We start from the raw sequence: 141,303 nt of genomic DNA, 5'->3' as shown, positions 1-141,303 counted from the left end.
ACACACTTGTAGTCCTGCCCAAGCAGGCCTGCCGGGCACATGCCCCATCTGGCACAGGCCCGCATTCTTGTCACGCCACCCTGGGCCTTAGGCTGCCTGGGAGGGGGAGATGCTCACGTTTGTGTAGACTGCGTAGACTGGTTGGCGAAGGCAGCATTGGGTTCTAGGAGTCTTGGTATCTCATTGCCTGTCCCCCTGAGGGGTGGGCAGAGGGTCTGGGGTCCCTGCTTTCTGCAGAAGCAAATGACTAAGTAGGCAGGATGGAGGGGGGCCTCCACCCAGGCTCTTACGTAGGGCTTGTGGGCAGGCTGATGGTGTCCTTCCGCCAGCACCTCCATCCTCACCCCTAGAGTCTGACCCAGAAAGTTCCAGGGTGTGAGCAGAGAATAGGACCCTGGTTCACTTCTGCTAGTGGATCAGCCTCCGTGCCCCCAACCGGCCCTCCCGTGAAGTGTTGGCAGGTGGTAGAGGAGCTGTGGCCACAGACTTTCACAGGGTGGGCCTTGCGCAGTCCAGCTCATCTGCCCCTACCTTTACCTGCTGTCACCGGCCAGAACCCTGCTCTCTCTTTAGAGCGCTGTGGGACCTCGGAGTGAGGGCAGGTGGAGAGGAGAGCCAGAATCCAGCCGTTGTGGAGAATCTGGCCCCGGGGGTCTTCCGAGAGCATTCTCCAGGTGCTGCATGGGCCTGGCCTGTCCCCACTCCCACCATTTGCCTTCAGCCTCTGGTGACTCAACGGCCCTTCTCCCTGGAGGAGACACCTCAGGGAGCCTGCTCTGTGACTGTCACTCCCATCCTACCACCTGCAACCGAGGGACACTCCTGCATTCTTACTCCACCCTGGGAGCCATCAAGAACTGTCCCTCTCGGAGTTCCTGCTGTGGTGCAGTGCGATCAGCGGTGTCTCTGGAGCGCTGGGATGCAGGTTCGATCCCTGGCCCAGTGCAGTGGGTTAAGGATCCAGCAGCACTGCTGTAGCATAGGTAGCAACTGTGCCTCGGATCTGATCCCTGGCCGGGGAACTCCATATGCCATTAGGGGCGGGGGGGGGGGCAAAAAAAAAAAGAACTGTCCCTCTGGCTTCTAGCAGGCCATGGCCAATCTGTGTTCTGTGGCTGTTGCGTTGGTGGATAATTAGAAACATGGCTTTTACAAATGCACGTGACTCCGTCATGATGGTGCTGGGAGCGGGCACACGGTAATGGGCCCTGGCTGGACCCCAGGACGAGGGACCTGTCGTCCAGGCTAGACTGTGTCTGAGAGTGACACATGTTGCCCAGGTGGGAATGGGCTGAGGTTCTGGGATGGTGGCCCTCTGGGTCCCTGGCCCAGGTGGGGCGTGTCACCTACGCTGTTGGGTACTTGGTTTACTCTGCTGTTGAGTAGGTAGGATGGGTTTCCTGGGACTGAGCTCTCAGCAAGGTGCTCACTCTGCTCTCGCGGTTCCTCGCTCCCCAGCTGGCACTCCCTCCCTCCTTAGTCTGAAGCCCTGGCCCAGGGTTAAGGTCTCCAAACACCTCACCATCTCTTCTCTCTGCCCCTCCTCTCCCCAGATCCCTCTGCCCCGGTGTCCCCATGGTAACTTCTGTCCCTGCCCCCGGCACACACGCACACCCAAGGAACCCTGAGCCCTCGAACTTGCCCACTTCTCACAGGCACAGGCGTTGTGGGTGCTGCCACAGAGCACCCTTCATCTGGGAACCGGACAGGGAAACCAAAGCTTGAAGAAGTGGCATCAGGTGGCTTGGTGGTTAAAGAACCCGACTGGGATCCATGAGGATGTGGGTTTGATTCCTGGCCTCACTCAGTGGGTTAAGGATCCAGCATTGCTGGAAGCTGTGGTGTAGGTCGCAGACGTGGCTTGGATCCCACGTTGCTGTGGCTGTGGTGTAGGCTGGCAGCTACAGCTCCAATTCGACCCCTAGCCTGGGAACCTCCCTGTGCCACGAGTGCAGCCCTAAAATAGCAAAAAAACAGAAGTGGCATGATTCCTCCAAAGTTAGCCAGGCAGCTGTGGTGTCATGCAGGACCAGACACTCGGGAATGGGGTCGAGACCTGGGTTCTAATCGGATTTCCATCTCTCCGGTGCCCCAGGGGTCTCAGTTGTCTATAAAATCCAAATAATGTTCCCATTCACAAGGTTACTGTGAGAGAACAATTGCCAAAACCAAACGCTCGAGCCAGCTCTTCCTTCTGATTAACGGAGCCCTGGGGCTGGGTCTCAGGGCTCCTGACTCCAGGGGTCCCCGCTTCTCCTCCCGTTTGTGGCCCATGCTTGTTCTCCATTGTGCCCACCTCTCTCTGTCGCTCTTAGGGCTCCACACGCCCTACCCCTGCCCGGAGGGCCGAGTCCAGCAGGGATCGAGAGGCGGGAAAGGGGGGGAGGGTGCTCCCCCTCCTCTTGGCCCCAGTCAGGATATGGCGGCTCTGGGCCCAGCCCTGACCGCTGGGTGGAAACAGGAAATGTGTGAGACTTGGTGTGCGCTGGGTCTCTGCGCCTGGCTCCACGGCTGATAAGGGCCATTGTGTGGCCGCCAGGGATGATCCTGCCCTGGATAGATGTGCTTCCCGGAGGAAGGAAGGAAGCTTTGCTGGCCTTTCCTGGGCGGGGGAAGCCGAGGGCAGGGAAGGAAGGGTGCCTGGGGGAAGGTGCCTACCCCAGGGGCTGTCAAGGCCAGCGTTGCCCCACCGGACCCTGCCCCTCCCATGCCAGCGTCTGACTCTGGAAAGGTCGCTTTCCCCATCCACTTCCCTCTCCGCACTTCCTATAAGGAATGGCCTGAGATCCAAGGGCTCAGTCCCAGGCCAGGAAAGTGTCAGCTGTGATTTAGCAACAATGAAGATAGAAAAACAGGAACGTCTGGGGGTGGGGAGCATCTGAGGGTGGCGAGGAAAAGTAAGGGGCAAATAGGACCCAGCTACCCACTGCCACGCCACCCGGCGACCCATCTCTTAAACGTTTGAGGCTCCAGAGGAGGATGGGACAGGGACCTCCTCCCCGTGCCCTCCTGCCTCCCAGCTAAACCCCTCTGCCAACATGGCCAGCTGCCAGAAGCAGCCCTGGCCTCTCAAACTCCAGGGGCTCACCTGCTGCTGCAGGAGGCAGGCAAGCTCGGGGGACAGGCAGGCGGGGCAGTGCCTACTGATGCATCCTCTTGGCTTGGGGCAGGATGCACATTTGGGGAGTGGTCACAGCTCTCCAGCGGACACCAGTGAGAACACCCGGCCGTGAAGCTGCTGGGGGGAAAAACTTCCTACCCTTTGACCTGGAGCTCAGGGTCCCTCGTGGGTGGCTACATCAGCTCCTCTGGTTACCTGGGACAACAGGCATTTCCTCCATCCCTCAGCCCCTCCTCTTCCTGCCCCAACCCCGCTGGGCCAAGAGGCTTCCCAATCAGACCTGGGCTGCTCCAGCTGTGTCCTGAGGCGCTGGACCAGACACATCCCCTGGGGCTGAAGTTGAAGCTGAACCAAGTGGCCATCCCAGCTTAAGATCAGATTCCTGGTTCCGGCAACAGGCAGAGCCAGCAGGCAGGCAAGCGGGCTTTTGCTCAGAGGCCCCAGTGCTCAGCACGCTGGCTATCCACAGGCGGAATGGCACTGCAAGTGGAGCTGATACCCACGGGGGAGATCATCCGTGTGGTTCATCCCCACAGGCCCTGCAAGCTAGTAAGCTGGGAAGCTCTGGGCTGGGAGGAAGGGTGGCTGTATCTGCCCAGGGCCCAGCAGACCCTTCTCAAGCAAACCCCTTGAGAAGGCAGTGAGCAGTGGGGAAGCGTTCTGATCCCTGGTGGAACAGAGACAAACCGGGCAAGAAGGGGTAAATGGAAGGAAGGTTGAGGGTTTAAGCCTATAAGGAGCAGGGTTTCAAAGCCGGGATCTGGGTTTGAATCCCTTCTCCTCCAGCTCCCTGATCCTCAGCGGGCTGGGCTATGAACTGGTGACAGAGCCGCTCTGAGATCTAAGGACCAGTGCACATGAACCTCCAGGTGCACAGTACAGGCTCAGTTAAAGCCGCCGCTTTCCCGTCTGGCCTGAAGAAATGACGCCCACCGGCTCAGCGCGGTAGCGTGGGCGGGAAGGCAGGTGAAGGGGGCATGGTAGTCACAAATGGGAAAGAACTGACTTGGCCTGGCATGCAGGGCAGGGTCGGGTTTGCTCTGGGGATGCAAAGGCGCCCTACGATGAGAAGCGAGAACCCCATAAGACACCCACTCGCCCAGGACTGCAGCGAGTGGGCCGGGTCTTCGGTCGGAGGAGGGTGCGTGTGTGTGTGTGTGTGTGTGTGTGTGTGTGTGTGTGTGTGTGTGTGTACCTGTGAGTGTGAATGACTGTGACTCGCCTCGTCCCGGGAGAGCTGGCTGCGGAGTGCGCTGCACCAAGCCTCCGCGGACACGAACGCAGACCTGGCCGGGCGGGCAGGCGGGCGAACGGGGCGGGGCCGGAGGGTGCGCGCGCGGGGCCTGAGCCCTGCCCGGGATGACGACAGGCAGCGGCCCGGCCCCGGGCGGGCCCTGGGCGGGGAGAGCGTGCCGGGGCCGCGGACTCCGGAGCCGGCCACGCCGCCCAGCCTGGCCCCCGCCCGCGCACCCGAGAAGCCGAGCCGGTGGGTACGCGGGGCGCGGGGCGGGCCGTAGCCGGGGCGGCGGGGGGTGGGCTCCGCTGGCGGGCAGGATGGGGGAGAGGGAGAGCGGCCGGGCGGCGACCTAGGCCCGGAGCTACCGTTCGGGAGGCGGGGTCGCCGGCGCGGAGACTGCGAGGGCCGAGGGTCGGCTCGGCCTGGCCGGGGCAGGGCCCCAGAACCTGGCGGCTCCAGGATTGGGCTGATGGAAACGTGGATTCGTTGCGGGTAACGTGAGGGCGAGGAGGAGCGTCCTGGGGGCGGGGGTACCCTGCGCGCCCTTTGGGGCCCTCCGACTGCCAGCTTTGCCTCCGGGTTCCGGAGAAGCCGCCCCGGCCCCGCCCCTTCCCGTTCCCCGCCCACGGGCCCCGCCGAGGCAGGAGCCCCCGCGTGTGAGTGTGGCGGATGGGGGGCTCTGAGATGAATGAGAGAATGAATGGCTGGCCCATGGCCTATTCAATGCCAGGCACGCTCCGGCTTCCTGCTCACCCTCCCGGGCTCTGTGGGTTCATTCATTCAGGCGGGCGTCCACGAGGGGCGTTGAGCCCCCACTGGGTGCCGGCCTGGGTGAGAGACTGACAAGGAAACATCCAAACAGAGCGGATTGCGATGAGGAGAGGGCTGTGTGTTTTCGGGGAGTCAGGAAGGGGCTCTGGAGGAAGTGATACCCGAACTGAGTCTTCAAGGACCACCAAGAGTCAGTCAGGTGGGGAGGGGGTTGGGTCGTCCAAGGATGCTGCAGGTGCAAAGGCGAGAAGCTTAGAGCCCCACGGCTGGTGGCAGGGGTAGGCGTAGCTCCTCCTGGCTGTGCCTGGTGGTGAGGGAGGCATGGGGAGACAAGGGACTGGAGAGGGCTACCCATGTGGCCACGCGGGAACGGGACGCGGGGGAGCAGTGGGGGCTGCTGGAAGAAACAGTGGGTGTGCTTGGCACATGGAGGAGTGCCCTATAAACCTTCACTCTGTTAACGTGAGCTGTTAATTGATTGGATTTGGATTTGTAAAAACCACCGGCTGCTGTGGGAAAATGAATTGGAGGGAGGAAGGCAGGGAGGCCAGTGTGGAGGCTGCTTGCTTACTCCGGCAGGGAGAGGGAGGGTGGAGCAGTGATACAGGAGCAGAGGGGAAGTTCCAGCAAGTGGTGACTCGTTGGTGTGAGGAGTGGAAGGAGGAGGGCAGGGCTTTTGGTGCCAAAGAAGTGATGACTTAGCTGGAGGTGGCTCCCTCCTCTCAACATACAGGATCTTGAACAAGGAGGATAGGTTAGGGGGCAAGGTGCTTTGTGTCTTTCTGCTAGACCCTCAGGCAGAGGCATCTGGCAGGCAAAAAGCCCCTGGTTCTGGAACCAGAGTGTACAGCCCTAGACCGGGGCCCAGAGAGCTCTCAGGTAGAATCCCTAGTCTTCACCTTCTCCATTCCCCCTCAAAACATTTACCTTGAGTCTGGAACAGTCCTTGGTGGGGCAGCCTGGGCCCGGACCTAAGGTGTGTTCGATACACAGAAGTTGAGCCACTGTTCTGTGCCCAGCATGAGCTGTGAGTGAGATAGGCTATGGTTATTTTGTTTTCTTTTTTTCTTTTTTGTCTTTTAGGACTGCACCTGAGGCATACGGAGGTTCCCAGGCTAGGGGTCACTTTGGAGCTGTAGCCTCCAGCCTATGCCACAGCCATAGCAACGTGGGATCTGAGCCGCGTCTGTGACCTACACCACAGCTCATGGCAACACCAGATCCTTAACCCACTGAGCAAGGCCAGGGATCCAACCCACATCCTCTTGGATGCTAGTCAGGTTCGTTAACCGCTGAGCCACGATGGGAACTCCTCTCTTTTCTCAAGTTTTATTGAAGTAGAGTTGATTTACAATGTTGTGATAATTTCTGTTTTACAACAGAGTGATTCAGTTATACATGTATACACATCCATTCTCCCTCAGATTCTTTTCCCACATAGATTATCACAGATTATTGGGTAGAGTTCTCTGTGCTATACAGCAGGCCCCTGTTGGCCAATCATTCCATATACCTCAGTGCGAACATGCCAATCCCAAACCCCCAGTCTATCCCTCCCCCCAGCCTGTCCCCTAGGCTGTGGTTCTCTTCTCTGCTCCCCAAGGCCTCAGTGGAAATCAGTTTATAGCAGCAATCTGGGGGTCTCCTCAGAACACCTTCTCCAGAACTGCAGAGCCCTGCGGTGGGGGAACACCTGAGGCTACCCACTACCCTCCCCCCTCCTCCAGAGCTCAGGCTTGGGGGCATCTGGCTGATACTAGGTAATGGATGACCCAGGTCTGCTGGACCTGTTCCATCCCCACCTTCACGGGAGAAACGACCTCCCCATGTGGGAGAAGACCCAGAGGCAGCCCTGGGAAATAAGTCCTGGGTCACTCGGGGACCATGACTGCACCCCACCCTGCAGCCAGCCCCTAGGTCCAGGGACATGCTGGCAGCTCCGATGACATGTCCATCTCCCAGGCTGCTATTCCTAAGGCCTACATGTCAATTGTCACACAATAGCGCCAAGGGAGGGTACCGGGCGCTGCAGTCACGAGTTTACCGAGGAAGGTCATGGCCTGGCAGGTAGCATGTTAACCTCTACAGAGAAGCCAGGAGATCCACCAGCCCTCTCCCTGCCTCATCACAGGAGGAGACAGTGCTAGACTTCCCTTTTCCAATCCCACCTCTCCTTTTACTAGTCCTGGGCTCTTGAGCATGTCGGTCACCTGCCCTGCCTCAGTTTCCTCATCTGTAGAAGGAGGGGTAATAATACAGACCTCATGGCTCGGCTGGGGTCACTGACGGGTCTACCAGAAGACAGCACTCGGCTTTGCATCCTCGGCCGCCGTGTCTCTCTCACCCTCAGTCCCCCGCCTCCCCACCCCTCTCCCAAGAGGCCGCCCCTGTCCAGTGAGGCGGGGCGGGCGGTGGCTGTAGCGGGGCGGGGTGGGCCCTGTGGTCCCTCTAGGGGCCCGCCGCGCTCAGGTCCGCCTAGAAACGGAGACGCCCCCTTCTTCTGCCGCCGGGCGGCGGCTGTGGGGGCGCCAGCGGGCATCTCGGGAATGCAGCGGCGCGGCTCTGGCTGGGGGAGGCCGGTCCGACCCCTCCGCACGCAGATTCCCCTCATTCCAGCAGGTTGACGCGGCGGCGGGTGGGGCGGGGCGGGCACTGCGGCCGCGAGGCCCCGCCCCCTTGCCAGCTCCTTCCCCAGGAGTCTGCCAGCCGCAGCCCTGAGCTCCAGCCTTGCCCGCCCCCGGGGCCCTGCTCCTAGTGGGGGCCGGCTCGACCCCTTTCCCCCAGTCTTGCAAAGCACTCCACACCCCGGGTGAGCAGGAAGCTGAATCCCCTCCCCATTCCCTCTCCTTTCTGCATTTTCACCCTGGGGGCATCGCGGAAGGGGCCTCCTCCCACCCTGAGCCCGCCGCAGCGGGTGGCTTTAAGCACACAATCCCCACCCCTACCCGCTGCTCCCACCCATCTCCCAGCTGCGCGCGGCAGCACCCAGTCCCCTCGCCCCCTCCAGAGGGCCCCATCTCCCAGCTGGTGCCCCCGCCGCGGGCTCCCCCGGGCTGCGGCTCCAGCTGGGCTGCTGTTCTCGAGGTAATGAGCCTTCCCCACGAGGCTGCAGCCCGCACCTGCCGCAGCCTCACTCTCTCCTGGGGGATCCTGGGCCCGCGGGTGGGGCGCGCTGGGACTTTGGGTCCTAGGCCTGCTTTTTGTCCAATAGGACAAGTCAGTGTCCTCCGTTTTGCACCTCTGGGTCCTTATCTGTCAGGTGGGGCACAGGTAAAGTTCGAGAGCTCTTTGTAACTGGCAGACAGACACGCCTGAGGGGCTTTCCCAGCTAGATAAGAAAGGTGACCTGTCTGGGCCAGGACCTGGTTCTTAGTAGGTCTGCTCCAAGCGTGTGTGGGTGTGTGGCAAGAGCGTCAGGCCCAGAGAGGGACGTGGTGTTTACTGAGGGACTGGGAGGTGCCTTGGCTCCTTATCTTAGCCTTCTCAACCACACCTTGGAGACTGGCATTTAAGGCTGAAGGAGAGACTCCCAGAAGTTGTGACCTGCTGGCAGGCACACAGCTGGAGAGAAGTGGCCCAGCCTTTTGGAAGCATTAGCCGTCACACCCCCACCAGCGCTGGGATCTGGGCCAGAGTTTGCCCAGCAGGCTGCTGCCCTCCAAGAGTCTAGAGAGGGTGGGGCTGCCTGGGGGCTGGTTTGGATAGAGAGAGGGTGCCCTGGTTAGAATACGAAGGGGGCCGCCGGAGGGACAAGAGGGGGAGGCCCCCTCCAGAGGAAGAAATGAAGTAAGGAGCCCCTGGGCACAGAGGCCCTGGTCAGGGTGTCTGGAATGGGGGAGGGCATTGTCCCAAATGCTGGAAGTCGGACCTGGATTTCCCAGATGGAAAGCTGAGCCCTCCATGGAGGCCGGGCACGCACTGCGCTCCAAAAAGGTGCTCAGTCCCTGGGGCGCGCGCCCCGGGCAGACGCGGGAACCTAAAGAGGTTTTCTTGGGACTTAAAGACGCTGGACCCGCCCCCCAGAGAGTCCGGGGATGGACAGTGTCCCGCACAGAGGCTCCGCCCGCCTGGGCGCGCCGGCCGTATTTGGACATTTCGTTCTATTTTTAACTTTCCCGGGACTCGAGGTTGGGGAGAGGGGGGGAGGGAAATCCTGCTTCCTTCAGGACCCACGAGCTTCTGCCTAGTGAGTCCTGCGCTTGGCCTAGTGCGTAGTGTAGACACAAGCCCGGAAGTGAGTTCTGGGCCGGTGTAGACGCGGCGGCCGCGCGGGTTCCGGGCCCCACCCTGGAATCAACGATGTCCCTCCAGGAAAACCTGACTCAGGCGGAGCCCCTGCTCCGCGGGGAACCCCGCCCCCACCTCTGCCCCCACCCCCGCCCCGAGATCCCCCTATAGTTCCTGCCCCACCCCCACCAGCAAGAGAGGAACCCCAGAGTCCGAGCCCCGAGGGAGGCGGGGGCGCCGGGGGAGTCCCGCGCTTCCGAGGCTCGCGGAGGGGGCGGAACCGGGGGCGGACTGGCCCCTCCCCCGTGACGCCGCCGCCGCTGCCGCCGCCGCGCCACCGGCCGAAAGCACGGGCAGCGGAGCAGGGCGCCAGGCCGGTCGGGCAGGATGCGCTACCGGGCGTCGGTGAGCAGGGGCGGCGGGCAGGGCGGGGGGTCCCAGGAGTCCCTTCTGGCCTCGCGGCGCCGCCTCGGCCCCGCCAGGAAGCGGGCGCGGCCCAGGAATTTCGGGTGGAAAAACGTCCCGGAAAGTGCAGGGGGAGGAGGCCGAGGCAGGCAGGGCCTGAAGGCGCTCGGACCCGGACCGGGCGAATAGCTCCCGGGGAAGGCTGAGAGCGCCGAGACCCGTCACCCAGAGGGCAAGGGGGCGGGAGCTTGGGCTGCCAGATTTGGCAGCTGCTTCAGGACAGGATTGGAGGCAGCGGCGGGGGTGGGGGCGGGGGGCGATGAGGGACCTGCCTCCGAGAGACAGGCCCCTGGCCAGGGGTGCCCAGGCCAGAGATCTGGGTGGTGTGCGGGTGGGGGAGACGCCTTCGGGAATCCCACCTTTGCTGCCACCTTGCTCTTCTCTGACTGTTGACATTCTGGAGTCAATTTCCTAGAGCCCTCGGACCCTCTCTGAAGAACGTGGTGTGGGGTGAGGGCCTCGCTGAGCTCTGTACTTTTCCCAGCCTCTTATGGGCTGGGAGGCAGCTGGGCTTTCCGTGGTAAAACCCCAGGGCCATGAGACTTCTCATCGCTCTCAGGGGAGGAGGGTGTTTGGGGAACCGAGCAGCTGGAAAGAGAGGGTGTGGTTCAGCTATGGGAGGGAGGCCCCCCTTCTGGGGTGAGTGCTGAGCCCAGCTGGGATGTGAGGCCCTGGGGGAATCCCTCTCCTACGGCCTGGGACGGCCTCTTGCTCCCCCTGGAGAGTTTGGTGGGTGGGGATGGAGAGTTGGCCCCACCCTGCCTGTAGAGTTCCCTCCGGAGCCACTTGTCCTACAAAGCACCTGTCACACGTGGCTCAGAACTAAGGGACTTGAAGTCACCTGGTCTAATTCTCAACTCCTCCTCTTGAGAAGGAAGCAGCCCAGAGAGAGAAGGCGTTTTGTCCAAGGTCAACAGAGCGTTCTTTTTCTTCTTCTCATGACATTCCCCCACCTTTTGCTACACAAAACCGGCATCTCCTTGGAATCGGGGGCCTTGCCCCATGTCCTCTGGGTTCTCTGCCCCAGGGTTGTGTGTTCAGGTCCCATGTGCCCCACGTGGCCTTTGTTCTGGGAGCGGTGTCCTCAGTTCCACGTGCCAGCTGTACCCAGCGTGGTCCATCTCCAGGGTGTTCCCTGTGTCCAGGCCCCCTGGGTCCACGCGCCCCTCCCTGGTGGCCCTCTCAGTCTTACAGGCTGCAGTGCAGGGGGAGAAAGTGGCCTTCCTGCCCCCTGCTACCTCTGACCCTCTCCCGTGGCCCACCCCTGCAGGCCCTGGGCAGTGACGGGGTGCGGGTGACCATGGAGAGCGCACTGACCGCCCGAGACCGGGTGGGGGTACAGGATTTCGTGCTGCTGGAGAACTTCACCAGCGAGGCCGCCTTCATCGAGAACCTGCGGCGACGCTTCAGGGAGAACCTCATCTATGTGAGGCCCAAGCGGGGGGCACAGATGCAGGGCTGAGGCGGGAAGAGGCTCAGGGGCCTCTGGGAGAAACTTCTGACCCTCCCCCCCCCAGACCTACATTGGCCCCGTCCTGGTCTCTGTCAACCCCTACCGGGACCTGCAGATCTACAGCCGGCAGCACATGGAGCGTTACCGGGGTGTCAGCTTCTATGAGGTGCCCCCCCACCTGTGAGTGACCCCTCCTGACCTCCCCGGGGATGAATCCCGATCCCCACCTGTGAGGGAAGCCACAGCCGCTCACCCATGGTCACCCCAGTCCCCCTCCAAGGTGAATCTCCCTACTCCATCTGGGCAGGACCTCCACCCCAACGCACACCCTTGACTCATTCCCCCGACTCTGCCTGGGCATGGCCCCCCATCTTAGTGACCCTCTGAGCCCTGCCTCTGAGGGATCTCCCAGTCTGAACGTATGCGTGACCTCAGCCTTCAGCTGCATGACCTCCAGTCCTCCCACCCATGGGCGATCCGCTCAATCCTCCGCCTGAATGGGATTCTCATCCTCAGCTGTGAAGGTCTCCCTGGACCTGCATCCTGACGGGTTCCCCCATCCTCAAGGGTACACCAGGCGTGGGAGCGCCCATCCCCTGCAGTCACCGCCCCCCCCCTCCCCTAAGCTCCTGACCAGCCTCTGCTCCAGGTTCGCGGTGGCCGACACTGTGTACCGGGCATTGCGCACGGAGCGTCGGGACCAGGCGGTGATGATCTCTGGGGAAAGCGGGGCAGGCAAGACAGAGGCCACCAAGCGGCTGCTGCAGTTCTATGCTGAGACCTGCCCAGCCCCCGAGCGGGGCGGTGCCGTGCGTGACCGGCTGCTGCAGAGCAACCCGGTGCTGGAGGTGAGGGGACAGCAGCTTGGCCAGAGGTCGGGGGGCAGGGGGAGACTGCCAGGCATCCCTCATACCCCGGTCCCTTCCTAGGCCTTCGGAAATGCCAGGACCCTCCGGAATGACAACTCCAGCAGGTTCGGGAAGTACATGGACGTGCAGTTTGACTTCAAGGTACCAGTGGGTGCGTCAGGGCAGGGGGAGTGGGATTCCCATTCTGTAGGCGCCCACTGGCCAGGTCTTTGGCACCAGCAAAAGACTTGTCTACTTATGGAGAACCTACTGTGTGCCAGGCACTGTTCCAGGTGGTGGTACCGCAGTGAAACAAAACTGACAGAAACCCTGTCTCCAGGGAGATAGACGATGAACAGAAAGATGTAATTTAGGTGACAAATGTCATGGCAAAAAAAATAAAATGAGGTAAGGGGAGGGGGCAGTTGCTGTTTTAAGTAAGGCAGATAGGGAGTTCACGTCATGGCTCAGCAGTTAACGAACCCGACTAAGATCCACGAGATTGCGGGTTCGATCCCTGGCCTCGCTCAGTGGGTTAAGGATCCGGTGTTGCCATGAGCCATGGTGTAGGTCGCAGACATGGCTTGGATCCCTCAGTGCTGTGGCTGTGTCCTAGGCTGACAGCTGTAGCAGCAATTCGGCCCCTAGCCTGGGAACCTCCATATGCCGCAGCGCGGCCCTAAAAATAAATAAATAAGGCAGTTAGGGTGGGCCTCGCTGGGAAGGGGGCATTTTGGTAAAGGCTTGTTGGAGACGGGGGAGTGAGCAGATAGATATGGGGGGGGTTAGGCAGAGGCCCTGAAGTGGGGGGGTGCTTATGAGTTCAAGGACAGCAAGGAGGCCAGAGTGGCTGGAGAAGAGAGGGAGGGGCCGAGGAAGAGAGGTGGAGGCCAGGGGGTGCAGGCCCTTCGGGGTCTTTGTAAGAAGTTTTTTAAAGCTTCGAGTGGCAGGGAGACCATCAGAGAGTTTGAAACAAATGTGTTATGGAGTTCCCCTGTGGCGCAATGGGATTGGCAACGTCTTAGGAGCGCTGGGTCACAGGTTCTGTTCCCAGCCTGGCACACTGGGTTAAGGATCCAGTGTTGCTGCAACTGCAGCTGAGGTCGTGACTGTGGCTTGGATCTGACCCCTGGATTCCTGGCTTGGGAACTCCACATGCTACAGGGCGGCCAAAAATGGGGAAAAAAAAAAAAAAGACTTGTGTTATGACCTCACTTCCCTGCCTGCTTTGTTGAGAATAGATGGTAGAGAACCAGTCTGAGCGAGGGAGCCAGTTAGGGAAGTGATGGTTATTAAATCTAGACGACAGATGGCAGGGGCTGGGCCCAGGGTGGTGGCAGTGGATTCTGGATATTCTGAAGGTTAAGGCAGCAGGCTTGGCTGTCTGATTGGATGTTTGGTGTGGAAGAAAAGAGGCTTCCAGGAGTTCCTGTCACGGTGCAGTGGTTAATGAATCCGACTAGGAACCATGAGGTTGCGGGTTCGATCCCTGCCCTTGCTCAGTGGGTTAAGGATCCGGCGTTGCCGTGAGCTGTGGTGTAGGTCGCAGATGTGACTCGATCCCACGTTGCTGTGGCTCTGGCGTAGGTCGGCAGCTACAGCTCTGATTAGACCCCTAGCCTGGGAACCTCCATACGCTATGGGAGCGGCCCTAGAAAAAGGCAAAAAGACAAAAAAAAAAAAGAAAGAAAAAAAAGAAAAGAGGCTTCCAGAAGGATGGCGGGCTTCTTGGCCTGAACCCCGGGAAGGGTGGAGTGAGTGTTGACCAAATGGGAAGAGAAGCCAATCTGGGGAGGGGGACATCAGGAGTTCAGTTTTAGGCCTCTTGAGGTTGAGATGCCTGCCTGGCATCCAAGTGGAACTGCCAGGTAGAGAGTGCTGGGCATCCTATCACTCAGAGGAAGAAGCTGAGGCCAGAGGGACGGCTTGCCTGGACCCACACAGCCGTGGGCTGAGCAGGAACGAGTGCCCAGGAATGCAGGGGGGGTAGGGGAAGCTGGGCTCTGCCCCGAGTTCTCCTGAGCAGTCGCTGCACGCTGCCCTACCCACAGGGTGCCCCCGTGGGTGGCCACATCCTCAGTTACCTCCTGGAGAAGTCACGGGTGGTGCACCAGAATCACGGGGAGAGGAACTTCCACGTCTTCTACCAGCTGCTGGAGGGGGGCGAGGAGGAGACGCTGCGCAGGCTGGGCCTGGAACGGAACCCCCAGAGCTACCTGTACCTGGTGAAGGTGAGGAGTGGGCAGGCAGGGGGGCAGGTGCCACCCAGGGAGCCCAGTCCTAGGGCTGGTCAGCCAGCTCTGCCCGTCCTCCAGGGCCAGTGTGCCAAAGTCTCCTCCATCAACGACAAGAATGATTGGAAGGTCGTCAGGAAGGCTCTGACAGTGATCGACTTCACGGAGGATGAAGTGGAGGTGAGGCCTCTGCTGGGGACCCCCCCTTTCCTCCTGTCACACCCGCAAAATCTCGGTCCACCTTTACACCCTGTTTCCACACTAGCCACCCACCTTCTCCCCTCAAGGCTTTACCCCTGGTCCTTGCTCCCTCTGACCTTCCACTGTGTGGGGCCCTCCCATAACCCCACCTGCCCCTCCCCGTCCCCCCAGGATCTTCTGAGCATCGTGGCCAGCGTCCTGCATCTGGGCAACCTCCACTTTGCTGCCAATGAGGAGAGTAATGCCCAGGTCACCACCGAGAACCAGCTCAAGTATCTGACCAGGGTGAGCAGGGTGAGCGGGGGCGAGGGCAGGGCAGCGGGGCCGGGGCGTGCTCACCCACCAGGCCCACCCCTTCCCTTGGCAGCTCCTGGGTGTGGAGGGCTCGACGTTGCGGGAAGCGCTGACGCACAGGAAGATCATCGCCAAGGGCGAAGAGGTGACTTTCGGCCCCGGGAGGTCGGGTTGGGACGGGGGGGATGTTCCCAGGCAGCCCCTGCTCCCCTCGTCTCTTCCCCCCGGTCTGTTCAGCTGGTCTTCTCAGCCATGCTGAGGCAGGTGGCTCAGAGAGGCACCTCTGGCCAAGGTCGCAAGGAAGAGAGCGAGGCTCGAAGGCAGACTCCCCTCCAGGAAGAAGGCATCCTGTGTCTACACCACCTTCCCTCTGGTGTGGCCACCGTGGCCTCCCCTGGTGCCCCCACCCCCAGGCTCACCAGGAGTGGGGAGGGCAGAGCGGCCAGTTTCCTGAGCGCGAAGGGGCAGGGCTGGGAAGCAGCTGCGTTCATCTCCCCCTCTTGCCCGCGGCAGCTCCTGAGCCCGCTGAACCTAGAACAGGCTGCGTATGCGCGAGATGCCCTTGCCAAGGCCGTGTACAGTCGCACCTTCACGTGGCTGGTTGCCAAGATCAACAGGTCACTGGCCTCCAAGGTGAGGGCTTGGCCCCTGCTGCTCCCAAGGTGACGGGGAGGGCCGTCCGGGGAGGCCTGGGGCGGGAGCTGGCCAGCACTCGGGCCCATGCTCTGGGTTCCCTGGCCCTAGGACGCCGAGAGCCCGAGCTGGCGGAGCACTACGGTCCTTGGGCTCCTGGACATTTACGGCTTCGAAGTGTTTCAGCACAACAGGTCAGTGCCCCCGGCCCCGCCGGTGCCTCCTCCACCCGCCCTGTCCCTGCCCGGGTCCCTCTCCTCCCCCTCGCCGCCCCCGGGCTTCTCTCATCCTTGCCAGCGACTTCCCAGCCACCCTGAGTCCTGCTCCGCGTTTCTTCCCTTCAATGTGCAGGGGCCTTGTCCCCCCGCTGCCCTTCTCCTGGTCTCATGTCCCCTGAGCTACTGAGGGTTCCTCTGTCCCCCTCCCAGCTTTGAGCAGTTCTGCATCAATTACTGCAACGAGAAGCTGCAGCAGCTTTTCATCGAGCTCACCCTCAAGTCGGAGCAAGAGGAGTATGAGGCAGAGGGCATCGCGGTGAGTGCACCACGGGTGTCACCACGGGCCTGCGGGTGTCCCCACATGTCCTCGAAGCCAGGTGTCGGCCTCCTCCAGAGGGGTGCCAGGACCCCATGACCATGGCTCCCTCCCCTCTTGCTCCTCAGTGGGAGCCTGTCCAGTATTTCAACAACAAGATCATCTGTGACCTGGTGGAGGAGAAGTTCAAGGGCATCATCTCCATCCTGGTGAGCCGTCTGTGCCTCCAAGGCCTGGTGCGGGGGCTGGGCGGGATGCTATCACTCTTTTGGCTCTGCTCTCCCCGCCTGTCCGCAGAGGGCTGGAGTCTGAGCAGGGCCAGGACAGGGCCATGTGCGGGGAGGGGCGGGGGGATGGGAGGTGTGGGGAGGCCTCCTGGGTCTGTGTCTCCCACGAGGGCCCCTGAGTGCCTGTGCTGTCCAGTCCCTCCGCCACGTACCCCGCACCCTCTGCCACACCCCCTAGGACGAGGAGTGTCTGCGCCCCGGGGAGGCCACAGACTTGACCTTCCTGGAGAAGCTGGAGGACACAGTCAAACACCATCCACACTTCCTGACGTGAGTAAGGCTGCCGGGCTGTCTTGGGGTGGGGGTGGGGGTCTGTGGAAGCCTCGGATCCCCCTCGAATCATAATACACCTGGTGACTCAGGAGGTTGGGGACCTGGTGTTGTCCCTGCCGTGGCACAGGTTCAATCCCTGTCCTGGCCTACACCACAGCCACAGCAACACAGGATCCAAGCTGCATCTGGAACCTATACCACAGCTCACAGCAACCCTGGATCCATAACCCACTGAGAAAGGCCAGAGACTGAACTTGCATCCTCCTGGATGCTAGTCAGCTTTGTTAACCGTTGAGCCACGGCGGGAGTGATTCTTTTTTGAGAATGAAACTTGCTAAGGTTTTTTAGCTTCCTTATTTGGAAACTGCTTTTTATTTAAGGAATCCCCTAAAGTGGGGCGAGGGGAGGGAAAAACAAGCCCTTCTGTCCCATTTCTGCTGTACTTTGAGCTCATCATCTCTAACCTGAAGCAACCCTTGAAGGAGGTTTTCCTGAGGCTCGCAGAGGTGAAGCTCCTTGCCCAGGGTTATCTCACATGCTTAAGTCTGGAACTGGGACTCAGCCCCAGAGCCACAAATGGCAGAGCCCAGAGCATTTTTTCTTTCTTTTCCTTCTTTCTTTTTTTTGCTTTTTAGGGCCACATCTGTAGCATATGGAAGTTTCCAGGCCAGGGGTCTAATCGGAGATGAAGCTGCCAGCCTACACCACAGCCACAGCAACTCGGGATCTAAGCTGCATCCTTGACCTACACTGAAACTTGCAGCAACGCCAGATCCTTAACCCACTGAGCAAGGCCAGGGATTGAACCCCCATCCTTATGGATATTAGTCAGGTTCTTAAGCCACTGAGCTACAGCAGGAACTCTGCCCCTGAGAATTTGTATTTAAGAGAATTTTTTTTTTTTTTTGTCTTTTTGCCATTTCTTGGGCCACTCCCATGGCATATGGAGGTTCCCAGGCTAGGGGTCGAATCGGAGCTATAGCTACTGGCCTACACCGGAGCCACAGTAACGTGGGATTCGAGCCATGTCTGCAACCTACACCACAGGTCACTGCAACGCTGGATCCTTAACCCACTGAGCAAGGCCAGGGATCGAACCCGCAACCTCATGGTTCCTAATCAGATTCGTTAACTACCGAGCTATGACAGGAACTCCTAAGAGAATATTAAAAACCCTTTTTCTTACTATTTTTTAAAACTTTTAGTTGAAATTTTTTTATTATAGTTGATGAAAACCTTTTTCTGATTGTAAAAATAACACTGCTCATCAGAGAAAAGTTGGAACATGTGCAAAAGCCACTTGTAATCCGTCACCCAGAGGTCACCACTGTTAACAATTTGAGGCATTTTCTTCCTGCCTTTTTTCTATACATTTTTTTTTTCTGTAGTTGAGAACTTATTGTGTATAAGGCAGGATAATGTTGTATCCTGAGTATGTTCCTGTATCATCAAACAGAAAAATTTCCTCAAAACACTTCCTGCAGTGAGTCTAACACACAGATACTCCACTGCTCTCACCAAGCCTTTGGGGGCCCTGGCCAGCCTCCAGGTTTCTGCTGGGAAAGCAGTGCTGCCACGGATATCCCTGGGCCTTAAATCTATGCCTGTGTCTCTGGTTAGTTGCTTGGCATTGTTCTTAAAAGTTGAAAATGGGTTAAAGAGTATAAACATGCTTAAGACGTAAGTGATCTCTTGGGGCAGATTCCATTCTTTTTTTTTTTAAGGGCTGTACCCACGGCATATGGAGGTTCCCAGGCTAGAGGTCAAATCGGAGCTACAGCTGCCACCCTACGCCAGAGCCACAGTAACGCCAGCTGCGAGCTGCATCTGTGACCTACACCACAGTTCACGGCAATGCCGGACCCTTAACCCACTGAGCGAGGCCAGGGATCGAACCCGCAACCTCATGGTTCCTAGTCAGATTCGTTTCTGCTGCGCCTCAACGGGAATGCCTTTTTTTTTTTTTTTTTTCTTCTTTCTCCCAGATTCCATTCTTAACATGCAGTGGGCAGCACCCAGCCCGCTGAGCAGAGCCATGCAACAGCCAAAAGCAACACCAAGTAACCCTCCATCCAGCACGCCCTGGCAGTGCAGAGGCATAGGTTCCTGGTCCTGGCGCTGTGTGACCCTGGGCAAAGCCATCTATCTCTCTGAGCCTCTCTGGCAGCCTCTGTGCAGGGAGGTGGCCCCGCCTTGCCCGCTGCTTACGGGATGCCTGGTTCCTCTCTTGAAGCCTCTTCAGCAGGCAGGGCGCGTGGCTCAGGCCAGCAGTCTGAGGCGTCCTCTCCCTGTCGCTCCCAGGCACAAGCTGGCTGACCAGCGGACCAGGAAATCTCTGGGCCGGGGGGAGTTCCGCCTTCTGCACTACGCTGGGGAGGTGACCTACAGTGTGACCGGTGAGGAGCCCGGGGCTGGGTCCCCACAGTGTGCGGGGAGAGGGGCTCGCCCTCGCTTCACAGCTCCTCTCTCCTCCCAGGGTTTCTGGATAAAAACAATGACCTTCTCTTCCGGAACCTGAAGGAGGTGAGGACGTGGGGAGGGCACGCGGCCTGGGCTCTGAGTGACCTCCGCCCCAGGAATCGGACTGGCTTGTCCCTGTGCTCCCACCGTGACGCCCTGCTCTGCCCTCACAGACCATGTGCAGCTCAGAGAATCCCATCATGAGCCAGTGCTTCGACCGGAGCGAGCTCAGTGACAAGAAGCGGCCAGAGACGGTGTGAAGGCTGTGGGACCCGAGGGGGCGTGTGTGTGCCGGGGAATAGGACCAGTGCCTGCATGAGCTGGGAGTTGGCAGTGTGTGTGTGTGAGTTCGTGCATTTGTGGGTACCTGGGAGCACATTCGTGTGTGTCTAGGAGGCTGCCCGTGGATGCACCTGTGCCTGCTTCCATGTGTGCTTGTGTGTGCACTCACCCCCTCAGCAGACGTCTGTGGTGGCTGCTGCTGTGCTCTCGTAGAAATGGGAACTTAGAATGGGGAGCAGCAAATTGCCCAAGGGAGTAGAAGAGGGGAGGGGACCAGGGAGGGCTTCCTGGAGGAGGAGGCTTCGAAGACCACTTGGGAATGCCTAGGTGCTTGTCAGATAGACCTATGGGAGGGCACTGTAGGCAGCCAGAGGCCCCCACACAGGTACATGAAAAGGACCAGGAGATGGACAGGAAAGTGACATTTTGAGGAGAGAGGCTGGGAGAGGCAGATAGGGCCAGTGGCACCAGGTGTGGGGAGGGTTCCGGATGTCAGCAGAGGCATGGCTGCTGGGCTTGGCAGGAGGAGGGCCGGGGTGGTCCCAGGAAGAGCCAGGTCCGTGGAGAGGAGGAAGCCAGAGTGCGGCAGGCAGGCTGAGACATGCTGGCAGGGCTGCCATGGAGGCAGCGTGTGGCTCAGGGTCTGACTCCCTGGGACCCTGCCCTCTGTGCTCCACCCATCCCCCTCCCTGAGCATTCTCATCCTCCAGGCCAAGGTATCCCCCTCCCCCGCCCTTGAGAGGACACCCCCACTCCTGTCCAGGCCTCTCCTTAGATTCCGCTGACCTCTTCTAAGTAGCCCGCAGGTGCTCCAGACTCCGCTAGTCTGTGATGGGTCCTTAACTGTCCAGGGTCCCAGGCCTGCTCCTTCTGTTTCCCTGATTCGGGGCAGGGACTACCTTCTACTCAGTCCTAAAGGCCCAGAAACCTGGGCAGCATCCCCGATTCTGCAGCCTTCCCCTTTCCCTCATCCTCACAACCACTGGATCTTGCCTCTTTCTGCTGCCTAAATACTCCTTCCTCTCGGCCCTTCCCCGTCACCATGACTCCAGCTCAGTCCTCTGAGCCAGCCAGCCACCTCCCTGGTCTCCTTACCAACCATCCTCCATCTATCTGCCATAGATATTCCAAAAAGCAGGTCCAAAAGCATTCCCTCACTCCAGATTCCTCTTTGGCTCCCTATTTCCCTCAGGATAATAGTCGGTCTCCCTTCTGTGGCTCTCGAGTCCTGCCATGATGCTGCCTCTCCAACACTATCATTTTTCCTCCCCAGTTGGATCCATGCGCTGCTTGCAGCTCCCTCTGTACATCTAGCCTTTGCCCACACTGTTGCTCCCCCTGATGCCTTTCCCTCCTCCCTTCCCTCTGGCTGTCCTCTACTTATCCTTTCTTTCTTTATATATTTTTGTCCTTGCCCACGGCCTGCTGATGTTCCTAGGCCAGGATGGAACCTGTGCCACAGCAGTGACAACACCAGATGACTCCTGCTTATCCTTTAAATCTTAGCTCAGCAGTAACAAACCCAGCTGGTGTCCATGAAAATGCAGGTTTGATCCCTGGCTTTGCTCAGTGGGTTAAGGACCCAGCGTTGCCATGAGCTGTGGTATAGGTTATAGATGCAGCTCGGATCTAATGTTGCTGTGGCTGTGGTGTAAGCCGGCAGCTGCAGCTCCGATTCATCCCCTAGCCTGGGAACTTCCATATGCCTTGTCTGTGACCCTAAAAAGACAAATAAATCTTAGCCAAAGGGTCATTTCCGGAGGGCCCTTCCTGATGCTCCCTACCCCACAAACTGGATTAGTTGCCCCTTTCTTGATGCTTCCAGAACCCCCAGGCACATGCCCATGGCACTAATGGGACCGTGATGAATTGCGAGTCTTTGCTGAGGCATCCGCTTCTCCCACAGGCCTGAGACCCTTGGAGGTTCCGCAGCACAGTCTGTAGGGATAATGGTTGTAGGCAGAGGAGTAGGATACATTGTTTAACAATATGGCCCTGAAATTCTAAGAGAGAGTGGCTGCCAAAGGGAGATGTAGGATTCTGGTTGCCAGGAGACGTGAGCAGGATTTTTGGAGCCGAGTGAAGCTCCCTGAGCTGAGGTCTCTAGCTCAGCCAGAGGGATGCTGGTGAGGTAGTCTGGCCCCTTCCATCACTGTGAGGGAGGGGTGATGGGAGGAAGTAAGCCCCCCCCCCCACCTAAGGGCAGGGGTAGTTGTGGGAGCCGGTGCTGTTTGGCCCAGGGAGGGGCCTCTGGAGCTTGGCAGCTCTGCCACAGGGAGGGTCATTTGCAGGGGTCAGCGGCCTCAGCCCAGCTCCAGCCAACCTTGCCTTCATCTTGGCTGACCAGGTGGCCACTCAGTTCAAGATGAGCCTCCTGCAGCTGGTGGAGATCCTCAAGTCTAAGGAGCCTGCCTATGTCCGCTGCATCAAGCCCAATGACGCCAAGCAGCCTGGTAGGCCGTCCGCTCCGTCGGCGGTGGGGGCCTTGTCTCCTCCCATTGCAGAGGCGATGGCCGTCTGTGGGCAAAATGCCCGCTGACCACCCCGTTGCCCCCCCCCCCCAGGCCGCTTTGACGAAGTGCTGATCAGGCACCAGGTGAAGTACCTGGGGCTGATGGAGAACCTGCGCGTGCGCAGAGCCGGCTTTGCCTATCGTCGCAAATACGAGGCTTTCCTGCAGAGGTGGGGGCGGGGCCTGGCTCTGCGCCAGGGGTGGGGGGCGGCGGGGGGACAATGGGAGCCTGGGCGTTCCCCAGAGGGAGGACAGCAGTTCTCAGTCCCGTTCAGGGACAGGACCCTGAGCTGCCGGGGGATCCACAGCAGGGGCCCCTCCGTGCTTCTGGCCTAAGGTCGAGCTTGGAAGGGCAAACACTCACCCCCCAGCAACCCCAGGCCCAGCCCTCTCCGAGCAGCTGGTCGGGTCCCTGAGGCCTGTCACCGAGGGAGACAGTAAAAGCCTAGGAGGAGGACAGAGTTGCCAATCAGCTCAGAAAGGCTAGAGCAGCTCTGAGGCGACCCGGAGTTAGAGAGCTGGGGAGTTGGTCAAGCCTGAGTGTCTCTACCGCTTTCAGGTCCATTGCCCTTAGGCAGTTGAGAAACCTGTTTCCTCATCTTTAAAGAGGGGGTGTAGCAGAGCGACCTCCCAGGCTTTCTGTGAGCTGTCAATCAGTGGGAGCGCCCAGCAGGTGCCCAGGAAATCTGGTTTGGGCCCCCAGAGAAGGGTGCTGGCGGGGGGGGGGACTGGGTGCGCATTTCTGCTCTTCCTGGCCCCAGGTACAAGTCACTGTGCCCAGAGACATGGCCTACATGGGCAGGAAGGCCCCAGGATGGGGTGGCTGTGCTGATCAGGCACCTTGGCTACAAGCCGGAAGAGTACAAGATGGGCAGGTGAGTGGCACCCACGCCTGGTGTTTGGGGGCATGGGGGTGGCAACCAGGGGCTCATCACCGCTGCCCTCCCAGGACCAAGATCTTCATCCGCTTCCCCAAGACCCTGTTTGCCACAGAGGATGCCTTGGAGGTCCGGCGGCAGAGCCTGGGTGAGAGAGGGGCCCCATCCTTCCTGTGCCAGCGGGGTCCATTCTGGGGAACAGGAAAGAAATCCCTGCTCTGGGGCTCCTTCTGCAGAAAGCTTGCCACCCCCACCCTCAGCGGCCCCCCTCCTCAGCAGCTCCAGCCCCAGCTGCCACCTGTCCTGCCCCCAGATACGGGATCCCAGCAGGTTCCCACCTTGCTCGGCCCTCTCATTTCCTCTCCCTTCATTTATCTCTCACTCAGTAGCTCCTTCAGCCACTCCCCTCCCTCATGTCACTCATCGGGCTCTGCGCGTGCCAGGCCCCCGGCTGGGTCCCCTAAGCTCTGGCCAAGTGACTTTCTTTCCCAACCACAGCCACGAAGATCCAGGCCGCCTGGAGGGGCTTTCACTGGCGGCAGAAATTCCTCCGAGTGAAGCGATCAGGTTCGGGGCCCAGGGGGGTCTACAGGAGGACGGGACTGGGGCTAGAGTGGGCCACCGCGGGGAGGAGAGAGAGAGGTCAGCCCTCTGTGGTCTCCGCAGCTATATGCATCCAGTCGTGGTGGCGAGGAACGCTGGGCCGGAGGAAGGCAGCCAAGAGGAAGTGGGCGGCACAGACCATCCGGCGGTGAGCAGTGGGGCGTGGGGAGGGGATGCGGAGCCGGGTGGGAGGGTCCGTCACCAGGCTTCTCACTCCCACCCGTGTCGGGCCTCCGCCCCCAGGCTCATCCGTGGCTTCATCCTGCGCCACGAACCCCGTTGCCCCCAGAACGCCTTCTTCCTGGATCACGTGCGCACCTCTTTTTTGCTCAACCTGCGGAGGCAGCTGCCCCGGAATATCCTGGACCCTTCCTGGCCCACGCCCCCACCTGCCCTGCGTGAGGTCTGTGGGCCCTCCCTCCTGACTCGGGAGCCACCAACACCCTCAGCAGAGGGACTTGATAATCATGTGACCAGAGGAGCGAGCGGCAGGGAAGGGAAGGGACCTGGAGCTGGGCTGCGGGGAACAACTCGGGAATGGAGGGGCGGTCCAGGTCGAGGGGGTGTCGCTTCTGCCTGTCGTCTTCCGGGGCGGGGGGGGGAGCCAGGCTGCCTGGCTGCCCTGACCTCGCTTGTGCCCCCAGGCCTCGGAGCTCCTGCGGGAGCTCTGCCGGAAGAACATGGTGTGGAAGTACTGCCGGAGCATCAGCCCCGAGTGGAAGCAGCAGGTACGGGCGAGGGGACCCTGGGGACCAGCCAGGGGCCGCTGGAAACGTGCCAGCCAGGCGGACCTTTACTTGGATTTACCATGTGACCTCAAGTGGGTCCCAGCTCCGATTCCGCCTCATGCATGAAGCCGAGGCTGGAGAAGACTTTTTGTGGCCAGTAGGGTTCATAGGCCATACCAGCTCCCCTGACTGGGAGGGGCTGCCCAGAGCGCGTTGTTGAAAAGGCTGCAGCTTCAGTCTGATGGAATGATGGCAGAGAGAGACACTGGTGGCTGACAGGCCTTGCATTTGCCAGCTTGGTATAGGACGATGCTAAGGGACCCACTCAGCACCGTTACCCTGTCTTTAAAAATTTATTTCTGTTAGAGTGTAGTTGACTTACAGTGTTGTGTCAATTTCTGCTGTTCAGTGTAGTGACCCAGCCCTCCATATGTGTATATATATATACACATATATATAATTTTTCTTTTTTTAATTAAAATTTTTTTAAATTTTGTAATGATTTTTATTTTTTCCATTATAGCTGGTTTACAGTGTTCTGTCGGTTTTCTGCTGTACAGCAAGGTGACCCAGTTACACATACATATATATACACGTTCTTTTTTTGCACATTATCATGCTCCCTAATAAGTGACTAGATATAGTTCCCAGTGCTATATACATTATTTTTCTCACACTGTCTTCCATCAAGTTCTATCCCAAGAGACTGGATACAGTTCCCTGAGCCGTACAGTAGGCCCTCGTTGCTTATCCATTCTCAATGTAATAGTTTGCATCTACCAGCCCCGGTAGTAGTTTCAGGTATCAGCAATCAGCCAGTTTCAAGATCCCAGGCTGCAGCTGACTCTCGGGGGCTCCAGGGCCTGATATGAAGGGGAATTAATATCATGACTATACTGTCCTGACCCTTCTGAGGGAGCCCTCCGCCTTGGTTGGTGGGGACGGCGGTAAGGGAGAGAAAGGGCTGATGGGGAATGTTGGTGTCGGGGCTTAGCCGCCTGGGGCTGGGGCCAGAGAGAGGGCGAGGGGGCCTGTCTCGGTTCCTGAGGCCGGGCCTGCCTCTGCGGTGATGGCCCCTACCCCCACTCTGACAGCCCCCTCCCTGCCCTTATCTCCTCAGCTGCAGCAAAAAGCCGTGGCTAGTGAGATCTTCAAAGGCAAGAAAGACAATTACCCCCAGAGTGTCCCCAGGCTCTTCATCAGCACACGGCTTGGTGAGCCCCTGACTTTCCAGTGCCAAAGGCCCCCATCTCCATCCTCGGCCCCTCTCTCCTCCTCTTACTCCCCTCCCCCATCTGGGTTACAGGTGCGGATGAGATCAGCCCCAAGGTGCTGCAGGCCCTGGGCTCTGAGCCCATCCAGGTGAGACCTGCCTGTAGCGCCCAGTCCCGCGGTTCTGCCACCCCAGGGCTAGGTGGCGGTCAGGGCCTGGGGCGGAGGGTGAGGAGGCCCCTCAGCCCCTCGCCTGCCCTCTGTCCCCAGTATGCCGTGCCCGTTGTGAAATATGACCGCAAAGGCTACAAGCCACGCTCCCGGCAGCTGCTGCTGACACCCAACGCCGTGGTCATCGTGGAGGATGCCAAAGTCAAGCAGAGGATTGATTATGCCAACCTGACCGGTAAGCCACAGTCCTGGGCTGCGTGGGGAGGGCCTCCTGCTCTGACCCTTGAACCCTGACCTCTGCCTTTCCCCCTCAGGAATATCTGTCAGCAGCCTGAGTGACAGCCTCTTTGTGCTGCACGTGCAGCGTGAGGACAATAAGCAGAAGGTGCCCCTCGGGGGACTGGGAGGCAGGGAGGGGGTGGGGTCTCTAGCTCTGGGCAGGGCCTGACCCCTCCCTCCATCTGGCCCCCAGGGGGACGTGGTGCTGCAGAGCGACCACGTGATTGAGACGCTGACCAAGACGGCCCTCAGCGCCGACCGCGTGAGCAACATCAACATCAACCAGGGCAGGTGAGGCGGGGAGGGGTGGCAAGGGGGCCGTGTGGGCACAGAGGGCAGGCCTCACCCACCCCCTTCCCTCCAGCATCACGTTCGCAGGGGGCCCGGGCAGGGATGGCATCATCGACTTCACACCCGGCTCGGAGCTGCTCATCACCAAGGCCAAGAACGGGCACCTGGCCGTGGTGAGTGCGCCTGGCAGCAACTCCCTGCCTCCCGGCTGAGAGCCCTGGGGCCATGCCTTCCTCCCAGGGCTGGGCAGAGCCTGGGCACCTCCCCGAGGACCTCGATTCAGAGGGCACCATACCACTCCCTTCCTCCTGCTGCCCCTTTGAGGACCAGAGAGAGGGCCACTTGAGCCTCCAGAGAGCAGAGGGTCGTAAAGATGGCAGCACAGGGAGGTCGGGGAGATCTGGGGGCGGGGGGCCAGTGTGGGTAGGAGAGGCTCACCCTGGCCAGGACACAGATTCCTATGGGGACAGGCTCAGGGTCTCCAGCACCCCGTACACCACAGCGTTTCTAAGCCAGGAAGACACGTGCCCCCAGCACCTCTGCTTCCTGCTCACCCCTTGGGCTTCTTCCCCGGCCCCCACAGGTGGCCCCACGGCTGAACTCTCGGTGATGAAGGTGCCCGCTGGACCCCCTCCCGCCTCCCAGTGCTTTGCTCATCCCCCCTCCCCTTCCCAGTTACCAAAGACTCGAGCTTCCAGACAGGGACCCAGGGACACCTCGAAGCCCACCGACAAACTCCCACCCCCTGCTCGTCCCTCTCCTGGGGGAGCAGCAGGGGCCAGGGAGCTGCCCCAGGAGTGGGCCAGGCCGGGCCACAGCAATAGGAAAGCCGGGGCCAGAGGCAGCCGTGCCAGCCCCACTGCCAATGCCAAATATTGGAGAAAAGGGAACTTTTGCTGAGGTTTTCTCTGAGATTTTTTGATGCTTTATAGGAAACTTATTTTTTTAAAAAGCCCTTTCCTACCCCGAGACACACTGGATGTGTTTTCCCTGGCAGGGAATGTAGCTGGGAGGGTGGGCGGTCTGGGCCCTGGTGCCCTCTTCCCTGCCCGGGCCACCTTCGCCTCCTTGTTCCCTTGGCACCTTGTCTGTCTGCCTGCCCACCTGTACCCTTTGCAGCCCACTCCAGCATCCCCCTGGGGCTGAGACCATCCTTGCCTGGCCCCTCCTTCCTGCCTTAAAGATGCCCTTCTAATGTCATGCCAACCTGAGGGCATCCTGGAGTGGGGGCAGGACTCTTAGACTGTATATTTTAGAAGCTCTGAGAGATCATCCAGTCTAGCTGCCTAGTGTGACAGAGCAAGAGACAGAGGCCCAAAGAGGGGAGGAGACTCGCCCAAGGTCATCCAGCAGGCTGGGGCAAAACCAGACTGCAGCTTTGTCCTCAGCTCACCTCACCTCCTCTCCCAGGGACAGGGGGGCCCATGAAACAGGCTCGTGTCTTAAGGGTGCACATGGCTCCCTGACCAGCAATCACCCTCGGGGGCCACCAGGTGGGAGGAGCCCTCCCGCCTGAGTTCTTGCCTTAGGATGACAAACACCCTGCCCATATACTTCGGGCCCAGTTCCAGGACGAAGGGCCTTCACAGGCCCCTGCACCCCTCCCCATCCTGGGACCCTGGGGGAGGGGCTGGCCTTGGGAGGAGCTGCAGGGGCATCACCTCTTTCTGCTGCTTCTCCCCCCACCCACCCCTACCTCCCCAGAGGGCCTAGGGCCTGCCCAGCTGCCTCTGCCCTCCTGGGAGTCTCAGTCCACTGCTGACACTTCTGCGATCCAGAGAAACACTAAATAAAGCAATATGTGTTTGCCAACACTGGTCTCCTTGTGAATTAGCAAAGGGAAAGAGAACCCCTAGAAGGCAACCAGGGGTCTTCCAGTATAGTTTTCTCCTGTGCCCAGAAGGAAGAGGACAGGGCTGCCCTCTCTCCCCACCACAGGGGGAGAGCAGGAGTGGCCAGTAGCTCCCATAATGGCCTCGCTCTTTCATTGCTGCCTATGGAAGGGCCACTTGGCCCGGCCCGGTGGGCGGGCTGGGGGAAGGGGCATCACACAGTCCCTGCCCTGTGGTCTGTGGCCCCGCGGACAGGGCTGGTGGGTGGAAACACAGCCCAGTGCGGCAAGTACAGGCACCAAGGGCCCACTGACAGGAAACTGACTCAGCTGGGGTTGAGAAGTTGCAAACGCTTCACAGAGAAGGTGACATTTGAGGGGGTCTCTAAGGATAATCTTTAAGCTTTGTTGTGAGTGACCGAGCCAGCCCAGACTGCTTTGAGCAGAGGAGGACATTTATCAGCATTAGCTACCTAACAGTTCCAGGATAGGGCTGTTTCAGGCACTCAGACAGCACTGTCAGCAATGCGTCTGGAACCGTCTCCTGGCTCAGCCTCCCTGGGAGGTGGCTTCGGTCTCAGGCAGGTTCTCCCCTAGTAATGCAGTGGCCGCAGCCACTGGCAGCTCCAGGCTTACATTCTGTAAAGGAAGCAGAAAGAGAAAGTGCCTCTTGGCCAGTAAAAGTCAAAAGTCTCAGAGCCGGTTCTCAGTGGGGCGGCTTGAAACAGGTGCTCTTCTTTGACCCAGACGCAGTGCGGGGGGCGGAGCCTATTCAGATACGTGCCTGCCGGGGGGGGGGGGGGGGGGGGCGGGTCACGTGTCTGCTTCCCCTGCACAGAAGCTGGAACCACCCCTGCCCCCGCAAGGACCAAGCCTGGGGACCTGTGGTTTCCCAGGTGATCCCAGTGGCTGCCTTTAGAAGGAAGGGAGTGTTGGAAGTTGCAATCACAGAGCCCATCTGGAGGCTGAGATTTCCCCAGGGGGAGGGGCACTGTGGGCAGAAGGAATGGCACGTGCAGGGCTTACAGGCAAGGAAGGGTGTCGAATGGAGTCAGGCTACGGCTGAGGAGTTGGTTCATCACCTTGGACAACATTTCGCAAAGAAAATGAGATGCCACGTGAATGTCTCGGGTTCGGCACAGTCCTGTGACCACACCCAGATCTGGATCCCTCCCGGGCAAGGTAAGTTACTGAAAAATGAAAGCACCACAATAATTTGTCCACTCTGTCAGCAGTAACCGCGGCTCCAAGAAGCTGACACCAAGAGGCCGACAGATAAGATAAGCATTGCGATAGGTGCAATTACCAGGTTTACAGCTGTAACAACACGCCTTTCTCTAGCAAGTTGGAGCGCACGCGGGAGTGCTGTAGAAGACAGAGCCCAGATGCAGCTGAGGACCTTTTGAGAGGGAACCAAGAATGGTTTGCACCCCCAGCTCACATCGTGGGGGAGGTGCAATGCCCCCCAGGAGGTATCTGTCAATTGCAGGAAGCTCCTTTTGGCTCTGGACAGGTGCCTGGATTCCATTCATTCAGTCATTCATTCAACCAATATCCACTTCATGCCTATATGCCAGGCTCTCTGCCAGGCACTTGGGATATAGCAGAAACAAGACGACCCAAATCTGGAGTTCCCATTGTGGCTCAGCGGTAACAGACCTGACCAGTATCCTTGAGGATGTCGATTTGATTCCTGGCCTCGCTCAATGGGTTGAGGATCTGATGTTGCTGAGAGCTGTGGTGTAGGTTGCAGACTCAGCTTGGTTCTGACACTGCGTTGCTGTGGTTGTGGCGTAGGTGGGCAGGTGCAGCTCCAGTTCAGCCCCCTAGCCTGGGAACACATGTGCTGCAGGTTCGGCTTTAAAAAGCAAAAAAAAAAAAAAAAAAAAAGTTCTTGTCTCTGCAAAACTAAGGGCCACGCACTGAGGGCTGGGGCATCTCCTTCTTCATAATCCAGAAACTCCATCAGACACTTGGAAATTTCTGTCTCCTGTCTCCTCGTCTCTATACTGGCAGAAATGTATTTTCCCACTAACATAAATGGCACCTATACCCCCACCATCTCTTTTCTTTCTCTTTCTCTCTCACACGCTTGGGATGTTGACTGTCAGTTTTCTCTCTAAACAGCAATTTTGGTCATCCTCATACAAAAATCTTTCTGTTCTTTTTTTGTTTTTGTTTGTTTGTTTGTCTTTTGTCTTTTGAGGGCCGTACCTGCGGCCTATGGAGGTTCCCAGGCTTGGGGTCTAATCGGAGCTATAGCCGCTGGCATACACCACAGCCACAGCAACGCCAGATCCGAGCTGTGTCTTCGAGGTACACCACAGTTCATGGCAACGCTGGATCTTTAACCCACTGAGCGAGGCCAGGGGTGGAATCCGCAACGTCATGGTTCCTAGTTGGATTCGTTAACCACTGCGCCACGATGGGAAGTCCTGTTTTTGTTTCTCATTTCTTTTCCTTTTATTTTTTTGGTCTGTGGCATGTGCTAGTTCCTAGGCCAGGGATTGAACCTGTACCACAGCTGTAATCAGAACCACAGCAGTGACAATGCCAAATCCTTAACCCATGGTGCCACCAGGGAACTCCCGTTTCGAGTCTGTTTTTTTAAGGAAAAAGTGAGTGTGAGTAGCCCAACTCCAGAGGGTTGCATTTACCTAGGACCCTGGAGTTGTGCAGTGTACAACTGTACAAGGCAGCTCTGGACACTTTAGGAGACACAGAGCGGTCAGGCAAATAGGTCCTTGAACCCTTGTTTCCTGGTCTTTGGCCAAAATAAAGAATGCCCCTTTATCTGGTTAGAGGGAAGGAACTTTGATGTGTTTCTCTTTTTTTTTTTTTTTAGGCAGCATATGGAGGTTCCCAGTCTAGGGGTCAAATCAGAGCTGTAGCTGCTGGTCTATACAACAGCCACAGCAATGGTGGCTCCGAGCCGCATCTGCGACCCACACCACAGCTCATGGCAATGCTGAATCTTTAACCCACTGAGCGAGGCCAGGGATAGAAACTGCATCCTCATGGATGCTAGTCAGATTGTTTCCACTGAGCCACACCGGGACCTCAGTATCTCCAATGTGCTTTTCTCTTGAACAGGTCAGCCTTCCGTTTCTTTTCCCCTTTCATCTCTGTTTCTCCCTCAGGCACCTCCAGGAGAATCTCCCTAAACAAGAAAGTCACATTCTCCACATTCTTTGTAGGGCATATCAGGCTTCTCAGGGGCAAAAGCCACCATTTTGGCTATAAATCCTTCTGTAGAAGAGGGGAGGTGGAGGAGGAGGAAAGAGAGGAGGGAGGGGCAGGGGCTTTGGCTTTTCATCCCAAAGCCACTCCCTTCCCACCTGGTTGGCCTCTGAACTTGCAGGTTCTCTGTGCTCCAAGGAAGAACACCCTTGAGGGGCCGTTTGGTGCTGGGCATCCCCTCCTTACCAATCCCCTGCTTATTTTCCAGCTCAGTTATGATTTGTTTTCTTTGTTTCTTTCTTCTCTCTTTCCTCCTCCCTTAAGGTCTTTCCTTCAGTCCTGTCCCTGTGCCCTAGAGAGGGGACCCTCAGAGGCAAGGTGTCAGGACCGCCCCCCCCACCAGGCGATCTCTGGTAAGGTCCTGCCTCCAAGCTCAGTCACTGTGGGGAAATGAAGAAGAGCCACTTCTCTTTCCCAAAGGACCCTGGGCTGGCTTCTCCTACTAGCTTGTGGTGACAGGCTGTGACTAAGCCAGGGTCACGATGAGTCACCCGCAGCAAGGAAGGTGCCCTTGGCTCCCCACCCCTTCCCAGAGCAGGCCCAGGGGTGTGTGAAGTGGGTCCGGAAGAGGTGCGTTATTCATGTAAGGCCATAAAACCCAGGGCTGACTGATTTTTTTAAAATGACTTTCTAAATGAATATTTAGAAAAGGGGGGGAAGTCTATTTCTGCCATATTTCCCCCACCCCTCATCTCCTGCCATTGCTATCCCAGAAGTCTGAGGATATAGAAGTGTGACCAGAGAGCTCTTTTCTTTCTAGGATTTGTTTTTTCTTTTTCTTTTTTCCTTTTTTTTTTTTTTTTTTTTTGCTTTTTAGGGCCACATTTGTGGCATGTGGAGGTTCCCAGGCTAGAAGTTGAATCGGAGCTATAGCTGCCGGTCTACGCCACAGCCATGGCAACGCCAGATCCGAGCCATGTCTTCCGACCTACACCACAGCTCACGGCAATGCCAGGATCCTAAACCCACTGAGCGGGGCCAGGAGCGAACCCGCAACCTCATGGTTCCTAGTCAGATTCCTTTCCGCTGCGCCACGATGGGATCGCCTCATTCCAGGATTTGAATCTCAGTTCCCAACTCAGCAGCCATGTGTCCCAGGACAAGTTACCAAACTTCTGAGCTTCATCTGTAAAATGGGAATAGTTGTAAAATACCAATCCAGAAGGTTGAGAAGATTAAATGAGAGACCTACCTAAGGGCAGTTAGCACTATGCCTGGCAGGTAAAATTCCCTAAATAAGTGTTAGTTATTCTTATGAGGCAATTATGGAGTGCCTCCTACACTTGATGCCTAGCCTTTGAGGAGATCTAGCATGGAACACGGACTTGTAAATCGAAAGATTACAATACAATGGGTAATACAACAGGTAGAACCATAAGAGAGATAACCTGGGAGTTCTAACACCTGGAGACTGTTAAAAGTTTTACACAGGGTAGCAGCACACTCAGAGCTATAATTGAGAAAAATACAACTTGGCAGATGTGTGCTATGCAATTAGGGGCAGCAAGACTATAGAATACCAGAGACAGGCTGTCATAGGAATACAGATATAGATATGGAATATAGAGATAGCAGTGATCGTGACGGCAGGGAGAGTAGAGGATATCCAAGGCCAGACTTAGAGAATCTGGGCAGATGACTTGAAAGCCTCAACAGAGAGGACTCCATATGTCTCCTTGACTTGGCACACTCTGGTCCCTTTGTCTTGAATGCTTTTCCCCAACTGCCATTCAATATTCAGCTCAAGCCACTGGGAAGTACTCTTGGGTTCCTCTAAAGCATGGATTAGGGGGCCCTGCTCTATGTTCCTAGAGCCCCTTGTCCTTACCCCCATCAAATGGCTTGGCATCCCTTCGTCATGGCCTGTTTCCTGGTTCCTCCCACGGGGTCTGAGAATTCCCCGAGGGAAGGGCCCAGCCTAGATGACCTCTGCGACCGAAAGGCAAACGTGGTGTCAACTGTTTGCTGAATGAATCAGTGAAAACAAGAGCTTAACAGATCTGAAAATATTCAGAAAATATTCGTCTCAGGGAACTCAGGCCCTGAGGCCACATCACCTTTTCTACTCCAATTCTGTCTCCTAGTTGCTGCCCAGAAGCACCGGGCCTTCCAGGAAATTGAAGCCTGGACTAGCCAGAACCGCGTGGCCAACAGCGCACAGACAAACTTCTGCGGACTGCTAGTTGAGGCCCCGCCCCTCGGCCCTAGACGCCGCCTCTCCACTCTCTGCAGTCCCTGTCCCCACCAGGCGGCGACGCCCAAGAGTCCGCATGCGCAGTGAGCGCGCGAGCCGCCCCTTGCCCTTCTCCCAATGGCGGGCGGCAGTCCCCTTCCCGGCATCCTCCCGGAGGCAGGGAGTACGTCATTTCCGGTGGGGAAGGCCCGCGGCCGCCGCCGCCATTTCAGGCGCTGCTGTGAAGCGGAGACCCGAGCCGGTCCGCTGGGCGGCGGGCGCCGGGACTGGAGGGGCGCGCGCGGCGGCGGCGGCCCAGCGTGTAGGCGCGGAGTCGGCCATGGCGGGCAACTTCGACTCGGAGGAGCGGAGTAGCTGGTACTGGGGGCGGCTGAGCCGGCAGGAGGCGGTGGCGCTGTTGCAGGGCCAGCGGCACGGGGTGTTCCTGGTGCGGGACTCGAGCACCAGCCCCGGGGACTATGTGCTCAGCGTCTCCGAGAACTCGCGCGTCTCCCACTACATCATCAACAGCAGCGGCCCGCGCCCGCCAGTGCCACCGTCGCCCGCCCAGCCTCCGCCCGGTGAGGGACGGAAGGGACGGGAGGCCCCGGGCGGGGGTTAGGGCCGCCGAACTCCCCAGCCTAGCCGGCTGCTCCTCGAGAGCTGACCCCCACGAGGGACTTGGGCAGCGGGCTGGAGTGACCGTGGCCGGAGGGCAGCCCGCTGTCCGGCTCGCTCCCACGGACGAGCGGGAGTGTGTGGGGGAGGAGGAGCCGCTGACCCAGGCCTCTGGGTGTGACTTGGGAGGACAGCCCAGGGGAAGGGGAACTGTTTCGGCCCCAGGGTGGGGCTAGCGCCCGTGCAGGGCCAGGCAACGTGGGGACAAAGAGCTGAGGGGGATGTTGGCACTGCGGGGGCATCACTTGGCAGCGGTGCCCGGAATGAATCCGATAATCCTACAAGTGGCTTTTTAGGCTTGAAACATTTCCTGCAGTGTTGGAGAGCCGGGTTTGGCTATACTCCCCTGGTGGCCTTTGGTAGGAAGTCACCGCATACCGGCCGGGAGGGATGGAGACACCCTCAGGAAACCGGTCAGCTTTTTCCTTTCTTGGGCATTTTTCCAAAATACTTTTACCGTCCTCTTCCCCCGCGGAGGACGAAGGTGGTGAGCTAAGTGCCTTGGTTATAGAAGAAAGGTCCCCTGTCACCAGCCCAGAATAAGCTGATGCCCGGCTGACTGTGCCGAGGAGATCCTGGTGTCCAGCGACTGTCTTTGACAATTAAGGGGTTGTAGTTTTCAAAGCGAATAGTGGAGGAAAGAATTTTTTTTTTTTTCAGGAAATAAACCAGATATACGCCAATGGAAACAATCCCTTCCCTGAAAGTGAATGGAACTTCATTTTTCCTTGGACTTCAGCATTGTCAGTCTTATACTGCAGGGTCTCTCCTTGCTCAGTAGGTTGGGGGTTGTTGCCTGAATTTTCCTAGATATGTCTGTCTTATACATAACATGGGCTGTTTGGGGAGTGTGAAGAGGATTTATGCACTTGGTACTTGAAGTTTGTGAGGTACAGAGTAATTCTGAGGCTGTTGTTACCTGTGTAACAGCACCTAGGGTCTTAGTGCCTTTTCACGCTCACCAAGCTGAAGCAGTTTCCTCCTGACCAGTTGAAACTAGATTCAGGCTAGTCTCACATGAATTGAAAGTCTCCTGAACTAGCCCTTTGCAGACTTGCCCTTTTAGAATAATCCTAATTTAGATTTATCCCCTCTGACCCGAAATGGGAAGATGAAATAGTTTCTCTTGTTAACACATACCAATTTTAAAAAGAGTGTGGAATCTTTAAGCCCACAAATTATCCTAGGTCTTTCTCAGTCTGATTGGTTTTATAACATTATAACCTGAGATGGGAATAGGTATGTAACATGTATTTACCCTAAACCGGATGTATTCGAGTTTTTACCACCTTCCTAGTGTCTGGGGTTTTGCGTTGCTGGGCAGTGACACAGCAAATGATCATTGGAACTCAATTCTTGACCTTTTGTTTGTGTATGTGTTTTGTTGGTTACAAAATTTGGAAATGGCAGGCAGTTTTGTTTGAGCTTTCCCCACATCTTGGTGTTAGAACTTTAATCTCAGATCTTACCTTAATACTGAGCTCCACCTTTTCATAACAGATAGGAGGTCAGATCCTTGGCCCAAGAGAGAAGGTGAAGATTGCCAGAGTTTGTGGATGGGGTGTGGAAAGTTCATGGCTATTGTAATTGTTCTTTCCGCCATGTACCCATTTTCCACATAGGGCAATTGATTCAGTTGCGTCTTTTTAAAGATTACTTAATCTTTGTTCTGCCCAGCCCCCATTGAGCTCTTTTTCTTTGGAAACCACACAGAAGAATTTCTTGAACTTAAGCATATACAATATTAATAGCTAACATTTATCGACTGGTCATTCTGTGCCAGGTACTTTGCTGAGTACTTTAGTGCCTTGTCTCGTTTACTGTCTATGACAGTCTAGTGAGGAAATTACTGTGATTTCCATTTATTAAAATATTTACATTTTAGGGAGTTCCAGTTGTGGCTAAGTGGATTACAAACCCTACTGGTATCCATGAGGATGCAAGTTTGATATCTGGCCTTGCTCAGTGGGTTAAGGGTCTGGCTTTGCCATGAGCTGTGGAGTAGGTCTTATTTGTGACTCAGATCCCTAGTTGCAGTGGCTGTGGCATAGGCCAGTGGCTACAGCTCTGATTTGACCCCTAGTCTGGGAACTTCCTATGCTGGGGGTGCAGCCCTAAAAAGCAAACAAAACAAAGCAAAATTCCATTTTGCAGGTAAAGAAACAGGGTCAGAAATTCAGTAACTTGCCCCAGGTCACACAGCTAGTCAATGACTGAGCCGGAATTGGAACCTAGGAATTGTGACCTGAGATCAGACACTATTGGACTGTGTTCTTTTTTTTGTCAAAGCCAGTTTCCTTTTGAGATCCCTTGAGGACTGAACACTTTTGTCATTGTCTTGGGTCCCAGGTTCTGCTTAAAGACCAAAAGGAAAGGATGACAAGAAAATGGCCTTCAAGAGTTCCCGTTGTGGTGCAGTGGTATCTATGAGGATTTGGGTTCAGTCCCTGGCCTTGCTCAGTGAGCTGGGCATCTGGCGTTGCCATGAACTGTGGTGTGGGTCGCAGAGGTGGCTCCGATCCCACGTGGCTGTGGCGTAGGCCGGCAGCTATAGCTCCAATTAGAACCCCTAGCCTGGGAACTTCCATATGCTGCGGTTGCAGCTCTAAAAAGCAAAAAAAAAAAAAAAGAAAAAGAAAGAAAGAAGATGGCATCTGCTGTCTAAAGTCAGTGATGCTGAGGCTTTTAATAACCTTTTTTGGCAGATTGAATGTGGGAAATAAGCTTTTTGTTTAGGATTATATAATGTATTTTGTGGATATAGGCATAAGATGAATTTGGATGGAATGTCTTAGATAGAGATTTTAGAGGCATAGGAACAGAATAGGCCAGGAATTCTCAACCTTTTCCTGTAAACCCATTTTTAGCTTAACTGTTTAGCTCTCCCAGGCTATCAGTGCTGCCATCGCCTGGAGGTGCCCTTACTGCTCCAGGGCCAAAGGGCAGGGCTTGGTCAAGTCTACTGGTTATACTCTGCAGGTGTACTTCTTAGGAAGGTTTTGCAATCATTGATTGATCCACTAGTTTCTTTCTTGTGGAACATGAGGTTTTTACTAGACCTTGTCCAGTAGACAATCAATAAAACTGAGTTAAGTATGAGTTAGGAGAGTAGCTAAAAGCTCGTACTCTGAAGCCCGGTTTGAACCTTCTTTGCTTGCTGCTTACTACTTAATATGACTTTGGGCAAGTTCTTTAACTTCTCTCTGCCTCAGTTTCCTCATCTGTGATGAAAGAGAGGAAATAGTAATACTGACCTCATAGGGTAGTGGTGAGGATTTTAGTGCATTACATGCTTAGGAATGGAATTAGCATGTAGTAAGTACTCAGTAAGCATTATGTGTATTAATTTATGTGGTTGAGGGGGAGGAGTTGAAGCAAAATGGGAAACTGTCCTCCTTTGAGAGGCTTGCAGCACGACTGAAGAAGTAAGTGAAGAATCCAGTACATGGAAGTAGGATGACATCTGTTACCTGCTCAACCCAGAGCTACCCACCTGTTGTCCTAGGCGTGAGGGGAGCATAAAAGCTTGCCTCATTTTGGGGTCGGGTGCAGAAGCTAGGGTGGTAATTGTTGGTGTTGGGCCAAGCCACCTCTGGAGATCCTAGGGGACTGCTCATTACCCACTGCTGCCTTTTTGTGCCTTCAGCATCTGTTTCATTTGTTTACCTCATCTTTGTAGTTCTCAAACCTGGTCTTCATGTTTCGCTCTTTAATATCAGAGTATTTCTCCATTCGGTAGGTTCGGAGTTCTAAAGTGAGTTACTTAAAGGTTTTAGCACCCCTCCCTCCAATTTTTTTTTCATCATGAAAGGAAGTAGGTTTATTTATTGCAGAACTTCTCCAAGTTTTTGCTATGCTTATGTGAAATTATGGTTCTATAAGAGAGGCAGGCATTGGATACTGGATTTTTCAAACCAATTTGACCACAGAACTTTTTGAGAAACATCTTGAATTTCTGTGGAATCTTCTTTTGGAAACCGTGCAGCAGACCCTGGATTTAGGAATGAATCAAAAATTTTTAAAGGGGAGTTCCCATTGCAGCTCAGCAGAAACCAATCTGATGAGTATCCACGAGGATGCTGGTTTGATCCCTGGCTCGTTCAGTGGGTTAAGGATCTGGCATTGCCCTGAGCTGTGGTGTAGGTCACAGATGTGTCTTGGATCTGGCATTGCGGTGGCTGTGGCGTAGGCCAGCAGCTGTAGCTCCAATTTGATCCTTAGCCTGGGAACTTCCATGTGCCTCAGGTGTGGCCCTACAAAGCAAAAAAAAAAAAAAAAAAAAAAATCTAAGAGTTTGGTTTGGGGGTGTGTATTAGGGTAAATTGCTTTTTATTGGGCACTTATACCAGCTACTTTTAGGAACTTTGTTAGATAGCAATTAGGCCCTGTGAGAAGTTAAATAACAACTCATATAGCTAGTAAATAGTAGAGCCAGGATTCATCAAACTTAGTCTGAATCTTCAAAGTACCTTGCTGACATCCACCATTTTTAGTAAGTTCTATTTGCTTAGGATCCCCTACATCTTGATACTTCTTTGGGATACTTTCTCAAATGGAATCAGTGGCCTTGCCAGGGCTTTTCATTGGACAGGTGGTGAGAGTGAGCAACCTCTAAAAATAAAGAGAACACTGAGGAGAAAGAAGAGAGGGAATGGAAATTAAGAGCAGAGGAAAAGAAAGAGGAAGAAGTGCTGTGATACCAAGGAGAGAGGCTGATGATGGAGCCACTGTGGTGGTACCCATGCAGAGTGACTTGGCCTGTTTTGGCCCACACAACTCTTGGATGTTCCTAAAACCCTCAGGGAGTGGTGGTGTAAAAACTGATGTAACCTGAGGGCTGAAACGCTTAGAATTAATTATGTATAGAAACCGAAAGATACATCTGACTGTGTTGATTTTGATTTCTGACTGTTCTTAACTGCAGATTCAGAATCCAACACAGCTTTGATGTAGAACAAGTCCGCTCCAAGTCCCAGCTATGAGAACTCTGTTGTTGGTTCTGTTCTCTAGACTGACTGACTGTATCTCCTTCCTTTCCCGCCCTTCTATTTCCTGCCTTTGGCTGCTTGTGGTTGGAAGGAGATGAACTAGGGAAAAGGAGCCATAACACATAGCTGTGGTGAGGTTTGGGCTTATCTGGGACCTAACGTGTGTTCTGTTCTCCTCCCTTTCCTTCTGGATCAGTGAAGCTTGAGTGCCCCGTATATCTAACTCTGCTGCAGCAGTGCACAAAAACAAGTATTTCTCTCTGGAGTAATTATAGAGTCATTAAAATAGAAAAAATTTATAGGTAAATTTTTCCTTGTATTTCTGTATTTGTTGGGATTGCCAAGCAAGAAACAAAACAGGAAAAAAAAAAAATGGTGGACCCAGTTCACAGCATGAAGCATTTGAACAAGAAATAAATTGAACCAGTTTGCTACCTTTCTGGCAGATGAGCTGATCTTTCCAAGGGATTTGGCTTAGTGGTTTTATTTGTTCTTCTAATCCCTGCCCCCCCTTCCAAAAAGAAAAAAATTCACTTGCAGTGGTACAGTAATTGGAGGAACTGTAACAATGGTTGAAAGGGAGTGGTTGCCATCTTAGAGTGAAAAGAGTACCTTAGAAACATTCAGGAATGAGAAGAGCTCCTTTGTTATTGTTTTTAGGCCTGTACCCTTGGTGTTTGGAAGTTCCCAGGCTAGGAGGGTCAAGTTACAGCTGCAGCTGAGGCCTATGCCTCAGCTCACTGCAATGCCAGATCCTTAACCTACTGAACAAGGCCAGGGATCGAACTTGTGTCCTCATGGATACTAGTCGGATTTGTTACCACTGAGCCATAATGGGAACTCCAAGAGCTGCTCCTTTATCATGATTTTGTTGTATCTTTTTTTTTTTTTTTTCTTCTTCCACAGTGGTGACACTGAACACTGAGTCTTTAACTGCTAGGTCATCATTAGACTGATTTTGTTGTGTCTTAGAATGTAGTTTATTGTCCCTATTTTTTGTAAGAACACATATCCAGTTAAAAGTGAAAGTGGAGGGGGGGGAAATGCCTTCCTAAGACATGCTGCTCTGCTGCTCACTCACCAACCCCATAGAGTTTGCTTTTGTATCCCCAGTTATGCTGAGTTTCAAAGCTGTGAAAAGATTTTCATTTAACTTTTCCTTGCTTCACAATTAAGTTCATTAATAGTATATAAGGAGTTCCTGTTGTGGCTCAGTGGGTTAAGAACCCAATTTATTTCTTGTTCAAATGCTTCATGCTGTATCCATGAAGATGTAGGTTCCTTCCCTGGCCTTGCTCAGTGGATTGAGGATCTGGTGTTGCTGTGAGATGATGCAGCTTGGATCTGGCTGCGGCGTAGGCTGGCAGCTGCAGCTCACATTTGACCCCTAACCTGGATCTTCCATATGCCGCAGGCATGGCTCTAAAAAGGGGGGAAAAAAACCCAAGAATGATGTATAGTAACATCTAACACTGAGCACTTACAAAATGCTACCCACTGTCCCAGAAGGTAACTTAACTAGTGAAAACCATTTTGTCTACAGTACTAACTCTACTCTAGCAAGGGAGCTTTTCTTTCTAGGTGTCATTAGGATTCTTTTCGAAGCCAGAGTGTTCTGCTGGTGTGAAGTTCTCCCTACCCCTCTGCCCTGGAAGCTTTCTTAACCAGGCAGCAGTGCTAAGTAGATTTTGGAGTTGACACTGACCCTGTCTTTGACATAGTTCTGCAGGCCTCGTGATCACTGTAGCCTAGTGATAGGTGAGGTGGTCCTGCATCTCCTTGTTCACGAGACTCGCACAGGAGTGGTTGCCTGTCAGTGCTCTGCCTTGGTGAGGAGAAACTCCGGAGTGGAGCACCACCATGCTCTGGTTTGATCCTAACCACAGTCACCTCTCCAGCCCTGCACCTGGAACTATTGGGGCTGCATTCTGCTGGTGTCTGATGAGTGTTTGCCATAGATGGACAATTCTGGGTTTGGGCATCTATTTCAACATCTTGAGTTGGAGAGACAGCCAACATTACTGAACGTGGGCTCTTAACTTGTTTTAGTTTATAGCCTTGAATTCCACAAATGGACTTTTGCAATGTAAGAAATGTGCATCAGCCCTCTAAAGTATGTCTCAGTCTTTCTTTCATTTGGGTGAAAAGGAAAGCCACTCATTAGTACTCATTCTGTCTTGAGGACTTTTGGTTAACTTCGAAAATTTATATGTTCACCTCTCCCCAGTGGAGAATTTTAAATGTACTTTTTCTGGTTTTTCTGGAAGAAGTATTTTCTAACATTGAACAAATTAATTAGATCTCATTTCTTTAGAGTGGTGAAGTAATTTAGACATCTGGGCTACCACAATATTCTGATTTCACAGCATTAATAGCTAAGGCTTTTAGATGTGTGGGCCAGTGTTAATAGGAGTGGAGAGGGTAGATTGGCCATTTTCCCTTAACAAAGTACTCAAAACAAGGAGCTTTCACAAAAGAATTACAAAAAGTCAACAAAGATGAAAAACATCAGTCAAAGATATTTAAGAAGAGATATCCTTGCTGTTTTGGCAAGGATACAGGGGAAATGAGAACTCATAAACCTCTGGTGGGAGTGTAAAATTGTACAAACTTTTTGGAGAGCAGCTTGGCAACATAAACTTTAATGTAAGAATATTCTTTGATCCAGCAACCGCATTTCAAGTTTATCCTAAAGAAGTATTTAAAAATGTTCATCCATAGATCAGAACGAAAACACTCAAAACAGTATTGTTTGCAACAGTGAAAGCTTGTAAATATTTTATAGCCATTAGAAGTCATATTCTTGGGGAGTTCTCTCATGACTCAGCAGTAACAAACCTGACTAGGATCCATGAGGATTCGGGTTCGATCCCTGGCCTCGATTAGTAATTAAGGAACTGGCATTACTGTGAGCTGTGGTGTAGGTTGGCAGGTGCAGCTCCTATTCAGCCACTAGCCCAGGAACTTCAGTATGCTGCAGGAGCAGCCCTAAAAAAAAATTTTTTTTTTTTGAGAAGGGGGTTCCTTCTGTGGCACAATGAGGCTGGTGGTGTCTCTGGAGTGCTGGGATGCAGGGTTGATCCCTGGCCTGGCACGGTGGGTTAAGGATCTGGTGTTGCCACACCTGCAGCATAGGTTGCAACTTTGGCTTAGATCTGATCCTGGCCCAGTAACTCCATATGCTGGGGCGGCAGTGCCCCTCCCCCCAAAAAAGATGATTTGAGGAGTTTCCTTTTGGCACAGCAGGTTAAAGGTCTGGCATCACTGCAGCAGCTCAGATCACTGCTGTGGCATGGGTTTGATCCTTGGCTTGGGAACTTCCACATGCTGCAGGCAAGGCCAAAAGAAAAAAAAAAAGATGTGATAATTTTTTTTTTTTTCTTTTGTCTTTTTTCCTTTTCTTGAGCCGATCCTATGGCATATGGAGGTTCCCAGGCTAGGGGTCTAATGGGAGCTGTAGTTGCCAGCCTACACCAGAGCCACAGCAACGTGGGATCTGAGCTGCGTCTGCGACCTACAACACAGCTCACAGCAATGCCAGATCCTTAAACCACTGAGCAAGGGCAGGGATCGAACCCACATCTTCATGGTTCCTAGTCAGATTCATTAACCACTGCACCAGGACAGGAACTCCTGATGTGATAATTTTGAATGCTTAGCTGAGTGCAAGCTAAAGTTTTGTATTCTTCATTAGAAACTTTGTTTCTTCTTTTAGAATGGAATGCAGTCATTTATTATCCTTCAATTTTTGAATCTCAGGATAGAGAGGGAATACATCTGTTTGTTTATTTCTGTCTTTTTTAGGGCTGCACCCATGGCATATGGAGGTTCCCAGGCTAGGGGTCCAATCAGAGCTGTAGCTGCCAGCCTCCACCACAGCCACAGTGACGTGGAGTCTGAGCTGCATCTGCAATCTACACCACAGCTCACAGCAACACTGGATCCTTAACCCACTGAGTGAGGCCAGGGATCAAACCTGCATCCTCATGGATGCCTGTCAGATTTGGGTTTTTTTAATTTATTTATTTTTCTTTTTTTTTTTCATTTTATTACTCAAATGGATTTATCACATCTGTAGTTGTATAATGATCATAACAATCTGATTTCACAGGATTTTCATCCCACAGCCCAAGCACATCCCCCAACCCCCCAAACTGTCTCCTCCAGAGACCATAAGTTTTTCAGTGTCTGTGAGTCAGCATCTGTTCTGCAAAGAAGTTCAGTCTGTCCTTTTTTCAGATTCCACATGTCACTGAAAGCATTTGATGTTGGTGTCTCATTGTGATGCTAGTCAGATTTGTTTCCTCTGAGCCATGGTAGGAACCCCAGGGAATACATTTAATTTATTTATTTATTTTTTTGTCTTTTTGCCTTTTCTAGGGCTGCTCCCTCGGCATATGGAAGTTCCCAGGCTAGGGGTTGAATGGGAGCTGTAGCTGCTGGCCTACACCAGAGCCACAGCAACGCAGGATCTGAGCCGCGTCTGTAACCTACACCACAGCTCACGGCAACGCTGGATCCTTAACCCACTGGGCAAAGCCAGGGATCAAACCTGCAACCTCATGGTTCCTAGTCGGATTTGTCAACCACTGCACCACGACGGAAACTCCATGGGGAATACATTCTAAAGCATGCTCTCTGTCTGGGGCCCACTCAGATCTTTTTGTGTCCTGTGAATTTTAAGCATTCCTAATATGTCTTTCTTTGCCCCCCTTTTTGGCCACACTGGTGGCACGTGAAAGTTGCTGGGTCAGGGATTGAACCCTTACCACAGCAGTGACCCGAGCTGTAGTGGTGACTGCTGGATCTTTAACCTGTTGAACCATAAGGGAACTCCATGTCCTTTCTCTTGGACGCTCACCATGTCATCAGAGGTTGGGGATTTTAACACTTTGTTTTCTTGAGCATCCTTGTTTTACCTTTTGTCAGGACCTGTTTGTTTGTTTGTCTTTTGTCTTTTTAGGGCCGAGGCATACAGAGGTTCCCAGGCTAGAAGTCGAATTGGAGCTGTAGCCTCCGGCCTACCCCACAGCCATAGCAACACAGGATCTGAGCCACATCTGTGACCTACACCACAGCTCACGGCATGACGGGAACTCCAAGACTTTTTGTTTCTAAGGGAACAATCCAGTTTCTATGTTTTATTTAAGTGAAGATCGTGGGAACTGATGTTTAAGCAGTTTGCTTTTTAGTTTCTAGTGTTTTTTTAGCTGTCAAAGAAATGAAGTTGAGATTAGTAATTGTAGATTGAAAAGATAGCCTCAAAACTTTTGCTTATTAGGAATTGCCCAGTCTAGATGTGAAGAGATGAATGTATGAACCTAGCGTCGATGACGTTCTCCCCACCTTTTCCTGGCACACTTGCTGGGACCCATGGAAAAGAGGAGTTTGCTACATTTCCAAGGTTCAGAAGAGGAGTGTAACACAGCCTTGAACCCTTAGTACTTTGTAAGTGGAATGACAACAGAACATTTTGGGAGAAGGAACAAAAAGGCCATGCTGCTGTGTCTGATCCAGTACGAGAGCTTCTGAGTGGTGTGACTGGTCTGTCATAGCCTTCTGTTCCTTTTCTGCCTCAGACAGACACAGCCATCTTTCTTCCCAGGGAAAGTTTGAGCTACAAAGTATTTTAGTTTGCTATGAGGAGAAGGGGTTATTTAGATTTATTTTTTATGACTGAATTAATGTGTGTGGGAAATGCTTAAAATCTGCGCTTCATCCCTGGTATATCTAAATAATGCCCTGCTCTGTTTTTTTTCTAGGGGTGAGCCCCTCCAGACTCCGAATAGGAGATCAAGAATTTGATTCATTGCCTGCTTTACTGGAATTCTACAAAATACACTATTTGGACACTACAACGTTGATAGAACCAGTTTCCAGATCCAGGCAGGGTAGTGGAGTGATTCTCAGGCAGGAAGAGGCAGAGTATGTCCGAGCCCTCTTTGACTTTAATGGGAATGATGAGGAAGATCTTCCCTTTAAGAAAGGAGACATCCTGAGAATCCGGGATAAGCCTGAAGAGCAGTGGTGGAATGCGGAGGACAGCGAAGGCAAGAGGGGGATGATCCCAGTCCCTTACGTCGAGAAGTATAGACCTGCCTCCGCCTCAGTATCGGCTCTGATTGGAGGTAACCAGGAGGGTTCCCACCCACAGCCATTGGGTGGGCCGGAGCCCGGGCCCTATGCCCAACCCAGCGTCAACACTCCGCTCCCTAACCTCCAGAATGGGCCCATTTATGCCAGGGTAATCCAGAAGCGAGTCCCTAATGCCTACGACAAGACAGCCTTGGCTTTGGAGGTACATAATGTGCAAAATGTAGAAAGAAGAGATCTGCTACAGGGTCTCCCTTTCAGACCTCTTAGAGCTTTGTAGCAATGCCAAATACAAGCGGCAGCATTGTGATGTTGTTGTAGATGTCGAACCGTTAAGTACTGATTTTGGCATTTAATGTTGGGTTTTCTCTTTTACATGGAAAACCTGTTTGGGAATGAGTAAGCTTAAAACTGTATAACGGAATGTTCTGATTGATTTACTAAACCATACTTTGACGACTTTAATAACACCACCTGAATTCACAGGAATTAACCTAAAATATTTTTTCTCATCTACATTCTAATCTGTTTCTTTTTTTTCTGTTTATCATTATCTACGACAAAATGGGCTGACACAGATTTGAGTATGATAAGTGGTCTCAGTCAAAATACTTAAATGGAATTTTCTTAAAAAACCATGAATATTTTTACTTTAGAGGGCATGGAGTTTCTTACCATTTATTGATTGCATTCATTAAATAATTCAGGAGGGTAAGTGAAGTGTGCAGGTATGGAGAGATACCCAGAAGTATTCATTCCAAGGAACAGCAGGTTGACTTGGTCTTTGTTTAAAGCATTTTATAGACAAGTAGCCAGTTCCTCCTGAGGAGCAGATTTTTGCCTTTCGCTGGTTAATGGTTCTCCTTGGCAACCCATCTCCTCTGGCCAGCCATTATATTGTATTGATTCCTGTCTTGAGCACTCACAGCTTTGTCTCTTAGCTCTTCTCTTCCTCTTGCCCACCCTCCCTTTCTTTCTCAGTTATGCAGAGCTAGTGGTTTAGCATAAAAGCTTATACAGATGGGGCACACTATCCCAGGTGTCAGAGCCTTTTAGATATGGTGACTTGAATGTAAGCAAGTAGCTAACTTTCGTAAGCACAGGCTGAAGTTATGTGAGTACAGGTTAGCAGAGGAGGGGCAAAAGTGTGTTCTTGTAAGCTGAATTCCCTTCTCAATTTTGTTTCTTCTGGGTCATGTTTATACCACGGAGGAAGGGGAGCTGCCCTCTAAGTGGGAGCATTAGCCTATAGAATGAGCTGGTATTTGAAATAGTCTCTGATAGTACTGGATTTGATAGTACTTTTACATTCTGGATAGCGCATGCAAAGGAGGATTAGTTGGTTCTTAACAAGTTTGACTGAAAAGTGGTGGTGGTGGTGGTTGTTTTTGTCTTTTGTCTTTTTTAGGGCTGTACCCGAGGCATATGGAGGTTCCCAGGCTAGGGGTCTAATCAGAGGTGTAGCTGCCGGCCTACTCCAGAGCCACAGCAACTAGGGATCCGAGCCGCATCTGCGACCTACATACGCCACAGCTCACAGCAACACCGGCTCCTTAACCTACTGCGCGAGGCCAGGGATTGTACCTGAAACCTCATGGTTCCTAGTCAGATTCGTTTCTGCTGCGCCATTACGGGAACTTCAAAAATGTTTTTTTTTTTTTTTTAAGGTGGATGTATTTTGGAGTTTCTCTTGTAGCTCATTGGTGTTGAACCCAACTAGTATCCATGAGAACCAGCATTCATCCCTGGCATTGCTCAGTGGGATCAGTCGGTCTGTGAGCTGCAGTGTAGGTCGCAGAAGAGGCTTGGATCTGGTGTTGCTGTGTCGTAGGCTGGCAGCTGCAGTTCTGATTTGACCCCTAGCCTGGGTACTTCCAAATGCTGCACCTGCTGCCCTAAAAAGACAATAAATAAATAAATAAAAAATAAAAGGTGTGTATATTTTGAGATCATGTAACTCAAAGGTATTGTGTCTTAGCTTTGATGAGAAATAAGATGTATGTTGTCTAGGTCACACCACTTTTTCCCACTTAGTGGTTGGAGAGTAAGAAAAACAGTGAAGAAATAAGGAGTTTCTGGCCTCATACTTTTGCTTAAGTTCAGATAATGGCAACATGCAACACTGTGCTGTACACGTGGTAATTATGACTCTTGACATTTACTGCAGACCTTGCTGGCACTGGACTGGAGTGTGAAAATAACATTCATAGAACAAGCCAGCCAACACCCAGGAGAGAATTATCACATTAATTTTACTTCCATTTGCAATTCCTTTCTCGAAGAGAATTGTTTCTTAATGATGCCTACCTTGATTAGAGGCTTTATTTAGTGCTCAGAAATGATTGAGCTGCTCTCCTGCTGTGAAACCTAAATCTTGTGAAATAAAAATTAAAGTAGAAGACGAGTTTATGATTTTAGTAAGTTTCCTTTTTTAGTTGGATGTTAATTTTGAGCCATGTATGTTGATTGATGAAGATGACCACTTTCCAGTTGGAACACATACCCCAAATAATAGCTTTAAAACACCTTATGTACTTAAAACGTGGTGTGTTTTTAGTGTCATAGAATTTTAAAGGGAGGTCCTGTTGTGGCTCAGCGGGTTAAGAACCCAGCTAGCATCCATGAGGATTCGGGTTTTATCCCTGGCCTCTCTCAGCAGGTTAAGGATCTGGTGTTGCCACAAGCTGCAGTGTAGGATCTGCTGTGGCTGTGGCTGGCAGCTGCAGCTCCATTCAACCCCTAAACTAGGAACTTCCATATGCCGTAGGTGTGGCCCTAAAAAGCAAAAGAAAAAAAATGAATTTTAGAGCTGGAAAAGATCTTAGATGTCCTTACTCACTGTGTGGAGAAAACTCACTTTGAGGCAGATTGAATGGGTTGTTCAAACTAGTTTGGTGGAGATGTAAGGAACCCAGACCTCCCTTGGTGCCTTTTCTACCATACCAGGATTCAGTCTCCATTCTTTGGTTTTCTAACAGTGATGCTGCCTCCCTCAATGCAAGTTGTGTGTGGTTTCACTGACGCCATATCCTCACTTGCACTCTCTATGCAGGGAGGCAGTTTTCCTTTCCCATCTCTGGTTTTTCCTAGGAGCTGATGCCTGGTCCTTACTGAGATGAAGCTGCGAGATAAGACTAGGAGACTCTGGCTTTCTGGTCTTAGTGTTTTGATAAGAAAAACATTCATCGCTGTACTTGACCCACTGTAAGTTCAGGTGTGTAGATTGCCTAGGCACATTTTAGTGGAGTTAACTTGAAGTTAATAAATTAGAATTACTGCATTTTAGAATTGGACAGGACCCTAGACATAATGTATGAAAACAGTAGAATTCAGACTGCTCCCATGTCTTGACACTTCTCAGGAGGCAACTGAGGATGTAAGGCTTTGGGTTTCCTCTCTTACTTTAATTGAAGCAACTCTGTTTTTGTTTTTCTTTTTTTTTTTGGTCTTTTTAGGGCCACACCCACAGCATATGGAGGTTCCCAGACTAGGGGTCGAATCAGAGTTATGTATAGCTGCTGGCCTATACCACAGCCACAGCAACACTGGATCCCCGACTCACTGAGTGAGGCCAGGGATTGAACCTGCATCCTCGTAGATAACTAGTCAGATTTGTTTCTGCTGATCCATGGCGGGAAATCCAATGCAACTCTGTTTATTTTTTAATTTTTTTTGCATTTTAGGGCCACACTTGCGGCATGTGGAACTTCCCAGGCTAGGGGTGGAATCATAGCTATAGTTGCCAGCCTACGCCACAGCAAGAGCAATGCCACATCCAAGCCAAGTCTGTGACCTATACAACAGCTCACGGCAAAGCCAGATCCTTAACCCACTGAGTGAGGTCAGGGATCAAACTCGAGTTCTCATGGATACTAGTTGGGTTCGTTACTGCTGAGCCACAATGGGCACTCCCAAAGCACCTTGTTTTTAACTGTGTTATATGTCAAGGTCTCTCAGAGGTTGGTTTGTTTGTGTGTTTTTTGGTTTTTTTTAGGAATATCTGTACTTTAAAAAAAATACTAAAAAAATTGTTCATGAAAGGAGTTCCCATTGTGGTGCAGTGGAAATGAATCCAACTAGATCCACGAAGATAAAAGTCCGATCCCTGGTCTCATTCAGTTGGTTAGGGATCCGATGTTGCTGTGAGCTGTGGTGTAGGCCGGCAGCTGTAACTCCAATTTGATCCCTAGCCTGGGAACTTACATATGCCGTAGGTTCGGCCCTAAAAAGAAGAAAATTATTCATGAGCTACCTATCTTCACTTTACAGATGGATATTTCCTGCATGGTATATTTGCAGTGACCAGAGTCCTCCAATAGAATATAAGCTGATGGCTTTTTTCACTTTTCCTACTCACCAGATTTCTCTAGTAGTGGTGAAGGATATAGGAAGAAGGAATTAATTCTAGCCAATAACCAAAGTAGGGGTATTCCTCTGCCCACTGTAGTTTTAGGGGAATGTAACCAAACCAAGAAGACACCATCTGTTCCATCCTGGAGCTTCTCATGAAGAGAGATTTTATTTTATTTTATGTACTTATTTATTATTTGTTCTGAAGATAGTTGTTTATTTGTTTTGTGTATTTTTTTTTTTTTTTTTTTTTTTTTTGGTCTTTTTAAGGACGTACCTGTGGCACATGGAAGTTCCTAGGCTAGGGCTTGAATCCGAGCTGTAGCTGCCAGCCTACGCCAGAGCAATGCCAGATCTGAGCTTCGACTGTGACCTACACTGCAGCTCACAGCAACACTGGATCCTTAACTCAGTGAGTGAGGCCAGGGATTGAACCTGTGTCCTCATGGATACCAGTGGGGTTCGTTACCACTGAGCCACAACAGAAACTCCTGAAGACAGATTTTAAACAAATGCAGATATGCTGAATGTTTTGATGGAGAAATACTGGAAATAACATTAGAATAGTGAGAGTGCACCTTTTTTTTTTATCTTGATCTAAGATTTTTATTTTTATTTCATGGCTCCTGAGAGCTGTAATAGTGATGAATTTTATCTTGTACATTGTAGGTATTAAAGTTTATTTTATGCCTCTATAGACTGTCCAGAACAATCACATTATCTTTAAATGTAGTAATCAAGTGAGTTCCCTGGTGGCTCAGCAGGTTAAGGATCTGGTGTTGTCACAGCTATGGTGCAGGTTTATCTATTTATTTATTTGCCTTTTCTTTCTTTTTTTTTTTTTTTTTGTCTTTTGTCTTTTGTCTTTTTTTGTTGTTGTTGTTGTTGCTATTTCTTGGGCCGCTCCCGAGGCATATGGAGGTTCCCAGGCTAGGGGTTGAATCGGAGCTGTAGCCACCGGCCTACGCCAGAGCCACAGCAACGCAGGATCCGAGCCCCGTCTGCAACCTACACCACAGCTCACGGCAACGCCGGATCGTTAACCCACTGAGCAAGGGCAGGGACCGAACCCGCAACCTCATGGTTCCTAGTCGGATTCGTTAACCACTGCGCCACGACGGGAACTCCTATTTGCCTTTTCTAGGGCCACTCCTGCGGCATATGGAGGTTCCCAGGCTAAGGGTCTAATCAGAGCTACGCTAGAGCTACAGCAACACCAGATCTGAGCCGTGTCTGTGACCTACACCACAGCTCATAGCAACTCCAGACCCTTAACCCACTGAGCAAGGCCAGGGATCAAACTTGCAACCTCATGGTTCCTAGTCAGATTTGTTAACCTCTGAGCCACAATAGGAACTCCTTTGTTTTTTATTTTTACTTTTCATATTTTTGCATTTTAGGGCTGCACCTGTGGCATATGGAGATTCCCAGGCTAGGGGTTGAAATGGAACTGTAGCTGCTGGCCTACGCCACAGCTCACAGCAATGCCAAATCCTTAACTCACTGAGCAAGGCCAGGGATCGAACCTGCATCCTCATGGATGCTAGTCAGTTTCGTTAACCTCTGAGCCACGATGGGAACTCCCATGGTGCAGGTTTGATCCCTGGCCTGGGAACTTTTCATGCCAAGGGCACAGCCAAAAAAGAAAAAAAGTGTTAGTCACGTAGCTTCTGTTTCCTGATTTGACTTGATATTTGCCTTTGTTAGATAAAACTTCAGAGTAACCCAAGAGCCTCTTGGATGTTCTTAGGCAGGGACCAGCTCTTTAGGGCACACATAAGGAAAGGAGTAAAGTGCTTTGGGTCCTGGATTATATGCAGCAGGGCCTACGTCAGCGTAACATCTCCCCGCATAGAACTCTGAGATCTGAGTTATTTAGGCCTTTTGACCGATATAGAAAATTGGAGTGAAGATCTTAATTTTCCCTTTGTTCCAGAGAGAAAAAATGAGATTGGAAAGTTTAAGAACCTAAATGACGAGTCCTGGCTGTGTCCAGTTTGTCTTTCTCTTGAATTGTGGACTGTTCATTGAGACAGATGTCTCCTCTCCCTCTTCTTCCACACATTTTGGACATCTCCTTCCCTTCAAATCACAGTATCTCAGTGGGAAGAGACTGTCTCAACCTCTCAGATATTGAAGGCAGCCCCTCTAGCATCTGCATGGATGAATTAACCTTTCTTTTTAATTTCAAGTATAGTTGATGTACAATATTATATGTTACACAACATAGCGATTCATAATTTTTAAAGGTTATATTCTTTTTTTTTTTTGTCTTTTTTGCTATTCTTGGGCCGCTCCCACGGCATATGGAGGTTCCCAGGCTAGGGGTCGAATTGGAGCTGTAGCCACTTGCCTACGCCAGAGCCACAGCAACGCCAGATTCGAGCCGTGTCTGCAACCTACACACACAGCTCACGGCAACGCCGGATTGTTAACCCACTGAGCAACGGCAGGGACCGAACCCGCAACCTCATGGTTCCTAGTCGAATTCGTTGACCACTGTGCCACGGCGGGAACTCCCTAAAGGTTATATTCTATAGTTATTATAAAATATTGGCTATGTCCCCTGTGTTGTGTAATATATCTTTGTATCTTATTCCCCATCTGTATCTCTTGCCCTCTGCTCCCAGATGATTTTTTTTTTTAATCAAGTATCAATGGTTTTTATTTATTTATTTTTTGTCTTTTTTGCTATTTCTTGGACCGCTCCCACGGCATATGGAGGTTCCCAGGCTAGGGGTCTAATTGGAGCTGTAGCCACCAGCCTACGCCAGAGCCACAGCAACATGAGATCTGAGCCGCGTCTGGGACCTACACCACAGCTCACAGCAACGCCGGATCCTTAACCCACTGAGCAAGGCCAAGGATCGAACCCACAACCTCACGGTTCCTAGTTGGATTCGTTAACCACTGCGCCATGACGGGACCTCTGATTTTTTTTTTTTTTTAGGGCCGCTACCATGGCATATGAAAGATCCCAGGCTAGGGATCGAACTTGTGCCACAGCTGGAACAAGAGCCACAGCAGTGACAACTCTGGATCCTTAACCTGCTGAGCCATGAGGGAACTTCCACCCCAGGTGGTTTTTATTTTTATTTTTTTTGTGTGTGTGTTTTTGTTTTTTCTAGGGCTGCACCCGCGGCATATGGAGGTTCCCAGACTAGGGGTCTAATCAGAGCTGTTGCTGCCGGCCTATACCACAGCCATAGCAACTCAGAATCCGAGCCTCATCTGTGACCTACACCACAGCTCACGGCAATGCCAGATCCTTAACCCATGGAGTGAGGCCAGGGATCGAATCCACAACCTCATGGTTCCTAGTCATATTTGTTAACCACTGAGCCACAAAGGGAACTCCCAGATGATTTTTAAATATGTGTTTGAGTATCTCTACTTTTGCGGAGCTCCCTATCAACCACAAAAATGTAGATTCCGAACTTTCTTGATTCATAGAACCCGTAGTGTTTCAGTGATATTTTACAGTGTTCCAGGCCAAATGAAGTACTTAACAGTTCCATTTATTAAGTAGCTAAGTTCATACAACTTAATTATTTGTATTCTAGGAGTTCCTGCTTTGGCACAGTGGGTTAAGAACCTGACTGCAGCAACTCAGGTCGCTGCAGAAGTACCAGTTTGATCCCCAGCCTGGTGCCGTAGGTTAAAGGATCCAGCATTGCTGCAGCTGTGGTGTCGGTTGTGGCTGCGGCTGAGATTCAGTCCCTGGCCTGGGACTGAATGAGTGCAGCCATAAAAAAACATTGTATTCTGATAACTTGTACGCATTTGAGAAAATAATAAACTATAATTGAAAGAAAGTAATATTTATATTTTAATAAAATAACTTCAGATACTTAACTAATAAAATGTGTACTCTGAGATACTTGGTTTTTATCATAGCAACTGTCAAAACCCAGCTTTGGGAGTTCCCGTCGTGGCACAGTGGAAATGAATACGACTAGGAACCATGAGGTTGCGGTTTCGATCCCTGGCCTTGCTTAGTGGGTTAAGGATCTGGCATTGCCATGAGCTGTGGTGTAGATTGCAAACGTGGCTCGAATCTGGTGTCATTGCTGTGGCTGTGGAGTAGATCGGTTAGACCCCTTGCTTGGAAACCTCCATATGCTGCGTGTGCAGCCCTAAAAAGACAAAACCCCCAAAAAATCCAGCTTTGCAAAGATGCAACGTCTTTGAAAGGATGGATGTAGTACGTTTGGATGTTGAAATTTTTAGCCTGCCTTAGTAGTAGTTCCTGTGGCATAATGCGTCAGGTGTTGCTTTGTTTCCCTCAAGTTTTTTTGAGGGAAACAGCACTCGCAGCATATGGAAGTTCCCAGCTAGGGGTTGAATCGGAGGTATAGCTGCCAGCTTACATCACAGCTACAGCAACGCGGGATCCGAGCCATGTCTGTGACCTATACCAGAGCTTGCGGCAACACCAGATCCTTAACCCACCTGATCCTTAACCCATCTAGTATCCATAAGGATGCAGGTTCAATCCCTGCATCCTTGTGGATACTAGTCAGGTTCGTTAACCGCTAAGCCACGATGGGAACTCCAAGAATTTAAAATACCTGGTGGCACCTCTCTGAATTTGCTGCAGTTTTGGAAATTCAGGTCCAGTTCATTGTACTAACTCTTAGAAAATTCTCTATGTTGAGCTGAAAGGTACCTACTGTTTGTGGTCACCTTTCACCAAGAGGAGGGGTGCTTAGTTTCATTCATTATCAGTTGTTAAGCTACAGAAACTTCTCTGACTTGAACTAGAATCCAGGTAAAACCTATCTTCAAGACCACTGTGATGCTTTTCCTCCACACCTGGAAGCCTACCTACCAGTTAAATTTCTTTCTTTTTTTAAAAAAATATTTTATTATAGTTGATTTGTAATGTTCTGTCAGTTTCTGTTGTACAGCAAAGTGACCCAGTTATGCATTTATATACATTATTTTGTCACATTATCCTTCATCATGTTTCTTCACAAGTGATTAGGTATATTTCCTTGTGCTATCAGTTAAATTTCAAAGGCCTGCAGCTTTCCACCAATATGAGCCACAGCTATGTCCACTTCAGTCCATCTCTGAGGCAAGTGAATCATTAAGGCTGTATTGTCCTCACTTATTTCCATTATTTATTTATTTATTTATTTTTAATGTTTCGATTTTTTTTTTTTTTTTTTTTTTGCTTTTTAGGGCCATACCTGCGGCATATGGAGATTCCAGCCTAGAGGTCTAATTGGAGCTACAGCTGCCAGCCTACACCACAGCCAGAGCAATGCAGGATCCGAGCCGAGTCTGCAATCTACACCATAGCTCATGGCAACGCTGAATCCTTAACCCACTGATCGAGGCCAGGGATGGAACTCACAGACTCATGGTTCCTGGTTGGATTCATTTCCATTGTGCCACAACGGGAACTCCTGATTTGAGAGATTTAGGTAGGCCCTAAACATTGCATATTCCTTAGACCAGGTGTCTGCAAACTTTTTCTGTAAAGGACTTTATAGGCCCTCTGGCCTCTGTCACTCTTTCATCATAGCAAGAAAGCAGCCATAGACAAAACAACAAATGAGTTTGCTGTATTCCAGTAAAATTGCAAAAATAGGCTGTAAGCTGGATGTGGCTCATGGGCCAGTTTGGTGGCCGCATCTTAGATTGCTATAGTTTTACCTTTTTTTCTTTCAGTCAAATCTTGAAGTATTTACTAAATGTGTTCTTGGTGTGTTTGAAAATGTTTAAAGACAAGGTCCCTGTGCTCCATCTCTGTACCTGGTTTTCCTTGGCTTTATTTATGTGCAGTTGTGTGTATTTCCTGCACTGAGCTCCCCGGAATCCTGCAGCAAATCTGGATCAAAGGAACGGTGGCAGCTGTTGATGGCTTTCTGGTTAGATAGCAGGGATAGAAACTGGAAAAGCAGTCACCTGTGGTGTTATGCCAGCAGAGGAGTTTAAGCAGTGCCCTGATGTCTTCTGGTTAGTGAATACCAAAAATTAATGCCATTTGGGTTCCAATTTCTTTCTTATCACTGGAACTGATTGGTGAGGATGACCTGGATAATCTTTTGCTTAGTTAGGTCAGTACTAGATTTCACTCATCTGTACTGAGCTTGTGATTGACTTTGGGGACTACCCAAAGCTAAGGAAGAAACCAGTGTTCCTCAAGTTGGTCTGGGGGTGAAGAAGCTGAAGTAACTGTATTCAGGCTTCTGTACAGAAGACGCCATGATTTACTTGAGGCCTTGCTCTTCTGGATGTGGTGTCGGACCTGACTGGATACAGCAGTACCTTGGTGAAAGAATCTTCACTGTCTCTCCCAAGTACTGGTGAGGTCTGCCTCATAAGACAGGTTTCTTTTTTTGTCTTTTTAGGGCTGCGCCTGTGGCACATGGAAGTTCCCAGGGTAGTGGTTGAATTGGGACTGTAGCCACTGGCCTACACCACAGCCACAGCCATGCCAGATATGAGCTGCATCCATGGTCTACAGCACAATTCACGGCAACGCCAGATCCTTAACCCACTGAGTGAGGCCAGGGATCTAATCTTCATCCTCATGGATAGTAGTTGGGTTCTTAACCCGATGAGCCACAATGGGAACTCCTTGTTTTTTTCTTTTTATGCTGCAGCTGTGGCATCTGCAAGTTCCCGGGCCAGCAGTCAAATTGGAACTACAGCTGTAGGTCTACTCCACAGTCACGGTGACATAGGATCTGAGCCACATCTGCAATCTATGCCACAGCCTATGACCATGCTGGATCCTTAACCCACTGAGCAGGGTCAGGGATCAAACCCACATCCTCATGGATACTATATCAGGTTTTTAACCTGCTGAGCCACTGTGGGAACTCCTGTTGTTGTTTTATTATTAATTTCCTTTTGGCCATGCCTGTGGCATGTAGGAGGTCCCAGGCCAGGGTTCAAACCTGCACCACAGCAGTGACCTGAGCCACTGCTGTGACAATGCCAGATCCTTAACCTGTTGCACCACGAGGGAACTCCTTGAAGAGTACTTGAGTATAACATGAGTGTTTTAACAGAGAGTACAGATAAATAATGCAAGTGGGGGAAGTGTTGCACTTGCTCTGATTCAGTGTAACATAGCAAGGGAAGACAGCACAGGAACGTTACTTTGAGTATATGTGTGTGAGAGGGAGGGAAAAGGGTAGGGAATCAGGGGTAGCTGATAGGTCAGAAACAAGGCAGATTCACTGAGGGATAGTTGCATGTTATGGAGCTTATGTAGAGCTTAACTTGTTACAACACAGCAAAAAATTTTTAAAGAGGAAAACGTGAGATGTTCTGAGAACTAGAATTAGGGATATAGGAAGAAATCTTTTAGATTGTTTTTACTACTAAGGAAATTTTCACTTGATGTTCTGGTCTTCCTCTTTTCAAAGACTGAAAATTTTTGCCTGTTATAGTTGGCCTGCTCGGATGTCAGAAATTGAATTGAAGGGTTGCTGGGAATAAACAGAACCCTGGTGCTAGCATCCTATAGAACTGGATCTGTTTGCAGGGATGGACATGCAATATAATTTTTCCCTCTCCTTCCTCTACACCATCAGTCTTAATCTTCACATATCAACAGATTGAGCTGCTGTTTTTTCTCATGCTTGTATCTTGTCCCTTGTCCCTGTAATATTCCATGGTTTCTGTTGTCTTTTTCTCAGCATCCTATGACCACCCTCACCCCCCAACCACTTTAGGTCTCTCTGGTTTTCAGATAATTCTTTTTTTTTTGGCTGTGCCCTTGGTGTATGGAATTTCCTGGGTCAGGGTTTGAACCTGCACCATAGCGGTGACCCAAGCCATTGCAGTGACAATGCTAGATCATTAACCCACTGCACTGCAGGGAAACTCCCAAATAATTCTTAAGGAAATACAGGCCAATAGGCAACCTGTTTCCTCTGTGAGTGAGTGTGAAGCTGGTTTTAGAGAAGGCCCCTGGTTTACACTGGACTTAGCCTTCAGACATTCTTAGGGAAGGAACCCCTAGGGCCATGGGAGCATAATTTGAGTGTTCTTGGTGTAGTAAGTAGAAAGAACACAAGTGGGCTTCAGAGCTTATACATCTGGATTCAAGTCCCAGCCCTGTCACTGGCTCTTTTACCTCAGGTACAACATGTAATTGCTGTGAACCTCAATTTTATCACCTGTGAAATTTTCTATCTTACGGGGTCATTATGATTATTGGAAAATAATTTATACAAAATACCCTTTATAGTATTTTATGAAAATTAAATATATAGTAGTTATTAACTTGATAAAAGCAAATGGACAGTAATGCTTTGAAACTACTTGTATGCTCAGAGCTCAAATGTTGTTAATTAAAGGATAGTCATAAAGTTCCTTAGTCTAGTGACATCTGAGGCCTTATCTCACCATTGTTAGATATTTTGCTCCATAGCGAATCCATTCATCAGACTGATCTTGTCTTCAATTTCGTGGTAAGATAGATGTGTATCTTCAGTTGTCACAAATATTTGATGTTGCAGCAGGAATCTTTTTGTAACAGCAAAATGATGTCCCCTTATTGTTAATGAACAGGTACCAAGTGTCAGTGAGGGAGCAACATGGTTGCTTCCATGGTGCAGGTGAGGTCACTAGCAGGCAGTGGCCTGCCAAGTAGAACTTGCTGAAGGAGGTGGGATCTCTCAGGGTACTGATGGAGTTTGGAGGATTGGCCTATACCTGCACAACTGGGAGAAGCCTTGCTTTGGAATGAAGGTGATGGGAACACTTCATTTTCTGGGACCAAATGAAGTATGCTTCCCATGATCGCCTTCTGCTCTCCCAACAGCAGCAGCAGACCAGGATATGTGTACAAGAGTGGGCTGGGGATTGTGCTGTTATATGCAAGCGAGGGGAGGGCCGGGGAGGCTAAGGCAAGAAGCTAAGGGTAGTGGGTTCAGAGACAAGGAACACTGGATCGCTCTAGGTAGGGTTGCTCCTCTAGAGACACTTGAGATTTCCAAAGGTATTATTTTCTAGGATCCCTTCTATTTTCTGTACTCTGTTTTCCTGCATTGCTGAAATCACTTCTTCCTCCTGCCTGCATTAACCACAAGTAATTGGTCTGGTGGCTGGGGCTTGGGAGGCAGGGAATAGTCATTTCTGTAATATCAGCCCTAGAGCAATCACATGGGCAGGGTGTGGCTAAACTGAGAATGGCGTTTTTCAGCTTGCTTTCATGACTGGAAATAAAGTGCTGTCCTTATTCTCCTCCTGCAGGTCGGTGAGCTGGTAAAGGTTACGAAGATTAATATGAGTGGTCAGTGGGAAGGGGAGTGTAATGGCAAACGAGGTCACTTCCCATTCACACATGTCTGTCTGCTGGATCAACAGAATCCCGATGAGGACTTCAGCTGAGTATAGCTCAACAAACAGTTTTGCTGACAGATGGGAACAATCTTTTTTTTTTTTTCCAATTGCCATCTATACAGTTTTCTTACAGATGTCAAAGCAGTCTAGTTTCTATAAGCATTCTGTTACCTGTGATCTTTTTCAGATTGAACTGCTCCATTCCTAGTCTCATTTACCATATTCAGGGTACGAAACTGGAGGGCTTGTGTGTTAACTTCTGAATTGACAATTTTAGGTGGTAGCAGCGTTGCCTGAGTATATCTGAAGGGCTAGGTAGCTCGCCTCCTTTCTCTCAGGCGAAACAAATCAACCTGTGGAAAACTGCTGGACAGGAGAGGAGTGTTGCATACTGCTTACCCTGATTTAGTCAGTGGTTTTATTTTCATTCTGAAACCATGCTATCAAATGGCAATAGACTGTTCCCTTCCACCCCCGTGAAGTAATCATGCACCGTGTGAATAGTACCCAGTGGGATTGCTTTTTCATTTATAGAACATGACCATTGTATGACTCATTCTGACAGTTCAAATCCTGAGAATTCTGAGGACACTACTAGAGGCATTTGTCTTCCTTCCCAGTCAATGCTTCATACTTTTTCTTGGGATTCTTTCAAGCCTGGTCATTCTTTTCCCCAAAACCTACAGATAGGTTATTTCTCAAGATAAGTGTTTATTTTCATTCCAGATGATAAGCAGGATGTGCAGAGCACTTTATTCAGTGCATAGCTTTAAGCCAGTATTGGATTCACTGCATGGACAGCCAGACTCCCAGCTCTCCGCCTTCCCTCAAGGGGTCAAAGTAGGTTCACATTGCTACCACAGCTAAATAGACTCGCGGCTAGTGGGATCCAGCAGGGCCGTTTCTCCCGAGTGCCAGTATCCTCTTAGGGGTCTCTTTGGAATTCTTAGCTTCTACTTGGAGTGGAAGGACCAATCACTTAAGAATATTCCATAGAAGGTTGGGGGGCCAAATTCTGCCCTTTTGCTTTATGTACAACTTGTATAAAAGTCAAATTAAAATTACGTGAGTTTGGGGATAGGGTTAGTGCTTTGAAAAATGTTTGAACCAATCACAAATTACTTACGTATTATTCATTTCATATGGCCAGAATAGTGCTTAAAGTACATTACATTATAAACTGCCTTCATTTTGGGCTCTTTTTCTTTGTGTTCAAGTTTAGTTTACAAAACCTTTTAAGTGTGGAATGATTCGTTTATATGGGGTTAGGCGCTCCAAAGAATAGACTTCTGAGACCAAAAATGATCTAGGCTATTTAGATTACAGTTTGAATCTTTCAAAGTTAGTTCGCAGTCCGGAGGCAGTTACTATCTATAGTGTGATATGACCAATAGAAACATGTTTTTGCTTTTGGCCTCATTTTGGAAAAGTAATGTATCTTTCCAATTGTTTTGCATAGGTTAAGATTAATTTGCCTTCTTTGAACATAGGCCAAATCATGGTATCCCAGCGACTAGCACAGTGCCTGGCACAGTCAGCGTACAGATGTTTGTGTGAGTGAATGAGGGGTGTGCAGAAGCTCATTATATGGCACAGGGAAGCCAGCTGGCACAGGATTTACATACATTACCACAAGCGAACTAATGAGTTATGCTAATTTAATATATTTTTACCTCACACTAAGGTAATGCTTGATAAAGACATTAGTGCTCGACTTTTAAAATGTTAGCACAGTGCTGTGCACATAGTGGGTGCTCAATAATATTGAATGAACAGATTTGCAATACTAGACTTCATTCCATCTGACTACTCTGTTAAATTTTCAGTTAGAGCATAGATACTGTAAAATCCAAATACACGTTAAATCTTGTTTTCCTGAAAGTATGACATCTAAAATATTTGTAGAAAAGCTTTGTCACAACTGAGTTGAATGTTTGTATTTTCTTTTGCCTTTGACTTTGATATTGGCTTGTAATGTCTCTTCATCATATGTAATATTGGTGGAACATGCAACTCCACCCAAATCATGAGAATTTCTTAACCGTCGGTTGTCCAAAGCCATTACATGAACTCTTGGGTTGGATTTGGCTGGGTATAGCAGTTATTGGACCTTAAGAAATCAAAGGACTTCGTATAAGTATATTTGAAAAGCAAATGCTAGAATCTTATTCAAGTGCATATGTACATTGTCACAGAGCAAAATGAACTGAAATTGGCTGCTATATTTTATATAATAATTTCTGCAAAAGCCCATTTTTTGGATACTAATATTTGACATGGTTAATTCTTATTAATTTGTTGGAATTGTTTATTGTTAATAATGCAAATAGATAATTTTTAATTATCCTTAAGTAACATTTCACTATTAATGGTTTGAAATGGGTGAAAAGCAAACCAATTTGAAATAAAATATGAACATGTGCCATTGTATTATAACACTATACACTTTCTTGACAGTTAAATTTTAAAAAAATGTGTTTTTTGTAGCATGTATTGTATATGTTTATAGTATATGTAGTAAATAAAAATATGGCCAAATATTTGGCTTGGTGATCTTTTGAAGAAAGTAATCTTTGAATATTTTTCACAAAAGAGCTAAGTCTTTTATGCTTAGGGAATAAGAATTGTGTGTACGCCACAGCCAACAATCAGATAAGCAGATAAAGAAACAATCATACACACTCTGTGGGTACTTATCAAAGATTGGTGATATTTTGAAGGGTCTCCAGAAGTCATGAAATATTGATTTGAGGGGGCTATAAGAAGAATGATTATGTGAAGATTTGAAAAGGTGGAATAATGCAGATAGATAATATCATACTTGTCCAGGAATGGTTATAATGTGAGTGTAAAAATATGAATGTGGTATAGGAGGCTTTGTAGAGTAAATGAGAAGTGTGGATGATGTACAGTAGGTTTTTAGAATGTTAGGGTAGATATTTAATTTCTCCTTTTGTATATAAGTAGCACTTTTACAGGGTAGACAACTTAGGAAATTCAAAAAAGGTTTTGGGAGTTCCCGTCGTGGCTTAGCGGGTTATGAACCTGACTAGTATCTGTGAGGATCCGAACCCTGGCCTCACTCAGTGGGGTAGTAAGGATCTGACATTGCCACAAGCTGTGGTGTAGGTCACAGATGTGGCTTGGGATCCCTTGTTACTATTGCTGTCGTGTAGGCCAGCAGCTGCAGTTACGATTCTACCCCTGGCCTGGGAACTTCCATATGCTGCAGGTGCAGGCCTGAAAAGAAAAAAACAAGGTTTAGCATTATGTTCTTCCATTCCTTTCTCAAAGCACATGTATATTTAAATGCATAAAAGGTTGACATTATACTCCATAGTCTGTGTACTGTAGGTGGTGAAGTTTTAAAATGAAAATGACAAGCTTTTCCAGTCATTAATACAATATATTCTGCCTTGGACCCAAAACAAAGCATCTAGTTAATGCTGTAGTCAGAGCAGAGTATCAACCCAGAGTTAGATAAAACGACTGCAAAGGAGCCAGCTTTGGCGTACACATGATTGACAGCAAGTTGATTTACGTAGGTTTCCACTTTTTATCGGTAAGAAATAAACTGTCAAAACCTTGTGATAAGTTGAGTGTTGGGTTCCTTTACACATCTTGGAGTGCTCGTACCAGTGTTTATATTTTGTAACCCTGTTCTTCAGATTAGATTCTACTCTTACAGATATGAAGAGAGAAGTGGCCCTGTCCATAGATGAAAATAGTCCTCCAAAGTTTGGCAGAAGGAAGCTAAAGAAGGTGGAACTCTGCTGTCATACATACCCTGAAGAAGAAGAAGTGGGGAGATGAGGTGGGGGGGCCAAGAAGAGCTAGCCATTAAGAGGTGAGGTTTGGAGTTCCCGATGTGGCTCAGCAGTAATGAATCCAACTAATACCCATGAGGACACAGTTTGATCCCTGGCCTGGCTCAGTGGTTTAAGGATCTGGTGTTGCGAGAGCTGTGGTGTAAGTTACAGGCATCTCGGATCCCAGGTTGCTGTGGTTGTGGTATAGGCTAGCAGCTGCAGCTCCAATTCAACCACTAGCCTGGGAACATCCCTATGCCACAGGGTGCCCTAAAGAAAAAAACAAAAAAAAGAGGTAAGGTTCAAAAAGGGCAGCATTAAGGGTCCTGGTTGGATACGGGTTAAAAGCAAGCTTCATTTCCCTCCCGATAACTCTGGCTTAAATGTTGCTTTCTTGGAGATGTCTTCCCTGAACCCCTAAACCCCGTTTATGATCGTCGCGTCATTCACCTTCACAGCGCTCTGCTCAGATTGTAATTATCTATTTCTATGATGATTTCATTCTACCTCTGCTAGACTATAAATCAGTTCCATCAGGGCAGGAACTGCATCTAATTTGTTTTCTATCTCCAGAGCCCAGCGCGGAGCCTGACTCACAGCAGGCAATACATGTTTATTGAGCAGATAATGTTTTCTTCAGCAGGGTTTGCGTCAGGAATGGGGACCCAACTGGTTACCTCTCAGCTGCTGTTCCTGGCATTGCTGGTCTTGTGCATGCTTGAACACTAGGTTCATTTTAACATTGCTCTAGAGTAAAACCCATTTCTGAAGGTCTTTTGTTGCGGAAACGTGAAGTTCTTGACAAAGCCCAGACTCAAGGGTTCTGGCGCTTTCCTATTTTTCCATAGAAGGAGAGTACTGGATCACTTAGAAGGGAGCTATATTCACAGAGTGGAGACTATTCCGGTTGAATCTTTAAATTTCCAGCTTTAGCAATACTTTCAAAAAGGCTGAATTCCAGTAACGAAAATGTCAAGATTATGTCCAAATTATTTTGTTCTAAAACACCAGTTGTAATGGAAGTAGCTTAATACAGTCTAAACAATATTCAAAGTAGTTATTCCTTATCCTGCTGTCATTTCAGACTTTCGATAATAGATCTCAGAGGCAGCAACTCAAGAAAGCACCTTAGAGGGGCAGAGGTCATTGTGAATTCTTTCTGCATTATTGTAGATTTCATGACCCTATTCTAATGCCAAAGTAGGTTAGAAGTAAAGAGAAAATTGGCCTGGTTCTGAGGCCGAGATCCTTTTATGAGCCTTGTGATATAACAAGAAAAAAGAAAGCCAGAGCCCAAAAAAGAGTGTAATAAGAGGAAGTGGTTTATGTAAATTCTTGGGTCACATCTTTTCTCCCACTAGAATCAAGTTCTTCCTCTTACTTTCACCTTTTCTTTGGAATAAGAAATGGCCTGTTTCTTGTGGTTTGTTTTGCTTTTTTTTCAGTGGCCACACCCATAGCACATGGAAGTTCCCAGGCCTACGATTGACTCTGAGCTGCAGTTGTGATCTATGCCAGGGCTACGGCAATACCAGCTCCTTTAACCCACTGGTCCAGACCAGGAATTGAACTTTATGCAATGACCTGGGCTCTGCATTCTGATTCTTTACCCTTTGCACCACAGCAGGAACTCCTGTTTTTTTGTTTCCATTTGTGTTTTGTTTTGCCTGTTTCTTATTTCCCTTGTTAGACTTGCTTGAGGGATTAGGTTAATGGCTGAACCAGCTAGTTGCTTGTTAATTAGCAAACTGCCATGTGATCCAGGGCAGTCCTCCTTCATTGCCATGACAGCCAACATTTCATTAAGCAAAAATGAGAGGAAAAAGTTTGTCGTTTGGAATCATTTGTGGCAAATTGCATCATAAAGGAAAAATAAAGCACAAACTTCTTGGTCTAACAGCTAGAATTTGGTACAACAGGATGGACTTAACGCTGTTCTTTTTAGTGAGATCTTTTTGATAGGTACTGTTTTTGGCTGTCCAAAGAACTGATGCTGGGGAAAAAAAAAGGAATTCATGTAATGAACTTTATTTCTGGGCTGATCATCTTTTCAGTAGCAATTACAATGGTGTATGTATGGATGCCTCTTCTAAAGTAGGGGTTATTGACCCAAAATCTTGATCCCTAGGGGATCCACAGACTTATAAGATGTGTGGCAGAAATTGCTCTCTCAAATCCATGTTCTTCCTGTGCGCACTGCATTGCTCAGGCTCCCTTGCATTACATATGACCATGTGATTGGGTTCAGCCAACAGACTGTGCACAAAACCAGACTGTGCATTAACCACTGGAGTTCCCGTTGTGGCTCAGTGGTTAATGAACCCAACTAGTATCCATGAGGATGAGGGTTTGATCCCTGGCCTCGCTCAGTGGGTTAAGGATCCAGCGTTGCCGTGTGCTGTGGTGTAGGTAGCAGATGTGGCTTGGATCTTGCATTGCTGTGGCTGTGATGTAGGCTGGCAGCTACAACTCCAATTTGACCCCTCACCTGGGAACCTCCATATGCTGCGAGTGTGGCCCTAAAAAGACCAAAAAATAAAAAATAAAAAAATAAAAACCCGCACCACTTTTAGGCTTGGCCTATAGAAACCTTCCACAGGTGCTCCTCCTTGCTCTTCCTATCAGTCAGGAGTCAAGATGACACCTACGGCAGAGCCTTCATCTACTCGGGCCCAAAGTGACTGCATGGAGAATGGTGTCTGGCTTGGTGACCAGCTTGTTAAGAAATGAACACTTGGGAGTTCCTGTCCTGGTGCAGCAGAAACAAATCCAACTAGGAATCATGGGGTTGCAGGTTCGATCCCTGGCCTTGCTTAGTGGGTTAAGGATCTGGTGTTGCTGTGAGCTGTGGTGTAGGTCGCAGACGTGGCTCAGATATGGTGTTGCTGTGGTGCAGACTAGCAGCAACAGCTCATATTAGACCCCTAGCCTGGAAACTTCCATATGCTGTGGGTGAGGCCCTAAAAAGACAAAAGACAAAAAAAAAAAAAAAGAAAAGAAATGACCATTTGTTCAATTATATATTTTTAAATCTAATAGGTGGAGCAGTTAGGCTACTCCAACTAGGACAAAGCAGTTGAGTTGGACTGGTGAGAGGCTAGGCTAGCCAACTGGCAGATTATTATGACCACATGATGCCAAAGCTTTATATATAGAAATCAATAATGCAGCTTCAGGCACCTCAGGTAACAAGTAAATGCTTTTTTAGTGTAAGGATGTCCTATGTCATGGTTGAAATTTAACTGGGCATCGTGTAGTTTAATCTGCTAAATCTGGCACCTGTATCCCTGGTCTCCCCTTTAGAGAAACACTACTGTAGGACGCCTGCTCTTTCCTCTGGGGAACTGAATTCTGAAGCAAAACTAAACCATACAAGGTCATCTGGGGCCAACTATCTCCTTCCATTCCTCTTATTTTTACTTGTGTGATGCTCCTCTGTCACCCTAGTCCCCCTTAGCACCTCTCATTTTGTCACTGTCATCCTCAAGCTGCACTGGATTGTCTCTGACCACACATTTTTGGACTTGATTTTTGGAGCTTTTGCCATCCTTTCTTTTTTTTTTTTGGAATTTTAGAGCTGCACCCGTGGCATATGGAAGTTCCCAGGCCAGGGGTCGAATTGGAGCTACAGCTGCCAGCCTACACCACAGCCACAGCAACCCGAAATCCTAGCTATATCTGTGATCTACATCACAGCTGACGGCAACGTCGAATCCCCAATCCACTGAGGCCAGGGATTGAACCTGCATCCTTATGGATACTATTGGATTTGTTTCTGCTGCGCTGCAAAGGGAACTCCTTTTGCCATCCTCTTACGCTTCCTATCCTCTTTACTGTCACCAATCTAAATTTCTTCTCATTTAGTAAAGATTTTTGACCCTGACTCACAATATTTTTTCTTGCCAAGTCTTACTGTCATCTGGGGTTAGCCATTAATCACCTTGGCTTCTCACTCCTTTGACCATGTCAAATTCATTATCTTGTACTGTTATGTTCCTGGAGTCTTAAGTATCTTACCACTACCTTCTAGTCTTCCAGTTCCCTTACTCTCTTCCCAAAGCCCTTGTTCTTCCCTTTGCAAGGCATCTTCTAGTCCCTAAACTCCTCAGCTAACAGCTATCTAAATTCTTTTTTTTTTTTTTCCAAATTAGGTAATGAACAAATACGTAAGTTATTGTTAGGTCTTAGTTATATTCACCTGCCTACTGGACATCTCCTTTTTAATGTCCTGAAGGCACCTCAAACTCAATATATTCAAAATGGAATGCATCATCCCTTTGCCCATCTGCCCCTCTGCCCCTCATCCAGACTCCCTATGTCAATGTCTATTACCATTTGGCCAAGCTAAAAACCTGGGCACCATCTTTTCTTCCTTCCTCTTGGGGGTTCATCCCATTTCTAATCATTTTCCAATTCCTATCTCCTGAGCATCTAAAATCAGTCACTTCGAGAGTTCCTGTTGTGGCTCAGCGGTAATGAACCCAACTAGTATCCACAAGGGTAAAGGTTTGATCCCTTGCCAAGTTCAGTGGGTTAAGGATCTGGCATTGCCATGAGCTATGGGGTAGGTTGCAGAGGCAGCTCAGATCCTGTGTTGCTGTGGCTGTGGTGTAGGCCGGCAGCTACAGCTCCAATTCAATCCCTAGCCTGGGAACTTTCATGTGCCACATATACAGTTCTAAAAAGACAAAAAAAAGGAGTTCCCGTTGTGGCTCAGCAGTAATGAATCCAAAGCATATCCATGAGGATTCAGGTTCAATCCCTGGCCTTGCTTAGTGGGTTAGGTGTTGCCATGAGCTATGCTATAGGTCACAGATGTGTCTCAGATCTGGCATTGCTGTGGCTGTGGTGTAGGCTGGCAGCTGCAGCTCTGATTCGACCCCTGGCCTGGGAACTTACATATGCCACACACAAATAAATGAAAAATAACGACAATAAAAAAACAAAAGAAACATGATGGAAGATAATAAGAGAAGAAGAATGTATATATATACGTATTCCTGGGTCACTTGGTTGTCCAGCAGAAATTGGCACAATATTGTAAATCAACTATAATTAAAGTCAAAGTGAAAAAAAAAAAAAAAAAACCAGTCTTTATCTCCATCCACACTACTGCTATCTTAGTTCAGACTGCCAGTGTTTCTCATCTGGATGAACTCAACAGCCACCAACTTCTCTTGCCTCTAGTTTTGGCTCTTCCAATCTTTTTGTCACATTTTAGTTCCGGTGAGCTTTCTTTCTTTTTTTTTTTTTCTGCTAAAAAGCAGGGCTGCACCATAACAGGAACTTCCCCCTAGTGAACTTTCTATAATTCATGTTATATTAGATTATATTCTCCTTCAGCAGGTATCTAAACTCCCTGCGAAGGGATATGGAGCTCTTTATTTTCTAGCTCCTCCTCTCTCCAGCCTCATCTTCCCTAACTTTCCCTGCTGTACTCTGGGCTCAGGCCAGACCAAGTTTCTTGTCATTTTCCTGACCCATCTGCTTGCATCTCCAGGATTTCGTACAGTTTGTACTTCTGTCTGGCTCGCCTTCAATTACCAGTCTTTTCTGATGCTCTAATTTGGGTTATCTGTTCCATGTCCTCTCTAGGTAATGTGTACTTATAGAGTTGTCACGCTGAACTGAAATTGCCTGTGCATGTGTCTGTCACAAGACTGATCGTTTTATTTCCAGCAGTCAGCCCTGCTTGACAGCAGATACCCAGGATGTGTATTTTGTTTTGTTTGTCTTTTTAGGCCTGCCCTCGTGGCATATGGAAGTTCCCAGGCTAGGGGTCTAATTGGAACTACAGCTTCGGGCCTACACTTCAGCCACAGCAATGCGGAATCTGAGCCCCATCTGCAACCTACATCACAGTTCATGGAAACACCAGATCCAACCTGCCGCCTCATGGATGCTAGTCGGATTTGTCTCCACTGCCCCCAATGGGAATTCAGGGTGTGTGTTTTGAATGAAAGAATAGGTTACAGTATCAGCTTTTGCTGCAAAATAAGCCACCTCAATACTTAGTGTCTTAAAACAATCACTTACCCTAGCGTTCTATAGCTCAGCTGTTTGGGTTGGATTCTGCTGGGCGGTTCTTCTGGTCTGGGCTAGTCTCACTGACTTGTCTGAGATCAGCTTCTGGTTGACTTGGGGCTGGCTGGTCTTGGATAGCCTTCAGATTCTCTGCTTCATGTGGTCTTCCATCCTCCAGGAGGGTAGGCCTGGATTGGTTCTCATGGCTATTGACAGGGTCCTAACTGAACAGGTGGAATCACACAAGGTCTCTTAAGGCCTGGCCTTAGAATTGACATGATATTAGAGTCAAGGCTCAGTGGTAGCGAACCCAACTAGTAGTATCCATGAGGCCGTGGGTTCAATCCCTGGCCTTGCTCTGTTGGTTAAGGATCTGGCATTGCCATAACTGGTGTAGACATGACTCAGATCCCTTGTTGCTCTGCCTGTGGCTGGCAGCTGCAGCTCTGATTGGACACCTAGCCTGGGAACTTCCATATGCCATGGGTGTTGCCCTAAAAATAAAACAAAAACAAAAACAAAAAAACCCCCACAATTGACATGACATCAATTGCAATTCTCAAAGCAAGTCACAAGGGCAGCTCAGGTTCAAGGAGTGAAAAAACAGACTCTACCTCTTTTTTTTTTTTTTTTTTTTTTTTTGGTCTTTTTAGTTCTGGACCCATGGCATATGAAGGCTCCTAGGCTAGGGGTTTAATTGGAGCTGCAGCTGCCAGCCTCTACCATGCAGGATCCAAGCCACATCTGTGACCTACACCACAGCTCACAGCAATGCTAGATCCTTAACCCACTGAGTGAGGGCAGGGATCTAACCCACACCCTCAATGATACTAGTTGGTTCCTTACTACTGAGCCACAATGGGAACTCCAGGAGGCATCATTTTAAATTCAAAGGCATATTTCCCTTGCTAAGCAGTGAGCCCCTTGGGCTGCATCTGTGTGGAAAATGCACCTATTTTGTAAGTCTCACAAAGTTCCCTGTGGGCTGGCAGGGCCCTGATACTCAACCTAAGGTAGGTGAGAAACAGTTACTGAGGAGTATGAGATGGCACAAAAGGCACAAAGCAAGAAAAGTAAATAAGCACAACACACTGTTTTTATAAATGGATCAAATGAATGAGGGATTGAGAGATCCAGGAGGAAGAAGAAAGCAAAGACTTAGGTTAATATGTCTGAATCGAATTCAGAAACCAACTGAATCAATGATAATGGAAAAAATAAAAATCTTAAAAAAAAAAAAAGAAACCAGCTGAGAGTTAACAGAGAGACCAGAACACTGAAGCACACAAAAAACACAAAATATGATTTGTTTCTATAAAAGGCAACTCTATAGAGACAGAAAATAGATTAATGGTTGCCCGGGGCTGAGAGTATAAATGGGGGTTGACTATAAATGGGTTCAAAGTTTCATTTTAATGTGATGGAAATGTACCAAAATTAGATTTGGCAATGGTTGTACGACCTTGTAAATATACTAAAAGTCACTGAATTGTGTGCTTAAAATGGGTGGATTATATGATATGTAAATTATATTTTAATAAAGCCATTTAAAAACCTTTCTTGACAGTGTCAGCATCACTAAAAGTGAACAAGGCATTGTATGTGTCTGATGTGATACACAACAAGAAGTTCACAGCAAGCACCACCTCTGAGGCATTCAGATTCCCCCAAATTGAACTCGACTCTAATCCAGGTATTTACAAGAAATAAGAGGAATAGAGGAACAAGTTAAAAAACACCATCCGGAGCTGAAGAAACAAATCCAGGACTTGACATACTCTATAAAACAAATGGTTCAGTTTCTTCTCAAATCAATGGCATGAAAAAGGACAGTAAGGGAGGTCTGTTATGGATAAAGAGAGATTTAAGACATATCGGAGTTCCTGTCCTGGTGCAGCGGAAATGAACCCGACTAGGAGTCATGAGGTTGCAGGTTCAATCCCTGGTCTTGCTCAGTGGGTTAAGGATCCAGTGTTGACATGAGCTGTGGTGTAGGTCGAAGACGTTGCTCAGTTCTGGTGTTGCTGTGGTGTAGTCCGGCAGCTGTAGCTCCAATTAGACCCCTAGCCTGGGAACCTCCATATGCTGTGGGCGTGGCCCTGAAAAGACAAAAAAATAACAATAATAACAGCCTTCTCAAAGATGTCTCATCTTGATCCCTAGAACTTGTTACCTTACATGACAAAAGGGATTTTGTAGTTGCTGCATCTCATAATTTTTGGTATATTGTATTTTTGTTTATTTATTTCAAGGTATTTTCCAATTTCCCTTATGATTCCTTCTTTGACCCATCAGTTAGCTAAGAGTGTGTTATTTAATTTCCACATATCTTCGAATTTTCCAGCCTTCTCACTGATTTCTAGTTTCATTCCATTGTGTAAAAAAAAGACACCTTGTTGATTTCAATCTTTAAAAACTTTATTTAGATTTGTTTTGTGGCCTAACATGCGGGCTCTAGTTAACTTTACAGATGAACATGAAGCTCAGAGGTGAAATGGTATTCTGAAGGTCACACATTTGCTTATAGAATTAGGACTAGAACCTAGGTCTTTTTTTTTTAGGCCTGTACCCACAGCATATGGAAGTTCCCAGGCTAGGGGTAGAATAGCAATGCCAGATCCAAGCTGTGTCGGCACCTTACACCAAAGCTCACAGCAATGCTGGATCCTTAACTCACTGAGCAGCGCCAGGGATTGAACCCTTATCCTCATGGATACTAGTTTGGGTCTGTTACTGCTGAGCCACAACGGGAACTCCCAGAACCCAGGTCTTTTGATTTCTCAGTCATTTACCATTGAAATCTAACAAAATATATTAAAAGTGTAAGAGGCTTAATTAATTAATTAATTTTGTATTTTTAGGGCCTCACCTGTGGCATATGGAGGTTCCCAGGCTAGGGGTCCAATCCCAGGTGCAGCTGCCAGCCTACACCAGAACCACAGCAACGCCAGATTCGAGCCGTGTCTGGGACCTACACCACAGCTCACAGCAACCCCAGATCCTTAACCCACTGAGCGATGCCAGGGATGGAACCCGCAACCTCACGGTTCCTAGTTGGATTCGTTTCTGCTGAGCCCAGACGAGAACTCCAAGGCTTAATTTAAATAGTCCAGGAGTTCCTGTCGTTGCTCAGCGGATAGCAAACCCGACTAGCATCTGTGAGGACACGGGTTTGATCTCTGGCCTTGCTCAGTGGGCTAAGGATCTGGTGTTGCTGTGAGCTGTGGTGTAGGCCACATATGCAGCTCAGATCTGACGTTGCTGTGGCTGTGGTATAGGCTGGAGGCTACAGCTCCGATGCAACCCCTAGCCTGGGAACCTCCACACGTCGTGGGTGCGGCCCTAAAAAAAAAAAAAAAGAAAAATAAAAATAGGAGTTCCCGTCGTGGCTCAGTGGTTAACGAATCCGACTAGGAACCATGAGGTTATGGGTTCGATCCCTGCCCTTGCTCAGTGGGTTAAGGATCCGGCGTTGCTGTGAGCTGTGGTGTAGGTTGCAGACACGGCTCGGATCCCGCGTTGCTGTGGCTCTGGCGTAGACCGGCGGCTACAGCTCCGTTTCAACCCCTAGCCTGGGAACCTCCATATGCCGAAGAAGCGGCCCAAGAAATGGCAAAAAGACAAAAAAATAAAAAAATAAAAAATAATCCATGAGTCAAAGAAATCACAAAGGGAAAAAAAAAATTAAAAAAAAACCTTCAATAGTCCAGCTCCTTTGCTGGCTCTCCTGCTTTGTCCTATCATCTAAAAGTAAGTATTCTCTAAGGTTTGTGTCTGTCCTCTTCTACCTCAATTGATCCTCTAGCTCCTTCCATTGCAGCGTCCCTACAGTTTGGAATGTTAGTCCCCCTTTTCCAATCCCATGGATATTACTCCTACTTGGGCATTCTTTTTTTTTTTTTTTTTTTTGCCATTTATCGGGCCGCTTCCAGCGGCATATGGAGATTCCCAGGCTAGGGGTCCAATCGGAGCTGTAGCTGCCGGCCTATGCCAGAGCCACAGCAACTCGGGATCCGAGCCGCGTCTGCGACCTACACCACAGATCACTCCAATGCCGGATCCTTAACCCACTGGGCAAGGTCAGGGATGGAACCCGAAACCTCATGGTTCCTAGTCGGATTCCTTAACCACTGAGCCACGACGGGAACTCCTACTTGGGCAGCCTTTGAGAACCTTATAACCAACTGTGATAAAAGGAACTCGTCTTTCTCCGCATTCCATCTGAAAATTTTCCTAGCATTCTTATTTTTTTTGTTAATGGTACCATTTAGTCTCTTAGTGACTAGGTAGGGAAGATAGAAGGTCAATTTAATCCCCCCCCCCCACATCTGATTAACTACAAACTCTTCGTAGTTTCTCTCTTAGCACTATCTCCATTTGTCCTTTCCTATTTTCATTGTGGTCATATTACCTTTTGCCTGTATTATTGTAATAGCCTGATCATTTATTCTGCTCTTTAATCACTGCTATACAATAATCTTTTTAGAGAATAACGATGGTGTCATCCACCATGAAAAATCATCAAAAAATAATTTCCTTGTGGCCACTGAATAAGGCGCAAACTTCCCAGCATGCCATCCAAGCTTCTTCATAACTTGGTTCCAACCTTTTAATACACATTTACCGCAGACACTACCAAACAGCTTATATTCTAATTACCTGAACTTCAGTCTTGCAACACATACTGTACGAATACAAGATGTTAGGAATCCACTGGGAAGCCAAACATCAGGTCGTTTCCCTTTCCTGCCTCCTGATCGCAATGTGATCTTGCTCCTACTCTCCTGCACCTTAGGTGCTCCAGACCAGGATCCCCTAACAACTTCCCTGTACCGATCCATGGTGGGCCCAAGGGGAAAAAGAAGGCTTAAGGAGAAGTAAAGAAAGATTGCGAAGTAAGAAGCTGAAGTGTGAAGTCCTCGTTCCGCATTTGGCTACAGAAGAGCCCAACTCTTTACCCTGGGGTTAAAAGGGTCTGAGTAAGATCCAGGACTGCCTTTACCATTACCAAAATCGTTACTGCCGCTAGTTTCTCTGCCCGTAGTCCAGCTCTTTCGTTCACTCTCTCGCCTGGCTTCCCTCACTTCCTTGGGGAGCTTTCCCACTATGCAGTCGCAGTTCCCGCTTCCAACCGCCCCTAAGCCCACGGAGGAGGGGCGTCTAGTAGGTTCCAGCCTCTTCGGGCGCTGAGCTCCCAGACCCGCCCCCCCGCGCCAGTTGCCAGGGAGCGGTTGCCATAGAGCTGAGCAGTTGTCCGCGTGCGCAGGCGGAAGTCCCGGATTGAGGCGCCGCCATTTTTGCTGCCCGGTCGCGGAGCGAGAGGCTGAGAGAGTCGGAGACGCTATCCGCTTCCATCCGTCGCGCAGACCCTGCCGGAGCCGCTGCCGCAATGGATGATCGGGAGGATCTGGTGTACCAGGCGAAGCTGGCCGAGCAGGCTGAGCGATATGACGGTGAGTTGGGGGGGGAACGGGGGGCTGGAATTCTAGGACCCTCTGCCGCCGCCCACAGAGACCAGGACCAGGAGACAAAATGGCGGCATCGTCTCCTAGCCTGGCCCGGGGAGGTGGATTTGGGAAGCAGGCAATGGCCTGTAGGCTTTCAGAGCCGCAGGAGGCTCCAGACTCAGGATTTTGACTCCTTCGGCGTTCTCAGCTGCAGACACTCGGGAGCCAGGAGGCCGGGGCGTTAGGGTGGAGGAGTTGGTTGTAAAATGGCGGCTGGGGGGGAGGGCGAGTCCCGGGGCGGGGGAGGGGGAGGAGATGGCGGGTGCTGTCTCCCAGCGAGCAATCCCCAGGGGAGCCTCGGGGCAGTTCTTGGGACGTGGTGAACAATTGGGTGGCGTGACGAGGGAAGAAACACCCGCCACATGGGGGAGAGTGGCGACCGGGAGCGCGGGCGCCTTTCAGGGAAATATGGCGGGTGGGGGCGGTGGCTTTTCCCCAGAGGCCCAATGTGGGGCGGCGGCTGTGTAGTCTCACAAAGGAGAACCCTTGCGAGCGGAGGGCTCCTTTGGGTTTGGGGTGGGGGGCAGTCTCGGATGAGGGTGGGGAGAGCGAGGGGAGAGTGGGAATCACTGCAGTTCATCCTTGGGCGGAGGCCAGCCGAGATGCTACGTTCGGATTTCCTTCCCGTAGACCAGCACACCTTGTAGTGGGGTTTTTTAGGCTTTCCGTTCAACCTCGCCTTGTTCTGGGGAGGTCTAGAAAAATCTCTCTCACGCTCCCTTTCCTCAAACTTAACCTGCAGAGTTCGAAGTTCCTGGTAATCATTTTCTGGCTTCATAAGCTGTGGGTTCTGGTGGATAGATAGAACATTGAACAGGAAACAAGGAGATGATGAATTTTAGTTCCTCTCCTATTCCCGTGCCTCAATCTATCAGTATTTAAAAATGACGACTTTCCTGTTTACACGCGGCATTACGACAAATGGAAAGACCTGTTGGAAAATCAAGTTTTTTCAAATAACGTTTAGTAACTGTATTTTAGTTGCCTTCCTTGGCTTGGAATGCGTGATCGTACTTAACCTATCCCAAAGCACTCAGCAGAGATTTGGGTTTTTGAATTAAGACCGTAAGGAATCCCAGTAGATCTTATTTTCTTTTCTCCGTTTTAAGTAAATGGTTTCATGCACAGATTTGAGCAGTTCTTTGTTCCTTGCTCCTTTTCCCCTAAAGGCTCTGTAGTCATTTTTCAGAACTTCTTCGAAATGGCCACTGTGTCTTTTTAGTCGGTTCTAGGCTGCTTTTTTTATTGCCCCTCTCGTTGTGGGTCTCCTGCCCCCGCCCATTTTGGATCTAGGTATGTGAATTACTCCCACATCTTTTAAACTGGCATTATCATAACAAAAAATCCTATGTATGTTTTTTGTGGTTTTTATACTTTTGTGGCGTAAGACGGGGTTGGAATCAAGTGTCAATGAATAGATTTTTCTTCATGAAGCCACTTTTTTCCCCAAAATGTCGTGTGGAGACCTTGCTTTCCTTGAATGCCTGTTTGGTCATGTGAATAGTCTCAGGGCTGGTCCTGGCGTATCTTCATTAGGAGTCAGGAATTTGAAAATTACTAGAAAAGACCTCGAACTCAAATTTAGGAAGGTTACTACTTCTATTTTGTAAATCCTTCAATTGCTATTTGTATTGAACAAGATTCCTGTGGAAAGGGGGAGGGGAAAAGATGGGGAAGTACAGCTCAAGGTCAGTTTTGTCTTTATTTCACTGTTGAAAAGCGAACTAATGTAGGTGTGCTTGGAATGGAAGTTTTTCTCTTCTCCCCCCCTCCTGTCCCAAATAGGTTCCTCTCTTAATACACCAATGCCCTTAGGGAGGAAACTTGAAATTATATCGGAATGCTTTCTGTTCTTTAGGGATTTATAGGCTCTGGCTGTGATCACCAAAGAGGACGTGGAGGGAGCTTTTTTTTTTTTTTTTAAGAACTTGTTTTAAAAAGTGGTTTGGAAGTTCATGATTGTAGCTTTCACGTAAGTGACAGTTTAGTGATAATAATGTATTGGTTTTGAGTGTTTGAGGATTTTTGACCAAAGGCCTTATTATTTAGCACAGGATCCGTATTCTTAAGGTTGTTTAAACGTTAGGAGTGTCCTTCAGAATCTAAAGGGAGGTAGGGAATATAGGATCTACCAGTTTGGAGAGAATGTCCGTGACTGTTGGGTACAAGACAGAGAGGGATTCATTGGAAAGGGAGAAGAGGAAGACACTCCTTAGGAATCAGCCTCTACCTGTGACCACTCCTTTATTGGATATAATAATTCAGTTTTGTTTCTGGTGACAAAAAGTGATTTTATAGTTGTAGTTAGCAAATAATTTATCAGGCATGGGGAAAGTGAAGAGTGCATTTGAATGACTTGGCTTGGTGTAGTTGGATATAAATGTTGGCTTTTCTTCTTGTTCCTGTAGTACCTTTGTCTTTTATTTTGCATGTTATGTTGAATCTATTAAACTTTTTTAGTAGCATCATTGAACTCTGACCTGGGGAATTGGAATCAATTGATATGGATTATTTAATGGTACTGGAGGATGAGCTAAGCTGTGTTCAGGAAAAGGACAATTTTGGGTTGCAGATAGGAAGTAAGTTTGGGGCTAGGACTGTTAATTTTAAAGATTAAATCATGTAACAGGCTGAGGAATTTCTATCATTCATAGCCAAGTTAAGCTCATCACCTTTTAATATTCCTGGGCCAAGTCTTAACTTACCCGGCATATATGAACCACATTAGTACAGAAAAGTGGGAAATAGGGAAAAAAAATAAGTACTTTTACATTTTTTGAGAATGGAGGGTCAGCATAAACTACATCTGGGTTTTGGGATAGTTGCTTGTTTTTTCCTTTCCTCACTTTATCCCTGTGATGATTGGCTGCATGTGAGGTAAGAGTAAACTTTTGATAGTCTTGTTTGGTTCAGTCTGTGAATACAACACCAGGAATGCATCTATTGGAGTCACTTGAGAGCTGTCCTTTTAAAACACCAGAGCCTCATCTCTGTAACTTTTTCTGGTAGTTATCAGTGAAGGGTGAGGCATGTTGTCAATTAACTCCTTAATATGCATCTTGTTTGGAAAAAAAGTGTAAGTGAATTAACCTTAGTAATGATTTTAAAAGCATGAATTAATTATCAATTCTTTGATCAGTAATAATTTTTATTGTTGTTTCAGTTAATGGCCTTAACTTTATAGCATACATTTTTTTCTTCTTGCCTAAACATGAGCAGAGTTGGATGATGCAATTTAAAAATTTCCTGCCTACAGGTAGCTTTTGGTCTTTGTATTTAAATTCTCTTTTGTGTACTTTAGGCTCTTATACAATCCTTTGGATTTGGGGCATTATTTAAGTTTATTCTGTTGGTTCATTGCAATTTGAGGTGTTGATGGGTTGATTCATATGGTAAACATTTCTGGGCACCCTTTTCACCTTTACATGTAAAGATCTGTGTTTGAATTCTAGTGTGGGGGAAAATATACATATGAAACTGAGCAAATTTTGGATTCATTAAGTACAAGCAAACCCACTGAAAGTCCATATAAACAAGCAGGCTTTTCATAATTGTCTTATAGCTTGGTCAAGGGAATATCAACTATTTAAAAAATTTCTTGACTTTAACCTGATGTAACAAGTGAAATTTCAGCACAATAAATAAATGTCTTTAATTTTACAGATAAGATTCAAATATTTTAAAAAGCTCATCTGAAAGCATGATTTTTAAAAAGGTGCTGTAAGGCTGATTTTGCAGAAATATTTTAACTTTATATGTAAGTGTGTGTATTTAAACAGTAATAATAGGTGTAGGGTAAAGATTAAAAATTTAAACTTTACATTATATAATGCTGCATTTATATAGAACTTGACATTCATAGACCACTTTCATAAAATTTTTTACTTATTTCATGTAACTTTGAAGTAGGTAATGTTAACTTCTGTTTTATGGTTCAGGAAAGTGAATTTGAGAAGATTTAGAGATTTTTTCCCCCCCCTCAGTATCCCATGACTAGTTGGCGAGTACATGGCAAAGCTAGAGCTCTCTGTCTGCTGACCTTTAGACCAGTACTCTTATTTCTCCTGAGCCACTCACAAAGACCTATGTGTAACTAAATCAGATGGTGCCTTGTGTATGGGGGGGGTATGCTTATGGTTTTTTAGCAGTTATTTCACACACTGTGTCTTCATGAGTATCACTGGTATCCGTTGTAAACTAGTTAAGATACTGTCATACTTTTCTGAAGAAATCTCTTACTTTCTTTCAAAAACAGGCATAGTATATGAAATTATAAGGAGGGAATTTTAGATTATCTCAGCTTGTTTGTGTTTAGGTATTTTGGTTGTACATTGTCTGCGTTGGGGTATGGCTAATGGTATGCATATCTGAAAGAACTTTTAAAATGTTTCTGCCCCTTTCTTTAGTCTTAATGGATACAGCCCTTAAATTAATGATGTAGTCATAAAAATTGGTGGGGGGGTGTTGGCAAATGATCCACAAATGTTGCAGTTAGTAATCTAGATAGCTGTCAAACAGAATCCATTAAGGGATAGTGGGAAACAATTTTTACTGGGTTTTTTATTTTTCTCTTTTTGCGATTTCTTGGGCTGCTCCTGTGGCATATGGAGGTTCCCAGGCTAGGGTTGAATCGGTGCTGCAGCCGCTGGCCTACCCCAGAGCCACAGCAACTCAGGTTCCGAGCTGCGTCTGCGACCTACACCACAGCTCACAGCAACGTTGGATCCTTAACCCACTGAGCAAGGTCAGGGATCGAACCCGCAACCTCATGGTTCCTAGTCTGATTCATTAACCACTGCGCCATGATGGGAACTCCCAGAAGCTTATTTAAAAGTTCATTAAGTTGTGGAGTTCCATCGTGGTGCAGTAGAAATGAATCCGACTGAGATTGAGGGTTTGATCCCTGGCCTTGCTCAGGGGGTTAAGGATCCAGCATTGCCATGAGCTGTGGTGTAGGTCACAGACACGGCTGGGATCCCGTGTTGCTCTGGTGTAGGCCGGCGGCTGTAGCTCCAATTCAACCCCTAGCCTGGGAACCTCCATATGCTACAGGTGCAGCCCTAAAAGGCATTTAAAAAAAAAAAAAAGTTAACTGAGTTGTAATAAAAACTGCCATAGTAATGAAAGGGTCATCATAATATATCATCCAAATCGGGATACCTTGAAATAAAGGGGTGCCAATTTATAATTATACTTGGACAATAGACATGAACTGGGGCTGTTTTGAGCTGCAAAGTTACCCTTTGGTCATCCTACTTAAGACCATTTTTTGCCACTAGTTGTCTCACATAGATTCATATGAAAGTTTCCTAAGCTTTGTCCATCCCTTGACCACAGAGGTATCTTAAATCTAAATCCCCAGAATATTTTTTTTTCTTTGAAATAAAGTTAACATTTGGCAGAACGTATGACAAAAGCAAGGTGAAAGCTTTCTTCCTCTCAGTCTCCTTTCCCCCAAATGGAAGCAGGAAAAGTTAAGGATAGGGTAGTTGCTGAAAATAGAGCTTGCTGGCATACCAACTAGTCAGTCTGACTGATAATGTCAAAGTCAAGTATGTTTTATGTATGTCTACATTGAGCTAGATTTTATATTTAAAAATACTTAGGTGTTGGAGTTCCTGTCGTCGCTTAGCAGTTAATGAACCCGACTAGCATCCATCAGGACTTCGGTTTGATCCCTGGCCTCGCTCGCTCAGTGGGTTAAGGATCCAGCATTGCCATGAGTTGTGGTGTAGGTCACAGATGAGGCTTGGATCTGGCGTTGCTGTGGCTCTGCCATAGGCCAATGGCTACCGCTCTGATTAGACCCCTAGCCTGGGAACCTCCATATGCCGAGGGTGTTGGCCTTAAAAAGACAAAAAGACAAAAAAAAAAAAAAAGATAAAAATACTTAGGTGTTAACAGCAGTGTCTGTCTTAAGTTTAGAACTTTTCCCCAAAATTACATTTTAAAAATCTCACCCTTGTCTTGGCATTCCTATTGTGGCTCAGGGGGTTAAGAACCAGACATAGAGTCCCACAGGATTCAGTTTTGATCCCTGGCCTCCATCAGTGGGTTAAGGATACAGTGTTGCCTCAAGCTGGGGCATAGGTGGAAGATGGTGCTTGGATCCAGTGTTGCTGTGGCTGTGGTGTAGGCCAGCAGCTGCAGCTCTGAATGGATCCCCCCAGCCTGGGAATTTCCATATGCTGCAGCTGTGGCCCTAAAAAGGAAAGAAGAAAAAAGAAAAACTCTCATCCACGTCTTGTTATGACCATTATGTTTTTCGGGTTTTTTTCTTTCCTTTTTTTTGGCCACTCTGCTGCATTTGGAGTTCTGGGCCAAGGATCAGATTCCAGCTGCAGTTGTGACCTATGCTACAGCTGCAGTAACACCAGATCCTTTAATCCACTGTGCTGGGCTGCAGATTGAACCTGTATCCCAGTGCTGCAGAGACACCCATCGGGGTCGCCACAGCCCTTCCAGTGATCCGTCATAGTAGCTGGACAGATTTTAGCCTTGGTAGGCTTGATTGTGATCAGGTCAGGATTTTATCTATCTAAAGTAATATGAAATGTGTTAAACTCTCTTCATTTATGTGTGAAATTTGGAGGAGATAGGTTACATTATGAATAAGAATTATGACTTTCACAGTTTGGAAGATGTGTAGTGCATAGGCCTGGATTCTTCATCTGTAGAATAGGGATTAATGATGTCTACCTTGCCTGCTGATTTACAGGGTTGTTACGAAATTGTGGCTTTGTAAACTGCAAAGTATACTTATTAGGTGGTATTATTTATTTATTTTTGCTTTTTAGGGCTGCATTGGCGGCATATGAAGGTTCCCAGGTCAGGGGTCCAGTTGAAGCTATAGCTGTGGGCCGGCCTACACCACCACAACATCTCATTTGAGCCTTGTCTGTGACCTGCATCATATCTCATGGCAACACTGGATCCTTGACCCACTGAGTGAGGCCAGGGATCGAACCCGCAACCTCGTGGTTCCTAGTCAGATTTGTTAACCACTGCGCCACAGTGGGAACTCCAAGATCCTTAAGATTCTTAACCCACTGAGTAAAGCCAGTCCTCTGGTGTTGCCATGAGTTGTGTAGGTCATAGATGTGGCTCGGATTTTGCATTCCTGTGGCTCTGGTGTAGGCTGGTGGCTACAGCTCCGTTTTGACCCCTAGCCTGGGAACCTCCATATGCATTGGGTTTGGCCCTAGAAAGACAAAAAAACACAAAAAACAAAATCAACCTGGCAAAGTAGTTGCCTCCATTTTTTTCCCCTTTTTTGGCCACACCCATAGCGAATGGAAGGTCCTGGGGCAGGGATTGAATCTGAGCCACAGCTGAGACCTACACCACTGCTTTGACAATGCTGGATCCTTAACCCATTGCACCACAGTGGGAACTCCTAGATTTTCTTTTGACTCCTGTTCCTTCAGACATGTCACTTAGTCTCAGGGCCTGTTTTTCTCATCCGTGTGATTTCTGAAAGCTCTTTTATGCAGTGAATTCACAGGCTGAAACTAGGGTTCTACTCCATCAACTGAGCTACTACTGTTGATTTAATAGAGGAACTCCCGTTCTCCAAATTTGTTTTTGTTCTTGCTTGTGTTGAGTGAATTGTAATATAAGGTTGAACTGTATGGAATTGTCAATTTCAGCCATTTTGACTTATAAAAATGATCACTTTATAGGGTTTGATGTAATGCTAAGTTGTGGTTGGTTGGAAGGCCTGGAAGGGGAGGCCTCAGTGTACCCCAAAGGGCATCAAACTTTTAAGGAAGCACCAGGATTGATGATGCACATGAATTCTTTCCTCCAGAGGTTGGTTTTGCTTTTTGCCCTTAGGTAAGTTGGTTTTACCTATTTTAACTTTCTAGGTTTTTTTTTTTTTCTTTTCTTTTTTTTTTTTTTTCCCCTGTTAGAATAATGGGTTCAAATTTGCTCTATTGGCAGTTCTTCTAATGCAGCACTTTCAGGGTCATTGTAGCAGTGTAAACTTCTTTTGGAACTGTGCAACATAGAGACCCCAGGTATTTTGATCATTTTGGGGAAAAGATGGTGTGTAAAATACTGCTTTTTCCCCCTAGATAACATTAACGGAATTTAATCTTTTCTTTGATAGTTGTCAGGATAGAGAGGATGTAAAAAGGTAACTTCCCTTACTGTTCTTTCCAGAGGAGAATTGGTCAGTAGAATACTTCACAGTTGGTGAAATGCAGTTGTAAGAAAATGTTTGGATTTATTAGATAATGCAGTAGCAATACGATTCTTTTAACTGTAACCAGTAGAATTCCATTTATTAATATGGAATTATTCTTACTGTCTTTATTTTTGTGGGTTTTTTTTTTTTTACTGTTTTATATTTTAAAGAACTTCTCCTTTCCCTTTACCCATTGTGAGAGTCTTTGTTTGTTTCTAGCTTCCAAATCTAACTAGTCCTTATTCCTCAACCCCCTAGCTTTTTTTTTTTTTTTTTTTTTTTTCCCCTGTCATTTTGCCTTTTCTAGGGCTGCTCCCTAGGCATATGGAGGTTCCCAGGCTAGGGGTCTAATCGGAGCTGTAGCTGCCAGCCTACAGCACAGCCACAGCAACGCAGGATCCGAGCCGTGTCTGCAACCTACACCACAGCTCACGGCAACACCGGATCGTTAACCCACGGAGCAAGGGCAGGGACCGAACCTGCAACCTCATGGTTCCTAGTCGGATTTGTTAACCACTGCGCCATGATGGGAACACCTCAACCCCCTAGCTTTTTCACATGACCATTGGGTATGTTCACATTATTTTATTTAACCAAGGAATGGATAAATTAAACAATGGTGAGCATAATAGAAATATCCGTAACTTCTTTTTTTGTGGGGGTGGCTTTTGGGGGCCTTACCTGCAACATAAGGAAGTTCCCAGGCTGGGAGTTGAATCGAAGCTGCACCTGCTGGACTATGTCATAGCCACAGCCATAGCCACACTAGGATCCAAGCTGTGTCTGCAACCTATACCACAGCTCATCCTTAACCTGCTGAGCAAGGCCAGGGATCGAACCCACATCCTCATGGATACTAGTCGGGTTTGTTATTGCTGAGCCACAACGGGAACTCCTGGTCCTTCATCTTTTATTCATTTTTACTGCTGCATTTTATGACTTTCTTTACCTTTAGGTTTCCTCATTTGAAAATTTATTGCCAACATTTCTTCAGTCATTTTGTCTTTATCTTTGTCTCTCAGACTGCATTAATATTTCCCAGTTTTCTTTTTCCACCTCTAAAAGCCAAAAAACTTAGAACACCAGTAGTAGTCTGTTTAGCAGACTGTTTTAGTTCTTAAGACTTTGGAGACAGTTAGATTCAGAGAATGTTTGGTTTTATGTGTATTTTGGAGGTTTGGGATAGATTACCAAGTAGGCTTTATTTCACCAGTCAATATGTGATTTTTTTTTTTTTTTTTTTTTTGGTCTTTAGGGGTGTACCTGTGTCATGTGGAAGTTCCCAGGCTAGGGGTCAAGTCAGTCTGTGCTACAGTAGTACCAGATTTGAGCCACATCTGCAACCTGCACTTGGAAGTTTCTGGATTAGGGGTTGTATCAGAAGGGCAGCTGCAGGCTTTTTCCATAGCCACAGCAATGGTGGATCCTTAACCCACTGAGCAAGGCCAGAGTTTGAAAAACCCTCATCCTTGAAGGGACAATGTCAGGTACTTTAACCTGCTGAGCCACAATGGGAACTCCAAAATAACACTTTGGGTTAAGGATCTGGCATCATCACTGCAGCAGCTCAGGTCCTTCATTTGGTAGGGGTTGATCTCTGCCTGGGAACTTTTGCATGCCATGGATGTGGCCAAAAATTAAAAAAAAAAAAAAAGCACTTTTTTCCTTCTCATTTTTATTTGACATCAGAGGTTTTTTTTGTTTTTTAAGTTTTAGAAATCTGAATTTTTTTTTTTTTTTTTTTTTGTCTTTTTTGGCCCCACCCGTGGCATATGGAAATTTTCAGGTTAGGGGTCGAATCAGAGCTGTAGCCTTTGGCTTACGTCACAGCCACAGCAACAGCAACCCAGATCCAAGCCATGTCTGCAGCCTACACCACAGCTATGGCAATGCTGGATCTTTAACCTACTGAGTGAGTCCAGGGATCACACCTGTGTCCTCATGGATACTAGTTGGTTTTGGTAACCACTGAGCCATGACTGGAACTCCTGGGAATGATTTTTTTTTTTTTTTTTTTTTTTTTGGCTTTTTAGGGCTGCCCTTGTAGCATATGGAGGTTCCCAGGTTAGGGGGTCTAATCAGAGCTACAGCTGCCATTCTACACCACAGCCACAGCCACGCCAGATCGGAGCAGCTTCTGCAATGTACAGGGCAGTTCACGGCAATACCAGATCCTTAACCCGTTGAGCGAGGCCAGGGATCAAACCCTCAACCTCATGGTTCCTAGTTGGATCCGATTCCACTGTGCCGTGCAGGAACTCCCTGAAATTGATTTTTAAAATTTAGTGACATTTTGGAGCAGAGAGGATTTTAGGAGGACAGTCATTACTAAAAATAGTAGTTGATTAAATTGCGTTAAAATTGACTTGGGCAACTTGTATATTTTCCAGTTAAAGTATCTATTCAGTATGTTTTCTGTGTTGTTTTCAGTATGGATGTATTCATGGAAAATTTGGAAAGTCAAAGTGGAAAGAAAACTTGCGTTATCTGGTATTTTCTTTGCAAAAGGTTTTTGTTTTACTATTTAATTTTTTTTTCTTTTATGGTCGAGTCTGCAGTATATGGAAGTTCCTCGTCTAGGAGTCGAATGAGAGGTGCATCTGCAGTCTTACACCACAGTAACACCAGAACTGAGCTGCATCTTTGACTTATGCCACAGCTTGCAGCAGTGCCAGATCCTTAACCTACTCATTGAGGCCAGGAATTGAACTGCATCTTCACAGACACAGTGCCAGGTCCTTAACCAGCTAAGCCACAACAGGAACTTTCTTTTTTTTTTTTCCTCTTTGGCCATTCCTGTGGTATATGGAAGCTCCTGGACCAGGGATGGAACTCAGTGACCTGAGCTGCGGCACTGACAACACTGATTCTTAACGCATTTAGCCACCAGGGAACTCCTAACTTGAAAACTTTAGAATGTCTGAATTGTTTACCTAGATCAGTCTATCTTTAAAGAAGAAAAAACTTTCCTAGAGGATTTGACTGTGCAGCCAGGGTTGAGAACCACTGTAGTAGATTGTTTCTCAAACACCTGAGTTAGAGTCACTGAGGGTACTTACTAAAAAGCATTTGATCTGTACTCCAAACTTAATACATACCTCGGGATATATAGCTAGATTTGGCTACATGGCTTTGCAGAGCTCCCTTCTAGAGTCTGTCTCAGCTGTTTTTTTTTTTTTTTTTTTAATATCTTTTTGTCTTTTTAGGGCCACACTTGTGGTGTATGGAGGTTCCCAGGCTAGGGGTCTAATTGGAGCTGTAGCCACAGGCCTACACCATAGCCACAGCAACGCCAAATCCAAGCCGTGTCTTCGACCTACATCACATCTCATGGCAACACTGGATCCTTAACCCACTGAGCGAGACCAGGGATTGAACCTGCAACCTCATGGTTCCTAGTCGGATTCATTTCTGCTGTGGCACACCAGGAACTTCTGTCTCAGCTGTTTTTTCAGCAGTGAAGTAATTGCCTGAGACCTTGAGTTTGAGGATATGGGAAAGTTTATGACAGCACTGCATAGTTTTTTTGTCTTACTGTAAAAAAAATATTATCAGTTAACTTTTGATTTCAGGCCGCATCGCATACCTAATGGGAAGACCTTTTAGTCTTTGTTCCTTTAATTTATGGTAGCTTGAATTCCTGTATCCGCCTCTGTATTTTTATATTACATTTTGATCAATTGATAGGATTAAGAGTTCCCCTCTTCCCTTTACAGTCATTCCTAAAACTTTGTCTTGTAAATCCATTCTTGGATGCCTCACCAGCCCCTCGCCGCCCCTGCCCAACTCCTGTGACATATGGAAGTTCCTGGGCCAGTGAATCTAAACTGCAGTTTTGCCAGTGCTGATCTTTAACCCACTGTGCCATGGTGGGAACTCCTCCATTCTTGGACTTTTTAACCAATGGATACTTATTTAGCATGTCTTAGAAATGTTTCTCCTTGTGAATTATAAAATAATGGTTATTGCCAGCTTTGTGATAAAGGAGATTTAGAGAAGGGTGACAGGGCATTAGAGGATATTGTTGGGGAAAACTCAAGTAATAGATGAGATTTGGGGTGGATAAGATTTGGATCTGGGAGAAGGAGATTCTTTTGGATACAGCATCAAAGTTACAGATACAAGATTAAGCATGTGAGGCCTGAAAATGGAATATCTGGGCTAGAAAGAAAAAAACGGAGCCAGATTAGAGTTCCCTTCATGGTTCAGTGGTTAACGAAACCGACTAGTATCCATGAGGATGAGGGTTTGATCCCCGGCCCTGCTCAGAGCTGTGGCATAGGTTGCAGATGCAGCTCAGGTCCCGAGTTGCTCCGGCTGTGGTCTAGGGCCAGCAGGTGTAGCTCCGATTCGACCCCCTAGCCTGGGATATTCCATGTACAGTGGGTGTGGTCCTAAAAAAAGCAAAACAACAACAACAAAAAACGGAGCGAGACTATATGAAAGGCTTTATTTATTCGGTTTGAATTCTACACTGTTTTTTTAGCTCACTACTGCTTTAAGCACATTGTTAACACTCCTCTAAGTGCTTATATCTTCCTGGATTCCTGTTTAAGTCTTACAAGAGGCAAGCAAAGAAAATAATTTTATTATGTTGAATTCCTCTTATGTGCCAAGTTATTATGATGCAATCTCATTTTAACTCTTAAAAACTAATGAGAGGTGGATGTCTTCCAAGTTGTCGGTGAAGAAACAAGTTCATAGAAGTTAAGTGACATAGGTCAAACAGCATGTAAATAATTATCTAAGTCAGAATGAAAATCTAATCTGAATCTTTCTGGCTGTAAATGCAGTGTTTTCCTAACACAGTTTCTCAAAGTGTGTGTCTCTTTTGGTTTACCTAGTAAGACTACGAGTAGGGAGTTCCAGGTTGGTCTAGTGGTTAGGAGTCCGTGCTTTCACTGCTGATGTCCATATTCACTCCTTGGTGTGGAAATTGAGATCCTATGTCAAGCTGCTGCATGATGTGGCCAAAAAAAAAAAAAAAAAAAAAGTACAATTAATATGTGGATATGACAAGAATAATGAAAATGTTACTGGAGTAAGACCTTTAAAGAGAGGCTTCTCAGACCTGCTATTTTGTTCTTTTCTGTCATAGTACTCAACACAAAGTGTACTTAGATATCACATTTATTTATTCTGTCTGCTTTATTCTACTTGAAGCTGTTTAAACCTTTGCTTAAAGAAAAATCCCAGGAATGGCTCCCAAATCCTGGCCAAACTATTTATTCAGGTTATTCTTTTTTTATTTTTATTTTTAAAATTTTTATTTAATTTTTTTCTTCTTAGGGCCGCAGGTCAAGCACATGGAAGTTACCAGGCCTAGGGGTCAAATCGGAGCTGTGGCTGCTGGCCTATACCGTAGCCACAGCAACGTGAGATCCAGTCTGCAACTATGACCTACACCACAGCTCATGACAACACTGGATCCTTAACCTACTGAGTGGGTCCAGAGATCGAACCTGAGTCCTCATGGTTACTAGTTGGTTTCGTTGCTGAGCCACAAAAGGAACTCTAATCTGGCTCCATTTTTTACTTTCTATCCCAGATACTCCATTCTCAGGAAATAATGTGGTTCCCAAGCATACCTGGCCTATTCTTTGGAAATATAGAATTATCAATCACAATGCAGAAAAGGTTGAAAACTTGTTAATGTCTCTTTTGTACTTGAATTTTTTATTTTTTTCTGTCTTTTTATGGCTGCACCCATGGCATGTGGAGGTTCCCAGGCTGGAGGTCTAATAGGAGCTGTAGCTGCAGGCCTACTTCACAGCTCACTGCAACACCGAATCCTCAACCCACTGAGCAAGGGCAGGGATCGAACCCACGTACCCATGGATGCTAGTCGGCCTCACTAACCTCTGAGCCATGATGGGAGCTCCAGCATTGAGATTTTTAAGGGAGACATTCATTACATTAAGCTTTCTGGGCAGCCTGTGCTCTTTCATCTTAGGCCTTTTAGCTCTCACTTTGGTCCTCAGTCTAGTTGCTCTTTCAATATAGTTGCTGGTACAGGTCTGGTTTTCTGCTTTTTACTCATTTGGAAGAACCTCCCGCACATGCAGACATCACATTTTCCTTTGTCACTGTATTTCTCTCCCCTGCTTTAACTTTTAGGCTGGGAGATGCAAATATGCATATGGTGCAAAAGCTAATCATTGTCATACATCCCTGCTCACATTGTTAAGTTTCTCTGATAATAAGATGGGAATGTTCTTAAAGTTTAAATTATTGACACTGACATTCTCCTAAGTACACTTTTATCATCAAAGGTTAAAATACCTTTCTCCTCAGCAATTGGGAAAACTTCTACAGGATATTTGTTCTCAGAGTTCCCATTGTGGTATAGTGGTTAACGAATCTGACTAGGAACCATAAGGTCTCGGGTTCGATCCTTGGTCTTGCTCAGTGGGTTAAGGATCCGATGTTGCAGTGAGCTGTGGTGTAGGTTGCAGATGTGGCTTGGATCCCGAGTTGCTGTGGCTCTGGCATAGGCTGGTGGCTACAGCTCTGATTCGACCCCTAGCCTGGGAACCTCCATATGCCGAGAGAGCGGCCCAAGAAATGGCAAAAAGACAAAAAATAAAGATATTTGTTCTCCCTCTTGCTGTTCTCTTCTAGTGAAGAATGGTTCTCTATAGGGTGATTCTTTTCTCTTTATTGTATTCTCCTTATTTTAGGTTTTTAAAACGTTTTGTAAAGAGTTCCTCTTGTGCCTCAGCAGTAACGAACCCAACCAGTACCCATGAGGATGTGAGCTTGATCCCTGGCCCTGATGAGTGGGTTAAGGATCTGGGCGTTTGTGAGCTGTGGTGTAGGTTGCAGACCCAGCTTTGATCTGGTGGTGGTGTGGCTATGGTGTAGGCCAGCAGCTACTGCTCTTATTTGACCCCTAGCCTGTGATGCTGGGGATGCAGCCTTAAAAAGCAAAGTTTTGTAAAGTGTCTGTCGTAGTCATTTGATGAAATAAACTTAGTGTGAGGGGAAAATGATGGCATTTTGTTGGAGTACAGCTCTTACAGTGCCACTTCTAATAATCTTTTTTAAAGAAGTGCTCTTTTTTTGGTGGGGGTGGGGGAAACTGCATATCCGGCATATGAAGGTTCCTAGGCTAGGGGTTGAATTGGAGCTACAGCTGCCGGCCTACGCCGAAGCCACATCACATCTGAGCCGCCTCTGACCTGCACCACAGCTCACGGCAGCGCTGGGTCCTTAACTGACCGAAGCCAGGGATTGAACCCGCAACATCATGGTTCCTGGTCAGATTCATTTCCACTGCACCATGATGGTAACTCCAGAAGTGCTCTCTTTAATAGAAATATTAGTATATCTTGCAGGAGTGTTAAAGACTTCTTTTATATGTCACTCCAGATGTATGTATATAAAATGTATTGTTAAATCCTGATTAACAACTTCAAACAACCATGCTCGATGATAATAGTAATTGGCCTAGAGAGATTCTTACTGAGGTTGAGGTGTGATTTTTATAATTACCACAAGGTGATTTTACACAGTTTTACAATTTACCTTGCTTTTTTCTCCTGGCTTTTCTCATGATAGTTCTGCGTCATCCCTGAGGTAACTTTGCATCTTTCCATTTGACATAGTGATTTGTGAAGCTTGCCTTCACGCAAGCCAGAAATACATTATTGTCTTAAGTTTCTTCTCATGGTGGGTCTTTGAAGGAGTTTCTTTTCAGCAATCCACAGTTAACTGAAGATTCTATTCTACTGTCATCATCGTGATGTCTATCATCTGGGTTACTTTTTATTGAGAAGAGGGGACTACAGAGTTTGGGACAGAGCCACTTAGTTCATCTTAGTCGCGCGCGCGTGCGTGTGTGTGTGTGTGTGTGTGTGTGTGTGTGTGTGTGTGTGTAAATACGCATAACAAAATGTACCATTGCCCCCCCATTTGCCTGCACCTGCAGCATTCGTGAAGTTGCCAGGCCCAGCACAGAACCTGTGCCACAGCAGTAACCAGAGCCATAGCAGTGACAATGCTGGATCTTTAACCCACTGTGCCACCAGGGATCTCTCCATATTGGCCATTTTTAAGTGTATAGTTCAGTGTTGTTGAATACATACATTTTTTTTCCCCCTTTTTAGGGCCACCGCTGCATATGGAAGTTCCCAGGCTAGGGGTCAAATTGGAGCCCCAGCCACCAGCGTACACCACAGCTACAGCAACATCAGATTGCAGTTGCATCTGTAACCTACGCTGCAAGCTATGGCAATGCCTGATCCTTAATCCACTAAGTGAGGCCAGGGATCGAACTCCCATCCTCGTGGACTGTGTTGGGTTCTTAACTTGCTGAGCCACAATGGGAACTCCTACATAGTACAGCTCTTACTATCCATTCCCATCATTTTTTTCATCTTGTAAACTCTGTCCATTAGACAGTAACTTTCCATTCTCCTTTCATTTCTTCAAAACACTATACTTTATGAGTTTGAGTAATTTAAGTGTCTCATATAAGCAGAGTCATACAATATTTGTCTTTTTGCGACTTGCTTTTTCACTTATGATAATGTCTTCAAGGTTCATCTATGTTGTGTTGCAAGATTTCCTTTTCAACCTGAATAATACTTTTTTTTTTTTTTTTTTTTTGGTCTTTTGTCTTTTTTTAGGGCCGTGCTCTCGGCATATGGAGGTTCCCAGGCTGGTGGTTTAATTGGAGCTGTAGCCACCGGCCTGCGCCAGAGCCACAACAACGCCAGATCTGAGCTGCATCTGCTACCTACACCACAGCTCACGGCAACACCGGATCCTTAACCCACTGAGCGAGGCCAGGGATGGAACCCACAACTTCATGGTTCCTAGTCAGGTTTGTTTCTGCTGTGCTATGATGGGAACTCCCCTGAATAATAATCTTTTGCATGTACATACCACATTTTGCTTACATATTCATCTGTTGATGGACACTTGTTTGCATTCATGTTTTAGCTATTGTGAGTAATGCTGCTATGAAGGTGTCCTGATACACTTCTTTAAGACTCTGATTTCAGTTCTTTTTGGTGTGTACCTAGAAGTGGAATTGCTGGGTCATGGTAATTGCCTTTTCAGAATTTTTTGAGGAACCGTCATAAAGACTTAACACTGCAGCTGCAACATTTTACATGACTACCAGCAGGGCACAGGGTGCAGTGTATCCACATTCTTGCCAATACCTTTTTTCTGGTTTCTTGGTAGTAGCCATCCTAATGTGGTAGGTATCTTAGTCTTCTATTTATTTTTGCTTTTCTTAAAAATATTTTTTATGTTTTATTTTTATTTATTTATTTATTTTTTTAGGGCTGCACCCATGGCATGTGGAGGCTCCCAGGCTAGGGGTCAAATAGGAACTGTAGCTGCTGGCCTACACCACAGCCACAGTAATGTGGGATCCGAGCCGTGTCTGAGACCTACACTACAGCTCATGGCAGTGCCGGATCCTTGACCCACTGAGCAAGGCCAGGGATAGAACCCGCACCCTCATGGTTCCTAGTCGGATTTGTTAACCACCGAGCCACAATGGGAACTCCTTATTTTTACTTATTTGGCTGTGCCTGTGGCATGTGGAAGTTCCCTGGGCCAGGGATTGAACCCACACCACAGCAGTGACAGTGCCAAATCCTTAACCTCCTGAGCCACCAGAAAATTCCACCATAATCTTGTTAATTGGGAATATTGTTTGGATATACTGCAGGCACTTGGCTGAAGTTTGATGACATAGGACATCTCTACTCAATTCCACTTTATATATTTAATGAACAGACCTCAGACCCTCAGGATGATTCTTTGGGTCTCAGAGACTTCTTTAGGGAGATACAGCTAAATTTTGCAAGATAAAATGAACTGCAGAAAAAGGACTTATTGAAGTTTCCGAGAACAGGTTATAGACTCTCTGGTTCTATCTAGAGAAGATCCTTATTTATAGGTTTCATTCATCTATGTTATTTTCAGTCAGTCCCAAAATTTATTTCTAAGTTTCTCTATTTAACGTAGTTCATCTTAGCTTCCTTCCCTCCTTCCTTTCACTGTGCACATGGCACGTGGAAAGTCCCAGGCCAGGGATTGAACCCTCGGCACACCAGTGACAGCTCCGAGTCCTTAACCTCTAGACAATCAGGGAAACTCTTTATCTTCATTCTTTTTTTTGGGGGGGGGGATGATGCTACACCTTCAACATATGGAAGTTCCCAGGTTAGGGTCAAATCAAAGCTGCGCCTGCCTGCCTATGCCCCAACCACAGCCACACTAGGGTCCAAGCCACGTCTGCAACCTACACCACAGCTCACAGCAGTGTTGGATTCATAACCCCACTGAGCAAGGCCAGGGATTGAACTTGCTCTTCGTGGTTGCTAGTTAGGTTTGTTACTGCCAAGCCACAACAGGAACTCTCTCTTTGTTCAGTCTTTTATCAAATGTGTGCCTTTTATATCATTATGCTTTTCTTGGAATAAAGACATAGTTAAGCCCTTTTAGGAAGGTACTAATTGATGGCGGAAAAAAAAAAAAAAAAAAAACTGATCCCCAACCCTGAAGTATGAATATGGGTTTGTAGGGCACATTAAGGCTTCAGGATCACTAAGAACCTGTATCAGAGGGATGAATAATTTCCTAGGCAGAGAAAAGGTTATGGGCCAACTGATCAACCTTAACAGAAAGCAAACCCAAGACCTCTCTAGAACCTTTAGTGACAGAACCTTTTTTTAAGCAGTGTCTGATACTGTGGACCTTTTCTTTCCTTGGAGTGATGGCCGTCAGTGTTTTTGGACTTAAGAATGTTTCTTTGGGGCAGTTCCCTTTGTGGCTCAGCAGTTAACGAACCTGACTAGGATCCATGAGGATGTGGGTTCGATTCCTGGCCTCTCTCAGTGGGTGAAGGATCCAGCAGTGAGCTGTGGTGTAGGTTGCAGATGTGATTCAGATCCCACGTTGCTGTGGCTGTGGTGTAGGCTGGCAGCTGTAGTTCCAATTCAGTGCCTAGCCTGGGGACTTCCATATGCCCTAAAACGGCAAATAAATAATTGAACCCCCCCAAAAAATGTTTCTTTGAGCACACTGCTTGGAAAATTGGTCGAATATAGTGGTTAAGAAGGATCTCAGGCATTAGATTGTCTGGATTTGAATTCTGAGTTTACCATTTAATAGCTGTGTGATTTTAGGCAAGTTACTCTGAATTTCAGTTTTGGTCTTTAATGTCAGCGGTCAAACTTTTTCCCCCCCATGACTGTATGCTTTGGTAGGAGGTAGATTAATCCTGTTAGCCAGTGCGGAGCCTGCTGCTTTTCTTGTGACTAATTCTGAACAGTTTGCCTTCTTCTTGACCATAGGCTCTCGTTAGGAACTGTAGAATTGAGCTTGTGGTAACTTGAAATCTGTCTGATATTGGTGGAGACATGCCCCCCCTTTAGATTTTGTACTCTGTCTTTATAAAATTAAGACTATTGAAACTCAGTAGTGGAGTTCCTTTCGTGGCACAGTGGTTAACGAATCCAACTAGGAACCACGAGGTGCGGGTTCAATCCCTCGCCTTGCTCAGCGGGTTAAGGATCCGGCGTTGCCATGAGCTGTGGTGTAGGTCGCAGACTCGGCTCGAATCCCCAGTTGCTGTGGCTCTGGCTTAGGTGGGGGGGGGGTGGCTACAGCTCTGATTAGACCCCTAGCCTGGGAACCTCCATATGCCGCGGGAGTGGCCCTAGAAAAGGCAAAAAGACAAACCCCCCTCCCCCCCAAAAAAAACAAAAACAAACCAAAAAACTCAGTAGTTTCATCAGCTGGCAGAGACACTCTTGGGAGAGTAGAGTTTACTGGAATGTTGAGGTAGAGCTATCAGTGAGTGGGATGGGAGTATCACCTTCTCTCTGCTAGGCATTGGCAGTAAGCTTTTTGGAGATAATGTTCTGAGAGGTAACTTTTAGGTAGGAAAATATGTGTTACAAGCAGGAATAAACCACATTTTAATGTATTAGGCTTTGTGTGTGTATGTTGTCATTGAAATCATTTGTCTTGCATCTGGTTTTTTTTTTTTTTTTTTTTTTTTTGTCTTTTTGCCTTTTCTAGGGCCGCTCCTGCAGCATATGGAGGTTCCCAGGCTAGGGGTTGAATCCAAGCTGTAGCCACCAGCCTATGCCTGAGGCACAGCAACTCGGGATCCGAGCTACTTCTGCGACCTACACCACAGCTCACGGCAACGCTGTATCCTTAACTCCTTGAGCAAGGCCAGGGATCGAACCTGCAACCTCATGGTTCCTAGTCAGATTCCTAAACCAGTGTACCAGGATGGGAACTCCATTGCATCTATTCTTATAAAAGCAAAAAAAGAAGCCCCATACAGGTGAATTCAAAGAAATATTCAAATCTGAGGCAATACAAATGATTACATCAAAGCGTGACTAGTCAGAGTGCCTGTTATAATCCACTGAAGTTGTGATTTTGATCTTTTCTCCTCCAGTTTTTAGTCCCCCCCCCTTTTTTTTTTGCCATTTCTTGGGCCGCTCCTGCGACATATGGAGGTTCCCAGGCTAGGGGTCCAATCAGAGCTGTAGCCGCCGGCCTACACCAGAGCCACAGCAATGCAGGATCCGAACTGCGCCTGCGACCTACACCACAGCTCACAGATGCCGGATCTTTAACCCACTGAGCAAGGCCAGGGAGCGAACCTGAAACCTCATGGTTCCTAGCCGGATTCGTTAACCACTGAGCCACGACGGGAACTCCTAGTTTCCTTTTATAAAATGGGGATAATGCTGTTATTTATTACAAAGGTCTGTTTGGATTTACTGCATTAATACATGCAAAGCATTTGGAACAATGCCTGCCTTGAGGTGTTTTTATTTGTGAATTTATTGAATGAATGTGTAAGTACTTAAAAGAGCAAAACCAAGAACCAAAGCCAAATTAAAGTTTGATTCCTGGCAGGATAGTCCACAACAAATAAAGGCAAGCTAGTTTAATGTAATTGGATGTCTAACCTGGGCCATTATAACTCAATGAAGAGAAAATGACCTGGAATGAAACAGCTGAGTATTGGGTTAAGATATTCTTTGAGTTGTGAGGATTATATTTTCGGAGTTTCTTTCTTTCTTTTTTTATAGTTGATTTACAGTGTTCTGTCAATTTCTGCTGTACAGCAGAGCGACCCAATTATACATATATATACATTCTTTTTTTCACGTTATTCTCCATCATGTTTTATCACAAGTGATTATATAGTTTCCTGTTGTTTCAGAGTTCCTATTGCAGTAGTGATACTTATTCCATCAGCTCTCCATTGTCCCCGGACTAGTGAGAGTCCCTGAAATGATATGTTATTGCTTTAAACTTCATGTACTCAGCTGCATCCCCAAGTAGTGATTTGGCCATGAATTGCACTATTCTGATTCATAAATTGTGATCATATCTGCTGCAGAGAGATTTGACAACCTTCTCCTATCCAAGAAATGCTGAGATCACATTGATAAAATAGTTGCTGGAAGGATGGTTTCATGAAATTCTAGTTGTGTTTGAGAAATTTATGTGGATATAGCTGCTGTTAATCCTCTGCTGATGGAAATTATGAGTGTGGCTGGTCTAGAGTTTGGGGTAAATTAGGGTTTTCACATGGTTTGGGGTATGTTACAGTTACGATTGTGTTTCTGTTGCTGGTGTTAAAAGGATAAAGGTGACATTAATGTTATGAGAATTTCATATGGTCGTAATTTGTACAAATTGGTACAGAGCACTGATTGTACAACTTTTCGGGATAGTATCACATTCTTTCCTCTTTTGATTTATACTACTACTGTTCCTTAATCTGGTTCCTTTAGGAATGGGGAAATTCCTTAAGATAAAGACTTAAGAGAAGTAGTTGGGGTTTTAAAAGTAACTACCACAATTCATTAATAAAAAGGAGCAAATAACTCAAAAGTTGGCAAAACATCTGAATAGATACTTTCAGAAGAATATACCCAAGTGGCCAGTTAGCACATGAAAAGATGCTCAGCATCATTAGTCATCAAGGAAATGCAAATTAAAATGATGAGATAACAGAAGTTCTCAATGTGGTGCAGTGGGTTAAGGATCTGGCATTGTGTCTCCAGTGACCCAGGTTTGATCCCTAGCCCAATGCAGTGGGTTGAGGATCTGGTGTTGACACAGCCGTTATGGTAGGTCACATCATGAGATGCCACTCCACACCCATTCGGATGACTATTTAAAAAAAAAAAAAAAAAAGGAAGGGGTTCCTGTTGCGCTCAGTGGTAACAAGCTGACTAGTATCCATGAGGTTTTGGGTTTGATCCCTGACCCTGTTGAGTGGGTTAAGGATCTGGTGTTGCTGTCAACTGTGGTATAGGTTGCAGATGCGGCTTGGACCCCATGTTGCCATGGCTGTGATAGAGGCCAGCAGCTGCAGCTCTGATTCAACCCCTAGCTTGGAACTTCCATAGACCTCAGGTGTGGCCCTAAAAAGCAATAAAAATAAGAAGAAAGAACAAGTTCCCTGGCCCAGTGCGCATTAGGGATCTGGTACAGGTTTGTTCCTTGGCCCAGGAACTTGCATATGCATGTTGCAGACTAGGCCAGGGTAGGGGAGGAGGAAAAGAAACGACTGATGGTGAGAGTATGGAGAAATTAGAGTCCTCTGTTGCTGGCGAGAATATAAACATGTGAAAAAGTTTAGCAGTTCCTTCCTCAAAAAATTATAAGATCCTGTAGTTCCACTACATAAGTGCATATGTCCATTAACTGAGGAGTAGATAAGTAAAATGTGTGTGTGTATACAGAGAAAGTGAAGTATTTAGATGCTGCACAATGGCTGAATCTTTAAACATGCTAAATGAAAGAAGCTAGAAACAAAAACACGTACCATATAGTTCTCTCTCTCTCTCTCCCCCCTCCCCCTCTCTCCCTCGCGCTCTCTCGCTCTCTCGCTCTCTCCCTCTCTCGCCCTCTCGCCCTCTCTCGCTCGCGCTCTCGCGCTCTCTTGCGCTCTCTTGCGCTCTCTCGCGCTCTCTCGCGCTCTCTCGCTCTCTCGCTCTCTCGCTCTCTCTCGCTCTCTCTCGCTCTCTCGGCTGGCCTCATCTTTGACCTCTACCACAGCTCATGGATCCTTAACCCACAGAGGTGGGGCTTAGTTTCATTGCTTTGCTGCAGTCCTTAGTTGCATGATTGAACCTGCAACCTCATGGTTCCTAGTCAGATTCGTTTACCACTGAGCCACGGTGGGAACTCCCTATAGTTCTCTGTATATGAGTATTCAGAATAGGTAAAGTCCATAGAGATGGAAAGTAAATTGGTGGTGGTCTAGGGCTGGGGGATTTGGTAGTAAATGGGGAATGACTGCTAATGGGTCATTTTCTTTTTTTAACGATGAAAAATGTGCTAAAATTGATTATGGTAATGGTTGCACAATCCTGTGAATATACCAAAAACCATTGAATTGGGTTATATGGTATGTGAATTGTATATCAATTAAGCTGTTATTTAAAAACAAATAAATGCTGCTTTTGTAGTTGTACCATGGTCTTTTATGCATTGTTTTGTGGATTTTTCAAGGGAATTACATACTTACTTGAACCTGGGATAGTAGAATATCATTTGAGTATTTGAAATGTACTTCTGTCTTTCTCCTCCCCTCCTCCTGAGCCCACCTGTGCTTTTCTCCACAGGAATCTTCTCTCTTAATACTTTATCTCATTACTGTATATAGTAGTGTATGTATTTACTATGTATATATATATATTTCTCCCTTCACATTATAAAAACTTTAAATGTTAATTGTTAAAACTTTCTAGGAGTTCCCATGTGGCTCAGTGGGTTAAATATCCGGTGTTGTCATTGCTGTGGGGTGGGTTTGATCCCTGGCTCAGCAACTTCGGCGGCTACCAAAAAAAAAAAAACCTAATGCATAGACAGGTAAAGAAAATCTCAGTCATCTGGAATAGTACAGAGAGAAAGATACACCATTGTTAAATTTTTAGTGTTATTATATATTTGGGTTTGGGTTTTGTTTTTCCATATATAAATGTTAAACTTTCTAGCTTTGAAGAATTATGGTCTTTTGTGTAGCTATGCTATTTTTTTATTTTTATCTTTTGCTTTTTAGGGTTGCATCCACAGCATATGGAGGTTCCCAGGCTAGGGGTTGAATCGGAGCTACAGCTGCCAGCCTAAACCACAGCCAGAGCAATGCCAGATGTGAGCCTTGTCTGCAACCTACACCACAGTTCACAGCAACGCTGGATCCTTAACCCATTGAGCAAGGGATCCTCCTGGATGCTAGTGAGATTCATTTCCGCTGAGCCATGCCGGGATGGATGTTTCAAATGAATGCTCTCAGGCTTCCCACAAATGAATCAGTGGTCTTATTACCATATCCCTTATTATATTTTTTAAAATGATTTTTGTTTTTTCCATTATAGCTGGTTTACAGTGTTCTATCAATTTTTCTACTGTACAGCAAGGTGACCCAGTCACACATACATGTATACATTTTTTTCTCACATTATCATGCTCCATCATAGGTGACTAGATACAGTTCCTAGTGCTATATATAGCAGGATCTCTGTGCTTATCCATTCTAAAGGCAGTTGTTTGCATCTCTTAACCCCAAATTCCCAGTCCATCCCAGTCCCTTCTACTTCCCCTTGCCATCACAAGTCTGTTCTCCACGTCCATGATTTTCTTTTCTGTGGAAAGGTTCATTTGTGCCGTATATTAGATTCCAGATAGAAGTGATATCATATGGTGTTTGTCTTTCTCTTTCTGACCTACTTCATTTAGTATGAGAGCCTCTAGTTCTATCCTTGTTGCTGTAAATAGCATTGTTTTGTTCTTTTTTATAGCTGAGTAGTATTCCATTGTATACACCACATCTTTTTTTTTTAATGTTATCCTCTAACATACTATTTTATTTTATTTTTATTTTGGCTTTTTGCCTTTTCTAGGGCCGCTCCCGTGGCACATGGAGGTTCCCAGACTAGGGGTCTAATCAGAGCTGCAGCCACCGGACTACACCAGAGCCGCAGCAACGTGGGATCCGAGCCGTGTCTGCAACCTATAGCACAGCAACGCCGGATCCCCAACCCACTGAGCAAGACCAGGGATCGAATCCGCAACCTCATGGTTCCTAGTTGGATTTGTTAACCACTGCGCCACGATGGGAACTCCAACACCACATCTTCTTAATCCAATCATCTGTTGATGGACATTTAGGTTGTTTCCATGTCTTGGCTATTGTGAATAGTGCTGCAGTGAACATGCAGCTGCTTGTGTCCTTTTCAAGGAAAGTTTTATCTGGATATATGCCCAAGAGTGGGATTGCTGGGTTATATGGTAGTTTTATGTATAGTTTTCTAAGGTGCCTCCATGCTGTTTTCTATAGTGGTTGTACCAATTTACATTGCCACCAACAGTGCAGGAGGGTCTCTTAATTTTTTTAATGCAGTGAAATACCCCAGTTCTTCATGTACAGTTCCTTGTTTTAATGAATGTTTTCAGTTGTGAAACCACAGTAAAACAGTTCTGTTACCCTTCAGATTTTCCTTATACTCCTTTGCACACAACCCCCTCATTTCACTTTGGTACCTTGGTATCTACTTACTTGCTTTCTGTCTTTATAGTTTTACATTTTTTGTAACTTGATAACTTTTTTAGTCTTTTTTTCTTTTGGCTTCCTTCCTTCCTCCCTCCCTTCTTTCCTTCCTTCCTTTCTTTCCTCCTTCCTCACCCACACCATGTGGAAGTACCTGGGACAGGGGTTGAACCTGAGCCACAGCAGCACCCTGAGGCATAGCAGTGACAAATGCCAGATCCTTAACCCACCGAGCCCCCAGAAACTCCCTGGCTTTTACCTTTTAAAAAAGTATTTCCTGGGAGTTCCCGTTGTGGTGCAGTGGTTAACGAATCCGACTAGGAACCATGAGGTTTCAGGTTCCATCCCTGGCCTTGCTCAGTAAGTTAAGGATTCGTCGTTGCCCTGAGCTGTGGTGTAGGTTGCAGACGTGGCTCGGATCCCACATTGCTGTGGCTCTGGCGTGGGCCGGTGGCTACAGCTCTGATTAGACCCCTAACCTGGGGACCTCCATATGCCGCAGGAGCGGCCCAAGAAATGGCAGAAAGACCACAAAAAAAAAAAAAAAAGAAAAAAAGAAAAAATTCCTGGAGTTCCTGTCGTGGCACAGCAGAAGCAAATCTGACTAGTTAGTAACCATGAGGTTGCAGTTTCGATCCCTGGCCTCATTCAGTTGGTTAAGGATCTGGTGCTGTGGTGTAGTTTGCAGATGTGGCTCAGATCCATGCGTTGCTGTGTCTGTGATGTAGGCCGGCAGCTGTAGCTCTGATTGGACTCCTAACCTGGGAACTTCCACATGCCGCTGATAGGGCCCTAAAAAGCGCAAAAACAAAAAAAACAAAAAAATCCCAAAAACATTTCCCGTGTAGGTTATTACAGAGTATTGAATAGATTTCCCTTGTTACCTATTTTATATATAGTAGTGTGTATATGTTAATCTCAAACTCCTAATTTATTCCCCCCCACTACATTTCCCTTTTGGTAACCATAATCTTATTTTTGAGTCTTTTCGTTTTGTAAATAAGTTATTTTGGGAGTTCCCTGGTGGCCTAGGGGGTTGAGAAACAGGGCTCAGGTGGGTCACTGCCTTGGCTTGGTTTTGATCCCAGATATGAGAACTTCCCTGTGCTGGGGTGTGGCCAGAGAAAATTCATTTGTCTCATTTTAAAGATTAGATTCTAGGTGTTCCCATATGGCACAATGGAAATGAATCCAACTGGTGTCCATGAGGATTCTGGTTCAATCCCTGGCTTCAGTCATTGGGTTGGGAATCCAGCGTTGCTTTTTCTGTGGTGTAGGCCAGCAGCTATAGCTCCCATTTGACCCCTAGCCTGGGAACCTCCATGTGCTGTGGGTTCATCCCTAAAAAGCAAAAAAAAAAAAAAAAAAAAAAGATTCCATATATATATATATATATATGATGTTTGTCTTTCTGTGACTTCACTTAATCTCAAGGTCCGTTAGTCTGGCTTTATTCATTCAGTATGATTTTTGAAATAATTCATCCATGTTGTTACTCGGATTAGTAGCTCTTTTTTTTTTTTTTTTTTTACTCGAGTAGTATTCCATTGTAAGGAAGTACTTCGGGATTGTTTACACCTTTTGGCTATTATGAGTAACGTTGCTGTGAACATTTGTGTAAAAGTCTTTGGGAAGATATATTTTCTGTTGGGTAATACCTAGGAGTGGGCTTGCTGAGTCTTACGTTGTTAAACTCTATAAGAAACTATTGAACTGTTGAGATCATGTTGTTTTAGGAGTTCCCTGGTGACTCAGTGGCTTAAGGATCTGGTGTCACATTTCTGTGCTCGGGTCATTGCTGTTCCCTGGGCTTGATCCCTGGCCCGGGAACTAATACATGCTGTGAGTAAAATCGCAAAAAGGTCATACCATCTTAATATTTCCATTAATTTCCTGATACTCCTGAAAGGATGGTTTTTGGAAACAGATCATTTGCTGGGATTACACATAGTTTTAGTATGTCATTAAGCAGTATTTCATAAAGTCACTCTTTGCAGCAAACCTTAAGTTATGCTTATACTTGGAATGTTAATGTATGCTAAGAGTCCTTGTTAAAATGCAGACCCTTGTGCTTTTTTTTTTTTTTTTTTTTTGGCCTTTTCTAGGGCCGTTCTCGTGGCATATGGAGGTTCCCAGGCTAGGGATTCAATCGGGGCAGCAGCCGCTGGTCTATGCCAGAGCCACAGCAACGTGACATCCGAGCCAAGTTTGCAACCTACACCACAGCTCACGGCAACACCGGATCCTTAACCCACTGAGCAAGGCCAGGGATTGAACCTGAAACCTCACGGTTCCTAGTCAGATTCATTAACCACTCTGCCACGATGGGAACTCCAGACCCTTGTCTCTTATCACCAAAGACTTTGACTGTAAAATTGGAGAGCCACATGGCATTGTCTTCTAAAAGTGTGTTTTTCATTAATATTTTATTAATATTTTTTATTTATTCAGTTAGTGCTCATTGAGCTATTTTTGGTTATGGTACAACTTAATTTTTCTTGTACTTGGGGTCTCTATCAAGGTGTATCTGGGCCCCTTTGTTTGGCTCGCCACCTAGTGGTAACAAGTAAGAACCATCCAGAGTTTTTCTGATGCATGAACTCATAGGTGGGCAGTGCCCTTCTAAAGGAGAAAGGATTAGAAATGACCAAAGTTTGGTTTGTGTTTGTGACTAACCAAATGCTCAGTATATGTTTGCTATATGAATGAATTCCTCTTCCTCCCCTGTTTTTTTTTTTTAATTTAGTTTATTTGTATTTGCTTGGGAAATAATTTTTTGTTTGTTTGTTTTTTGTTTTTGTCTTTTTGCTATTTCTTGGGCTGCTCCTGCGGCATATGGAGGTTCCCAGGCTAGGGGTCGAATCGGAGCTGTGGCCACCGGCCTATGCCAGAGCCACAGCAACACGGGATCCGAGCCGTGTCTGCGACGAGCTCACGGCAACGCTGGTCGTTAACCCACTGAGCAAGGGCAGGGACCGAACCCGCAACCTCATGGTTCCTAGTCGGATTCGTTAACCATTGCGCCACGATGGGAACTCCTGCTTGGGAAATAATTTTTCGATTCTACTGAACCACTAGGGAACTCCTGAGACAGTGTCTTGCATTTAAGAGCCTATAAATTAAATTTTTTTGTTTTAAACTGCCAGCTGAGTTATTTTTATTGGGAAATAGGTAGACATGTGTTCCTGGTTCTCTTTATGAGAGCGATGACTCCAGACAAATTATACTTGTTACTGTATGAAGACATTTTGATCCCATACAACTTATACTCTAAATCCCCTTGTTCTGGGCTCTTAATTTACCTAGTCTTTTACACATTTAGTGGGTTTAGTGGGTTTTTTTGGGGGGAGGGGGCACCTTCTTGCATGTGGAATTTCCCAGGCCGGGAATTGAACCCTTGCCACAGCAATGACTTAGGCTGCTGTGGTGGCAGTGCTGGGTTCTTAGTCTGCTGCACCACAAGGGAACTCCTATTCAAACTCTTCTGATCATTATTTAAATTTTTTTTTGTTAAGAAATTTCTCTTTTAGGGAGTTCCCATCTTGACTCAGCAGTTATGAACCTGGCTAGTATCCATGAGGATATGTGTTTGATCCCTGGTCTCCATCAGTGAGTTAAGTAAGGACCCAGGGTTGCTGTGGCTGTGGCATAGGCCAGCAGTTGCAGCTCTGATACAACTACTAGCCTGAGAACTTCCATATAGTGTGCTTGTGCACCCCCCCCCACAAGAAATGTCTTGTATACCACAGGCGTGGCCATAAAAATTTTTTTTCTTTTATTTCACATTAGCTTAACTGATTAAGACCTAATGTGATGGGGGTGTTTTAATAAAACAATTTATAAGGTCTGATTTTACTTTCCCTTATAGAAATGGTGGAATCAATGAAGAAAGTAGCAGGGATGGACGTGGAGTTGACAGTTGAAGAAAGAAACCTCCTATCTGTTGCATATAAAAATGTGATTGGAGCTAGAAGAGCTTCCTGGAGAATAATCAGCAGCATTGAACAGAAAGAAGAAAACAAGGGAGGAGAAGACAAACTAAAAATGATTCGGGAATATCGGCAAATGGTGAGATTGTTGTATCCTAGGCAACATTGAAGAATGGTATCTTGCTGTTGAACTATTTAGATCACAGCCTAGTACAGCCATTGTTTACCTGTGTAATATACTTTTTACATTAATGGATTTGTATCTTTTACTCACATGAATTAAGAATTACAGGCTGTACAGTATTTTAAGACAGAGGAGAAGAACTTTATTCCCTTGGAAGCTACAGAGAGTAGTGTTCAACTTTGAGCACCACTCAAGTAGAGAAATAATTTAATCTTCTGTTTATACTTATGATAACTACAAAATACTTCATTGAGTGACGTGAAATTATTCTTTAGGACAGTTTAACAAATACGTACTACACAATTTTCTAGGTGGTAATAGGTGCAAAATGTGACGGATGTAGTTAATAACCTTATGGAAGATCAGTCTTTTTTTCTCTTTTTGGTCTTTTAGGGCTGTACTTGCGGCATATGGAAGTTCCCAGGCTAGGGATCACATTGGAGCTGCAGCTGCCTTCGCCACAGCCACAGCATCACCAGATCTGAGGTGTGTCTGCAACCTACACCACAGCTCGAGGCAACACCAGATCCTTAACCCACCGAGCAAGGCCAGGGATGGAATCCTGTCTGTAAGAATACTATTTGGGTTCATTAGTGCTGAGCTACAACTGGAACTCCTACTCATTTTTCTTTTTAAGTTTTATTGAATTATAGTTAATTTACAATGTTGTGATAATTCTGCACAGTGAAGTGATTCACTTCTACATATACACGTAGCCATTTTTTTTTTTCCAGATTCTTTTCCCATGTAGGTTATTACAGAATATTGGGTAGAATTCCCTGTACTCTACATCAGGTCTCCGTTGACCATCCATTCCATATTCAGTAGTGTGCATATGCCTAGTCCTTGGTTGTTGTTTTTTTTCCTTTTTTTGGCAGCCCTGTAGCATATGGAGTTCCCAGGCCCAGGATCAGATCTGAGCCACATTTGCAACTTAGGCTGCACCTGTGGCAAAGCCAGATCCTTGGACCTCCTGTGCCAGGCTGGGGTTGAACCTGTGTCGTCCTGTTGCTACAGAGACGCCACTGATCTGTTGCGTGCAGCAGGAACTCCATCATTGTTTTAATAGAGTAGAAAATACCCCATGGCATTGGGCATTTCATAAAGTTGTTTCATATATATGTGATGTTTTTCTTATTGTGGGTTTTGGTTACAAAAGTTTGATTTACTGTAGTGGTTCTTAACCAGAGGTTGATTTTGCTCCTCGGAGAACATTTGGCAATGTCTAGAGACGTTTTTGGTTTTCACAGCTCGAGGGTGCCACTGGTATTTATTGCGTAGAGGCAGGGATACTGCTAAGCATCCCATTATGCATAGAATAGCACCCCCCCCCCAACAAAGATGTATGTAGCCCAAAGTGTCACTAGTGCTGCTACTGAGAAACTGATTTTAGTGGAGCAGAGAGACATATAATCACACTCATTTAAGAGTACAGTGAGGGAAATGACAGAAACAGTCACAAAGCATAGGGAGAGATATTACACTCTATGTAATTGTGCAAGTTAATTTAATCTTTAAATGATCTTGTAAAGGATAGGTTACTATTCCACTTTATAGATGGGAAAAACCAAGGTTGTTCTGAGTGATTAAGTAACATACCTGGTACCACATAGAAGGTGGTGAGCTGGTATTAGTGTGACCATTACCTTCAAATACGTTGGAACAAACAGGAATCGTCAGTAGACAAGTTTGATGTCTCAGGGATGAGGAAATGAGAAAGTTTAATGTGCTGAAAAGAGAAGTCTGTGTGCTAGATTATAGGATTTGGGGTAAGTAGGAAAGGAAGCAGGAAGCAAAAAGAGGGACTGATAAATTGGGAGAAGATGAGAGTCAAGAGACCGGATGTCCTGATGTGCCTTTAAGTAGGAATAATAGTAAGAAAGGAACTAGAAAAGGAAGTTGTAATCCAGTAGTAAAATACTGGAATTTAAGAATTCCAGGATAGGAGTTCCTGCTGTGGCTTAGTGGGTTAAGAACCTGACTAGTATCCATGAATGTGCGTGTTCGATCCCTGGCCTCCTCGCTCAGTGGGTTAAGGATCTGGCATTGCCACAAGCTGTGGCTCAGATCTGGAGTTGCTGTGGCTGTGGTGTAGGCTAGCAGCCACAGCTCGGATTTGATCCCTCGTCTGGGAACTTCCATATGCCGAGGGTGTGGCCCTAAAATAAAAAAAAGAATGATAATTTGTATAATTTCGTATTTAAAGTTTTTGACTTTTTTTTTTAGGTTGAGACTGAGCTAAAATTAATCTGTTGTGACATTCTGGATGTACTGGACAAACACCTCATTCCAGCAGCTAACACTGGCGAGTCCAAGGTTTTCTATTATAAAATGTAGGTTCTATACTAGATGGGAAAATGTCAGATTAAATGTTGGCCTTTTTAGAATCACTTTTTCTTTTAGGTTTTCAGCATTTTATTTAATGTTGAAAGGGTAGTTAACGGGAGGACTGAATCTCAAAACTTACATTAATTTTTGAACACACATTTGCAAATTTACTGCTAAGAAGAATCAGTATTACTGCATTTAAGACGGTCAGACTGTTACTGTAAAAATGTCCTAGGTTTTGCTTTTCCTATTTATTATGTTCATTGGCTTGTGTAGGGCTGCCCCCCCTAGCTACAAGTAATGCAAAGTTTTTTTTCATGATTAATAAACTACCGTGTCAGTCTTTGGAACCATTTTTCTGTTTTAATTCAGGTCTGTCAAGTGGTTAAATTTGATTTTTTTTGAGCCCTTTTGGTTAATTTTGTCTAGGATTTTTCTTAACATTTGGCAGTGTGAAATCTGAGGAAAACTAAAGAGATGAGGCAGTCATTCCTGAAAGAGACTTTTTGAAATTTCTGAATTATATGTGTTAATTGTTATGCATTTTTTTTGCATACTTGATTTTATGTACTACAGAAAAATTTGAGGAATTTATTTTAAAAGTATTATTCCTAATTCTGTTGTTTTTTTGTTTGTTTTTGTTTTGTTTTAGGAAAGGGGACTACCACAGGTATCTGGCTGAATTTGCCACAGGAAACGACAGGAAAGAGGCTGCAGAGAACAGCCTAGTGGCTTATAAAGCTGCTAGTGATATTGCAATGACAGAACTTCCACCAACACATCCTATTCGTTTAGGTCTTGCCCTCAACTTTTCAGTATTCTACTATGAAATTCTTAATTCCCCTGACCGTGCCTGCAGGTAAGTCATGAAAGAGAACAAAAGCTCTCAACTGTGAATGTGAAAAAGGTTACAAGGGAGAATAGCTACTTGTTTTTCTGTCTTGTTCCCTGGGACTGCTTTTGTCCCCTTGGCCATGTAATAAGAATTATTTTGGGAGATCCTGTCATGGCTCAGTGGTTAAAGAATGTGGCATCCATGATGATGCAGATTTGATCCCTGGGCTCACTCAGTGGATTAAGGATCTGGTATTGCTGTGAGCTGCGGTGTAGGTCGAAGACATGGCTTGGATCCCGAATTGCTGTGGCTGTGGTGTAGGCCCAGCAGCTACAGCTCTGATTCGACCCCTACCCTGGGAACCTCCATATGCTGAGGGTACGGCCCTAAAAAAGTAAAAAACAAACAAACAGAAAGAATTATTTTGGCTCTTAATGAAACTGTTTTGGATGATATATAGACTGACTGATTTCAGTTCACTAGGATAGCAGGATAATTATGTTGATGGGGAAAAATTTGATTGGTAGAAATTTTCACAGTACTTCATTTTTATGTATTAATTTTCAAAGCCTTTCTACCATGTTTTTAATATATTACACTCTTAGTGTACATCTCATTTTGTATTTTGCATCCTGTTACTTCCATCAGTATGTGAATATTCCCTCATTTATACTTCAGATTGTGCCCCCCCCCCCTTTTTTTGTCTTTTCTAGGGCTGCCCCTGTGGCACATGGAGGTTCCCAGGCTAGGGGTCTAATTGGAGCTGTAGCTGCCGGCCTATGCCAGGGCCACAGCAAAGGATTGGAGGCATGTTCTCGACCTGCACCACTGCTCACGGCAACGCCGGATCCTTAACACACTAAATGAGGCCAGGGATCAAACCCCTGACCTCATGGTTCCCAGTCGGATTCATTAACCACTCAGCCATGACGGGAATGCCAAGATTGTTCCCAGTTGTTGATACCGACATAAATTTGAGGAATATCTTTTTTTAAATTAATTTTTTTAATCATTTATTTATATATATATTTCTGTACAGCATAGTGACCCAGTTATACTTACATGTGTACATTCTTTTTTCTCATACTACGTGTTCCATCGTAAGTGACTAGACAGAGTTCCCAGTGGGAGTATCTTTATCTACATAGCTTTTTACTTATTAAATATGTATAACGTTTATTATTCTAATGATTTTTTCATTTTTTGAAGTATAATTGACTTAAAAGGCTGTGATAATTGTTTTAACCATTTAATTTTAATTTTTATTTTTATTTATTTATTTATTTATTTATTTTTTTGTTGTTGTTGTTGCTATTTCTTGGGCCGCTCCCGCGGCATATGGAGGTTCCCAGGCTAGGGCTCTAATCTGTGCTGTAGCCACCGGCCTACGCCAGAGTCACAGCAATGCGAGATCCGAGCTGCATCTGCAACCTACACCACAGCTCACGGCAACGCCGGATCCTTAACCCACTGGGCAAGGCCAGGGACCGAACTCACAACCTCATGGTTCCTAGTTGGATGCATTAACCACTGCGCCACCACGGGAACTCCTGAATTGCAAATTTTAAAATGGTTAAAATAGTTCCCGTCGTGGCGCAGTGGTTAACGAATCTGACTAGGAACCATGAGGTTGCGGGTTCGGTCCCTGCCCTTGCTCAGTGGGTTAAGGATCCGGCGTTGCCGTGAGCTGTGGTGTGGGTCCCAGACTCGGCTCGGATCCTGCGTTGCTGTGGCTCTGGCGTAGGCCGGCGGCTATAGCTGTGATTCGACCCCTAACCTGGGAACCTCCATATGCCGAGGGAGCAGCCCAAGAAATGGCAAAAAGACAAAAGAAAAAAATTTTTTTTTTGCAGTTCAGTGGCATTAAGTACACTCACAATATTGTGTAACTGTCATAATTATTTCTAAAACTTTCATCACTTGAAACAAAATAACCACTAAGCAGTAGTTCCATATTCCCCTCTGCCCCAATTCCTGGTAATCTCTACTTTGTTTTACTGAATTTATTGTTTATTTATTTGAGGTGCACCTGTGGCATATGGAAGTTCCTGGGTTAGGGGTCAATTTGGAGCTGCAGCTGCTCTTACAGCACAGCAACTTGGGATCGAAGCTATGTCTGTGACCCTACACCATAGCTCATGGCAACGCAAGATCCTTAACCTACAAAGTGAGGCCAGGGATGGAATGCACATCCTCATGGATACTGGTTGGGTTCATAACCCACTGAGCCACAGTAGGAACTCCATGAATTTATCTATTTTAGATATCTCATGTAATAGGAATAACAGTCTTTGTAGTAGCTTCAGTATTCTTGAGCATGTAGAAATCATATATTCCATGGAAAAAGAGATTTTCCTGATGTAAATTGGATTCATTTGAATGCAAATCAGTATTCTTCATCTGAAAACATTTTTTTTCTTCTTTTTAGAACTGTACCTGTGGCATATGGAGATTCCCAGGCTAGGGGTCAAATCAGAACTTTAACTACCAGCCTGTGCCACAGCCACAGCAACTCCAGATCAGAACCGCCTCTGTGACCTACACAGCTCATAGCAATGCTGGGTCCTTGACTCATTGAGTGAGGCCAGGGATTGAACCCAAGACCTTGAATACTAGTCACGACGGGAACACCTAAAAACAGTCTAAGTGACTCGTCTAGTTTGTTCAAACAGGTTATGTATCTTGACTAAAGAAGCTATATAGCTCTTCAGCTGATAATTCCTTCCTTCGTCCCTCCCTCTCTTCCTCCCTCCCTCCCTTCCTCCCTTCCCTTATTGGCCGCACCCACAGCATGTGGAAGTTCCTGGGCCAGGGCTCAAATCCAGGCCACAGCTGTGACCTACTGCTACAGCTGGGCTATAGCAGGTAGTGTTGATTGACTTATACCATTCTTTAGTCCCACGTGTAGCTTCAACTTGTCTTTTCCATGCTTTTGCTTTTATCTGAAGAGTGCCATTTATGCTTTTTTCCTACCCATTAGGATTAGTTCAAGTATGAACATCCCCATTTGTTCTTCTTAAGCCCCTGAAGTACTTCATCATGTATTATTTATTTAAGAATTTCAAATCACTTTTTTTTTTTCCTGAGCCATGGAGTTCCCAGGGATTGAACCTGAGCTGTAGCTATATGTATGGAAAAGTGATGAATCCTAACCGCTAGACCACCAGGGAAACTCCTATCCTTCTTCTGTCAGAGTTATTTATGTTATCACTCCTTGTATTATTAGATTTCTTTTAAACTTTTTTTAATTGAAGTATAGTTGATTTAGTGTTAATTTTTGCTGTGCAGTAAAATGACTGAGTTATACACATATTTAGGTTCTTTGAGAGAACTCCCGTAAATGGCTTTATAATCACATTTTCATTGGTTTTATATTACTTTTTCCTTTCTTGCTCCAACTAATATTAAATTCTCTATTGAACTAAATTGTGAGATACCATCCAAGAATTTTTTTTGTGTTAAAAATTTATTAAGTAGCAAACTATTGCCTTTGGAATGGATTAGCAATGAGATCCTGCTGTGTAGCGCTGGGTACTATATATAGTCACTTTTTTTTTTTTTTTTTTTTTTTTTTACCTTTTCTAGGGATGCTCCCGCGGCATATGGAGGTTCCCAGGCTAGGGGTCTAATTGGAGCTGTAGCTGCCGTCCTACGCCAGAGCCAAAGCAATGCGGGATCTGAGCCGCGTCTGCAACCTACACCACAGCTCATGGCAACGCCGCATCCTTAATCCACTGAGCGAGGCCAGGGACTGAACCCGAAACCTCATGGTTCCTAGTCGGATTCCTTAATCACTGAGCAACGACAGGAACTCCTGTATAGTCACTTATGATGAAGCTTGATAATGTGAGCAAATAGAATGTGTACATGTACGTGTAACTGGGTCACCATGCTGTAGAGAGAAAAAAAATTGTATTGGAAATAAAAAAAATCTTAAAAATTAACCATTAAAAAATTATTAAATAAGTAAGCTAGACTAAAACTTGGAAATTCCTTTATTATGCTTATATATTGGTATTGGATTAGGATGGAATTTGGTCTGCTTGTTGAAAGCATAGCAGTAAGTGGACCTGGCAGTTAAAATTGAGAATTGACCACTGGACCAGCAGTTCTTTTGTTTGTTTGTTTGTCTTCCTGCCTTTTCTAGGGCTGCTCCAGTGGCATATGGAGGTGCCCAGGCTAGGGGTCTAATCGGAGGTATAGCTGCCAGCCTATGCCAGAGCCACAGCAACTCGGGATCTGAGCTCCATCTGCAACCTACACCACAGCTCATGGCAACGCCAGATCCTTAACCCATGGAGCGAGGCCAGGGACCGAACCCGCAACCTCATGGTTCCTAGTCGGATTTGTTAACCACTGAGCCACAACAGGAACTCCACTAGACCACTAATTCTAAAGTTGCTGAATTATAAAAAATTGAGCAAATTGAAATTAATAAATTAAATTTTCACTAGTTACATACTTTATTTCAGTGCCTAAGCCCAAGCTTATAGTGTCACTATTATGTACTATGTAATAACTGAATAAAAGACTGGCATTTAACTTATGTCATTTCTTATTTTGTTTTTGTACTTATTTTTGTAAAACATAAACATTCGTAGGTTGGCAAAAGCAGCTTTTGATGATGCAATTGCAGAACTGGATACGCTGAGTGAAGAAAGCTATAAGGACTCTACACTTATCATGCAGTTGTTACGTGATAATCTGACACTATGGACTTCAGACATGCAGGGTGATGGTAAGGAAACTGAAGTTAAATTTGTTGTTTTACAGTTGTTGAATCTGTTTATTTTTAGGAATTTCTTGGTATTTTTCTCCGTTAAGCTGTAATTTAAACTGAGACTATCAAATTTTAATTGCCACCTTTATAGGAAATAAAAAGTAGAGTTTTCTATTTTGATCTGTAAGATGATAATGTAAAAGATCTATTTGGGAAAGGGAATCTTTTGTTAATATTCAAAGATTTAATGTTTTCTCTCTAATAAAATTTACTAAACTTAGCTTACCTGTTCTCTCACTCTGTGCTTTGAAAGATAGCAAGGAAGCAGTTCATAGTATCTTCAGATTTAATTTTAGGGGTCTAAGGATAATTGTTTTTGATTGTCATGGTCATTGCTTTGGCTGAGTGTTTGTTAATCCTCAGGTTAAAACTAAATGGTATCAATAGATACTTATGAGGCATTTTTTTTTTCTGCCAATCTTTTATCTAAAAAAGGAACTAGTTTTCCTCTGTATTCTATACAGCGAATGGAATGTCCTGCCTTTAGGTTCTTATTTTAGAGGTCTGGCCTGGTCCCTTTCTGTTTTCTTCTGTTTCAGTTGTAAATAGTTAATAGAGTATTTTAGAAAATTTAATCTTGTGATGGAGGTGGGTGTGGGATGGGTTCTTAACATTTATTCTAGATGTAAAAGGCAAAATTTGTTGCATGTCTTGATTTTAAAGGATATTTTATTCTGTCCATTTCCAAAGACTCCTTTTTTTATCATGATAGATCATTTGGGGGCAAGGGAGAAGGAGAGGGACACAAACTAGTGTAACATGATTGTTTACGAGATTGTGGGAGTTTTGTAATTGGTAGTGGTGACATGGGAAGTGGAAACAAAGTTTGTCAAAAGTTTGTTGTCACTTTTACCTGCAGATCCTTTAAGAATGTATTACCCAAACTGAAATTGATGTACTGCTTGAGATGTTAGCTGTAGTTTTAGTTGGTCAAACCAACATATGTACTGTCGTGGAATCATACTTTTTAAAGGTGCCACTGAAATGAGTGTACAGGCATGTAGGTTGTCAGTGGAAGTACAAAAAGTCAAATTTTAGAGTTATTTTGGGTTAAGATACTGAAGTGAGAATTAGGTGACTCACTTTCTAAATCGCACTAGTTCTGTGAACTCTTCAGATATTTGCCTTGGGTTGGCTTGCGATATGTGGTGCATATGATCTATTCGCACACTTTCCAACAAAGCCAGATGGAGCCACAGATTACTTTTTATTCAACACAACACTTCAGGCAACAACTACCACTCTGTGGAACTTAAAACCAATTTAACCATCTCTGAACTAATGACTTAAGGTTCCTTCCAGCTTTATATTCTATTGTATTCTAACAATAACTACTAAGAAGAATGACCAAATAGCTGTGGATTCTTCACAGTCACCCTCAGCTCAGAGAAGAATAATAACTCTCTGCCTATATGAGGTGATAGAAGGAAAGCATGTGGAGAGTTTGGTAAGCTGTATTGACCTAAGTAAGCAACACCCCTTTGACTTCTGGGACTTTTTTTGAGGGTGAAAATAATATTTACAAAAAAGTGACTTTCATTGAAAATCTGTTTTTTTTTAGACATTTGATGCCAGCTCTTATAACTTAAGTTGTTAGATTACAAAAATAAGTAAAAATAAAGTTTATAATTTTCATTATCATTCATAACCAAGAATTGATTAATTGAAGTAGGCTATAGTACATGCCACTCCATTTTTATACAGAACTAAAGATACTCCTTTTTTTCTTGGTTATTGAGAGCATTGGTTTATAAAATGGATCATTTAAAAATAGGGTATCTTGGGAGTTCCCGTCGTGGCGCATCGGAAATTAATCCGACTATCTGTGGTTCGATCCCTGGCCTCACTCAGTGGGTTAAGGATCCGGCGTTTCTGTGAGCTGTGCTTTAGGTTGCAGACATGGCTCGAATCTGGTGTTGCTGTGGCTCTGGTGTAGGCTGGCAGCTACAGCTCCGATTAGACCCCTAGCTTGGGAACCTCCGTATGCTGTGGTGCGGCCCCAATAAGACCAAAAAAAAAAGTATCTTTCTAGTTTCTGTTGTGGCGCAGTGGAAATGAATCTGACTGATAACATGAGGATGCAGATTCAGTCCCTGGCTTTGTTCAGTAGATTAAGGATCTGACGTTGCTGTGAGCTGTGGTGTAAGTCGCAGGTGCGGCTCAGATCCTGAGCTACTGCGGCTTTAGTTTAGGCCAGCAGCTGTAGCTCTAATTCAACTCCCAGCCTGGGAACTTGCATATGCCGCCAGGTGCGGGCCTAAGAAAGCAAAAAATAAAAAAATTAAAAAAAGGATATCTTTGAACTACTTATGTTTTCATTGGAGTGCTCTTTGTACAAAGATATTTTATTACTTTCAGTGTAGATTTCTTTTTAATCCTAAAATGTGAAATTCATTTGCATCAATTCCTTATCTTGTTAATCAACCAATTAAATTGAGTTGAAACAGACTAATTTTTATTTGAATGGTTAAAATTTGGAATTAATGACAGTGATAGTTTAACAAGAAAAATTCAAGTAGTTTCTTGAGATTTTAGTGAAGTTAACAAGGTGTAGGGAGTTCCCATTGTGGCACAGTGGAAACAAATCCAACCAGTGTCCATGAAGATGTGGGTTTGATCCCTGGCCTTGCTCAGTGGGTTGGGAATCAGGTGTTGCCGTGAGCTGTGGTATAGGTCACAGACATGGCTTGGATCCTGCGTTGTTTTGACTGTGGTGTAGGCCAGGAGCCAAATAACTCAGATTCAACCTCTAGCCTGGGAACTTCCAGATGCCACCAGGTGTGGCCCTAAGAAAGCAAAAAAAAAAAAAAAAAAAGATGTGAATTTACAAATCGTTGTTGGTACTAGGAGACTATCTGCCAGTTTTGCTAAAAAGTTTTATTAAATTGATTTTGTGCTTTAGAATCAATACTGAATATGGAAGAAATTGGGCTACTTGGATTTAGTTGAATTAATTATGTGGTCTTCTCTGTTAATTAGTATGATTAATGGTGTCTAAAATATCTTAATTGAGGGTTCCTAAAGAAATAAGTGTATTGGTTCAGAAGCTTTTATTTTACCTATATACTTTTTTTTTAAACTGCATAATATGCTAATTCTGTCTAGGTGTGCTGGTACATACTCTTTAAAGGGAGCACCACTTTTTCTCATCGATTTCAGTCCTTTTCTCTTAACTCATGTCAGAGGACTGTTTAACTCGAAAGTCCATAAGCAAGGAAATGTGTTCTCTCTGCTCCCCCTCAAATCTAGAAACGGTGGGCAAAGAAATACGTATCCAAGGAAACCTTACCTCTCTTAAGAGGGTATTATTTCATCCTCTTAAAAAGGAACAGATTATTTCTAGAGTCAAGTTTACAGGAAGCAGAAAGACCAAAATCTTACTCCCCCAAATCATTAATGTTTTCCTTTGTCCTGCTCTTGGTTTATTTTTCTTGTAATGTTGCTTTCATATGATTGTTCTCCCTCCCTTTCTCCTTACAATATAGATTCCTAAAGGAAAATCCAACTCTTCCTTTCCTAAAAACTCTACTTTGTAAGTCATTATCATGGCACAGTGAATTCTGCTTTTAGTTTTGGTTCTTCACTAATTATGCCTGCATTTCATCATCTTGTCGCTTAAAAAACTGCTTGTTTTACATTCCAGGATGCGAAACCTAAGACATTTATGATCTGCTACCTTGTCTACCTCTGGTTGGATGTGATTTAGCTGACAATATTTTTATGCCAAAGTTACTTGAAACTATTGGCAAATCTAATGGTTGCTTATGAAAAAATTAGTGTGTGCTCTATTGTATGTTAACCATATTTTGGCAGTTTTTTGCTGTTAAAAATGAGAGTGACTGTTCCTATCATTTCCTAAATTTTAATACATTATTGTTCTTTGAAGCAGGGACATGATTGGGTGGTCCATTTCTTACCTCAGTAAATGGTTATTTTTGTCAGTCTTTGCATGTGTTTTTCTAAATGTGAGTCAAAAATCTTTATGTGCCTTAAGTACCTTTTTAGAGTTAAATAATAGTGTCAAAAATACTATTTTTAATTAATCCTTACTGTCATGGTAGCATTTATCATGTCCAGGTCTTTAAGACTGTTTAAAAGTATTCCTCAAAGTTTTGCTTTATGTATGTAGGCAGCCAGTCTTAGTGTTATTTGTCCATTCTAATTAAGTATTTTAACAAGCAGTATGAATGGATAGGGTGTCTGAACGGTCATATGATTTTCGGGTTAATTTTTCATTTATTTTGATCAAACTAGTTAACTGTGTAGGAAGTATAAGTGGTTCGTTAAAGCACAAAAGAATGTAACTTTTACCTCTTTATTTTTTGGCAAAAGCCTGCATGCTTCCTTATGATGGCTGACTTACTTAATGCTTATTAATAGGTAGATGACTCTCCAGTGAGTAGGCTGGCTTTCTATTGCATGTCATAGTGCAATTGAAACTCCTCAGGCTAATCATCATGTTCAAAGGGAAGAGAAAAATGGCATGAGAGAGCTGGTCCAAATGCCCTTCTTTAATAACCTCAGCGGTCTGGTTTACTTTGAGCATGCTCTTCTGCCCTGGAGTGGGAGATCTGGGTGGTGGTTTGGTGTGAGAGGCCAAGGTACAAAATGTAAAATACTCATTTACAAAAGCAGAACCCTCCCTCCAAAACTGTAGAACTTCTTTGAAACATTTTGCTGCTCACTTCTTTTATTGAAACATTCTAATGTGGAGCTTGTAGATAAATGAGATTGTGCAAAAAAATTATAAAATACTCTTGGTTCTTGAAGAGGTGAGGTTATTGAGAAAGAGTATTTTGACTCAAGATATATGTGAAAGCTTGAAAATCATTTTAATAATATGGTTACTTTGGCTGTCTACTTAAGAGCTTTTTTTAGCATAAATACATTGACTTTTACTATGCATCACTTCTTTTCATACTGTTGATCATTCAGGACCTTGATCCAGCAGCCCCTCTTGGCCTAGTCATCTCAGGTGTCAAGGATGGTAGAAGTCCTTTGCCTGTCTTTGTTTAAACTAGTTGTAGCAAATACAAAGAATCTTTATGTTTGGAATGATACCTGTGTTTGTGACTACAACAGCCTAATTTGGTCATTATGAAATAATTGTCATTCTTCTTTGCAGGTGAAGAGCAGAATAAAGAAGCGCTGCAGGATGTGGAAGATGAAAATCAGTGAGACATAAAAGCCAACAAGAGAAACCATCTCTGACCACCCCACACCTTCCCATCCCACCCCTCTTGGAAATTCCCCCATTGTCACTGAGAACCACCAAATCTGACTTTTACATTTGGTCTCAGAATTTAGGTTCCTGCCCTGTTGGTTTGTTTTTGTTTTTGTTTTTTTTGGTTTTTTTTTTTTTTTTTTTTTTTTTTTTTTAAAACAGTTTTCAAAAGTTCTTAAAGGCAAGAGTGATTTCTGTGGATTTTACTGGTCCCAGCTTTTAGGTTCTTTAAGACACTAACAGGACTGCATAGAGGCTTTTTCAGCATTACTGTATTGTCTCCCGCTAGATGTGGCAAGATCACCACTAGAAATGGAAATTACATTCGAAAGCCGTTAGACTTCTAGATGATGCAAGCATCTAAGAAAAAGGTTAATCACACTATAGAGGTGTATGTGATATCTTTTTTCCTTTTTCTAATTGTTTGAATTTTATATCAATGTTTAAAATTAATTGGGTTTTAGCTTGAGGTGGTTAAAGATTCGATTGTTTAGAGTTTGTTGTAATGGTTTTGCTGTAATAAGTGTTTCAAACTCTGCTGAAAATGTTGCTGAAAAGCATGGTGCTGGTAACAGTTCAAGAATCCGTGGCTGCTCATTCTTGCCTACTTTTATTCTCCCTCTAAAGCAGGTTAGCATTGAAGGTGGTATGGAAAAGCCTGCATGCGTGTTCAATTCTTTGTTTCTTCTCCTTCCCTCTCCCCCGGGCCCTGCCCCTCCCCTCCTTCGCTCGCTCAACCTCTTTTGTTCAGTATGTGTAACTTGAAGCTAATTTGTACTACTGGATATCTGACTGGAGCCACAGATACAGAATCTGTATTGTTCTTACTGAAACACAGCATGGATTAACATTAAACTTAAATAAAACAAACCTAAATTAAAAATGCCAAACATTATTGTGCCTCCATCCATTTCCTTCTAAAATAAAATCTCTATAGTCTAAACACTAGATCATATTGTTTGCCTGAACATGAAAACTCTTTTTCTTCCCTTCCATAAATCACTTGTCTGTTTTCCAAAAAATGATGTATATTTCAGGGAAAAGATTACTTATATCCTGGTTGTGAAGAACAAGAAGTGTAAGTAGTCCAGGTACCCAGTCTTCTACACCAGGTAGCAGCATGGCTTTTATTTTAAACATTAAAGTGACAGTTGTGTTTATAGTACAAGGTATCATTATGGATTGATTATTTTCTAACGTGAAATCTTTTTGGTTGCACAACCAAAGGCTGAATGTGTCAGAATAATCCTTATTAGGCTGAGGGGAAATCTTCCCCCTCCCCTCCCAGGTGAGTGGCGGGAGCAGAGAAGAATAACTAAATTCATGCTCAGTAGTACATAATAGGTATAGTAAAGCAATAGTATGGTGAGTCCCTTTACTAGAAACATTCAATGTAAGTAGTGTCTTATAGAGATAACTTATACATGGTTGTGTATAGTTACTTAGTTAATGTAGGTCATTTTCTATTAGGCATTGAGATCTTATTGAAATGACTGCCTCACATTGATGTACTCCTGAATTAAATTTAAAAAAAAATGACTGCTCTTGGATATTCCGATTGCTTCCAGTCTTGTGTTAAAAATGATGCTGCAGTAAAGATCCTTGTTAACAGTCTATTTAAATAATTGCATGTGTATGTGTATGATACATTTGTAGATTTCCTGTGTCGGAAAACACATCCCTACTTTTCCATTGTCTGTTTCTCACCAAAAGAGCTGTTCCATGTTATGGGGCCATCAGCAGTGTCTGAAAGTACCTGCTTCACCATGTTAAATGAGATGTTGACACCAAAAGTATATCTTGGGTTTAAGTTCTTCGTAGTAAAGACGTGGGAAATTAACAGATTGGTTATGTTCTAGTGGTTATTTTGAAAAGTGTATGAAGAATAAACAATTGCGTTTTTGTGATGCTTTTCCATCAGATAGTTGGAGATGGTTGAATATATAAATTACATTCTAGGCAGCCACCTTGAAGACCTAATCAGATCGGTTTGTCCTTTTTCCAGCAGTAATGTTGCCAAATGCCTGCTATTGCATTTTCTTTTCTTTCTTTCTTTCTTTCTTTCTTTCTTTTTTTTTTTAAAGAAACCACTAATGTGATTTAGGGTTTTTCAGGCTGCTGCCTACCACACTAAACACTTAATGCATGACTGCCTGGACCTGAAGGATTCAGATGAACACATAGGTAATGTTTTTACAGAATGGTCTGATTTGTGGAGATGATTCTTTGTCAAGTTGGGTTGTCACATGGATTTGTTGAGTGAAAAGTTTCCTTGGACTATGTAGACCTCATTATATGTATTCAGCAAACTCAGGATACTGTGTACATTTTCAGTGCTGTGGCAGTCTTGGTATGGAAGAAAATGAACTTGCCATCCAAAGAAACCAATGAAGAAAGGCACTTAGGAAGGAGAGTGATGATTGGTACAGGTCTTCATAAAGGAGGACAGTTGTGAGGGAAGACTGGAGAAAGGTGACAGTCCTGTGTTAACTCCACTTCCTATATCTGTGGTCTGGAAATGTGGAGGTTTTTTTTCCCCAGCTCTTGGTTTAGTCATCTTTGAGGATCAGTTGAATTCAACAGAAACTTGAGTTAGTAATTTGTTTTGAATTTGATTTTCTTGATAGTTGTTTTGAAAAAGTTTTAAACTCAGAGTTTTGTAAAATGTTAGGAGCACCAATAAATGGGTTTATTCCTAGGCTGAGGTTCTGAGATGAGTGGCCAGAAAAAAAATCTCCAAAGTTTTATTTTGCTCTTTTCTGGGAAGGTGAGAATGAACTCTAAGATCACTGTAAGGGCAAGTTAATAAATCCAGTGACTCCTGCTCCAGACAAATGCCACTTGAGATTTTAAAAAACTGAAATCTTGGCATTCGTGTTGTGGCTCAGTGGGTTACGAACCTGACTGTTTATCGTCTATGAGGATGCAGGTTTGATCCCTGGCCTTGCTCAGTGGGATGAGGATCCAGTGTTGCCATGGGCTGTTGGGGTAGGTTGCAGATGGCTCAGATTCTGTGTTGCTGCTCCTGTGGTGTAGGCCAGCAGCTACAGCTCCAATTCAACCCCTAGCCTGGGAACCTCCACATGATGTGCGTGGGGCCATAAAACAGAAATTTCATCTTAGATGCTATGTTTCTGATTGTAGAACAGTAGAGAGAAGAGTAAAATTCTGGGTCGCTTCATTTAAAAAATTGTAAGTTTTTGTTTTCATTTAAAAGTTTTTTTTTCCCCATCGAAAATGGTTTTTTACATTTAGCTTTGCGTATTTTATGTTTTAGATGTACAACGTAGTCACAGTTTTTAAAGGTTATTCTCCATTTGTAGTTTAAAAATCTTGGTTGTATTCCTGTGCTGTACAATATATCCTTGTGGCTTATTTTATACGTAGTCATTTGTATGTCAATTCTCTTGCCATCTTGCCCTTTCCTCCTACCCCTATCCCCACTGGAAAGAAATTGTGAGTTTTTATAGGAAGTGGCATAACTGGGTTCAACCTATATTAGCACAATTAAACTCTCTTGTTTTCTCTCATAAGACTCTAGATTTGTGATATTGATAACTAATATTAGCTGATACTAAATATCAGCTATGTGTGAAACACTGTTATTAGGCACATATGTGTCTAGCACATAGGTACTCAATGATAAGGTTGATTTTCCATCTGTATTTTGCAAATAGAAAAACTGGAATAGGGAGAAGTTGAGGACCTTACCCAGAGCCACACAGCTAGTAGTGTTCAAACAGGATTCAGTTACGTTTGTATGACTGAAGAGCCCATGCTCTTAATCATTAAGCATTCTTTTTCTTTTAGGCTGTTTGTTATTGAATGTATTTTCTCTATCCTAAAGTAACTTCAAAATATATATTTAAGTATTGTTTTACAATTGATATATGCCTTCTTTAAAAGCTGTAATAGAGGAGTTCCTGTTGTGGCTCAGCGGGTTCTGAACCTGACTAGTATCAGTGAGGATATGGTTTTGATCCCTGGCCTCGCTTAGTGGGTTATGGATCCAATGTTGCTGCAAGCTGCAGCATAGGTTGAAGATGCAGCTCCAGTCTTTTTTTTTTTTTTTTTTTTTTTTTAGTTTTTTGTTTGTTTGTTTGTTTGTTTTTTTGTTTGTTTGTTTTTGCTATTTCTTGGGCCGCTCCGCGGCATATGGAGGTTCCCAGGCTAAGGGTTGAATCGGAGCTGTAGCCACCGGCCTACGCCAGAGCCACAGCAATGCTAGATCCGAGCCGTGTCTGCAACCTACAACACAGCTCATGGCAATGCCGGATCATTAACCCACTGAGCAAGGGCAGGGATGGAACCCGCAACCTCATGGTTCCTAGTCGGATTTGTTAACCACTGCGCCACGACGGGAACTCCAGCTCCAGTCTTTCATTACTGTGGCCCTGGTGTGGGGTGGTACCTGTGGCTCCAATTCAACCCCTAGCCCAGGAACTTCCATATGCTGCAGGTGTGGCCCTAAAAAGATAGACACAAAAAATGTAATAGACGTGTTAAGCTGTATAAATCATACTAGATTTGAGAAAATAGAATATAAATGATAAATATATTTAGGGCTCTTAAATGGCTACCATCTAATAGACCTACTGCCTAGATGAATTTTTCAACAGTCTGGTTCTCTCCTTTTTTTTTTTTTTTTTGCTATTTAGGGCCGCAAATGCGGCCTCCAGAGTCTCCCGGAATAGGGGTAGAATCAGAGCTGTAGCCACTGGCCTAAGCCACAGTCACAGCAATGCAGGATCCAAGCTGTGTCTGTGACTTACACCACAGCTCACTGCAACGCTGGGTCCCTAGCCCACTGAGCAAGGCCAGGGATTGAACCTGCATCTTCATGGATGCTAGTCACATTCGTTAACCGCTGAGCCATGATGGAAACTCCAGGAGTCTGTTTCTTAATCTGTAGCTTAATCGTTTAGAAATTTAAAAAGTAGTATCTCTTTATAGTTGGACCTTTTTTCCAATTTAAAATAGTATAACTTCGACAAGTAGAGCAATAATCCAAATAGATAACCAGTGTTTATGGATTGTCAAGTTGCTATACTGCTGTGACAGGTTTTCCTAATAAGTTCTTAGTTTTCTTAAAAATATTCCTTGGGTTTTCTTTGTTTCTCATGTAATAGATGTTAAGCATATGTACTTACACAATCCAGGCTGTACAGATTCTGTCTGCAGCTATCATTGGTCATTTTTTCCGATGTGCTGAAAGTCTTGGCACTCATGTTTCCACCCCGTATTACTTGTGTCTGGATCTTCGAAAGATGTTTTCCCATTTAGATTCTGGTGCTGTAGGCTTGGGGCAGGGGTCAGGATCTAAGGCTTCTTTCCCCTTAATGACACATTTGTAGCCACAACAGGCCACAATAACTGTTGAACTCCCTCAAAATTTGCTTTCAGCAGAATTCTAGTTAATAACCTTTAAAAACATTTTTTCACTCAACCTCGTTTGTCATTGATGAGATGTCAATTGCATCTTGGCTAATATAATTGGCAACGATTAGATTGATGGAATACTTTGTTGTGAGGATATAGACAATACGTAAGAATATTGTTGGTATTTTTAAAAGGTTTTTATTCATTTATAAAGAAAAGGTTTCAGTTCCTGGTGTGGTGCAGCCAAAATGAACCCAGTAAGTGTCCGTGAGGATGTGGGTTCGATCCCTGGGCCTTGCTCAATGGGTTAGAGATCTGGTGTTGCCGTGAGCTGTGGTGTAGGTCGCAGACGCAGCTTGGATCTGGCATTGTGGCTGTGGTGTAGGCGAGCAGCTGCAGTTCGCAATGGACCCCTAGCTTGGGAACTTCCGAAAGCCTCACCTATACCCCTTAAAAAAAAAAAAAAATCAAGGGGGTACATGTTTAAATTTTCACAAAGGGAATAGAACATTTAACCACCACTCACATCAAGAAATACAACTGACATCCTAGAAAATTCTTGCATGCCCCCTTGGTTAATTTACTCTCTCCCAGAACTGGAAGCAGTGTCTTGATCCATTGCCATTGATTAGTTTTTCCGGGTCTTGAACTCGATGTAAAGCATATATAGTCCATATCATTGCCTTTAATAATAGTGTATTTTCAGGGCTATGTACTCTTCGGCTGCATTAGTATACAACTAATGTGGATGGACATTGGATTATTTTGTTTTTGGATGTTAAAAATGTGAACATTCTTATACGTGGCTTTTGGTATGTACATGTGTGAATTAATGTTGAATTAATATCTAAGGATGGAATAATTGGGTCATAGGGAATATATATGTTCAACTTAATAGGTACTACAAAAGAGTTTTCCTACTGGGGAGTTTCCATCATGCCTCAGTGGTTAACGGATCCAGTTAGGAACCATGAGGTTGCGGGTTCGATCCCTGGCCTTGCTCAGTGGGTTACAGATTGGCGTTGCCTTGAGCTGTGGTATAGGTCGCAGACGCTGCTCAGATCCTGCATTGCTGTGGCTTTGGCGTAGGCCGGTGGCTACAGCTCCAATTAGACCCCTAGCCTGGGAACCTCCATATGAAACGGGTGTGGCCCTAGAAAAGGCAAAAAAACAAGTTTTCCTACTAGTTATGCAGTTTTACGGTCCTGTCAGCAGGTATGAGAATCCTAGTTGCTCCGCATCCTCCCTGGCATTCGGTATGGTCACTGTTTTCTGGTGGTGGTGTTTGTTGCATCTTAAAAATTTTTTTATTTTGGCTGCACGCATGGCATGTGGAAGTTCCCAGGCCAGGGGTGAACCCACACCACAGCAGCCTGAGCCACAGCATTGATGATATTGGATCATCACTGGGTAACTTGAGTGTGGTCACTGTTTTTAGTTGCCACCTTCTGGTTGGTGTGTAGTGGTATTTAATTCTGGATTTAATTTGCGTTTTCCTATTGGCTAATGAGAAGGAGTGCTTTTGTTTATTAGACGTTTGGATATCTTTTCACCTGTTTTTCTGAGTTGATTTACTGATTTGTGGGAATTCTTTATATATTTAAAATAGAATGTCTCTCTAGTTGCTATTGCCTTTTTTTTTTTTTTTTTTTTTTCTTTTTGGGGACGCACCCGCAGCGTATGTGAAAGTTCCCAGGCCAGGGGTCAAACCAGAGCTTAAAGCTGCAGACCTATGCCATAGCTATAGCAACACGGGATCTGAGCCTCGTCTGCACCCTATGCCACAGCTCATGGCAATTGCAGATCCCTGACCCACTGAGTGAGGACAGGAATCAAACCTATATCCTCATGGATACTAGATGGATTTGTTTCCACTGTGCCAAAACAGGAACACCTATTATGCTTTTTTATTGTCTTGATGTCTTTTGATCAGAAGTCCTTTATGTTAATATGTTCCATCAGTTAAGTGCTTTATATGTCTTTTCTTTTGTCTTTCCCTCCTTGTAGGGCCGCACCTGTGGCATATGGAGGTTCCCAAGCTAGGGGTCCAATCTGAGCTATAGCTGCTGGCCTACACCACAGCCACAGCAATGCCAGATTCGAGCCATGTCTGCACCACAGTTCATGGCAATGCCAGATCCTTGACCCACTGAGCGAGGCCAGGGATCGAACCTGCGTCCTCATGGATGCCAGTCAGGTTTGTTAACCGTTGAGCTATGACAGGAACTCCTGTGTGTACTTTTAAAAGAACTATTTGCCAGAGAGTTCCTATTGTGGCTCAGTTGGTTACAGTAGTTCTGGCCTTGCTCAGTGGGTTAAGGATCCGGTGATGTATGAGCTATGGTAAAGGTTACAGATGAAGCTTGGATCTGGTATTGCTATGTCTGTAGTGTAGACTGGCAGCTGCAGCTCCAATTGGGTCCCTAGTCTGGGACCTTCCATGCCACAGATGTGGCAATAAAAGGCAAAAAAAAAAAAAAAAAAAAAAAAGAATTTCTGCTTTGGTGCAGTAGGATTGGTGGTGTTGGGTTGCTGCCCTGGTGCAGTTTTGATCCCTAGGCCCAGGAACTTTCACATGCCACAGGTGTAGCTGAAAAATTTTTTTTTGCTTAATCCCAAGATGGTTAATGTTTTGTTTTTCTAGAAGCATTGTCTGACTAGATATAGAATCATTTATAATCTCTTTTTTTGTGTTAAGGAGCATTAAAAGCGACATTTATTTATGTGGTATTCAGTTCATTATTCCTTTGGTCTGTTTGTCCTAGTGCCAGTGCAGCACTGGAGGGTTAAAGTAATTCAATATTTGTTGTGTAAGTTCTGCAGTTTTTTTGTTGTTCAAGATTGTACTGGTTATTCTCTCCTTTTTTTTTTTTTTTTTTTTTTTTTTTTTGGCTTTTAGGGCCGTACCCATGGCATATGGAGGTTGAGGTTCCCAGGCTAAGGGGATGAATTGGAGCTACAGATTCTGGGCTACACCACAGCTCATGGCAACGCCAGATCCTTAACCCACTGAGCAACGCCGGGGATGGAACCTGCAACCTCATGGTTACTAGTCAGATCTGTTTTTGCTGTGCCACAACAGGAGCCCCTGTACTGTTTATTCTTGACTTTGCATTTCCATATACAATTTAGAATCAACTTGTCAATTTCAGTAGTAGAATAGCAACAACAAAAATCTGGGATTTTGATTAGATTTTATTGAATCTGTAAGTAAACTTGGGAAGAATTAGTATTTTTTCATAACTATGTTCTTTAATCCATGAACATAGTATAGAGTTTTTTTCTTTTTTTGTCTTTTTAGGGTCGCACCTGCAGCATATGGAGGTTCCCAAGCTAGGGGCTGAATCAGGAACTGTAGCCATCAGCCTATGCCACAGCAACGCCAGATCCAAGCCGTCTCTGTGACCTATACCACAGCTCACAGCCACAAAGAAACTTTAACCCACTGAGCAAGGCCAGGCAGGGATTGAACCTGCGTCCTCATGGATACTAGTCAGATTTGTTTGTGCTGAGCCACAGTGGGAACACCTAGTATATTCTTCATTTATTTAGATCTTTAATTTTTCCAATAATATTCTGTGGTTTTCTATGTAGAGGTACTTTTTTTGTGGATTTATTTCTAGGCATTTTGATTTTTTTTTTGGTGTTATTTTATGTAGTATTGAATTTTTTTTCTTTTCTAGTTGCTACTTACAGCAGTAATATTCTTGCTAAATTAACTTATTAATTCCAACAGTTTATGTAGATCCTGAGATAGGACAATACAGAGATTTAAATAAATGCATCTTGTGCTTTTATGTATATGCTTACAAATATATGCAAAATATGTTCATTTTATTATTATAGTAGCAAATTAGAAATAACCCAAATTCCTGTCAGTTGTGGTTCATTGTTACTATACACAGTATGTTTCTGTTTAAAAAAGAGATGGGAGTTCTCGTGGCTCAGTGGTTAATGAACCTAATGTTGATGAGGGCGCAGGTTCAGTCCCTGGCCTTGCTCAGTGGGTTTAAGATCCAGTGTGGCTGTGGCTGTGGCTGTGGCGTAGGCCAGCAGGTACAGCTCCAATTCGACCCCTAGCCTGGGATCCTCTATATGCCTTCGGTGGGGCCCTAAAAAGACCAAAAAAAGGGGGGAGGGGGAAACAGTTATACTACTATAGAAAGATATTTGCGTACAATATTAAATGAGAATAGTAAGATACATAATATACATAATTTATATGTATAAAATAGGAAAATTGTATTTGCATTTGCCTGTCTTTAGAAATTTTCTGAAAGATAAAACTTTTCCTTTCAAAAATCAGCTGTAGGAGTTGCTGTCAAGGCTCAGTGGTAACCAACCCATCTAGGAACCATGAGGATGTGGGTTCGATCCCAGGCCTCACGTAGGGGGTTGTTAGGGTTCTGGCATTGCTGTGGCAGTGGTCTGGCTCAGCAGTAGTGACAGCTCTAATTTTACCCCTAGCCTGGGAACTTCCATATGCTGCAGGTGTGGCCATAAAAAGACAACCCCCCCCCAAAAAAAAAATCAGCTCTATTTGACTTATAACGGCATGTATATGAAGTCTAGATTTGAGAAGTTATGACATGTGTGCACTTGTAAAACTATCATAATGAGGATTGTCAATATAGCCGTCAACCTCAAAACTTTGCTTGCTGTAGTTTGTAGTTTCCTCCCTCCTATTTTTCCTTCCTTTGATTCTAAAGCAACCACTAATCTGCTTTTCTGTTATTTTACATTAGTTTGCATTTTCTAGAATTTTATATATCATCATATAGTTATGTACTCTTTTTTTTTTTCCCCCCAGAGGGACATGGTCTGATTTCGTAATTTTTTTGAGATTGATTCATGTTGCTGGTATCAATAATTTATTCCTTTTATTAGCTGGGAATTATTATACCACAGTTTGTTGATATTCACCTATTGATGGATGTTTGGATTGTTGCAGTTTTTTGTCTTCTACTAATAAAGCTACTATGAATGTGGACAAGTCTTTTTTTAATTAAAAAATTTTTAAATCGTAATGTTTATTAACTTTAAAAAATTATAGTTGTTGTTTTACAGTGTGCCATTTTCTGCTGTAGAGCAAAGTGACCCAGTTAATACATACATACCTATATATACACACACATGTATATACATTTCCTTTATATTACTTTTCATCATGTTCTATCCCAGAGACTGGATATAGTTCCCTGTACTGAACAGTAGGGACTCATTGCTTATCTATCCTAAATGTAATAGTTGGCATCTACTAACCCCAACCTCCCAGTCCGCCCCACTCCTCCTACCCTTACCCATCCACCTAGCAACAACAAGTCTTTTCTTTATGTCTGTGAGTCTCCGTTTTGTAGGTTGGTTTATTTCTGCCCTATTTTATTTATTTACTTATTTTGCTTTTTAGGGCTGTAGCCATGGCATATGGAGGTTTCCAGGCTAGAGTTCACATTGGAGCTACAGCTACTGGCCTATGCTACAGCCATAGCAACACCGGATCTGAGCTGAGTCTGAGACCTAAACCACGCCCATGGCAATTTGGATCCTTGGCCCTCTGAGCGAGATACAGATGAAACCCACATCCTCATGGTTCCTACACAGTTTCGTTACCTCTGAGCCATGACATGAACTCCCTCTGCCGTATTTTAGATTGTGTATGTAAGTGATTTCACTCAGTATGCTTATCTCTGATTGCATCCATTTTGCTGCAAGTGGCAGTTTCGTTTTTATTATGGCAGAGTAGTGTTCCATGGTGTATAGGTATCACATCATGATAATTCATCTGTTGATGGACATTTAGTTGTTTCTGTTTCTTGGCTGTTATGAATAGTGCTGCAGTGAACATAGGGGTACGTGCATGTCTTTGCATTATAATTTTGTCCAGACAAATGTCCAGGAGTGGGATTGCTGGATCATGTGGTAGTTCTATATTTAGTTTTTTTGAGGAACCCATACTGTTTTCCATAGGGGTACCGATTTACATTCCAGTCATTGGTGTAGGACTGTTCCCTTTTCTCCACATCCCCTCCAGCATTTGTTACTTACAGACTTACTAAGGACAGACATTCTGACTGCTGTGAGGTGGTACCTCATTGTGGTTTTGATTTGCATTTCTCTAATGATTAGTGATGTTGAGCACTTTTTCACGTGCCTCCTTAGGCCATCCTTAAGTCTTTGGAGAAACGAGTGGAATTGTTGGACAGTATGATTGGTATATGGTTAGCTTTCTAAAAAACTGTTAAAACTGTTTTGCATAGTGATTGTACCATTTTACATTTCCACCAGCAGTGTCTGAAACACGTTCCTCCACATCCTCTCTAGCATTTGACATGATCAGTCGTTTTACAAGTCTATCGCACTGTAAAGATAGCTGTGTCAGTCTTTAAAATTTTTCCATTCTAACAGGTCTGTAGTGGCATTCCATTATTATTATTATTTTTATTTATTTATTTATTTGGTCTCTTTGCCTTTTCTAGGGCTGCTCCCTTGGCATGTGGAGGTTCCCAGGCTAGGGGTGTAGTTGGAGCTGTAGCCGCCGGCCTACGCCAGAGCCACAGCCCCAGCAACGTGGGATCCGAGCCGAGTCTGCAACCTACACCACAGCTCATGGCAACGCCGGATCCTTAACCCACTGTGCTGGGCTGGGGATTGAACCTATGTCCTAGTGCTCCAGAGACACTGCCAATCCTGTCACGCCACAGTGGGAACTCTTTGCTATCTATGTATCTTTTTTAGTGACTTGTCTGTTCCAATATCATCACATCTTCTGATCCATGAACAAGGTATATATCTTTCTAGTAGTTTAGTCCTTTGAAAATTTCAGCACTGTTTTGTACTGTTCAGTGTATAGGTCTTTTTACTTTTTTATGTTTGTCCCTAAGTATTTCATAATTTGTAATGTTTTTGTATGTTTTGAAAATTCAAGTATTTATTTTCTTAATTTAAAAAAATTTTCTTGGTGTTCCCGTCAGCTCAGTGGTTAACAAATCTGACTAGGAACTATGAGGTTTCAGGTTTGATCCCTGGCTTCCCTCAGTGGGTTAAGGATCCAGCGTTGCGTGAGCTGTGGTGTAGGTCACAGGCGTGGCTCGGATCTGATGTTGCTGTGGTTCTGGTGTAGGCTGGTGGCTACAGCTCCGATTAGACCTCTAGTCTGGAAACCTCCATATGCCACAACTGCGGCCCTAGAAAAGAAAAGAAAAAAAAAAAAAATTATGGTGTCACCCAAGGCATGTAGAAATTCCCAGGTCAGAGATCCAGTCAGAGCCCAAGCTTTGACCTCTGCCACAGCAACACTGACTCTTTAACCCCCTGTGCTGGGCCAGGGTTGGAACCAGTGCCTCTACAGAGACAAGCAGATGATGAACCCATTATTTCACAGCGGGAACTCCTAAAATTCAATTTTTAATTACTCCTTGCTGGTGTATAGAAATAAAACTGAGGAGTTCCAGTCGTGGCGCAGTGGTTAACAAATCCGACTAGGAACCATGAGGGTGCGAGTTCTATCCCTGGCCTTGCTTAGTGGGTTAAGGATCTGGTGTTGCCGTGAGCTGTGGTGTTGGTCGCAGATGTGGCTTGGATCCCGCGTTGCTGTGGCTCTGGTGTAGGCCGGTGGCTGCAACTCCAATTCAACCCCCAGCCTGGGAACCTCCATATGCCGCGGGAAGCAGCCCTAGAAAAGGCAAAAAGACAAAAAAGAGAAAGAAATAAAACGGATATTTTTGTAATGATCTTGTGTTCTGCGACCTAAGTAACTTAGTTGTGGTGTTTTGTTGTTTTTGTAGATCTCAAATTTTTGCCATAGACAGTTATATTGTCTGTGAATATAAGGTTTTAACTTCTTTTTTTCTCCTGTTTTTGTTTATCTTGCCTGATTGCACTGGTTTGAACTTTCAGCCCAGTGTTGAATAGAAATGCTAAGAGCAGGCGTTCCCACTGTGCAGCAGCAGGTTAAGGAATCTGGTTGCTGCAGCTGCGGTATATAGGTTGCAGCTGTGACTCAGATTTGATTCCTGGCCTGAGAACTTACATGTGCTTCGGTTGGGAGTGGGGGAAAAATGGTAAGAACAGACATCTTTGTGTTATTTCTGATCTTATAGAGCAAAGAATTTTTTCACCATTAAGTATAATGTTAGTCGTAAGTTTATTTTTTCATAGATGCCCTTTATCAGACTGAGGAGTTTATTCCTATTCCTCATTTGCTGAGTGTTTTGGTCAGGAATGGATACTGGATTTATCAGATGCCTTTTCTTCATTTATTGAGATGATCATCAGGTTGGTTTATATAATGAATTACAACATCATTAATTACAATGGTTGATTTTTAGATATTACACCAAACCTGCATTCCTGTGATAAACCCCAGTTGTTATATATTGCCCTTTAAAAACGGTTTTTGGTTTGGATTGCTAAGGTTTTATTTAAAGTTGTTTTGCATTTATGTTCATGAGCTCATGCCTGAAAGTTCTGGAGTGATGAGATGTTAATAGCATCAGAAGTTTTTCTTCTGTGGCCCTAAGGACAAGATAGAACAGTTGGAATTCACAATAGATCTTCAAGAAGGAGTGGATACGAAATGGCAGTATGAAGGTAAATATAAAAGACTTATTTCTCTTAATTTCTCTAAAAACCTTACAAATGTTTAAAGCAAAAATTATAATTGTGGAATCAATAATAATATATTAGGAGTTCCTGTTGTGGCTTAGCAGGTTACGAGCCCGACTGGTATCCATGAGGATATGGGTTTGATGCCTGGCTTCACTCAGGGCATTAAGGATCCAGCGTTGTCATGAGCTGTGGTGTAGGTTACAGACGTGTCTCGCATCCCACATTGCTGTGGCTGTGGCGTAGTCCGGTGGCTGTAGCTCCAATTTAACCCTGGGAACTTCTATATGCTATAGGTTCGCCCCTAAAAAGCAAAAACAAAAAAGCATATATATATACTCATATCATACATGGTAAATATAGCATAAGAGGCAGAGTGATACAGTATTAATTTGCAAAATATCTTGAGAAGCTGAAAAGACAATAATATATATGGTAAGTGCTATAAAAAATAATTCAAAGTAGTTCCTATTGTGGTGCCGTGGAAACGAATCTGACTAGCCATGTGGATGCGGGTTGGATCCCTGGCCTTAATCAGTGGGTCAGGGATCCAGTGTTGCCATGAGCTGTGGTGTTGGTCATCGCATGGTTTGTATCTGGCATTGCTGTGGCTGGCGTAGGCTGGCAGCTGCAGCTCTGATTCAACGCTTAGCCTGGGAACTTCCATATGCTATGGATATGGCCCTAAAACAGCAAAAAAAAAAAAAAAGTAATCAAAGAGGTATAGATAGCTAAAAGTCAGTAGATAACTAAAATGAAATTCTAAAAATTATTCATTTAATCCAAAAGAAGGCACGAGAGGACAAGAGTAGTTGTGCTCCCAAATCTCTCAAGGAGAGATTGGAAGCTCAATAAGACCTAATTTTACGGTGTTCTCTTGTGTAGCAGATTAAGGATCTGGTGTCACTGCTCTAGCGTGGGTTCAGTCCCTGGCCCAGGAACTTTCAAATGCTGTGTGTGTGACCCCCAAAAATATATGTTCAATAATTTCTTTTTTTCTCTTTTTTCTTTTTTTTTGCTTTTTAGGGCCACATCCACGGCATATGGAGGTTCCCAGGCTAGGGGTTGAATCAGAGCTGTAGCTGCTGGCCTATACCACAGCCACAGCCACAGCAACTCGGGATCTGAGCCGTGTCTGCAACTTACACCAATGCTCGCAGCAACGCTGGATCCTTAACCCACTGAGCAGGTCCAGGGATTGAACCTGCGTCCTCATGAATGCTAGTCAGATTCATTTCCTCTGAGCCATGAGGGGAACTCCCAATAATTTCTCATTTAAATATCTCTGCTTACTAAAGTGACATTTTAGCTGCCAAGCATTGCTGGTAAGACAATTCTCAATTTGATTTCAATTGGGTAACTACCTGATAAAAAAAATTAATAGTCTTAAGGAGTTCCTCCTGTGGCACAGTGGGTTAAAGACCCAGAGTTGCCACAGTTGTGGCATAGGTGCAGCTGTAGATTGAATTTAGTCCCTGGCCCAGAAACTTATATTTCTGTGAATGCTAGTCTTCAGAGGAATATAGCATTCTGGAGGCTCATTATTTACTATTTAAAATTACTCAATACATGAAAAATAAGGAACCCTTATTGTTACTCAAGGGATGATCAGTGAAGATTATCCCAGAGATGGCCTAGATATGTAAATTAGCAAAGAGTTTTATTGTTGTTCTATAACAGGTAAAAATTTCAAGGCTTCTATTATAACTGTGTTCAAGGATGATAAGAAAATATGTGACTAAAAAAGGAAATTTCAGCAAAATGCTTAAACTAAGAAGGAACCAAATGGACAGTTTGGAACTGAAAAAATGCAATATCTGAAATAAAAATTAACTGGATTAGCTTAGTAACAGAAGGACCAGTGAACCTAAAGTTAGCTAAATAGAAGGAAAGAGAGAAATAGGTATTTTTAAAAGGTAAATATAGCCTCAGGGGAAGCTGTGAGATAGTATCCATATCAGAAGTTCCAGCACATTTGCTGTACAGCAGAAGTTGACCGAACAATCATCTATAATAAAGAAAGAAACCAAACGAAACCAAAAAAAGGTCTGGTGTACATGTAAAGGTAGTTCCAGAAAGGGAGAAATAGAAAATGGGGTCGGAGAACATGTGAAGAATGACTACAAGTTTGTCATATTTTGTGGAAGACAAATGTATGATAGTCCAGTGAAAGTAAGCAAATAAATACAAAGAGAATAAATACTTGGGTCCATTATAATCAAATTGCTGAAGAATCAAAGGAAAAAAACATTGAAAACTGCATACATACATTTTAACAAATGGACGAATCATATACAAGTGAATAACCTTTCAAAACACTGACTTTTCATTAGAAATAACAGAAGCTAGAAGACCAGCAAGATTAAAATGCTCAAAGAAGAATAAAGCCAATGCAGAATTATATATTAGTGAAAACATCTTCCTGCAATGAAAATGAGGGAGTTCTTTTGTGACTGCAGTGGTGTGGGTTCAGTCCCAGGCCTAGGAACTTGCACATGCTGTGAGCATGGCAAAAAAGAAAATTAAAAAAAAGTGAAATAAGGACATTTTCAGATAAAAGGAAAATTAGTAGATTTTACAATAGGGAATGCTGTAGAAATTTCAGGCTGAGAGGAAATATAGTATGACATGAATGTTGATAAATAGTATGTAAATGATTAAAAGTAAATATTTCCCATTGAGAACTATGTCTAGATACTCATGTCGCAACAGAAGAAAGGGTGGGGGAAAAAACTGTAACTGCAATGTATACATCTAAGGATAACCTGACCCCCTTGCTGTACAGTGGGAAAAAAAAAAAAAAGTAAATATTTCCTTTTTAATCTCTTTAAAAGTATATGCTTAAAACAAAAGTTATAACATTGTATTTTGTGGTTAATAGCATGTATATGTGGCACAGCATAAAGTATGACAACTGAAACATTCGAGTGTTCAGCAGAAGATTGGCAGGCAGAAGAAAGGAACGATGACCTTTTGAAGATAAGGCAATTAAATGATCCAGTCTGGGAGTTCCCTTGTGGCCCAGTGGGTTAAGGCTCTGGCTTAGTCACTGCTGTGGCTTTTGTTATAGCTGCGGTGCAAGTTCAGTTCCTGGCCTGGGAACCTTCGCATGCCTCGGGTGTGCCCCACCTCCAAAAAAATTATCTAGCCTTAGGAGCAGAACAAAAAAAGAATGAAGAAAAATGACTAGAAAGAGTTCCCATCATGGCTCAGCAGTTAATGAACCCGACTAGCATCCACGAGGATGCTAGTTCGATCCCTAGTCTCGCTCAGTGGGTTAAGGATCTGGCGTTGCCTAGATCTGTGGTATAGGTTGCAGCTGTGGCTTGGATCCTGTGTTGCTGTGGTGTAGGCTGGTGGCTATAGCTCTTATTGGATCCCTAGCTTGGGAATTTCCATGTGCCTTGGGTGCAGCCCTAACAAGACAAAAAGAAAAAAAGAAAATAAAAATGGCTAGAGCTCAGGGACCTATGGGATACCATCAGACATAGCAACACATGTGCTACTGGAATCCCAGATAGAGAGAAAAAAAGAAAAAGGGCAGCAAAATCATCTGAAGAAATAAATGGCCCCAAACTTTACAAATCTGAGGAAATACATGTACAAGCTCAGTGCACGCTAAGCAGGATAAACCCAAGGTGATCAAATTACTGAAACTCAAGGACCAAGAGAATTTGAGGAATGCCCACTGTGGCGCAGTGGGTTGAGGGCCTGACTGCAGTGGTATGGGTTGTTGTGAAGGCTCGGGTTTGATCCTCAGCCTAGCACAGTGGGCTAAGGATCTGGCGTTGCTGCAGCTGCAGTGTAAGTTGTAGCTACAGCTTGGATTCAATCCCTGGCCCAGGGACTTTCATAGGCTGTGGGTGTGGCCATTAAAAAACAAACAACAAAAGAGAATTTGAAATAGGAAGAGAGAACTGATTTATCAGTACAAGTGATCCTCACTAAGCTTAGCAGTTGATTTTTCCTTAGAAACCACAGAGACAAGAATTCAGTGGGTTGACATACTTAAAAGTACAGAAAGAGGAGTTCCTGCCGTGGCTCAGTGTTTAACGAATCTGACTGGGAACGATGAGGTTGTGGGTTCAATCCCTGGCCTTGCTCAGTGGGTTAAGGATCTGGCGTTGCCGTGAGCTGTGGTGTAGGTCACAGACGAGGCTCGGATCTGGTGGTGCTGTGGCTGTGGTGTAGGCCGGCAGCTACAGCTCTGATTAGACCCCTAGCCTGGGAACTTCCATATGCCGCAGGTGCAGCTCTAAAAAGGCAAAAAAAAAAAAAAAAAAAAGGTACAGAAAGAAAAAACAAGCAAGAAATCCATCTCTGGCAAAACTGTCCTTCAAAAAAGAAGGAAAAATTAAGACATTCTTAGATCGACAATATCAGGGAATTTATTACCAGTAGACCAGCCTAATAGGAAGAGCTACCAGGAATTCTTCAGGCTGAAATGAAAGGACGGTAATTCAAAGCCACAAGAGAAAATGAAGAACACTGGAAAAGCTAACTAACAGGTAAATACAGAAATTGGTGCTACTGTACTTTAGATTTGGTTTGTAATTTCTCTTTATATGATTTAATAGGCAAAACATAAGACAATAATTATAAATACATGCAAATAGACATTCAACATATTGAGATGAAGTCAGTATCTAAAACAATATGAAGGGGAGGAACAGAAGGTTTTGAAACAAAATGTATATTTATTTATTTTTGTCTTTTTGCTATTTCTTTGGGCCGCTCCCGCGGCATATGGAGGTTCCCAGGCTAGGGGTCGAATTGGAGCTGTAGCCCCTGGCCTATGCCAGAGCCACAGCAACGCAGGATCCGAGCCGCGTCTGCAACCTACACCACAGCTCACGGCAATGCCGGATCGTTAACCCACGGAGCAAGGGCAGGGACCGAACCCACAACCTCATGGTTCCTAGTCGGATTCGTTAACCACTGCGCCACAACGGGAACTCTCAAAATGTATATTTAAAACTAAGTTGATATTCTGCAAAGTAGGTTGCTAGTAACTGCTGAGGTAACCACTATGGGATTAAATTAAGGAGTTCCTGTGTGGCTTATCGAGTTAAGAATCAAGTGTTGTCACTGCTGTAGGCTTGGGTCATTGCTATTGCACAGGTTCCATCTTTGGCCCAGGAATTTCTGCATGTGGCACGTGCTGCCAAAAAGAAGAAAATAACCTAATATATAGGAAAGGTAAGAAAGGAATCAAAATGGTACTATTTAGGGCAAAGATGAAATATATATTTGAAAAAGCAGTAACGGTGGAGTTGAGGAACCAAAAGCATATAAGACGTAAAGGGAAAAATTGCAGGAATAAATCCTTCGTCAGGAGTTCCGTCGTGGCGCAGTGGTTAACGAATCTGACTAGGAACCATGAGGTTGTGGTTCGGTCCTGCCTTGCTCAGTGGGTTAACGATCCGGCGTTGCGTGAGCTGTGGTGTAGGTTGCAGACGCGGCTCGGATCCCGAGTTGCTGTGGCTCTGGCGTAGGCCAGTGGCTACAGCTCGATGTGACCCTAGCTGGAATCTCCATATGCGCAGGAGCGCCAAAAAATAGCAAAAAGACAAAAAAAAAAAAAAAAAAAAAAAAATAAAAAAAAAAAAAAAAAAAAAAAAAATCCTTCGTCAGTACTCACATTATATGTAAATGGATTAAACTCTTCTATTAAAAGGTAGAGGTTGATTTCCCATCGTGTCTCAGTGGGTTAAGGACCTGATGTCTCTGTGAGGATGCGTGTTCCATCCCTGGCCTCGCTCAGTGGGTTTAAGCATCTGGTATCACCTTAAGCTATGGCGTAGGTTGCAGATGTGGCTCAGATCCGGTGCTTCTGTGACTTTGGTGTAGGCCTCAGCTGCAGCTCCAATTTGACCACTAGCCTGGGAACTTCCGTATGCTGCAGGTGTGACTGAACAAAGGCAGGAAAATAAAGTACATATGGAACCTTATAGGATAGGCCATGTGTTAGGTAAAAAGCCATAGGAAATTTAACAATTAATACAAAGTACCTTTAAGCACCATATAATGAAACTAGAAATTAATAACAAGGAAAACTGGAAAATTCACAAACATGTGGATTTTAATACTCTTTTAAGCAACCAACAGGTCAAAGAAATCACAAGGGAAAACAGAATACACCTTGAGACCAATGAAAGTAAAAACACTGCTTATCAAAATGTAAGAGATGAAGCACCTGCAGTGCTATGAGGGGCATTTATACCTGCAAATGGATAAAGGAAGAAGATGACACCATGAGTTGCTTCTTGGAAAAGATAAACATAATTGACAAACTTTTTACCTACAGTTGATTTAAGAAAAAGAGAAGACTCAAATAACAAATCAGAAATAACGCTACCAATTTTACAGAAATAAAGAGGACTATGAAAGTACTGTGGACAATGGGACACCAACAAATTGGATAACCTGGATGACATGGACAAATTCCTAGGAACATATGACTTACCGAGCTGGATTCATGAGGAAATAGAAAATGTGAATAGACATTAACTTATAAGGAAATTGAATTACGAATTAAAATTTCCCAATAACAAAAGCCCAGTACTACATTACTTCAGTGGTGAACTTTCCCAAAGATTTAAAGAATTAACACCAGTCCTTCTCAAACTTTTCCATAAAATTGAAGAAGGAATACTTCCTAATTCATTCCATGAAGACAATATTGCTCTGGTACCAAATCCAGACAAACTAATAAAAAACTGCAGATCAATATTTCTTATGAATATTGATGTGGTAGTCATCCTTAAAATACGGGCATACAGACTTCAGCCTCATACTCAAATTACAAAACACCATGACCAAGTTGAAGTTTTTCCTGGAATGCAAAGATGGTTTCAACATATAAAACTGAATTATAATACATACAACCAAGCAACCCAATTGCAAAAATGGCCAAAAGATCTGAAGAGATATCTTTTTCAAGGAAGACATGCAGATGAAAAGATAGTCAGCATCGCTAATGATTGGGAAAATGTAAATCAAAAACCATGATGAGATGTCACCTCACACCTGCCAGAATGGCTGTTAATCAAAAGAATACAAGTATCAAATGTTGAGAGGATATGAAGGAAAATGAACACTTGTACACTGTTGGTAGGTATGTAAATTGGTGTAACCGGTGTCAAACAGTATGGAGTTTTCTCCAGAAACGAAAAATGTAATTACTGCATGGTCCAATCCAATTCTACTCCTGAGTTTGTATCCAAATGAAGCAAAACCACTAATTTGAAAAGACATATGTACCCCAGTGTCCCACAGCAGCATTATTTACAATTGCCAAGATATGCAAGCAACCTAAACAACAGATGATGGATAAATATGATGTGGTGTATGTATATATACACACACACCATGGAATACCATTCAGAAAAGAATGAAATTTTGCCACTTGCAATGACATGGATGAACTTGGAGAATATTATGTAAATGAAATAAGTCAGGCAGTGAAAGACAAATATTATATGATAGCACTTATCTGTGGACTTTAAAAAATGCAACACACTAATGACTAGAACAAAAGACACTGACACAGATTAGGGGAATGAATGAGTGGTTGTCCGTGGGGAGACAAGGTGGGAAGGGAATAAAGGGCAGGGGGTTAAGAGGTGCAGAGTTCCTTTATGGTGAAGCATGGTGAGGGTCTGCCCTTGTCACTGCAGTGGCTCAGGCCGCTGCTGTGGTGCGGGTTCAATACCTGGCCTGGGAATTTCCATGTGCTATGTTATGAGTGTGGCCAAAAAAAAAGAAGTACAAACTCATATGTTTAAAATAAGTTATAAGGATACATTGTACAACACAGGCGATATAGCTAGTACTTTATAACTACAAATGGACCATAACCTTTAAAATTTGTGGATCACTGCATTGTACACCTGTAACATAAAATATTTTACAGTAACTACAATTTAAAGAAAAAAATCACAAGGAGTTCCCTTTGTTGCTCAGAGGTTAATGAATCTGGATAGGAACCATAAAGTTTCGGGATCGGTTCCTGGCCTTGCTCAGTGGGTTAAGGATCCGGTGTTGCTGTGAGCTGTGCTGTAGGTTGCAGACATGACTCGAATCTGGCATTGCTGTGGCTGTGGTGCAGGCCGGCAGCTGCAGCTTCAATTGGACCCCTAGCCTGGGAACCTCCATATGCCGTGGATATGGCCCTAAAAAGACAAAAGACCAAAAAAAAAAAAAAATTGTGAGTGGAGTTCTGTCATGGCTCAGAGGTTAACAAACCAGACCTACATCCATGAGGACACAGGTTTGATCCCTGGCCTTGCTCCGTGGGTTACGGATCCAGCATTGCTGTGAACAGTGGTATAGGTTGCAGACATTGCTTGGGTCTTGGGTTGCTGTGGCTGTGGTGTAGGCCAGCAGTTGCAGCTCCAATTTGAACCCTAGCCTGTGAACTTCCATATGCCACAGGTTCGGCCCTAAAAAGGAAAAAAAATTGAATACCCATACACTGGCAGTGAGCAATCTGACAAGGAATTTAACAGTTCCACTTACAATTGCATTAAACAGAATGAAATACTTAGCAATAAGTTTAACAAGAAAGTGAATGACAGAGTTCCCTGGTGGCCTAGTAGATTAAGGATCTGGCCTTGCTACTGATGCGGCTCGGGTTTCTACTGTGGCATGGGTTTGATTTCTGGCCCAGGCACTTCTGCAAGGAGCAGGCATGGCCAAAATGAAGGAAAAAAAAAAAAAGAGAGAGAGAATGAAAGACTTGAACACTGGAAACTACAGATAACTACAGATAATGCTGAAAGAAATTGAAAACCCAGATAAATGGAACACATCTCCTTTTCATGGGTTGGAAGACAATGTCACAATGTCAGTATTATCCAAAGTGATCTACAGGTTCAATCTGGTCCCTATGACTATTCCAATGTGTTTTTTTTTTTGGTGTGAGTAGAAAAACCCATTCTAAAATCCATATGGAATTTCAAGGGACTCTGTATAGAACAACTCTGTGAACAAAGGAAAAGCTTGGGGAACTCAGAATTCCTGATTTCACAACTTAATTCAAAGCTACATTAATCAGAACATTGTGGTATTGGCATAAGGACAGACCTATAGACCAACGGAATAGAATAGAGATCCCAGAAATAAGTTTTCACACATAATAGTTTTCAAAAAGATTTTCTGAAAGGGCGCCAAGATCATTTGGTAGGAAAAGGACAATCTTTTCAATAAATGGTGCTGGAAAAACTGGATATCCATATGTAAGGAATGAAGTTGGAACTTTACCATGTATCATATAGAGAAATTAACCCCAAATCAATGAAAGCCATATAAATTAAGAGCTAAAACTATAAAACTCAAGAAAATGGGGAAGTCATGACATTCTTAAATATGACAGCAAAAACACAAGGAATAAAAGAAAAAAATAAGTTTGTCTTCATCAAAATGAACCTTTGCTCAGCAAAGGATCCTATCAAGAGAGTAGAAAGACAATCCACGGAATGGGAGAAACTATTTGTAAATAATATATCTCATGAGGGTTTGATATCCAGAACATAAAAAGAACTCTCAACAGAAAAGCAAAGAATTCCATTCAAAAATGAGCCAAGGAATTTTTTTTTTTCTTGGCTGCACCTGTGGCATGCAGAAATTCTGAGGCCAGGGATCAAACCCACGTCTAAGCAGTGACCGGAGCCACAGAAGTAACAACGCCAGATCCTTGACCTGCTAAGTCATCAGGAAACTCCTAAAAATGAGCCAAGGACTTGGATGTACCTTTCTCCACAGAAGATATACAAATGACCAGTAAGCACATGAAAAGATGCTCAACATAACCAATCCTTAGGCAAATGCAAATCAAAACTACAAAGAAACACCCCTGCACACCTGTTAGGATGACTATGAAACAGAAAATACGTTTTTGGTGCGGATGTGGGGAGAACGAAACCCTTGTGGATTGCTGGTAGAAGTGTATGTTACAGCTGCTGTGGAAAACAGTTTTCTGTTCCTCACAAAGTTAAACACAGCTTCACCGTATGTTCTACCAATTCCAGTTATATATGAACACAAAAGAATTGAAAAGGGGACTCCGATAACTTGAAGAACAATGTTTCTTGCAGCATTATTCACAACAGCCAAAAGATGGAAACAATCCGAGTGTTTTATCAAGAGATCAGTTCCTAAACACAGTGTGGTATTGATGCAATGGAATATTATTCAGTCATAAAAGGAACAAACTCTCACATATGGTACATCATGAAGGGAACTTGGAAATAGTACGAGCCTGAGATAAGCCAGACATAAAATGACTAA

General features: G+C 45.8%; 5 protein-coding genes across 18 annotated transcripts in view; all 5 read left to right on the top strand.

The window, feature by feature from the left end:
* Positions 1 to 1,160, top strand: part of INPP5K (inositol polyphosphate-5-phosphatase K) — a 20,643-nt gene extending 19,483 nt beyond the window's left edge. For all 3 annotated transcript variants that reach the window (XM_021066068.1, XM_005657013.3, XM_013989998.2), the window contains one exon: positions 1 to 1,160. This exon is cut by the window's left edge and continues 367 nt beyond it. The gene's annotated coding sequence lies outside the window, so the exon portion shown is untranslated.
* MYO1C (myosin IC) lies at positions 3,388 to 27,806 on the top strand. Of its 9 annotated transcripts, none has more exons than XM_021067559.1 (32): positions 3,388 to 3,670; positions 11,092 to 11,247; positions 11,339 to 11,454; positions 11,924 to 12,122; positions 12,204 to 12,284; positions 14,174 to 14,353; positions 14,438 to 14,536; positions 14,729 to 14,842; positions 14,925 to 14,996; positions 15,365 to 15,484; positions 15,596 to 15,678; positions 15,913 to 16,018; positions 16,147 to 16,227; positions 16,484 to 16,575; positions 18,880 to 18,974; positions 19,055 to 19,101; positions 19,212 to 19,292; positions 21,668 to 21,773; positions 21,885 to 22,002; positions 22,594 to 22,707; positions 22,782 to 22,858; positions 23,209 to 23,277; positions 23,377 to 23,461; positions 23,557 to 23,716; positions 23,958 to 24,041; positions 25,162 to 25,255; positions 25,348 to 25,403; positions 25,524 to 25,659; positions 25,739 to 25,809; positions 25,897 to 25,994; positions 26,068 to 26,167; positions 26,578 to 27,806. In XM_021067559.1, exons 1-32 carry the CDS (start codon positions 3,596 to 3,598, stop codon positions 26,602 to 26,604), a joined length of 3,192 nt encoding a protein of 1,063 aa, XP_020923218.1. In that variant the 5' UTR covers positions 3,388 to 3,595; the 3' UTR covers positions 26,605 to 27,806. The 9 variants fall into 9 exon arrangements, with proteins under 9 accessions (XP_020923218.1, XP_020923212.1, XP_005657073.1 ...); XM_005657016.3 differs by lacking the exon at positions 3,388 to 3,670 and adding an exon at positions 4,506 to 4,607; XM_021067560.1 differs by lacking the exon at positions 3,388 to 3,670 and adding an exon at positions 9,651 to 9,761.
* On the top strand, positions 28,351 to 33,346 carry LOC110255905. The gene is made up of 3 exons (XM_021066311.1): positions 28,351 to 28,390; positions 28,573 to 29,007; positions 33,150 to 33,346. Exons 1-3 carry the CDS (start codon positions 28,351 to 28,353, stop codon positions 33,344 to 33,346), a joined length of 672 nt encoding a protein of 223 aa, XP_020921970.1.
* On the top strand, positions 33,417 to 62,253 carry CRK (CRK proto-oncogene, adaptor protein). 3 transcript variants are annotated; one of them, XM_021066038.1, is made up of 3 exons: positions 33,417 to 33,819; positions 44,667 to 45,032; positions 58,570 to 62,253. In XM_021066038.1, exons 1-3 carry the CDS (start codon positions 33,579 to 33,581, stop codon positions 58,575 to 58,577), a joined length of 615 nt encoding a protein of 204 aa, XP_020921697.1. In that variant the 5' UTR covers positions 33,417 to 33,578; the 3' UTR covers positions 58,578 to 62,253.
* YWHAE (tyrosine 3-monooxygenase/tryptophan 5-monooxygenase activation protein epsilon) lies at positions 73,731 to 117,925 on the top strand. 2 transcript variants are annotated; one of them, XM_021067552.1, is made up of 7 exons: positions 73,731 to 73,945; positions 103,619 to 103,818; positions 106,090 to 106,196; positions 106,844 to 107,050; positions 111,628 to 111,764; positions 115,292 to 115,338; positions 116,932 to 117,925. In XM_021067552.1, exons 1-6 carry the CDS (start codon positions 73,882 to 73,884, stop codon positions 115,297 to 115,299), a joined length of 723 nt encoding a protein of 240 aa, XP_020923211.1. In that variant the 5' UTR covers positions 73,731 to 73,881; the 3' UTR covers positions 115,300 to 115,338; positions 116,932 to 117,925. The 2 variants fall into 2 exon arrangements, with proteins under 2 accessions (XP_020923211.1, XP_020923210.1); XM_021067551.1 differs by lacking the exon at positions 115,292 to 115,338.

The sequence above is a fragment of the Sus scrofa genome, chromosome 12 (assembly GCF_000003025.6).
Source record: "Sus scrofa isolate TJ Tabasco breed Duroc chromosome 12, Sscrofa11.1, whole genome shotgun sequence".
Classification (NCBI taxonomy): domain Eukaryota; kingdom Metazoa; phylum Chordata; class Mammalia; order Artiodactyla; family Suidae; genus Sus; species Sus scrofa.
This window is presented reverse-complemented; position numbering and strand designations above follow the sequence as displayed.

What these genes read in the sequence shown, in the direction of transcription:
- MYO1C (XM_021067553.1), top strand. Translation starts at nt 3,596, where the DNA reads ATGGCACTGCAAGTGGAGCTGATACCCACGGGGGAGATCATCCGTGTG. An exon ending in CAATGACGCCAAGCAGCCTG is followed by an intron (nt 21,774 to 21,884) that starts GTAGGCCGTCCG and finishes CCCCCCCCCCAG; the next exon opens with GCCGCTTTGACGAAGTGCTG. An exon ending in AGAACGGGCACCTGGCCGTG is followed by an intron (nt 26,168 to 26,577) that starts GTGAGTGCGCCT and finishes CGGCCCCCACAG; the next exon opens with GTGGCCCCACGGCTGAACTC.
- LOC110255905 (XM_021066311.1), top strand. Translation starts at nt 28,351, where the DNA reads ATGCGTCTGGAACCGTCTCCTGGCTCAGCCTCCCTGGGAG. An exon ending in TGGCTCAGCCTCCCTGGGAG is followed by an intron (nt 28,391 to 28,572) that starts GTGGCTTCGGTC and finishes TCTTTGACCCAG; the next exon opens with ACGCAGTGCGGGGGGCGGAG. An exon ending in CTGGATCCCTCCCGGGCAAG is followed by an intron (nt 29,008 to 33,149) that starts GTAAGTTACTGA and finishes TCTGTCTCCTAG; the next exon opens with TTGCTGCCCAGAAGCACCGG.
- CRK (XM_021066039.1), top strand. Translation starts at nt 34,627, where the DNA reads ATGGAACTTCATTTTTCCTTGGACTTCAGCATTGTCAGTCTTATACTG. An exon ending in GCAGGGTCTCTCCTTGCTCA is followed by an intron (nt 34,694 to 44,666) that starts GTAGGTTGGGGG and finishes TTTTTTTTCTAG; the next exon opens with GGGTGAGCCCCTCCAGACTC. An exon ending in AGACAGCCTTGGCTTTGGAG is followed by an intron (nt 45,203 to 58,569) that starts GTACATAATGTG and finishes CTCCTCCTGCAG; the next exon opens with GTCGGTGAGCTGGTAAAGGT.
- YWHAE (XM_021067551.1), top strand. Translation starts at nt 73,882, where the DNA reads ATGGATGATCGGGAGGATCTGGTGTACCAGGCGAAGCTGGCCGAGCAG. An exon ending in AAGGTTTTCTATTATAAAAT is followed by an intron (nt 106,197 to 106,843) that starts GTAGGTTCTATA and finishes GTTTTGTTTTAG; the next exon opens with GAAAGGGGACTACCACAGGT. An exon ending in TCCCCTGACCGTGCCTGCAG is followed by an intron (nt 107,051 to 111,627) that starts GTAAGTCATGAA and finishes AAACATTCGTAG; the next exon opens with GTTGGCAAAAGCAGCTTTTG.